The sequence below is a fragment of the Lagopus muta genome, chromosome 4 (assembly GCF_023343835.1).
Source record: "Lagopus muta isolate bLagMut1 chromosome 4, bLagMut1 primary, whole genome shotgun sequence".
NCBI classification, from domain to species: Eukaryota; Metazoa; Chordata; class Aves; order Galliformes; family Phasianidae; genus Lagopus; species Lagopus muta.
The window spans coordinates 6,496,677-6,640,855 of NC_064436.1; the positions used below are offsets into that span (position 1 = coordinate 6,496,677).

Sequence of the window (144,179 nt, forward strand, 5' to 3'; positions counted from 1 at the left end):
TTAAACTTTGTAAAACCTACACTGTATTATTTCTCATTGAATGATGAGTTTTTAAACTTCATTAAACTACTTTTTATGTATGTATTGATTGATTTTTGGCAGTTGTGGTCTTCAGTAACTTCTTTCATAGCTGCAATGTTCCCTAAAACACTTGAGAATAGAATCCAAGGGCCGCTCCAGAAGTAATGCCTTCTATTTTATTATTCTGGCCCATGACATTAAAGGCAGATGTTGGGATGGCAGTCAAGACTGACACTACCCACCAATATTCCTTTGCATGTTGTTGCTGTGTGACACATGGCAACAGGGGTGCAGTCTGACAAAGTGGTTTCTGACAGAAGTACAGATGAAGCAAAGGTGCGTACCTGAAGTCCTCCATGCAAGAAAAAATGGCACCCATTGACATTCATCAACACTTGCTGAATATTTACGGAGACCATGCAGTGAACGTGAGCACAGTGAGGTGGTGTGTGGTGTTTTTCAGCAACAACAGTGGATCACCTCCTTTGGCACAGATTTTTAAGAGAGCAACATGCAGACTCTTGTTCATTGCTGGTGAAAATGGAACGCTGGTGGTGGTGACTATGTTAAAAAGCAGTATTTTGAAGCTGAGAATGTGCTTTATGGAGTAGTGTTTTTGTTCTTCTTGTATCTGTTGTAGGTTCTGCGGAAATAAATAGGAGGCATTACTTTCAGAGCGACCTACGTAATTGTGGTCTGTTGTCTCTCAGCATCTAATCTAAGAGCATACTAATTACAAGCTGTTCTGTAAAACCTAGTTTGCAGTGTATGGATATTCCACATTGGCATGAAGCACATCCACACGAGCCCTTCTATCTGCACTAGAGATCACTTGAGGATCTTATGTCTTCTTAGAAGAGTGACAGTCCCAGGGCTGCTGCATTCTGAGCTGAGTATGTCATCTATTCTGCACAAATGCAGACAACAGGAATATCTATGTTTATTTTGATGAAAAGTTGACTGCTTCTTTCCTTGTGTTTCCTTGTCAGCTTTCAGGCAAGTCTACAATTTTGCTTTTGACATTTTAGGAGTACTTTGAAAGCAGAAAGTAGTGTGAAGCTTTCACTCTTTGTTTATAGTCCATCGGCACTGGTAATGATTAATTTAAAATGTAATGGTTAAAAGCTGGCAAAACCTGATGTGAGGTGTGGGTCTAGAAGGCTGTGCGTTGGGAAACATTACGCGTTGGAGGAGCTATATTGAATAAAGAAATAATCTGTTGGCATCCATTACCCATTCTTGTTTGACTAGTCAAGTTGAGCTACAAATTGTAATGAGTGATATTATACAGCCCCAGAATGCCTATGTGGAATTCAGTAGTCTAAAGTGCAAGCATGTTGGAGAACATGACATAGAAAACTCATTCCGCAAGCGATACTGTGGAAAAAAATCAGATTTATTTGCAGTTTCAGATGTCCTTTCCAGCTGTGTTAAATCAGCACTGTTGCTCTCAGAAAACTTGTTGGAATTTCCTTATAAAAATCATTTTCTCCTTGGTTGGATTTCAAGTATTTAAGCATCCATTGTCTGAATCATAAAATTTGTGTTCCACTCTGAGATTTGCTGAGCAGCATCTGTAAGACTGTCATTAGCAAGAAGTCCAGTGTAGTATTGCAGGTGTGGTGGATGCTTCCTTTCTGGCAGAATTAGAGCCTGTGACAATATCAGAGTTGTGCCATTTTGCAACAGAATCTTACACCCTACTGACCCACTGCACGAAATATTTTGGTAGCACCTAGTTTTTTATACTGTATTTTTTTTTGTGTTCTTTTTGTCTTCTGATGTGTATGGGAACTGCTGAACCTCTGATTGATCACCTGAACCTCTGATTGATCACCTGAGGAGAGCACTGAGTCAGCCAGAGGAGCACAGGTGAAGGCAATTCAGCTGTGCTGCCAAAGGGTTGGAGCCTGGCTGCACCCCTCCTAGACCTATTTAAGAGCTGGCTACCGGGGGGAAGGTTTTTTTCTGGAGATCTGTTCTGCTGGAGTTTTGTAAGTGAGCCCAGAATAGGGGTAAGTTTTTTATCCATTCTTTTTTTGTTATCGTTATTTGCTTTGCCAAACTCTCTTGTTTATTTTGTAATTATGGCATCTTAATATTCATTTTTTATATTTGATGCTTACCCCTATCAAAACATAGCTTCTACCTGAGCTGTGTATGACCAAGTAGTTTGGCCCATGTGCTGGATGCATGCATTAGTTGATGGATTAGCTGATGCTTATTAAACAAAATACAAATGACTGGGAATTGTACTCCTCTTTACTTCAGAGGATCAGCAACTGAACCTTTTGTCTAAGTCTTCTGTGCGAAAATGGGTAAAAGTTTGCTTATGTGGTCATGCTTTTCTCCTGTTTAGATGGGATTTCTTTGTGGATTTGCGACAGGGTGAAGGGAAACTAAAAGAAGGGAGATGTAGGTTGGATACAAGGAAAAAGTTGTTTTTACAGTAATTATGGTGAGGCACTGGAACAGGTTGCCCAGGGAGATGGTGGGTGTCTCATCTGTGTATGCATTCAAGGTCAGGCTGGATGGGGCTCTGAGCAACCTGACCTAGCTGCAGGAATCCCTGATCATTGCAGGGGTTTGGAAGGGGCATTAGAGGTCATGCAATGCAACTCAGTAATGATTCTGTGATTTAAAAGTAATCAGAACAGGGAGGATAGGAAAGTAGTGCAGCCACATACACTTCATTTTCATGGGAAACCAGACAAAAGGTTGTGTAGCTTCCTGAAGGTGGAGACATCAAAAAACATCCAGAATTAAGAAGCTAGTTGATAGAGATTTATCTAAACTATAATTTGTTCTGAGTATGTAAAGTTATAGCTTATTCTTTTTTGGAAAGGACATAGCACTGATTATGAGGTTGTTGTTTGCTCAGATTTCAGCTGACTTTAAACCTTCATAGGTTTAATCCTTTATAGGATTCTTTGCCAGTTATATATGGAGTGAGAAATTAATAAAAGGAGTGCAAACATCTGGTTCTTCAAATTGTTTCTATGCCTAGTAATTAAATTCAGAGAAAACAAAAACGTTTGCTGATGAGGTTTTGATTCATGTTTTGTGTGTCTCTGCATAACTTAAATGTGGATTCTGTTTTCATTCGTAACTATTGTAAACTGTTTGCATGAAGATAAAAGCTCTGTGTCTTGAAAATGTGTGCCTGCATACTTAAAAATGCTCTTCAGTACTGATGGAAATCTGAAACAGGAAAGTCAAATTACTGTCTGAAGAAGATGCTACTTGTCTGTCTATCTACAGCATCACAAACACCTCTAGGAGTGCAACGCAAATAAAATTGGACTTTGCTGTTCTGAGATGCACACAAATGTGTTTTGTCATCTCTCACTTTCTGTCCAATCAGTAGTGCTTGTGTTCTTGCAGGTGTTCTAACACCTAATCATGCTGTAACCAAGGCTGAAGAGTAATTTTTTTCTGGTGTGACTTGATTTTGTATATTGACCTGCAGTTAGATAAAGGGGTTGGACAACTTCAGAATTATCCTTTTATTTTTCATGAGTCTCTGACAAAGCTACAGAGGAAATGACTCGTGTCTCATAAAAGCAGGAGCACTTAACTGCAGGTGCTAGGCAGATGCACATGAAATCACAGTGAACTTATTTCTAATCTGACGGAATCCTTTGACTTGTGGCATCTGACATGGAAATCTTGTGTGCTGCCTTAAATGATTTCAGTATTGGTGCTGTTATTCTTTGCCAAAAAACTGAGAAATATGAACTTTGTTATAGAACAGATATTCCAGTTAGGAAGAAAACTAGGCTGCAGTAGTGTATAGGAGAAATCAGCAAGTGAGTGGGTGAGCTAATTCTAACCTCACTGCACCTTAATTATGAAGATGAAACAGGTTGACTTGGATTGGCAAAGCAAATTACAGGTTCTGGGAATGATGAGAAATGAAGGGTCTTGTTGAGATCAGTGCTTAGTAGAAGTACACAGACTGTATAGAAATTTAAGATAAAAGCTATAGAATGAGGTAATTGATGGACTTTCTAATCTTATGAAGAATGGCAACTTTCTGTTAAATCTCTCACAAGAATAAGAAATGCTGTGTTTTTAAACATAAGTAGAAGGAGGAGAAAGATCATTTGCCCTCTCGTCTTCCTGCACGAATAGGAGAGGGCAAGTGATAATACTGCTGACACATATAAGGTGGAATAGCAGGAGAAACTATTGTAAGAAACTGAAATACTCCTGCTTTTAAAAGTAACTGACTGCTGGTCTCATAAAAGAACAACGTGCATATGATTGCAGTTAGGCATGTAAAAGATGCTGCATTTTTTTACAAGTTCCCTTTTTTGGTCCTTTCAGATTCCTGTCAATGTCACTTATAATGGTGGCTGGATTTAACAGATGTCATCTTGAAACTTTACCAATACCATTCTGATAGAGGGACTCAAGCAACACTCCAAAGAACAGTCCTATTACCATGGTAGCGTTAAACATTCTTGTCCTAATTCACAACTGCCATACACCCTGCATAATAATTAAATTAGTTTCTACATATTAATTTTAGTGTTACAACAATGCTGAAATGCAAAATAGATTGTTTTCAAATTCAGCTTATGTGTTAAAGCTGAAAGAAGCACTAAGTACTTTGATAGGCCTGCACTCTTCTGTACACATAGAAATTTATAAAGGATATAAGACTGGCACATACAAGGAATGGGAATGTTTTGAATACCATCAATGCAGTATATTGCATTGTAAGGTAATAGAGATCCATTAAATGTTTTGATTTTTTTCTATTATTTTTTCTAAAGGTGTGATCCCTAGTACATTCCATCTTTCAGTCACATGCATTGCTGCAGGGTAGGGGATGACCTGCTGGAGATGAGCTCTGCAGAGAAGGACTTGGGGGGGGTCTTGATGGACGACAGTTGGGCCATCGGTCAGCAGTGTGCCCTTGTGCCAATGGCATCCTGAGGTGCCTTAAAAAGAGCGTGGCCTGCAGGTTGAGGGAGGTGATGGCCCACAGTGCTCTGCCCTGCTGAGGCCGTATTTAGAATACTGTGTCCAGTTCTGGGCTCTTCAGTTCAAAAACAACAGGGATCTCCATGAAAAAAAGGAGTCCAGCAAAGGGCCACAAAGATGATGAAGGGCCTGGAGCATCTCCCGTAAGAGGAAAGGCAGGCTGGGTGGCTTGGGTCTGTTCAGCCTGGGGAGGAGAGGACTGAAGGGCAGAACTGATGACTGTTTATGAATATCTAAAGGGGGGTGGGAGGCAAATGGATGAGGCCAGGCTCTTCTTGGTGGTGTGTAGTGATAGGAAAAGGAGTAATGGCTTAAAACTTGAACGTAGGAAATTCTGTACTAACATACAGAAGAACATACTCAGAATATGGTTGATGGAGTACTGGAACAGTAGTCCAGAGAGGTTGTGGAGTCTTCTTGTATGCAGATATTCAAGACCTGTGCGGATGCCTACCTGCGTGAACTACTGTAGGGTACTTGCTTGATCAGAGGAGTTGAACTTGATGATCTCTTGATGTTCCTTCCAACCCCTGCAATTCTGTGATTCTATGAGGTAGAGCTGTGGTGCCATTTGCTGTTTGGTTTTCCATTACCCCCTTGCATTAAACCAGCTAATGTGTCTTAAGTACGTTTTTCATTTAAGGAGTTATTATTAAGTTATCACAATTGTTTTAATAGGGAGCGTGAGGAAATATCTTGTGCACAACAATTGATCCAGTCTGAAATGCGAGAGGGGCTGTGTAGGAATGGCACTAGTTTGGAATGCATTGAGTTATGTGTTCTACTCAGCAGGAATTACCCCTCAATATAGTGCACTTTGATTCTTGAAGAGAAGCTTTACTTCTCTTTTAATATGCTACTGATATTGCAATCTGTAAAATAAGACTATTAAAAACAATGTAGTAATCAAAATCACTGCCCATATTTCAATATATACTTTAATAATTCCAAAGGCAGCCTTTAGTCATTCTTTTTCTATCGGTAGTCTTTGGCATTTCTTAAATACATGTTGGAACTTTGACTGGGCAGCAGGTGGTAGTTGTGAAATAGTAGAGAAACTTGCTGATGCTTGTCTAAGTAACGCAGCTAGTGAAAAATATTTGGGCTCATTTGAAAATGTTTTGTTTAAAAATACTATGGCAATTTGACATGACAAATGAGGATACAATTTTAAAGACTTTTAAATGCCCTGCAGATGGGTTGATCTCCTTTATGCAGTGGATATAAGCTGAAGTAATTGCAACGATACATTTATTACTGAAATTATTTGCTACCTGAGAAAAATGAATGTCAAGGTGTCCACAGATACAGGTTTGGAACCATTTGTGAGCATCTCACTCTGTAGCTGAGGAGACTGAACTGAACCAGGAGTCTGATTTGTGAGCGTGAAACGTTTCTTTTTGTCAATAAAGTGAGACTTCAAGGATACTGAAGGCTGCAAATAAGTTTTTCGTACTTGGTCATCACAAAATCTGCTAAATAATCTTGTAGAAAAAGAATAAGCTGCTTTTTTTATTTACAGCTTGTTTTACTGTAGCCACTGTGGACCTCTTGGATCCAGTTTCTGACTGTGCAGATTTTCACAAGCAGTGTATTTCAGAGTGATTGTTGAAAATGATTTTGTGGAGCTGCTCAAGTTGGATTCTTTCCTTTGGCAAAGATGACATTTTTTCTAAATGTCTTCAGAATGATGGAGGGGCTGCATAGGTTCCTTACTGCAAGTATTTGGCAGGAAGAAATACACCGGTCAATAAGATGATGATGTTGATGAACTGTTTATTCTAAATGGACTATGGCTCTGTGATTCTGATTAGTCATGGAAATGGGTTAACTTGCCTTTGGTGTGGATTTTATAGGATTTGTGGGTTCCAGAATGTTTCATCATTCTGTAAATGGATCCTTCAAGATGAAACTGGAAATTGATTGGTAAAGTGTAAGGTATTTTCCCCTCTGAAGCTGTGACAACCTTATGGAGACAGTATTTCTACATATTTCTTAGTTACTCCTGTTTTAAATGAGTCTTTCAGATGGCTGAAAATAATGGTCAGTAATAGGCTTCTTGCAATTAAAAGCCAAAAACAGTGCCATAACAGTGACTATTAATGAGCATTACTGAATACCCTTTCCTAACAATCTGATATTGATATCCTTGGACCCCGTAATTAATGACTGAAGAATGATTGAACATAATTTGTTTTGCTCTGACAGGAGCACTTTTCCACCTTCTGAACTTACATTTCTTACTGCAGTGGAAAATGTTACGTGATCTTGTGTACTGCAGTTTGGATCAAGCCTTGCCTTGTGCACCCATCTTCAAGTCAGATCTACGACTGAATGTACCTTCAAGTCTTTTAAAAAGATACTATGAAATTCCTTATAGTGTCATTTATTAAATGTAAGTTGAGAAGCTTTAATTGAGGAAGTGCTTTCTTTGCAGAGTGTTATTAACGAGAGGGATTCCGGATTAATTTAGCAGCCAGGTTTGTTCTTTCAGCCATAAGCAGTGCTGTCAGGGAAACTTAATTACACTTAAAGTGGGATGCAAATGAGTTGTGACACTACATCATTTCACATGAAAGCTTCATTACTTACATAAAGTGCACAATGCTCTCTTCTAAGCTTTGGGCTCATGACAGTTTTTCTGTTTCTTTAACATGGCTACATCTGAGCTGGGCTTTTACTTTTATTATGTCTTTTCTCATTGCGTGTCCTTTCTTTAATCATTTAAATTTTAAGCTGGTGACTTTATTAAATGAGTTGAGCCTGAGTTGCGCAGAAGATACTAAAATAAAATCAGACTTCATAGGTTTCCCAGATGATGATTTGGAATTCATTTTCCCTCTTGTGGATTTTCACATGCAGAGCTTTTCTCTTTGATATGAGTATATATGCTTTGATATGAAACATTTCCCTTAGTAGCAATGCACATTTCTTTTTCTTTTCTTTTTTTACAGAAAAACTATTCTTGATTTATCCTGTCTGCTGAGTCATGATAAAAATAATGGCTCTTTTATAATGGAATGTTAAGTATAGAGGATGACTCAAAGCTAAGGAGTTTTGATTTATTGCTGGTCACTCCATCAAATGGGAAATTAACTTGTGATGAGTCTTACACTTGACCAACTACACAGGCCTTTGTTGGGTTTTTGTCAAATAATAAAAAATAAAGCACTGGTGAAATAGTTGAAAGGAATTAGTTGGAAAGCTTTTGGAAGTACAAGCAATTGAAAGTGGAAAACGTTGCCCATTTTTAGGAATTCCTGCACGTGTGTTTAATCAGAAAATAAATCTTTGGGCTTGTTTTTATTACCAATAAACTGGTTTTGTTTGCAAGTTCACACAATGTGGGATTCTAGTTAAACTATATCGCTGCTTAAGTGAGGTCTTAAAGGCGAGTTTCTCAGTGTTTATCCTCACTGGCGATTTCATAACTCATTAGTAGGACACGTTCTGTTTCACTGAATCCTGTGCACTTGGACATTGCCAAAAGGACACCCTTGAAAATATCTGGCAACCCAAGGTCAGCTTTTATTGCACATCTTTTGTGCAAAGAGAAGCTTTATTGCCAGTTCTCTGTGCTCTTCAGGAGCATGCTGTAACCCTGGCTACAGAGGATGAAACAGTGATTCTTTGCTGCAGCCTCCTTGGTCAGTTCTCAAGTGTGGAGTTCATGCTTTAGCAGCATCAACAGTCCTCCTGAATTCAGTGGGGTCACTTTGGGATGGGGTGTGACTGTCCCTTGAAATCAATGGGCCTTCCCAAAGAAAAAATAATACCTGAAAAATGTATTAGGTTAGCAGCCTTCCATCAGTCCTAATATTATGCATCTCTGAAGTACGTTTATCAGTGGCTCATGAACTACAAAACCACACTTTAAGCATCATATCCAAGTTCTTAAGCTATTTTTGATGTGCTTCTGTGGACCTATGCAACAAAATGTTTTTCTGAGAGGCTGTTTGGTTATCATCAGGCTATTTCATATATTGGTGTCTTACTAGATTACAACACCAGAAAGTTGGTGCGAACTTCCCACTGTTTGAAGCCACGTGTGAGGTGGTTAGTTATGTGAAACCTGTCAGAAGGATTACAAAAAATGAACATGCAATACGACTTGTAAGTATAAATGTTGTTATGACTATTTGCTAGACTAAAAGTTGGTTCATACATTGTCATGGTTTTATGGTTTTGTTATCATTATTCTACATCATGACATCATGTAGTGCACTGGGAGGTAAAGAGTTAATGCTCCAGTTCCATGGATCGTCGATAGTTCCAGGTATAGCTGTCTCAGAAGGGAAGAGGAACTACATACAACTACACTTTCCCCTCAGAGAGAAAGATGAAACCAGTTTACAGGTCACAAGATGCCCCTTTTCCCTTTCTGCTCATCTCGGCAGCATGTGTTCTCCTTACATGGCTCTGCTTCAGCATTAGAGTAAGGCCTTTGGTTTTTGGACACTCTCATTTTATTTGATTTTATTAGTTCCAATTGTATTTCATTATTATACACAAACTAGATGTAGTGAAAGAGAGGATACATTAATGTAGCAGTTGTATTTAGGATTGCTCTTTTAAACAGCTTGCAATGATCAGCATTACTTAAACATGTCTCTTCTGAAGAGGCAGTTGTGCTGGTAGTCAAACAAGTAGAATTAAAGAAAGGAGGAGATGGTTAAATGGCACAGCAATGACTCCAGGTTTCTGCTGGAAACTTGAGGATTTTGACCCTGCTGTTACAACAGGTGTGAGTGTTAACTTTTCTACTTCAGCTCAGTACTTGCTGATTTGCTGGAGGCTGGGCTCAGGCCAAGCGTATTTCATTGATGCCTGCTTAAATGCTAGTAGGAAGATATTCTCTCTGTTCTGTAAATAATATTTGAGGGAAAAAATCTTGCACTTTGATTTTTTTTTCCACCTGTTAACAGTGAAACTTCCAATGAAGGTAGTTCAGTTCTTGGATTTTGTTCTGCAGTAATCACTGGTTTGTTACTTCAGTATCAGGTAATTAATTTTAACTTACGTGGAAAAAAGCCTTTACAATACCAGAAGAGAATGACTCTGGGCACTGCAGCTTGTCCTGCATGTTAACCATACTTGGATTTCAAATACCTTTGCTCTTTTACTATTTCTTTTCAAATCATTCTTTTTTTTTTCTGGAATGCTGTGAAAGGAGAATTCAGAGAAATTTTGGGGAAAAAGAAAAAGCAACTTTGATTCTTTCAAAAATGGAAAATGGTTCAAGGTGATCTTGGAACTGAACTAGCTTGGCAGGATTCGTATACATCTGAAGTTGGTTATTTGTGTTCACTTAGCCAGTGACCCAGAGGCCGTCTGAAATGGCCCAGTGTAAGTTACGCTAAGCTGTGTGGCAACAAAAATTTCCATAGAGGAGTATTCCTTTCTCATGATATCCTGTGCAATAGTTAGAGATGCAGAGCACTGGCAGAACATCTGTTATGAAAAGGGCCAGTTTCAAGACTTTGAAATCAGCCTTCACGTGTTGTCGTAAAGCAACTGTAAAAAGACCTGGGGAAAAAAACAGACTGCTGTAGTAGGTTGTTAGCAATGAGATATTTCTATTTCATATAGAATTAGAAATTTGGTAAAGTTACAGAAAAGACTAGTAATTAAAACAGCTTGGAGGAATAGAAAGTATTAAAACAAACAAAAATCACTTGTCAGTGTAGGTGATAGAATATGGCATCGTTTTCAATCAGCTAAGGCAAAGATGATACAGAATTGTTCACTCAAACAGTATGAGCTTGCCAGAATATTCAGCACTGGCTTCTATGATTGCAGTGGCCAGAACACTTGAGGGTAAGGGGGTTGTGTGATCTTCAGTGCACTCTTTCACACAGTTGATTTTGTCTCTCCCCCGTTCCTGCTCCGTTCTGTGAATGTCTCTTTTACTGGAAGAGGTGAGGAATAGGCCACACTTAGATTTTTGACTCTGCTGTATTGGAGCAGATGGGAGCTGTGAAGAACAAACCAAATATTGCAAGGAAAAAGGTATTGAATATTTCCCAGTTTCTTCCATCACTTCCTGAGGCAGCCAATTCATGAACTCTGCACTGAACTTGCACTGCACTTTTGTAAAAAGAGTATTTTTCCTGGATTTTTCTAAGTCCTGAAAATGGTGTCGTGGTATTTAGTAGCAGTAGCAATAACGACATCTGTGCAACATCTGAAAGACAATGGTCATAGTTGGTACTGATGGAAGAAAATATTGACATTTGAAAAGAAGCACGAGTGTTTGTACACCTAATAGTACGTAACCAGAAACAATATTTTAAAGTAGCCTCTATAAGCATTTTTTTTAATGCCATAAAACTGTGCAGAAGGCAGTGATCATTATAGATTAGAAGTAAATGGCAGGAGACAGTTGAGAGTAGATGTTACCATTATATTGGGTGGGATTTTGTGCTATATTAATTTAATGTCTTGGGATGCTTATCTCAATGAGTTCTGGCATGTGAAGGGAGTTGCACTGTACCTACAGGTGGCTGCTATTTGCCTTTTTCACCTTTGTGATTTGCCTTGACTGGGACTTGTTTTATTCTCTGGTGCCGTGGATTTTCTGCCTTTGTTCAGGGAATCTGACCCTTTTCTGTTACCGGATGGAAATTATAAGGACACCTTTTTGGTTACTGCAATCTCACGCAGGGTTTTATAGAGCAAGGTTATGGGAGTATTGAGTTCTCCAGTATTGTTTCCACTCAACTTCTTGTGACAAGGAAGAGGCTGTCTGGTTTAAAGGTGTCAGAAATTGTGATTCGGTGTCCACACCGATGACCTGAACTCTTTTATTCCTTGTATGTTATCTGTTACAACAGCAGTGTAAACTGCAGCAAAACTGCTGCTGCACTTCAGGATTTAAAATAAATAAATAAAGACAAAGCTTAGTTGGAAAAAAAGTCATACTGACAATACTGTGTGGTCAATGGAGTGTGTAAGTGATGTTATGGACGTGTATGTCTGAAAGCTTGAAAGGTCCTTGTTACCCTTTAATCAAGATGACAAAACCAGCTTGATACAGTTAGCATTTCATTTTCTGTTGCCCTTTGGAACATGGAATACACGTCTCATGGTGTGTTCACTTTGAGTAGTTCACTGCATCAGTGCTGTGGGGCCTCTGCTAATATTGTTCCCCTCATAGATATGGAAGTGGAAGCATAAGAAAGCATTTGAATCAATGAAGCTAACAAATAAACAGTATGTGGCTGATGCATGGCCTGACAGTTAGAAAATACACGTGTAGGTCATATTGATGTCTTCTGGTGTGGAACTGCACTGATTATTGACAGCAGAAGTCTGTGTGTGATGAACATCTAATTGGGATTATGTTTACACGGAACTGTAGTCAGTTACAAACGGTGAGAAAAATGTGATCCAGCCTCCCATTATGGAAAATTTTATCTCCTGTATTTTAACCATAATGGAGTTGATAATGCGCTCTAGAAACATGATATAAAACTTCATTTCAGAAATATAGGCTATACGAGCATTTTATTTGCCAGATCCCTACGAAAAGTTGATGCAAGCTATAGAAAATTATCTAAGGAGTTTTCAGCTTTGTCTCTAATTTGGCTAGCTAAATCTCTTTTCATCTTAATTTTAGGTTTCTCCTGATTAAGAATATTTTTGGTGCATAAATATTAATATTTACATAACCTTGTAGAGAGAAAACAGAAGAACAAAGAAAAATAATCAAGAAGTCCTTCTTACTACCTGAACAGGGTTTATTACAGCACGCCTTTTTGATGGCATTTTCAGGAGATTTATCCAAGATCCCAGAGTCTACTGTGAGGATACTGTGGAAGTATTTTCCTGGCAGCTCAGTCTTCACTGAGAGCTTTTATCATTGTAAAATGTATTGATCTGTACTGAAATACTGACACATTCTATACTATATTCTGAATTTTGGGTCAAGCCTTGTCGTTCTACATAAACGTATTGCACTAACGCTAATGAAGCTTTGTAAATTTCATATATGAAAAAAATCATATAAATTCATATATGAATAAATCACTTCAACTGTGAACACATAAATAACTGCTTCAAACTCCGTTCAGGTTGGAAAGCAAGTGAATTCCCTTTATAATAGAGGAGAAGCAATCATGCCTCTTGGATTCCAAAAGTTGAGTATAGTTCAGTATTACTATAAACACAGTCAGCACCTATCTTATTCTATGCGTTTTTGTAGCTCTGGTGTGCTTGTAATGATCTTACTGCAGGAAATCAATGAAAGTCATATTGCTCTGCTATCCACTTTTTGTGGCAAGATTGTAACCAAGTGCTTTAGAAGAACTCAGTGTGTACGGGCTTCATCCTGTGCAACCTTAGTTAAGATGAAACATTCAGTGTAAGAGATAGGACTGATGTACATCTTAAAGCCAATGGCGTTTGTAACATTAATATTCTTCCAGCTATTTATTTAGTGAAGACGGAGTCAAGTGCCTTATCCTACATATGTGAATATCTTGAAATATTTTTGGCAAGTTACTTCATCTTTAATGTGGAAAGACGTTGTTATGTTTGCTTCCCATTTGCAAGTTCTTTGTCTCAAAAAATTGCAAGGGGAGCACTGTTCATGCAGAAGCATTTCCTGGGCACGATAAACCTTGCAAACTGTCTAACTGAAGTTGCACATCTTGTTTACATTTCACTAAACTTACCTTGTGGCTTCTGTGTATACGTGCAGTACCTGTTCTGATCCTAATGGGGAAAGAAGGTAGCAGTGCCTAATGCAGCAGTGCAGACCATTTCTACCCTAGATGTGGTGTCTTCATTTGCCTGTTATCAGGGACTGAAAAATCTGTAGCGTACATTCAAGGCAAAGGAACTGGGCTGCATACTGTACTGCAAGATGAGAAGCCTTGCAAAATAAAATGAATAAAATAAAATGAAATACTAGCAGGGTAAGAACTAGTTTTCACTGAATCCTTTTTTAATTGAAAGCTAATTCCAGTTGCATCTGTCCTTCATTGCTTAAATTATGACTTCAAGATGAATTGTTTTTAGAGATTAAAAAAAATATGCATAGTATGTTTACAACCAGGCTGTACCTTGAGTATTTTTTTTCAGCAAGTACTGAATGTTTTAAAAAGGGTGGTAATGAGGTACATCAGGATTTGTTAAGGGTTGTATCAGAGATAGTTAGGAAAATGACTTGGCCCAGGCCGAAATCATTAGCTAATGAAGGCTGCAATGTTGTATGAATGGCTCAAAAGCTGGTTAGGCAAGAAAGGGACAGTTGAAACTGAGTGTAGAAAAGGCAAGTGATGTGCTTAGAAGTGATTTTAGGTATAGATGGAAATGCAGTGAACTCTTGTCTGTGTGTTGTTAACGTAGGTGTAGTTTGCTATTGTGACCAAGTGAAGATGGGCAACGTGCAGACAGGAGAGTAAAGGAGCTGAGTACAACACAGAATTGTTAAAATATCAGTAAATATCCAAAGGATGGTGGAAGGAAAGGTCAGAAGAATGGAAAGATTTGCATGGGGATAAAAAATACTGTTGTACTTGACTTACATTAAGTAGATATTACTGACTATATAGCATCTTAACAAACGTTGATCTCGTTGGGCTTCAGTTTTAATTTCATGGCAGGTTTTTCTCTAGTCTGTGCACAACTATGTGCTGTGAGATTTAACACTTCTTTTTTTTAATGAATTCCTTAGTGATATTGTTATTCCATCTACTTTAACTTGATTCTCTCATGAATTAAAGAGGACAAAGGTTGCCATTTCTACTCATTCCGGAGGATTTTGAACCTTTGCTTCATTTGCATGCGTTACCTGCCTTCTTTCATTACCTGTGGACCCTCTAAGGGGTCCACAGTCTGCCTTGAGTTCCCTGCATAGTTAAATCCCAAACCTGTGCAATAGTTCCAGTTAAGAACAGTTCACTCTGCTTTCCTCAAATGATGCAGAATAACAATCACAAAAGAATCCACTGGAATAAATGTATGCCATAAATATCTTTTTAAAGCCTTGCCTCTGTAATTTAGCATTATGCTAATGAGGCTATTATTTTAAAGTACCACTTTACTTTCCTAACAAGTAGCCTGCAGCTTCTGCATCTGTAAGCCATCTTGACACCCATGCTTGCCGATGTTGTTTGCAAACAGACTTCTGGTGAGTTTATTAATGAAGCTAAAGCCATGCTTACCATCTGAAATATTGTACCTCAGAGCAAAGTAACTTTTAGTGGATTACAGGGTTTTTTTTAAGCTTTTCGTTATAACTGCAGAATCCTGGAGGTGGCAGCAAAGTACACACAAGGAAAGTAAAACGGCGTAAAATGAACATTAATGCATAAACTAGCAAGAGATTAATGATGCTATGCGGTACTGATGACTGACTGAATGCATCAGACTTTTCTAGCTTGAAACGACAGTGCAGGAAAATAGAGGAGTAATGTGTTTATCTGTCGTTTTTTAATTATGCTGGGTTTGATCTCAGTGCACTGAGTTCCTTAGTGGCAGATGGGGGTTTTCTTTCCTTTTTCTCTCCCAGTATTATACGAAAAAGAAACAAACAGAAATAGCTTTTTTTTTTTTCCTTCTTCTTTTTTAGTGTTGTACCCCTATGTAACAAAGTTCAAAACCTGTCTTTGCTCATCTCCCTGTGTTTTCAGATAGCTTTTCATCATTTGGGAACACGCGCTTTTCAATCCCGCTTGGTTTTCATGTCTTCAGCGTTCTTAATGGTATGATTAACTGGCAAGGTGATTCATACTTCAATAACTGATTACAAAGGACACCATATTAGACATCCTAAGAGCCCTCTTTACTCCAAAGTATACATGCAGTAATGACCCAGCAGACATGAGTTATAGCTGCTGTGCCTTGAATAGCAAGAACAATGAGCGCTGGCAGAAACATTATTGAAATGAAAGGGAGAAAACTCCTGGCTACCAAATTGCAACTGTTGGTTTCAATGTTGAACTTGTTTGTCAAAATACTGGTGGGTAGAATCAATAAAATGCTGCAGTCGGAATGTGCTGCAGGTTAGCAGTCTAATGCAGGAAAGTTCACTTCAGATCGATCTAAATGGGGGTGTTTTTGTAAAGAATATAATGTAACCTTTTGGAAATGTATAGCTGGCTTTGTTGATTAAAAGAGAAGGCCTTGAGCATGGAGCCATTTATTTGCAGACACCGTGTAGGCAGTAATGGAGCAGTTTCTCCATTCCCACTTACCTGTATGCCTAAATCCCAGCTTGTGTGAAGGCTTCAAGGAATCAAGGAAGATTTCACATTCAAGGGATACTTCACATTTAGCCTCTCTGAAACAGTATGCAGTCTAAGATTTTGCATGACGTGGTTACTGGGAGATGGGAGAAATCTGGCTGGAAAGCGAAAACAAGCTTGAAGATCTTGCTTCCATCCTCTGGCTTCAGTAATGAGAGTGGTGGGCAGCCATACCATTCAGCTACATGAAAGTAGTGCTAATGGGACCAGCACAGATATGGGATCTGCTCCTGTCAGACACGATGTCTGCAGGAGCTGGACATGAGTTCCAATGGAAGCTTGAGATGCATGTAATTTTAATATACACAGATATTCCTAGCACTGACTTCAGGGTATAGAAAGCAGAAGGCTTGACATCTTCCTGATATTAGCAGGAATGTGTAAGACTGAGCGCTTGTAGGAGATATTGCTTGGCAGTGCTGCTTTCTGACTGAATTAAAAAAAATTGCTGTACAGCTCAGCCATTTATCTTCTGTTTAAGTTTCTTTTTGGCAGGGATAGTGATGATGTGATAATAGATGGCCGAAAGTGGGCCTTATGGTGGTGACAAGAGGCTTTACAGAAGGATCTAGCTAGATTGGAGCAATGGGTCATCGGCGAAGGCATGAAGTTCAGTAAGGGAAAATGCCAGGATCTGCTCTGGGCTGGAGCAATGCTGGACACTGAATTTTGTGTGCAGTTCTGGGCATCACCATATAGAAGGCACGTTAGCATGCTTGAACACATCCAGAATAAGGTAACAAAGCTAGTAACAGGGCTGGAGGGCATGTCCTGCAAGAGGGGGCTGAGGACAGTGCCTGTCAGTGTACAAGGGCACAGAGCAGTGCCCTTGGTAATCTGTTCTAACTTGTGGTTAGCCCTGAAGAGGTCAGGCAGTGGAAGTTCCTTTCCAAACTCTGTTACTCCTCCATTTGAGATTTTGCATGCTTTGTCAAAGCACTATTTATCCATGCCTTTTTGCCAAATAAATGTATCAAGGAATGTTATCAAGACTGTTTCTACATATAGTTACAACAGCATAATTATCATAGTGTAACGGGTAGTTATGTTACGGTTAATGAGCACGAGTGGTAAGGAACCTTACTTGTAATATTAAGCCATTGTAATATTTTAGCTTTCTTTAGGAGATGGTCACTGTTATTGTTCAGGCAGTAAAGAGCTGAAAAGTTACCACAGGCAAACTCACTGACCTTGTATGTATTGCTAAGGTAGGGGTGAGCTGCAACATTCTGATAATTCTGAAGTCTATAAAGGAGCATCTTTGCTGTTTACTCTCCTTCACAAAAATAAAAGTGTTAGTCTGTGTAAGAAACATTACATGCATTTATTCTGAGATAGGTATTTCAACCAGATCATTCACTTCAGGGAGGCCTAACAATCTTGTGAACTCCATTTTTAATTAATAAACATTTAGTTTAGCTTAAGTGAAGCTTAACCTGGACTCGTATGCTTTGTCAGTTTTGCAGCACTTCTACTTAAACTACTTCAAAATAAGATTCAGTTTAATCCTAGAAAATGTTTTGGTAAGTAAATGGCCATAAATAACAGTATTTTGATCCCAGGTTTTTAAATTCCAATGGATTTCTAGTTGAGTTTAAATGTTTATTTTAGGAAGACATCTACACTTGTCCATCATTTAAAACGTTTATCAAATCAACTGCATGTTGTCCCAAGAGACAGCAATGATTATTGTTAAAGGGGGGGGGGGAGGGAGGGGGATAAAAAGAAAAAAGGCATTTTTAATAGCATTTTTCAATTGTCTTCAATCCCTGAGTTTGTGCATTAGTCTGCTAGACTGAGTTGAGGATGTTGTGATTCTAGCTACAGTACAAAGTATTTGATCTGAATACTGATATGACAGTCTGCCTTGCAGCATGCTAATTCTTCGATTGAGTTTTAGAAACACATTTTGTGTCCCACAAAAATAAAAATAAGATCATCCACTGCTAGTCACGCAGACTCCGACTTGTTTCTGTTCCTATGCATTTTGCTCTCATCCTTTTGAGAGCAGTTGTTTTGTTTTCCCTTAAGAGCTCAGATATTTAGTTTGGTAACTTTGCATGTGCAAAGTTCCCAAGTGCAGCAATGGGCTCTCTGTGCACTGAAGTTTGTATTTGTATTGTTCTGAAGATGTCTTTGAACTAATGGTTTTTATATGCAGGTGACCAAAATCATGCATGTGCATTGTGGCTGTAGATCTAGAACTATAGATTAGGAACACAGCTGTTTTTTATCTTTGAATTCAAGACTGACATCTACATGTCCTTTTGCTCTGCTTTGGGCCGCCTTTCCACACTGAGCTGCTCGTACTCCTAAATATGAATAACTAATAAGGGTTGTCGTTGTTTATTTGTTTGTTTGTTTGTTTTCAATCTAAAGATTCCCTTTCCATTTCTTCTGCATCTGTTTTTCTCACTGGGAGTGATGAATCAGACGTGACAGCAGGAATGATTGTTAGAGGTTAGCAGGACGGTTAGAGTTAATGCAATGAGCTGAGATAATGTCAGGCTGCACCAGTTATGGCCTTCCTAACAGACTGTTTTGTATGGGTAACTATTTCACTTGTGAATGACGATTTAGTGAAGCTAGAAGAAAGCAATAAGTTGAGAAGCAAATAGAATGACCTGTCAATTAAACAGGTAGAATGGCAGACTGCTAATATAGCCTGAAATGAGGACTGCAAATTCTTTGCAACTCATCTGCAGCTTTCAGAAACTTTGAGGCGTTCATCCTCTGAACCTCAATGCTCTGACAGATAAGGGCCATCTTAAAGAAAATAAGCTCACTAATTTAATGAAAATATTTTTAGTTATAGATAGCACAATGGCTGTGAACAGTAACACAATCTTCATACCATTTTTTACAAGTTGATCTCACTGCAGTCTTTGTATGGCATTATGATGTTATGATTATGCTGTTGTGACATTGCTTGGGTGATGAATGAACTGTTGCTCTTGTACTCTTGTTTAAATCCATGTACTTTTTTTTTTTTTTGTAAGTCATGCAGTTGAGTTTTCCACACTTCTATTAAATCTCTACTGATTGTTGCTCTTAACGATTTCTGTGACTGGGAAGAATCTGAAGAAATCTATATTAGCAAGAAGGCAAAAAAAGAGGTATGCTTTAAGAAGGAAGGCTTGTATTAGGAGTGTAATCGTTACTGTTCAACACGTTCATAGTTTGCAGCTTATTAAGTCCCCAGCCACCCAGAGTGATGGCTGATGATAGAGCCCTGTGATAGTCTGTTACTTAGCCAGGGCTAAATCCCTGGGGAGTCTCATGGATCACTAGCCTATTTCACAGTCTAGATTCTGATGACCTAGGTGAATTAAATATGAAGAACTTGTGTGCCATTGGTGTCAATGGTTAATAAGTCTGGCCTGTAACTTGCTGCTGTAACATCAGATTTCAACCACACTGTTGGTGGATCACAGCTTGACTGTAGTGTTCCTGTTTCCATCACTTCTTGTCTACAGTTTCCTATTTTTTGTATGGTATCTCCAGTACTGAAGATATCCTACCCAGCCTAAAAACAGCAACGAAAAAATAATTGCAATGGATCTCAGCTGTACAGAGCATTAAGCATAGTTCTCTTATAACTTTGCAGCTTTTGAGTTAAAAGACTTTTTTCTTACCTTTAGTGGATACCACGCATGATTTCGTGATACCCGAGAGATTTCTTAAACCCCTGGAGTAAAGAACTCTGCCAGTATTTATGTAAAGGTAAAGACTGTCTTTAAGAGAGACAATTTCTGCAGTGGTGACTATGGACTGTGAAATGAATTGAATGTGACTTCTACCTTTCTCCATGGATGTCACATTTCTTCGATCTTTTTTTTTTTTTTTTGAGTTCTTACAGATCCCATTCACTGCAAGATTTGTCACAGAAATTTGTAATGCATTTTTTCTTGTCTATCCTTTAAAAGAAGGAAGGGGAAAATTTGTCTCAGATGTGAAGTCATGACATGTAATGTATTAATGAGAGGTAATCGGAAATAAACTTTCATCACATCAGGAGTTTTGGTGGGGTGTTTATTACAAGTAGCTATTGATGCTTTGACTGTGTGAATTTCTGTTTGTATATAGGTGGAATTAATGGTAGATTTCAAGTTGAGATTAACCCATCACGGTAAATTGCTTCTCCAGTTTTGAAGTGGATTGTTTTTTTGTTTTTTTTTTCTGTTTGTTTGCTGTTTTTAAACTATTCCAAATCAAAATAAAGTTGCTATAAAGTAGCTTCATTTCTCATGAACAATAAATCTCAGAGATATCCAGGCTGGAATGTGAGATACAACCAGTGAGGTTACTTTAAGTTTCATGTTCATCTGCATAGAGTAAGATCTTACAACACTGTTTCCTGCTGATATAAGTAGAGGTTGTCACTTCAGTGGAATTTATCTACTTGATGCCAACACAATCAAATTTTTCTATTCAACTCTAAATATGTTTCACTGACATAGGAAAACATCTGGTGCGATCTTACTTCAAAGAAAGAAAATACAAATAGTTTGAGAACAAAGCCAAACATTTACAATGCTTTTCCTATCACTCCCTTCTCATATAAATAAACGATCAATCTCTTCTCAAGTACAAGTGCCTAAGGGCTTTTATAAGATCATTCTGTAGCTGTTGCTTTTCCTTTTATATTAGCAGGTGTACAGGGCTGTTGTCACAGGCATGCTGACATTACTTCAAAAATCAGAAGTAATACAACTGTTAGTGCATGAAGCAAAAGTGATAGTGTCCTAGAATCAGTAATCAAGGCAGAAGGATAAATATTACTATAAAGTGTTTGTGAGCTCTAATAGTATTTGAAAATGAAATGAACCTAACCAGTGTGCTGATGTGAGATTTAGGAGATTCTTCCAGACATGCTGTATGGTCTCCAGCTGTTTCTCCAGGTAATTTAAGAGGCTCTCTCTTGTTTGATAAAGCACAAGTGCTGAGGCTGTATGCATATATGGGAAATAATGTTTTCCAGAGATGACCCATAGAGACTCTTCAGCTGTTTTTGCCCTTTCACCATCCCTGTTGCTTTTGTCATCATCTCCTCATTATATTGAAAGCATGGCATTCACTTTATATCTCAATTTCTTAGCTGTGAAGGTTGCTTCACCACTACGCTTATTGCTATGGATTTTCAGCTGCTGTATCTACACTAAGGAGTCTAAAGCAATATTGACAATGTGAGACACCCTAGGGAAGGTAAGATCACTAAGAAACTGAGGTGGTTGCAGCAATGGTACTTGTCTCTGGTGTTCTGTACCATCTGTGAGCAACACTGATGTGGTAAAAATGCCTCTGTCATGGTCTGGAACATTGCCTAGAGTTTTTCTTCAATGAAATTTACATACAGGTTTTGTCTTCCAGTTTTCATGACAGCAACTATCAATCAAAGTCACTTGCTCTTGATTATCTGTGTACCCTTTGAATAGACTAGAGAAATCTTTAATTGCTATTAAACACTTGCCAAGAGTGGACATAAGGGGAAAAAAAATCTGTCAATCACGGGGCAGGTTTGGTGTAGACAGTGAATTATAATGAGAGGAAATTTGAGAGAAGCAAATAAAATAATGAATTGGAAAAGCAGAAGTAATTCACAGGAGAAAGGGTTTGAAGAGTAAAATTAATTATTTTTTATTTTATTTTAATTATCTTTATTATTAATTGATTTTATTAATTTTTATGTTCCTTTCTATTTTGTGATCTAGTGTCCCAGCCTGTAAATTACACTGGCTGCATCTGAGGAAGGGAGGTTACCAAGAGAGGATATTTTGGTTTACTTTATTTTGGGGCTTTTTGGTTACAAACAAATGGACATGGCTTTTTATCTTTGATTTTCTTTACTGCTCTTTCCTCCTTTTTCTTCTTAGATTGGAGCGTCTTGGGCTGAATCGTTTTGGTAATAAGTCTAAGCTGGTTGCAATTCTACCTTTTTTTGCCTTTTTTTTTTTCAGTAACTTATTTACTTATTCTACGAAAACTACAGAGATGATCAAAAAATACCCGAAGTCTGGTATTTAAGGTTCTCATTTAGACTGTAGTTTCTTCTCCAGGGAATGTATCAATTCAGTGTGTTGTATTTCACAAACAGAAATTAGATTTTTGACCTTTATTTCTTCTTTGCGTTTTCCATGTCTTTAAATGTGTCTTTTATCTCAGATTGGATCAAGAGATTCTCAAAAGGAATGGAAAAATAAAAGCTATAGGGGAAAAAGCAAAATGCAGAGTAAGATATTAATTGATCACCTGATTCCTAGAGTGCTGCTGCCATACCATCACTTAGAAGTTATAAATAGAAGGTTACTACTGTGTGCTACAGGGAGCTAAGTTATGCAACTTGGACAGAAAGGTATCAGATGTAATGAGTGCCAACTTGAGAGCTATTTGAGACTTTGCAATTTGGAGTGAAAGCAAATTCTCAGTTGTAAAGCAGCTCCATAAACATAACTCACTGAAATGAGAGGGTGATAAAAGAACTTTTCATTCTTTTTTTTTTCCCCCCCCTAGGATAAATTACACTGAAATCTACAGGAATGTTCTTTTCTAGTTTGAGAGTAAGTGGGCTTCTACAATAAACATTTCTGTAACATACAGCTATTTTAGCCCAGACAACTCAATTAAGGTTGTGCAGTAAAATGCAACTTCTGTGCACTTTGTGAGCACTTAATGTGACTGAAAGCCTGTTAGCAAGAAATCTCACAGAAAATAGGTCCTGTCGAGTGTTTAAGGAAATTGAATTGGCATATATTTAACTCACAGGTCTGAAAAGCAAGAGATTTCTGGCTGCTGAGTAATTTAATTATATTGTCATATTTGACTTTTCCTGTTTGAGCCTCCTTTATTCATTATTTTTAATACATTGAGAGCTGTGCAAAGTGGGATGGAAGCTACTCATGCAAGATGATAAAAGTGGAAAATATAAAATTAAGCCTGACAGCATTTTTCTCATTTCATAGTTATCCATAAAAATCCAGTCTTCTCATGTAAGCAATGGGCTAATAGTTGTGAGCCATGTGTTCAATGGAAAATACAGGTTTTTTTCTACTTTCCTCTTTAAAGAGAGTCTCTGCTGACAGAGAAAACAATATCCAGTTTGTATCGTTTATATAGTTCCTATCTAAACAATAATTCAATTATCTTTAGCATACTTTTAACTAATGATTCTTTGTTCTATTAAACTTTTGCTGGTGTCCTACAGTTACAGTCCAAGAATCCCTGGCTGGTTATAGCTCACTATGGTAATGAATGTCATTTCTGGTTTGCTCTTGCTGAGTTGTGTCCCACCTTGGACATCCTGCTCTCAAAGAGGAGTTACTCATCCAGTGTGAGATACCAGTAAAAAGCAAGAATCTCATTTACTGAGCACTTACCGGGCAGGCGTCAGTGATTTAGCTGCATCAAAACATTTGTTTTGGGATGGGAAGAGTAGCCATCTGGAGGTACCTGCTTTTATCCAATGACTCTAAGTAGAGCCTACAGGGCTTGCTTAACCTATCAGTATAACAGACAGAATGTACGTAATATAGATACGACATACATAATATACTCAAAGAAAGACATATCAAACCTCTCTGGTTACTTCTTCTCAAGACAAACTAGGGGGTTGGCCCTTCATTTGTGGAGTAAATATTTCCAACGCGTCAGATTGAATCTTTAAAAAGTAATTATGCTGCCAATTCTCGGAGAAGGTCACTGTGTGATTTTTGCATGAAGACGACAGTCATAAATCTGTACTGGATGCATGTCTGTTAGATGGGATACAGCAAATGAGGTGATTTGCTATCTTGAGAATTCCATCTTGTTTCACTAAATACACGTTTAATTTTGGAGAAAGGCGTGGGCAGGCAGGCTGCTGTTTCTACTTTAGACAAGATTTATTCTGAATGTTTTGAATGATCAAAGTTGAAATGACGTTTTTGGGCATCCTTATCACCATTTATAACTGATGATTTACTCTCAACAGTCTCTATAGTTAAATAAGGTATCCGTTATCTGTCTCCTACTCAGGACAGATTTCACATCAGTGACAATAAACAATGAGAGGACTCACTTTTGTTATGGATCAAATAACCATCTGCAGGCAGCCAGTGTTACTTCTGTAATTGCCATTGTAGCATCAACACTTAAGGAGCTGTATACAATGTGAGATGGATGCTCAGCAAGTACTGATGATAGTACATGCTGGTATAGCTTGAGGATGCCAGATTCATCTTGTCACAGTGAGAAACTGCTATTTGCTTAAGGGCAGAAAGCAGACAGGAAAAAACAAAGTTTGGGATGCTATTTTGAAACAGTAACACTTGCAAATGTATTTGAAAGTTTACTTTGTCTGATGCACAAATAATAGAAAGGCAGAACATTTTGGCAAATGTTATTTTTTAAAAGAAACGCCAAGTGATTGTGGAAGCTCTTCTAATTTTCCTCTTTTATTTCTCAGCAAGGAAATAATCAACATTTCTGAGTAAAAGTAAATATTGAAATGCTGCAATTTTCTTTAGAAGAGCCAGTCAAATATTTACTGCTGTATATAGTGCCCTGTTTCCATTACTTGCCAGAGTATCTTGTTCACTGAATGCTTCAATTGTACATCGAGGAAGGTGATTTTTGTGTTATGGTAAGTAGTTTAAACATTGTATTTTTGAAAATAGTTGAAGGTTAATAGAAATGGATTTTAAAATGGATCAAATAAGCCGGTCTGCCGCCTGCTAGTGCCTCTGTGACTCACAAATGCTGCTGTTGTGCTAATGAGGCTTGGCTGACTTAAAATAACAGTTCTATTTCTTAACAAGAGATTAGGCACATGACCACCTTCTATTCTCAGTGAATTCACTTTACTGTAAACATCAGGTGACAGTGTAACCTGTAACGATTTCATTGCAGTTAACTACATTTGATCTCGTTCAGCATGTTCCTGCAAAAAAGCTTGGGCAGGGCATTGCTATATTTACTTGCATGTCCTACGTGTTTTAAAGCGTGAATAAGGCCCTATTGCTGTTGGGCAGTAAAATCCAGATGTAGGTGTTAAAGTGAGGTTAGAAAATGGATGCATGATATGAGAACTGTTATGAGAAGCCCTACAGGGGATATGTGAGCTCTAAATGAGGTTAGGATGGACACTTGCTGGCTGCTGTACTGTCTATAGCTCAATTACACAGAAGAGATGGGATCCTTATTTTTAGTCCCTTCACTCTAACCAGTATTTGATTTGAGAAGAGAAGCATGTGTACTGTGTTACTTTCACCTAGTGTAACAGTGAGAGTGAAAACAGCTTGGACCTTCCAGCCACTCAGCCTGTAGTGCTATACTGATATACGCCTGAAGTAAGAACTTGGTTGCCTCAGGCTGCCTCAGCAGCCACTGAAAGAAGATAAGCACACTCCAAAATTCAGTCATGCTGTTGAAGATCTGAGCTGCTTTCTGAAAGAGTCCTTCTTTAATGATTACAGAAGTTGTGTGTAAGGTAATTGCACGCCTACCCTTGGTACCTCAGTTAAATGTGCTCATTCTGAACCTCATCTCTGTAAAGCTGATGCTGAATGATTGTCTCTTATCTAAATGCAATCTGAAAATCAATGGAAATCCACAGTATTTACTAGAATTTGATGGAGAGGCTGAGAGGTTTTTGCGGAGTAATTTTGAGATGCGGTTGAATTCTGCTGAAAATCTAGTCAAGATTGTATACCAATCTTGTAAAGATTCTATGCCGTGAGGAACATTTGCAGGAAACCGTTATGGATCTTGTAGCTGAGTGTGTGTACGTGTCTACCTCTGAGAGTAAAATGCTGGTATGGATAGGTTGGAAATGAATTGTCTAGGGAGACGAATAGTAAGATGGAAGGTTGAGTGCCTAGCTGTTGACATTAACAGAGACTGTGGAATTCTGTGATGGCCAAGACATCATAACACAGCTATAACCCCAATAAGTGGTGTTCAAGAATTGTTTAGATGTTGCACTGAGGGACATGGTTTAGTGGGGAAATATTGGTGGTAGGTGTACAGTTGGACCGGATGATCTTGGAGGTGTTTTCCAACCCTGTCGATTCTATGATTTTAACTAAAAACATATTAAGTGGTACTGAAGAAGATAGAAAGAAAATGGCTTCAAGGTTTCTGACTGTGAATGGGGTTTGGGCTTCTTTTACTTCTACTGCTTCTAAATTTTTAATTCATGTACAACGCATTGAAAGGTGAAGAATTTTCTGATTTATTTTATACAACTCCAAGTGTGGTGGGCTAGGACCATTCTATTAGAGGAAAGAAATGGTGAAATATCATTTCCTCAGAGAGGAAACAAATAGGAATCTGGCAGCAGAAAGATATTATGCAATTATTTGAGGGAAACGTTAAGTACTGAGGCTTGGATAACTCTTAGAAAGCATACAGAGATGTCTGCAGAAAGTATTGTTGGATTCATTATTAGAGGAATGAGAACAATGTTCTGTATGGTACAGATGTCCCTTATCAGTGCTTGCAGTGTATTTCTCAAGGTATAAATTTTTAACGGCAGCTCAAGCTGCAATAAATCTTAAAATGTAAGCAACGAGATTTGTGACTCCCTCACAACATTCCCTGTTGACCCTGCAGATTTCTTGGCAGGAAGCTGATGGAGAATTAAAGCTGCTTTAAAAATAGCACTGACTGCCCTCTCTTGCTCTCCTCCATGGGAGACCTCTGCCAGTGGCGGTTAAGGGAAGAGGGAGAGCAGTAAGAGACTGACATACTTCTGTGCCAAACCCTTTGTGTCACTAGGGCAGAGGTTCCTGTTCATAATTTAAGGCCCTGCTAAAAGGGCTGGTAGAGCGTGAATTCTTCTGTGGTTTCAACAAAGCCTGGTAAAATCATGTTTGCACATAACCGATTTCTCTGATGTTTTTCAAAAGTATCTTTTCAAGTGAAGACATTCCTTCTATGGAAACAAACAGAGCATCCACTGAGAGAGAGTTGTGTGTAAATATGTGCTAAGACGATGCCACATTATGAACAATTACAGATAATTGATAGTTTATACATAACCCATGTTCTGACAGAGCTATGCGGAAATGGAACAAAGCCTGTCAGGAATTAAACAGAAGCAACTGTTTCGTCACAGTAGAAAATCGAGCAAGGTATGTTCAGCTCCTTGGGGTAACCTAAGATTTGAGCTGCAGAAGTATGATTGGTAGAACTGATTTTGATTGCAAATAAATAGCTTGATCTTTTAGTAGACCGCATATATAGATGAGTTCTCAATCTAAACATTTGGCTAAGGCCAAGGCCTCAGAAGTGAGGTGGGTGTGAGTGCACCAAACACTTGGTTTTCAAAGCAAATTGCATTGTTTAAATTAAGGATTTGTTATTGAATATAGTATACATATTTTACAAATGTTGGGAGTTCCTACTATTTAATGCTTTGGTAGCTTTCTGAGTTGATGTTAAGGAGAGATCTTCATAAGAGGCAAAATACCTAGAATTCAGTTGTAAAAATGCCTCTTGTGTCAGTCATCTCCATGACTTGTTCCATTTGTCTAGGCATGTGTAAGCCCATCAGTTTTAAGGGATTTAGAACGACAGAACCCAAATTAGAATGGATCCCAAAGCTGTCCAACAAAGCAAGTTGTTCCAGTCAAAACTGCATATGTGTATATACTTGAAGAATACAAAATGCTAGGGCAAGAAACAAATAATTCTTTAATGTGACCTCAATTCAAGATACCTTTTCTTCTTCTTGGAGTTGTTGAAATAATAAACTCTGACCTCTAGGAAAGCTGATTCTCTGCCCTTCTTAAAGGATGCCATCATGTTTGCAGAGGAAATGAAAGTCTGCTGCTCAGCAAGCGTGGAAAATTTGTGTTTGTTGAACTTAGATTCTCTGCTTCTGGTGGTAAAGGAAAACAATCAATACCTAAATCCAAACGTGGAAATATTAATGATTTTTGAAGTCTAAATGTGAATTAACTTCACAATCTTCAGAAAGAATCTACTGCTAGTCTGCCTCCAAAAGTAAGCTGGGTAATACTTAAAGCTGTGTGTAATCGTGTAATCTTGTTAGAATAATGATTTGTGATGCAGATTCTTGCCCTACATGACAGTTAATTTTTCAGTAAATACTTAAAAATCTATGGTCAAAACCTGTTACAGATCTTAGAAAATCAAGTTGCATCCTCTGGGATTTTTTTTCGTTTGTTTTCTGTAAAAGGTAAATATTAGGAAAATATCCTTATGTAATTAAGCTAACTGAAGTTCTGTGGATGGAAAACACAAGACAGGCTTGAGCCAATGGGAAAACTAGATGCAATAAGTAGATGCAGCAGGCTTTGGATTTGTTCCCCCAAGTGGAAAATGCAGCTACTAGTTGTCAGTAAGTGGAAATAGAACTTGCAGTAGGGAGTTAAAATCATCGGCTAATTCACAGGTCGCTTTATGACCAATTTCAAGGATAAGTAGGATTCACAGGCTCAGAGATGTATCCAGAATAGTGAACAACTTATTCTGAGTGCTAATTTTCAGGAGAGAAGGATACAGCAAACAGGTTATTTATGGTAATATACTTTATGTTTTCTATAGTATATGAAACATGAGCTTCTTTATTATTTTGAATTATTGAACATCATTTAAATTCATATGGGAGCAAAGACTCTTTCCCTGAGCATTTATTTATTTTCTGAATGGGCTGAACCGTTTATCTTGACATGTATCAAGCTGATTGAAAAAGAACATTGAAAATAAAATCTGTGATTTCATATACCAGGATTAAAGGCAGAACAAATAATGCAGTGCAGTGCAATCAAAATTAGAAGGGATTTTCACCTGAGACTAGGCCAGCAGATGGCAAATACAGTTCAATGTAGAGAAATGTAAGGTAATTAAAGTTGAAGTTAAGAACTAATCTGGGGAATACCTGCTAAGTGGAGCAATCATCCAGCACAGTGATCAAGAAAAAGATTTGAGGATTAATCTGGAAGAAATTGTTGAAACCACTATCCTGCTGAACAGTTTCAGTAAAACAGGCAAATTTCTTATTAGGTTGTACGAGCAAACTGCAAAGGTATAAGCTTAAGGAAGGGGACAGCAGACAATGCTGAAGCTACCGAAATGCTTAGCATCATACTTCTTGAGGTGGAAAGGGATCGTTTGGGACCATCCAGTCCAAATCCTCTACTTCAAGCAGCATCACTTGGGGGCACATTGGTCTGGGATCACAACCAGGAGGGTTTTGAGTATCTTCAGAGAGGGAGATCCACAACAGCGTCCCTGGGCAGCCTATTCCATTGTTCAGTCAACCTTACAGTGAAAAAGTTTTTTCTCGTGTGCAGATGGAACTTCCTGTACTCCTGTTTGAACCTTCTGCCTCCTGTTCTGTTGCCAGGCACCACAGAGAACAGGTTGGCCCCGCTCTGTTGATACCCTCTCTTAAGATATTTGTAAGCATTAATAAGATCCCCCCTCATTCTTCTCCAGGCTAAACAAGCCCAACTCTCTCAGCCTTTCTGTGTAAAAGAGTTGCTTCAACTCCTTAACCATCCCTTTACACCTCTGCTGGGCTTGCTCTAGGATCTCCATGTCCTTCTTGTATTGGGGAGTCCAGAACTGGATACAGTGTTCCAGATGTGGCCTCACCAGGGCAGAGAAGAGGGAGAGGATCACCTCCCTTTTCTTGCTGGCAATGCTCTTGCTAATGCACTCCAGAATACCATTGGCCATGTCAGCCACAAAGGCATACTTCTGTCTCAGGATCAGCACATGTTTATTAAAACGAGAGCAAGCCACTCTCATCTCCTTTGATTATTGTCTTTTAAATTTGTTTTCTCATCCAAACTTGAGGGATGTTCTTGCAATAATATGAGCTGTCAGAAAAGACATGGTGCTTGCTGACGTTTTCCATTCATGACCCCATGAGTAACGACTTGAGAGATGTGACTGTTTCTTTAAATTTTTGGGGGGCACTGGATCCAAAGTTAAATATAGTCTGAAAGAGTATTTGTACTAATGTGCCGCAAGTAGATCAGTTAATTGATCATACCTGACTGTTTGTGCCAGTTGCCAGGGTAAATTTGAAGGAAGCTAGAAAATTACTCATGTGCATGTTTTAAGGCACCTCTGGAAGTCTGATCATGTATGAATTTCTATTGGAGACTTTCCTTGCATGTAATTTCATAACGGTTATAAGGACTGTTCTCAAGCTTTTGCTGAGGCAACCTGAGAGAATTTTTCAATGTCTCTGTTAAGTACCTGTAACAAAATGCTCTGCAGCATCAGGGACTGGAGGAGTTTACAATTTTGATTTGAGAGCCTCTCAGCAAAAGGTTCCATCATTTCTTAAAAGTGTTGCGCCTTATTTTACCTAACTACTCAAATAGCTATTTATATTCCCAAGACATTGCCACAGGTGTATTTAAGAAAGCTTTAAAGCTTATCAGAAAATAAGGATGATTGCTGGCAGGGTAGGTGTGAAAACTTGTTCTGTCTGAAATAGTTCTACACTCTCAGTAGGTTCTCTTGTGAGAGGTGGTTGCTACCAGGTAATGGTTTTGTACTTCATTAAGCAACTTGTTAGACTTCGCCTGATCTTCAGTTGTCTCTGATTACAGAACAGCGCACTGTATCAGAGCAAACTCAACTACACAACAAATTTTGAGAGGAAGGACAGAGCATTTCAAAGTTCTTCCAGAGGAATCATGTGCCAGAAACTGCTCAGCAGTTCTAAATGCCTCTTCACTGTTTAATACAGAAGCAAGGGAAAAAGGAAAACAGAAAATAGTCGTATATAAAATAACATCTTGCTTGGCTCTGTTGATGTATCTAGCTAGTTTTGAGTTAACTCACACAGAGGAAGCCAAGTGTATAACTGCCCTTCATCTAAAAATCAACACAATTGATAACTGTTTTAACACTACCTGAAGGAAAGGAGAAAAATCTGCTGAGCTTGTCTTGCATGAGGAAAAAACCCAGTCATGCTTTTTTAATGCTGCAATTGTACTGAGGGATGGGTGCATTCTTCCTTATGTCCTGGGGATCCTGATAGGTTTGGTGAAGGGACTGAAGTGCTCTTCTGCTGGTATCCTCCAGCGTACAGTCCTGGGCTCTCTCCTACTGAGGTTGCTGTACAAGTTTCATTACAGTATGGGAATGATTGCTAACAAAGTATCTAACTAGACCGGAGAACTTGTTAGTGCTCCTGTACAATATGTAATGTATAAACTCTGCCAGTTCAGATAGTCACCAGGGTCCTCACAGAATCTGTATATAAACTGGAATTTAAGATATTGCACAAGATGTGGCTGGAGCATATTTACTGTTGGGAATCTTAATAGTTGTATTTTAGTAAGTTCTTTGTTGCTAGAATTTTATTTTTTAAGGGCACACAGCACTCTCTGGGACCTGGAAGTAGAGCCAACTCTTTCCATGCTCAAATTAATAATGAAAGTACAAAACTGATGAAACTCTGCTGAAGAGCAGTGCAGGGCACATATGTGAGAGATAAATTTATGGATCCAGTTTCACAAATACTGAGATAGCTGTGATTTTTGTATTGGAGGCAAGTGGAAGCAACCAGACCTGAGGCTGAGCATTACTGAGTTAGCAAGTTGAGGTAGTGAATAACGTTGTAATTTTTGAGGTCTTGCAGAGAGTACTGTTGTATCTTTGGTTGGGATGTATCCAGCAACTTTAAAGAAAGCAAAAGAAAGATCCCTTAGCACGTCAGTCTCAGAAGTACTTCACGAGAAAGGCTGCTTTTCCAGGGATCTTTTGTATATGGTGGTGACCGTGTTCTTTCATTCTCAGTTCAGTAATTAATGTCTTTTCTTCTGTGTATTCCTGCATACTTCACAGATGGCAGAGCACTCCAAAAAAACCTTGATTTTATTAATAGAGCTCTGCATCATGTGTGTATATTAGTAAAACTGACCATGGTATTTTTTATGGTAAAGCTTATCACTGGTTTTGCTGGATCTTGTAAATTAGCACAGAGTAAAGCTAAAGCCTCTTTACAGTTAATGTATGGGGAAGTCTGTTACTTCATCCTTGCTTGTGTCGTCGCATTGTCCTTACCAAACATTAGATGGCCTGAATGACAGGAAGTATTACTTCACAGGAGGATTTAAGTGAATTTCCGCCTAAACAGATCTGCTCAGTGCCAATCTCAGTCTTGATATTTTGGCTTGTGAGAGTATGATTTTGGTTTTGTCCTGGAGCAATGATGGGATGAAGGAGGTCTTCAGAGTGAAATTGCACTGATTTCTGTTGCCAGTTATGGCTCAAGAATGGTGACATTCACTATTTTCTACAGTAGTCCTTTAAACAGAAGTAGGCTTTAAAGGTTTGCTCACTTAATGCAAAGGTGCTGGCTGCGTGGACAGCTTCCTTGCAGCTCCCTCAGAAGGTCTATGAAGCTTCACAGTCCTCTATCCTTGTACTCTGAGCACTGAAGAGTCTGAATTCTAATAACTGGGGAGAGGATGGAAAGTGTTCCTTCTCTTCCTTAAATGTGTAATAGATAAGACTCACAGAACAGTGAAACTCATTGGCCAGGTTGTTAGTTCAAGTTTTCTTCTTGATACTGAGAGATTTAATAAATCTATGCATGATATGTGTTGTACTTTCATTTCTTCTGTTGTTTCAGGCTAGCAGCTCTAACTAAATTAGATGTCAAGTACCTGCTGTTTTCTCCTCATCTTTATTACAACATTATTTGACATTGAGACATCTCTCTAAAAGTATTCAGAAATGAATTATCATAATTAGCTTGTCAGAGATAGTGACAGTCTTATGGAAAAGGGAAGTAAGTCAAACAGAACAAATCAAGTTGGCAAGGAAAAGAAGAAAAAATACCAAATATCTCCCTGCAGTTCCAAAGCACAGTGGTTTGGCTGCTCCCTGGCAGGGGAAGCTCAGCGGGGCCTTACATTCCAGTTTCATTTAATCACTGCCACTGCTGTCACTCCACAGAGCAGAAACTGCTTTCAAACCAATTGCAAAGCATTACAAATAGATTGCTACCACACAGGGATCTGTACAAATGTCACCAGAGAATATTCTGAGAGGGAAATGAATTACACATGTTTTAATTTGAAGCCTTCCCCTCTCATGGGCAACTTTGCATTACTGCCACAGTCACACAGACAGCACAGTGCTTTCCCATGACTTTGCAGCAGCATCTGTTTCCATAACAGTCATTAGCAAATGCAAAATTCAGTAGAGGAAGCAGTAAGATGTTTTAACTTCGCAGCATATGGCTTGCATCTGTGATGGAGGTAAGAATGGGTTGCGCATTAGAATCTTTGAATGAACATGGCCCCTTAGCTCAGAGCCAGCAACTTTCTATCTGGGCTAGTTGTAAGGTTAAAGCATATTCACACTAAAAACTGATATTCACACTAAAAGCATCATTTTTCTCAGTATTATTGAAGCTACTACTATCGGGTGAAATGTTACAAGTTGCTTTAATATGCTTTGCCACGAGGTTTATCATCACGAGTATATTCTGGAGTTGCTTCTCTCCTCAGTATTATACATTCATACATACTTACATTTCCCACAGTCTCTGGGGTGATTTTCCCGTTGTAGACTTTAGAACTGAAAAGTGACAGAACTTAAGCTGCTGATACGTTCTGCTGTGGTCTGTTAAGAACTTCTCTATCCTTACATTTTCACAAATTGAATTCGACACTTCAGAGGGGTTGGAAATAGGGAAGAAAAAGAGAGAAACTCAAACCTTCAGATTTCCAAGATTTTGCTTGTATTGTAACAGTGTTATTATGCACTGGTGGAAATCTCTTGATTTCAGTGGTTTCACTGTTGCACAGCTGGAATAAGCAGTGACTTTCAGTATTACAGATAGATAAGCTGTTACTGCTCTGTGCAGCTCTCGCCATATGTTCTTTGCTGAATCTTGGGGAAAATGAGCCATCAGTCAATGATCCATGCATTAGAAGAACCTTCCTCTGGAAGTATTGATGTACAAATGTGGGTAACCCTTTTTTTCAAACTGATATACAAGGTAACTTGTATAAATTTTGCTGAGAGAACTGGTGGATTCCTCTCAATTAGTCAAGAAATACAAAAGAAGCCATTGATATTTTCTGTCTGGTCAAGCAATAACCACGTGCTCCCAGGTGGAATTGTTGCTTAGGATGATTACTGTGCTGGAAGCAGATAAGAGACTTCTAGGAACCATCCTTTTTCTGCATCTTAAATAATGAAAAATTATTTTTAAAATTGTATAGCTCAGTATTTGATGGATTGAATGTTCAGTTGGATGAAGCTTTACATGGCCAGAATTTATTAATCAAGTTTATGCAATGGAAATCTTTACTTCTTAGAACTGGAGAGTAGTGGTTGGTGTGAAGCACGAGCAATAACTTGGATAGAAACAGTTCTTGTCAATCATAAGGAAAAATGGGAGAATAGCCAGCAGCAGAGCACTGACAGCTGTACGTTTCATGTAGAAGAATTTTTGTAAGTCTGAAAACCGAGAAAATCTGAATTGTAAAAGGAAAACTTCAAGTGAGGCAGTTTAGCCTAAGTACAAATTTACACTCAAGTTTTATGTTTTGGGGCATGCAATCCAATATCAAGTATGGATAATATTTCCTTCAAACCTCCAAAAATAACACATTGCTAAAGGCAATTCTTGTATTCTAGGCAAATAGTGACAGACTGATGCAATCAAGTAATTGGTAACATCAAGATCTTTTGTCCTCTGTAGACAAAAGAGGAAAAAAGGGTAATGGTCCTATCTTAAATTCTTGATTATTGAGGAATTTGAACCTGCTGGAGAAAAAAGAAATGCTGGAAAGGGGATGAGATACTGAAGATTGGTCTGGTGATGGGATACCTGTTTTGTGGAAAATAATTGCTAAGATGGGACTCCATCTTTATTTAACTTCCCACTTCTCAACACAAAGCTTCTGTATATAAGCTGTTAGTATCAGGCTGAAGTAGGACAATTAATAATGTGTATTTATTCTGGAGTATTGGCACCAGCATCATTGGTCAAGTTATCCTTGCAGCACATGTTGATGTAAGTTTTGTGTTGTGGGGGGCATGTAATGTGTGCTGCTGTTTCCTTGCTTGAAATAAGGCAGTGAACTGAGCGTACTTATGATCTTGGCCAGGAAAAGTAATCTTCTATTAAATCACTTTGATTATTGTATGCTAACAAGCAAACCTTAAACATGCGTTTTTCTTAAGGTTATGCTGATGATGAAAATCCTATGAGATCTGATGAAAGACAAAGAAGACCATTAGCTTGTCCCTCTCATTTGTCAGAGTCTATCCTTTAAGGCCAGATCTTGGCAGCAGGCTGAATAATTCAGAACCAGTTGGAAAAATTTAGAAGAAGAAAGCATGTTTGAAAATCTTTGCCAGAAGGTTTGTACCAGTGCAACTCCATTAAAACAGAATCAGGAGATACATAAATCAGCGATTCAGGGATTACATGATGAACTTGTGCAAGCACCCAGACAAATGAGAGATGAAGTACAAGGACTGCTATGAAAGAAATTCCTCGTATTTTATTATGCTGGCCCATAATGTCAGAGGCAGATGCTGGTGGTATGGCAGTAGGGACTGAACCTTCTTTCCAATATTCCATTTTGTTGCTGTGGGACATAACAGCAGAGGGGCAGTCTGTCAAAATGGCATCTAACATAGAAGTGCAGACAAAGCAAAAGTGTGTCACTGAATTCCTCCATGCAGAAAATAATGGCACCCACTGGCATTCACTGCTGTTTGCTGAACGTTTATGGAGACCAAGCAGTGGATGTGAGCACAGTGAGGCAGCGAGTGGTGCGTTTCAGTGGTGGCCACATTGAGTCAGGCTCTTTTTCATTGCTGGCAAAAAAGCACAGCTGATGATGGTGCCTATGCTGAAAAATAGTGTTTAGTAGCTGAGAATGTCCTCTACCAAACAGTGCTATTGTTCTCTGATTGTCTGTTGTAGCTTCCATGGAAATAAAGAGGAAGCTTTACTTTTGGAACAACCTGCGTACATGGTAAGTGTGCTGATATCTAATCAGCAAAGTGCCATTACGCACTTTGAAAATAGGTGTTTGATTTTATTTTTTATTTTTATTTTTGTATTAGATTGTTGTTGTATAGCAGTAGTTCTCAGAGGTGAAGACCGCAGTAAAATGTTCTTGTAAGAAAAAAAAAAAAAAGTTTCTTAAATTTAGCAAAGTGAGAATACAACTGTTATAATAAGCATAACAAGAAGGGAAAAGGCAAACTGTTATGTGTCAATATTTATTGTAGTCTGCTGGGTGCAAAACTGCATCTGATAGGTTTAGCATTTCTAGGGCTGCCCATTTAACTCCTGTAAGCTAGCACCAAAAGTCAGCAGCTTTTCCTAGTAATTATTTAGAGTCACAGACTGATAGAATGGTTTGGGTTTTAGTAAACTTACAAAGATCATCTACTCCTGCCTTCCTGTCATTGCAGGGACCTGTTTTGCTAGGTGAAGTTGCTGAAGCCCATTCAGTCTACCTTTTAACACTTTCTATTCAGATGCACCATCTTGCATGTAATTGCCCTCAGTCTAAGTACGATGTCTGTTTCAGGTTCTAAGTGCTGGTAATTGGGTTTTGTTCTGTTCTATAGATGACCACTGAAATTAACAAGACCCTTCCTGCTGACTTTGCTGAAATCTGAATCGTGTCTTTAATGAAAAATGTAATGTTGTGAGAGAAGCTTCAGTATATCAGGAAAGGACTGCTTAAACATTTGAAAACTCATAAACGTTTCAAATCCAATTTAGTAGTGGAGGGTTAGAAGTTAGAGAGAAAAGAATGAAATATTTTGTACGGTGCAAATCAGAACTTGGAGATATTACAGAACAGTTCTGTAGGAATGGAATGTTGTTTCAGTGTTAGATATTGAAAATGGGGAATCGATCTGAAGAAGTAGGGCACAAAGTATTTGTATGTTGTGACTTGTCCTTAGAAATAGCTGGTGTGAAAAACTACAAATACCATATATGTTAGTAGTATATTATAGTTGCTGAATTATGTGATTAATTCTCACTCACAAAGCTGCAATAGTTTTTAAATGTTGCGAATGGTATGTGTATAGTATTATGGACTAGAAAGCATGTTGTAAGGCTATTCTTTTTGGATAAGAGACCCTCAACAAAAGAAAAAAACACTTAACGAGCATCAAAGAAGCCAGGGCCTCCACACAAGGTGGGATTGTCTTGCTCTGTGAGTAGGTTGGGATGCAACAGGCAGGCATCAGGGTACTCCCTTCTGTCCTCCTTCTAAGCTTACCTCTATGCAAGGATGAGCAGATGTCCAGAAGTAACAGAAGCAAACATTAGAGTTTAATTAATTAGCAACACATAGGCTTAGGTTGCAACAATTTATGTTTCCGTATGTTTAGTTAAGCGTCAGGAAGATTTGTGAACCTGAAGTACTTGGCCAATGAGGAGCCAGGGGTGGAAAAGATAAGTGTTGGGAAATAGGGCATAAAAGCCTTAATGCTGTTTTCTGCAGGTGCTTCTGCTTGCAGGACACCCGCTACTGCAATTGCAAATAAAATCTGCTTTTATCAGAGATACTAACCTGATAAAATTATTAGGATAACTGTCACGGAGTTATCACGATCTATTGGTGTCTGTGACAGGGGGACAGCATGCCAAGTGGCCCGAGAAAAAGAAAAAAAAGAAAGGAAGGTAAGATAACACAGTATAATACAATTTAATTGGAATTGAGGCTAATAAATAAAATGAGAGAGAGTGTCCGCAAACCAAAAGCCTTAATCTCAATTGAAGGCGAAATGGCTGGGGTAGGTAGACTGTTCAGCTGGAAGTCTTTTTGCCCTGAGGTGAGCGCTAAGAATAAACATTCCCTGCTTTGAGTCCCCTTTACTGCTCTAAACTGTGTGCTAACTATTGTACTGAAAGCTGAAAGGAGAATAGATTGACTACTTTTCTCCTCGATCTTGTCCATATTTTACTCTCAAATTGCTATAATTTTTTGCCGTTCTGCTGGAATGAATCTTACAGTACATTTGAAGCTTTGGAAAAGGGAGTAGATTTCTTTAGGGGGCCTTTGTGGGGAAAAATACTTTCCTCTATTTAGGTGCTGAATTATTTTTCAGTGATCTTATTTTTTTGAAATAAAAGATGTGTGTAGTATACATATAATTTTGCCTTGAAAAGTTATTTTCTCAGTTTTTGCTGCAATCCATTCTGAAGTTTCACATACAGAATTCTTCTATTTATTTATTTTTATTTATGGTTAACAGATATTTCCTTTGTATGCTGTTAGATTTCCCAAAAAATTAATTGACATCTCAGGACAAAGTCGAAAGGACATTACTGTGCGTGATCCTGTGTACAGCTCTCATTGAAACTAATGAAAGAGATGCACATGTATGATTCTGAATTGAGAACGAAGACCAAACCTCATTTTATTTATTATTTATTTTTTAAATTACGTAGGAAATGACAAACATTTCAGATTTCAGATTTCTGTTGCTTTGCAAGCACCAGAACAAATAGAAATCTTGTAACAGAGGTGTTTCTCATCATAACTTGCTTATCTGAAAGCTTTCCCTAAAAATGAAGATGTGGATTCACCTTGCATTTTATCCATTATGCATATAGCATAATGAATGTATGGTACAGCTGTAAAAAAATAAATTGTTATGTATGAAATTACAGGGTATGGCATAAATGGCTTAAATGTACAATTACTGCCTGCTGTATTTAGAGCAAATAAGAAGACTGCTTGCCCTTTTTGATGCTTTCTGGAAATATAAACACTGGAGAGACCTGTTGCTTAGTTATTTGCAGGCTGATCAGGCTTCGTATTATCCCCAGGCACGTGTACACAGACATACAGAAAACTACACCTGTGCCTTACACTCCCCATTTTCTTTGCCAAAGAGTTTATCGTTGCTCTAGTAATGAGCAGCTCAAGATGAGGATTTAATTTTTTCCCTGTTCTCTGCTTAGAAAAAGCAGTGATTTTTGCTTTTAATAATGTGTTTTTCAAGATCAGAATGCGTACATCAAATTATTTACTTAAGCTGTGTTAACATGAAGAAACATTACAAGAAATCCTTTTGAGCGATTGCTTGCTTCCAATGGAATAACTATTCTCATACGTAGAGTGTGTCTCCCCGTGGATTTGGTGTACAGCTGCCAAGAAATTGTTTTTAAAATGTCATTCCTTTACATGATTGCGTTTCAGTCTAGTGTTCTAGCAGGGGCTCATGTTAGCCAGCCACAGTCAGCCATGAGGGGCCAGCTGCAGCCACCAGCAGCCACCACGCTGGTGCCAATGCATAGGATGAAGGCAAGTGAAGAGAGAGATTTCCTTGGGTCCTGGCTGGCTGGAGGGTATGTAGTGACCCCAGGAACTCCAGATGGCAGAGCCAGGGAGGAGACGTGGAAGGGAATCACAGAATCACAGAATGGCCAGGGGTGGAAGGGACCTCAAGGATCGTGAATCTCCAACCCCCTGCCACATGCAGGGCCACCAACCTCCCCATTTAATACCAGCCCAGGCTGCCCAGGGCCCCATCCAGCCTAGCCTGGAACACCTTCAGGGATGGACGGGGCATCCACAGCCTCTCTGGGCAGCTGTTCCAGCACCTCACCACTCTCTCTGTAAAGAACTTCCCCCTGACATCCAACCGAAATCTTCCCTTCCTCAACTTAAAACAGTTTCCCTAGGACCTACTCATCAGTCCTGTGTCCAGCTGTTGGAGGGGCAGAGCAGGCCCCTATTCAAAAGTCTCCAAGTGTAATTTTGGTTTGAATAACACTCACCTTCCATGTCCACAGCTCTTGGCACATCTAGTCTCAGAGGAATGCAAGTCTATGTCATAGGGTTTCCCTTCAGCAGAACTTGTCTGTCTCTAACAGGACTGTTTCCTACCACCCTCATGTATGCATTTGCGAAATAACGTGTAAATTAAAAACGGTAAGGAATCACCGCAGTTGGTATGGAAAGAAGGAATGCTCATGGAGGGAATAACACTGCCCTGGATGCTTTTTTCTTTTTTTTTTTTTTTCCCCAAACAATGTTGCTGGCACTGCAGCTGGGTCACTGTGGTGCCCTGCCTGCCTGCATCCCTTCAGGTCAGAGCTTAGGTATGTCCTAAGGTGAGGACAGGGGAGTGGAGAGTGGACACAGACAGGTTTTATCCTGGGGTGCCGCTTGAATGGAGCTTTAGTGTATACTCTTTATGGATGCAGCATCTATATGCTCCTATATTTATGTTTATTTATTTATTTTCCAAAGCTCCATTCCCAAGAGCTGGGCTTCTGTTTAATCTTAGTAACCACAGTTGGGCTGAAGAATGATTGTCTGTGTGCATTGGGGAAATGATGTCTTTTCTGCAATTCTTTTATAAGATTTGAAAAAACTGCAGAGATGGGAGGAATGCTGAAATAAAGGAGCTTCGCTTCGCCCTTTTAAAGTCTGTACAGTGCAAGTCTTTCATAATATCCAGTCTCATAGGGAAGCTGGGCATCTCGTAGAGATAAATGTAGTTCCCACTGCTACTCAAATCCATTTTACACCACATTGCATGAAAATAGGGTCATACTGTATTGCAAGTAATAAACTAGGATGTTATTTTGAGAGAGTTCTCCCTGTCTCTCTCCTACGGCTCCTTCTACACACTGATACGTGATATTTATATGTCCATATAACTACTTTATCTTTTTTATCTTACTGAGTTACAAATAATCTCTTAGTTTTTAAAGTTCTTCCTTTTTTCCTTCTCTTTCCTTCTTTCCTTTTTTACCCTTTGAGTTTTACGGATTTTTTTTAAACTTCATAATTTTAATTAATTTTAATTCTAGTGACTTGATTCACCTAATTTTAAATAGATTTCTTCTTTTTTTTTTTCCCATAATAATTTCCATTTGTATGGGAACTGTTGAGTCATGGCCTGAACCCCTGATTGATCACCTGAGGACAGGACTGAGTCAGCTGTGTGAGCACAGGTGAAGGCTGTAGACCCTATTTAAGGGCTGTTTGCCCCTGGGGAAGAATTTCTTTCTGGATATCCCTGCTCTCTGCAGTCTTTCTATGAACCTGGATCTTTGGATACAGGTGGGCATTCCTTTCCTGTTCGTTTCTTTTCCTATTTTCACCACCACAATCTTTCCAGTTGTAACACTGACTGTAACACCATTCATAGTTATTCATCACAATTCCTAATGTCTGCATTGAATGGCAAACATGTACTTCTTGGAACAGAATTAGAGGTTATCCTTTAACATAAAATGCCTATTAGTCAAAGGCAATTATATTTAAGACTTTTTGGTGCTGACTTACAGCAGGTCCTCGGTGCTTAAAAGCTGTTAATGTGTTTCAGAAACGTAGTGCCACATGTTTGTGAAGTACTTCCATGTTCTTACTTTTATAGGTGTAATTCAGTTTTTGAAAAGGTCTTGAGTGTCTGCTGAGATATGTTTCAGGCTCTTTTCTGTAAGTGAGAAGTCTTTTTATTTTTATTTTATTTTATTTTTTACTGCTGTAGCAGTAAGTGCGATTGAATGAAAAGGTAATGACTTACCTCTTCTAATATTACATGCGGATGCTTAGAAGCTCTCCTCAGTACTGCTTAAAACTATATAATAATATGTGTTTATCATTGAGCATTTACGAGAGCTCAATAAGGAAGCAAGTTTTCCCTGTATTGTAGTGTTTGTGGAAAGAAAGAAAGACAGAAGGGAAAACAGGAAGGGAAAACTCAGAGCTTAGTGTTTGGATCCATATTCCAGGCCAGCCTCAAAATCAGGAGAGGAAGCCATGCCCATGTTTGACTTTTTTTTTTTTTAAGACATTATTTGCTATTCACAGGTTTCCACCATGTTTTCTGTTTGTTTGAAGTACCACAAGGGTAGTTGAAAGTGTTTTAATGTAATCCAACAAACGTGTCTTTGAACAACAAAAAAATTGCAAGTATGGTCTGTGACTGATTTCATCACAATTTCTTTTTTTTATTTTTCTGCTACAGACTGGGCCTCTAGAGGTGGCTTTCCTCTATTATTTATTTTCCTGTCACACATCCTATCAGCTTAGGCTAGAAAGTGTCCCTTCTGGTAGTTGCCAAACACAAGGTCTGTTCACACAGAAGTTCTGGAACACGTGCAGTGTTGGTTGTGCAGCTGATTACATGGGAACTTGGCAAATTATAATAATTACATTCCTGTTCATGAAGTTTCTGCTGTACAGGGAACTGGAGCGGGTGATACTCATTTGCAATTACCTTTGTGAACCGCTGTAATTATGCACTTGGAAAATGACAGCATTTTACTTTTCCTCATTGTTCAAAGAACAGATGACTGTGGGCAAGAAGTACCTTGCAAAGGCTCTGAATTACACTTAAGTGTTTGCTGTTCAATGATACTTAATCCTGTGTTATTACTTTTACTATTTTTAAGTACTTAGTTGAGGTTTTTTTTTTAACCACTGGAGTGTCTGATTGTTCTGGCTTCCAATTCTAGTTAATGTACTAACTGCTGAGTTATCAAATGTACTGTGTGTGTACACATGCCGTGTGAACCCATCTCTGTTACATAAAGACCATGCCATGTATGTGGGGACAAAGTGGATTTGATACCTTTATCTTATGACCACTTCAACTTCAATCCTTCTCTCCAGGATTTACAGTGGCATTTCAGGGGTTACCATTCAGAGAAATAAAATGCCCAACAAAACTTCAGAGGAAAACGCGTTCTCCTATAAACCTACGTAACATTCAGTTTGTAAACTCAATGCACACCTATAGGGAGTGTGAGTGTAGAATGCAGGATAACATGTATAATTTGCTTTTAAAGCACATTTTTTTTCTCTGAAGTTTCAAAGAGTTATTTGTTCTGTTTCTCAAGTTTGCTTCAAGTTAGTTTTTTAGTACATGGCTACAAACCTTTCCCAAAAGAGAGTTTACAGGAAGAGCTTGGAAAATTTAGGTTTTCACATGCAGTCATACAGTTGTCTGAAGTGATATCACTCAGACTAAAATTGCAGCTACACTACACCATGGTGAGGGGCTTTGGCTTAGAAAAGATCACGGTTCTTTTTTTCCTGTGATATTTGTAAATATATTTTGATTTCTGTTTGGTCAAAGCAATGTTTTGAAAGTGAGTTTATTTGTTAACCTGGATGCCTTTCCCAGCATTTGTGGTAATATTTTTTATTCATGAACTTGCATTTAAAAATGTCCCCAGCATTATAGCCTTTCGCATACCATAATACTGTTCAATAGTCTAATAATATATAGTCCTCCTGATGTAGGGTGTAATTTCAGTGTTCCTTTTCCTAGATGTTTATCCCTAACTGAACTTAATTTGCAGCCCTGTGACTTGCGTAACATGGATCACCATTTCTCACCAAAGGGTGATGCTGGCTGCAGCTCTGCGTGCGCTGAGAGCGGCTGCATGCAGTACCCAAGGGACAGGTCCAGAGCTGTCATCCATTTGGCTTAGAATTATGAGCCTGGAGGCATAAATCTCGATGTCTTTCATATCTCAGATATAAATATTCAAAAATTTGGGATGATGCAGGGTGTTTTATGAAGATTTTTGAAGTGAAGATGAAAGGCAAGCATCTGAAGACCACTTCAGCTGCTGAGTAGAAATAAGAAAGATGAATATAATGGCATTTCTTTTTGGATGCAGCACAAGACATTAACAGTAGAGTGTTTCCAGTGGCATAATGAGCTGTGAGAATTTTGGAGGGTGGAAACTCATATTATAAAGCCTGGATTAAATGTGCATGTTGAGAATACTGAACGTTTCCCCCTTTCCTTTTACGTAACGTTTGTTTATGAACTTCAGTCAGGGTTCTGGGCTTTATTTTCCACCGTACACTTGACAAAATGTGGGCTTATCGAATCCCAAGTCTCTGCAGCATCTATCAGAGATGTAAATGAGCAGTGGCAGTGCCACGCACTCCAGATTGCACTGATGATTGCATTGCCATGGTGATAACAGAGCATACAGGTTCCTGAGGTGGCATCAGTAATGTGGCAGTCTGAAACTTAATCAATGTTCCGCTACTTCTCTGTATTTCAATATCACTTCAGGAAAATTGAATTCTAGGCAGTTGTCAGTCTGGTTTATTTCCTGTGGATTTCTTCTACGCACTTTCCCTCTTTATTTTATGCTCTGATCATAATACAGTAATTGAAATCTGTGTTGGTCTGTCATACTAACTATATGACTACCTTGAAGAAGGCAGCCTCTGCCTGTTGTATTCAGCAGCAAACCTGTGTGAAATACTTTGGGCCAAATACTTCAGTAATAATTTTTGTGCCAAAAAGATAATCTTTTCAGAAGATTCACCTTGGGTAGGTTTGTTAATATGGAAAAACTTTAAGCACCATATAGGATTGGAAGATGATTTTGCCTGTTGATAGTTAAAGCTGTCAACAATATGCAAAAGGATGCTGTCTCCTAGATCTTAAAAAATACATTGAGTAAAAAGGTATCTTGCCCTTATGAAATGTTAATATATTTACAGCAGCATTTCAGTGTGTCTCAACTCTGAGAGAAATTTGACTTTTAAAATATTCTCAACAAATGATTATTCATGATAAGGATTGTATTGATAGTATAATTAAAGGCAATCAGCCAGACAGGGTTCTACGTAGTTTTGGAGATGAATTTTGGTAACTTTAAAAAGAAAGGCAAGTTCTTCCCATGTGAACAATCTTGGTTCGTATTTGTTCAGAAGTAGGATAAAAACCTCTATGTTTATTACATTTCAGTACTAAAAATTGTAATTTCTCTTTTTTACAGCATCACATTAATGACATTTATCGTGCAGAGGTGCATAAAAGTGAATTTATGTCTTAGGGTCATAAACCAAATAAGCTGTTCTCTGAAGGTCTGTGACATAAGAGGGTATTGTAAACGTATAATGCAAGTGTTCTGAGACTGAATGTAGACCCGTCATCGTTTCCAGGGTCTTTTCTTACACCACAATTATTCCGAAACAGCTTTTATTGGTTTATGAGGAGCTACAGAGTGTGGAGGGTGAATGCATTTTGTTAGCCCATCTATGGTCGCTTCTAGAAATGGCATGTCAGAAGACAGTGAAGCTGAGATGAAGCTATACCCAAATATGTCAGTGCAGAACATTATCTATCTCTCTTTCTGTATTTAAGCAGTACACTTCATACGCAACCAGTTCCAGTTCTATAGTAGCAGTAGTTTAAGAGTTTCTAGCTCTTTTTATTTTATTCAGATGGATTTAGTCCATCATTTGTTAGAAGCGAGCCATCTTCTTTGACTGAACTAGAGAACCAACTAAAAGCTATTATTGACAGGTTTCAGACTAGAAATTGGGGCACTGGGGAGGGGTCTGTCTTTTTTGGGTTATTCTAAGAGATGTCACCTGTACTGGAAGCTGACCTCTGAAGCCCTTGCTCATGGTCTCCCCTTTGAGCAAACCTGTCCTTTGCGCCTGCATGGCTGGCAAGAGCCATGGTTCACAGAGATTACAGGACTGACTGCAAGGTTAACCTGTTCATTAACTTTTTTGGGCAAAATAAGTCCCACTGACTCAGAATTAATGTACTGAAAGTGTGGTATCTATTTCTTATCAACTATTTAGCACATAAGATTTCATAATGCTTTAACCTTCCTGTAGTTTTTCCACTCAAAGAAATATCTTAAGTTCCATTGCAGGGCTACGTTAACTTGTGGTTGGAATCATCTGCAGTGCACAGTGCCCTCCAAACTCTTAACTCATAGACTAGCTATATCTTGTGAGAGATACTGAACAAATACCTTCCTTTTAACCTCCTGCTGAGCAGGAGGGATGTCTGTAAGAAACCTTTATCACAAAAGCAAAGTTTTAGAGGGCAGAACACGACTCGATGGGAATACAGGACAAAAATCACTCTGAGGCAGACCTGCAGGTGCATTTGTCCCTGAAGTCTGATTTCAGTTGTCCAAAATAGCTCTTATGAAGCTACAAGTAACTGACTGGTTTGGTGCCAGAACTTCCCAGCTGAGAGAGTGAAGAGCTGTTACCTTTCCTTTGCTGTCCTGTTTTCATGCATTGCTACTGCCAAAAATCTGCAGGGCAGTAATATCTCTTGCATCTAAAGAGTATGAACAAGCCATGAGTACAGTTGGACCCCTGTGAGTTACAGTAACTGTTGTTTGACTCCTTCAGGCCATTGAAAGCCAAGCAACCGTATGCTCTGCCCACTTAGATAAGCCTACAGTAGTTCAGAAAGTTTCTCAGGGAAATGCAATTAGTAACAGGATTTAATAAAAGCAAAATAACGGAATATGAGGAGTAGAGTCACTATTCTTTTGTTCTTCCTATCTAATGCAAGATAATACTGAGAAGGCAATTACATTACAACTAAATGAATTAAACAAAGCTCCAAAACATAAATTAGAATTTAACTGTGCCATTAAAAACTAATTTAATTTGCAAGCCATCATTACTAGATAATAAAGACCTACTGCAAAATGTACAACAATCTCTTGTGAACACAAGAAAAAAAGCTGGCAATAAATCTTGTTGAGCAGATGAGTTTCTGTTACATTAGTAGAGGGGGAAAAAAATGCTGAATGGATGTTTTAGTGCATAATGAGAACTGGGAAGTAATGGAACAATTGGGCAGCTTAGTTTTAGTCATAAGTGGTTTTAGAGTTAAGGAGTGACCCTGGGGAATGTTCGGAGGAAATGTATATGCTGTTGGTTTTTTTTGGTTTTTTTTTGTATGAATTTTTTTGGAATCAAAATAGCTTATGAATTTACAGCGGCGTTAGGTTGCTAGCGTATACTGGATGTTATCCTAAGTTTCAGAATAGGCAGTGAGTTGTTCCCAATTTCTTATATGGAATTGTATGGCATGGAAATACTTAGCATGAATGTGTATCAAAATATACTCATTTTCCTCAGTAAAGAATATTCTTCAGGCTGATGAATTTCTGTCGTGCCTTAGTTTCATTTAGCTTCCACAGTTTTCCTTTAACTAAGTGTGCCTCAGTTTCAGTTCATATTAGCTGGGGTAGAACCTGCTTCCAACTTTGCTGCTATGAGCAAACTTTTGCCTGGTTTTTGCTTATTCCCTTTTCTTTTTTTCCCTTTTCCTCCGTAGACTTCTGCTGTCCATTTGCAGTCCGTGTCAGAAATCATCCAAATCTCGGTATTTCTTGTTGCATTTAGAACAGTTGCTCCAGGCAGCCCGTGTCTTGATAGTGCAGTTATTCTGCAGTTATTTTAGTACAGTATCACCTGCAAATATGCCAAGAGCCACGTCCTGCAGGAACTTCCCAAAACTAATTTTGTTGCAGCTCTTCTATTACTCGGCAGTGCCAGCAGATGGCAGTCCAGTACTTCTAGTCTGCTGGTGCTCCGGTTTTAAAATTAATGCGATTAATACAACTTAGAGAAACGCTTTTAGCTTGATTATTCTGATGATTTTGCTATCTTTTCTTTACCAAGAGAGGTTTTGCCCTTCGCCTTTTCTTCCATGTGAGACCACCGTCCAAACTTTACCCCTGAAACGTGGTTATGCAGAATGAGAGTCAGTCTGTGGAAGTTGCTGCGTAGTTCGTCCCCGTGGCATTGGCAGAACTATATAATTTATATGCTTCATATTCTAAGACTCCTTCCATCTGAGTAATTTTAATCGGCCTACCTGCAGTTCTCCCAGTGGCATCATAAGGTCAGATATTCCCTTGTCTCAGTGGCTGTGTTGTGTTGATGTATGAAGGTAAAACAGGTGCCATGCTTGATCAGGGAGGCATGAGGAATGTAATTTGTAATTTAGGTCCCACTCTTGCAAATGCTTACGCACATGCACAACTTTAGGCATGTGAGTTGTTTACTAGCAGTTAGAGCTACTTGGGGATTTAGTATTCTTACGAGTGATCGCAGGATTGGGGCATTGCTTGTAAATCAACATGTGGAACTGGCCTGGGTACTTTAATCACATGGGATATGGGGAAACTTTATTCCTGATAGCTGGTGTTATTTTACAGAAAAATCTCTTTTCTCTCTCATTGCAGCCAGCACAATTAGAGTTGTCATAAAGATGATTCTTATCTCTAAACTCACTGTACATTTTATTTTTGCTCTTGTTTATTATTTATGTGTTCCCATAAAAGCGTCTCATGCTACTTCTGTTGGTGCATACATAATACTCACCTTAAGAACATCTTATAATAGAGCAGTATAGACCTTATCTTGTTAGGGATATGACTTTTCCTGACAAGAGAGAACATTTGGGAACTCTGGGGATGCTGAAAGCTATGGCTGAGCAGAATAATTATCCAGAATCTCCTGGGCTGTCATCTTCACCAGCTTTTCCCAAGGCAGACTTGTGCAGAACAGTGGAAAGGAATAAAGATTTGACAAAGGTTTTCAAAAGGCACTTGAAATCTGTCAACACACATGATTGCATTTGGGGGAAAAATAAAGTAAAAAAAAAAAAACAAAACAAAAAACAACCTCTAACCTTTGTCTAATATCACTTCCCATTCTCTCTGAACGCCACAAAGTTGGTAAAAGGCATTTATACACATCGATGGTAAATTAATGTACACAAGTATGCTTCTTGTGAAATGAGTAGGCTAACCTCAGTGACTAGTGAACAGACTTGCTTATAATCTGATCCCAAGGCCAAGGTTTTATAGCTCCTATGGCTTTTCTTCTCTCCAGACTGCTTTAACTTTGAACCTTCAGATAGCATTAATCTACCACCACTGGGTTTGCTTGAAGTTGAAAAAAAAATAATAATAAAAAATGAGAGGTTATAATATCTCCACAGGATGAATCTTAGAGGAGGCTTAATAACACTAGTAAAGTGCTGTTATAAAAAGTCTGGGAGTGGGTGGGAATATGTATAAATGTACTGTTCCGTACTGTTCCTTCACTCTTGCTGTGACACCAGTCCTGCCTGAAACAGGGCTAGGATCAGCTGCCCCTGAATTAAACAACATCTAACCCTGTAATTAGTGGTGCAGAAACCAGCTGAGCTTCGGAGAGTATAGAACGTTGGCTTAATTTGACTCAGGGTTAAGGTGTGGTGTAACACATTCTCACTGATAAGTTGCCTTTACTGGCACAATTCCACCAAAAAAAAAGTACTGCTTGTGTGACTGTGAGTACTACTGCAGAATTAGCCATTAAATTGTTCTAGGGGTTTGGGGAGTTTATATAATGCGCGACTATAACACAGAGTGATTAAAAAACAGGTAATCACCCATGATGCTAATGGGCCCGTTGCCACAGAAAAGAAATGTCAATTAAAATTCTTATGAATTATTTACACATTTGTGTCACCCCTATAATTTGATTCTAAATTGAGTGTTAGCTTTAGGTCAAAGTTTTGTGCAGGGATCTGTAACCCTTCAGAGCTGCACATGCACTAGTTAGCTATAGGCGTATGTGCAAGTGTGCTGGAGTTCTTTCTTTTAGCTGCCAGTCTATTAAAAAAAAAGAAAAAAAAGCATCAGGATCCCTGTTTGAAGCCCTGCTGTAATTTTGCCTCCTACAGGAATATACTTTACATAGTTCTAAAAGCTATCTTCTCCCAAGGATCCTTGATCAGATAGATATGAAGAAATGACCAGCTGTCAAGCAAACAAGTTCTTATTTTACTTCGATTTTAGGTGATTAGTATTCAGCCTCTAGCAGTAGTGTAATGAGCCAGACAATTAAAAAAAAAAAAAAAGACATTGTGTGTATTTGTGTGTAGTGCCTTCCTTTACCTTTATGTTTTGTTTGAAACAAATGTGAGATGTTATTATTTTAGTAATCTGTAAGGTGAGAGATTTCACAAAGGTCTGAAAGTGCCTATGTGCTTCCTAAAAGGTGTTACTTGCCATACTTATGAACATTGGCCCACAGTGATGCAGGAGTGTAATGCATGTTGCAATTTCTAACACTGCGACAGTAGATCAGATGAGGGGCTGGGGTATCCTGTATGTGTTAGGAGCATGCAGAAGAAGCATATTGTTTAAAAAAAAAAAAAAAAAGGTAACATAATAATAGTATTGAAAATCAGATGATTTGACTGGCTGATGGTTTTTCTTCTGTTGGCTGCTGTGACATTTTTGTGTGCCAAAAAAACCCCAACTATAATTTGAAGATTTGCAAACAATGCTTTTCTTGTTAGATGTTAATGGACAATTGGATGGTTACTGTCAGGACAAGCAGATCACTACTTGATTTGATTCTGTGTCCTGCCTGCAAGAGGGTGTAGTCTGTTCTCTCATACTCTGTGCTCTTGTGGCCAAGAAGACCAAAGTTATCTTGGGTATATTAAAAAGAGTGTGGCCTCCCCCTTTAGTCTGTCCTGGTGAGGTCACATCTGGAAGACTGTGTCCAGTTCTAGGCTCCCCAGTTCAAAAAAGACAGGGATATCCTAAAAGAACTCAGCAGAGGGCCACAAAAATGACAAAGGGCCTGAAGCACCCCTCTTATGACAGAAGACTGAAATACCTGTGGCTGTTGAGCTTGGAGAAGACTGAGAAGGGATTTCTCAAAGCTTATAAATATCTAAAGAGCTGGTGTCAAGTAGGGCCAAACTTTCTTCAGTATTGCCCAACAACAGGAGAAGGGGCAAAAGGCACAAGAATGGGAATGCAGGAAACTCAAATGGACTTGAGGAAAAACTTGTTTATTGTGATATGATTCTCTCTCTCTGTTGCCACATCTGTTGATTGTTTTTATTATTACCTTGATTTTTTTAGTAGCAATGATTTAAATTTAACAGATTCAGTTGCAAGTGTAGCATTTACCAATTAACAGGGATTTTTTTCTTCTCCTATCGTGGCTGGTCATGTTCCACTGGTTGGATTGGCCAGGTTCATGTCCAGGTGATACTAGACAACAGAGCTGTGGACTGTAGGATCAGTCTGACTGTAACGGCTTGGAAAAAGACACGCACTACTGATATTGCTTAGATATTAAACACAAAGACCTCAGACTTCACTTTGCTTCAGATGGACTTAGTATGGTTGGAGGCTCTTGTTTGCATGCAAATTATGTGCACTTGACCTCATTATAACTGAAGGACAAAACGTTGCTCCTTTGTCCAGAATCTAACCAGAGCAGACCTAAGCTTTCATTAGATCTATCTTTCCTATGTGTTTCTCTGTTTGCAGCAATACTTGACTCTGTTATTTGTTACTTATTAGAAATAGTTTTTGCTGCTTGTTTGTTGAGCTTGCAGGATCTGGTCTTGTGTCCTTCTTCTCCCAGTGACAGAGACACACATGAGGGAGAAAAAGCATTTATATTTTGTGGATACTTTGTGTGTGGAGTGGAGAACTGGTTTGCTGACCATGGAAATGTGGACTCTTATGGTCTTGGGGCATTTGGTTGGTATTTGTTAGGTTTGGTTGGTTTTCTTTTTTTTTTATTACTGAACGTAATGGAAAAGTTCTTATAGAATATCCATGTGTAGCATGGGAGAGGTGAATTCAAATCTTCCCTCTCTGTCAGGCCTGCAGTGGGATCGAAGTTTGAATTGTACAGTGCAGGTAAATATTCTACGTGAGGAGATACTGTGAAGCGAATGGACTTTTAAGTTCTCACTACTTTTCTTTCACTTAGCGATGCTTCTTAACACTTCCTATTCTCTCCTTAGAACAGGTTTTCAGGATCCAGAGAACAGTTCAGCAGAAACCAGTCTATTGGCACTGGAACGATGCTGCTGAAAATAATGGCTTCTTATGGTTATTGGCATGTTGCTGAAGGTTTGCAATTTGTGACCTTACCAATGCTCTGGGAACCCTCTGCAGTACCTAAGTTAATGGGATAAACCTGACAGCTCTGATGTTTTACATCTTGTCTCAGATGTCAGGTTAATTTGTGCTTCCATGCAGCCTCTCCCTCCTCCTTTTTTCTTTTTTTCCCTTTAACAGTATTCTTAGATGTTAGTTGTTCTCATGGTAGTATGCTGGGACTTTTACTTCTGTAAAGCCCCTAAGTGATCGGCTGATTTTCCTCACTGCATTCCAAATGTATGCTCTGTTTCTGACTTCATAAGTACATATTTTATCTTGGCCTACTTGTGTTTCTCCTTGTCCTCGTCTTCACATCCTACTTCTTATTTCATTTTCTTAACGAGAGTGATATTCATATTATAAATGTCACTTTCATTATACCTAATCTAAACCAGTGTTAGAATGATCTCCTTTAATTTCGTGTATAAGAGTTTTTTGCTCCCTCCCCCCCCCCCCCCCCAAACCTTACAGCAGCAACTGGTGGGTGGTGGGCGAAAGGGGAAGCCTGCAGAATGAGCTTTTTTAGAGAAACCTGTGTTTACTGCATGCCATTTCCTCCTCCATTGAAATGTTAAAATGCAAACCTTTTCAGCAGTTGCCCCTGCCCATTGCAGATAGTGTTCTCTTTTCTTGCTGTTTTGTCCAAAGATTCATTATCTTACCTTTTTTCAAATTGAATTTCAAAAGGCCCATGATTCCAGTCTAGCCAAGTTGTTGTGAATTTTATTGCTTTCCTGTTGTGCATCTGTTGATTCTCCCATTTTGTATCATCAGCACATTTCATCACTTCAGTGCATTTCCCTCCTTTCAGGTTCTAAAGTAAACAAAATCAATACTAATGTCACGATATTCGAGTCAACTCCCTTCATTCAGAGCTGCTTCTCCTTATAAGTACCTTCTGGCTCTGGTGTGTGAGATAGTTTGTTACCCATTCAAGCAGCTCACCTCCTATAGCTCACATATGAAGTGAGTATGAGACAGTTTGCAAGGCACCTTACAGAGTTCTCAATTAGAAGTGGAACATTGGTTCCAGTCTGATTTGAAACTGTTTGACTAAAAATTTGTGTAAACTCTTTAAAAAGTGAACAAATTCAGGGAGGTGGAGGTTACATGCAAACAGCAGAAGAGCTCTCAAACACTGAAAGCTGCTGCCTTATTTCTGTGTTGTAAAGCTCTTCTGTGGATCATAATATTACAGGACAGCTTTTTAGCTGGTGAAAATTGGTGAAGCTTGACTGGTCTCAGTGTTGTTACAGTGATTTATGCCTGACTAGCACCTGGATCAGGCTGCTTCAGTGATGAATGACATTAATGCCCTGCCATGATGATATTTACTATCCCTGAATATATTGTTTTGTGACTTTGATATCAGATATTATGATTGCATGCACACATGATCTTCCATCATGATGAGCCTCAATATATCCCAAATGGAGAGGGTGAGTCCCTGACGTTTGTGCTAGAAGGGTAACTGTTGTCAGCTAATAAGTTACAGGCTAGGTTCTAATGTTGGCTGCTGAAACAAACCAGACAACATTAGACTTTTGCTTTCTTCAGAGCAGACCTAGGCTATTCTCCAAAATGTTTACAATCAATATAAAAACAAACATGTCTTACAATACAAAGCCATAAACTGTTATTTGCTCTGCATCAGTAACAGCTGTAATATGCTTTAGGTAGTATTTAAGGAGGAGCTTATGCAGCAACAGACATCTGGAATGATATTCATCAGTCAGTGTACCTGCGAGGAAAGAGCTCGTGAAAAGAGGAGGGAATGAAAATATTTAGGGGATTTCACTTTGTACAAGGACAGTGACACGACAGTTAACTTTGAAGTGGACACTAGGTTTTATTGTACTCGTCATTTCACCAAAAATGTAGTGAGGAACAGTCTACCCTTAGAAATGCAGTCTCAATAAGCAAGAGAAAGACTGGAAAGGGATGGAAGCATCAAGATGCGAAGTGAATTGATTACAGTTATACTGAAAGTAAGTACCTTCAAAGGAGTTTTATTTATATCCCTTGAAAAATAATACATTGTAAGCGAGCCTTCAAAAAAGCTGAGAGATTCACATCTTCGTGAGGCCCATCCTATTATCTCCAGTGGCATGTACAAATAAAACAGAATTTCTTTAGTGCCCTTTGACTCCACAATAAATTCCAGACAGAAAAGAGATGCTATCATTTCATTTCTACAATATGAATGTTATCTTGGCTTCCTATTTCAAGTTCATGTACTTGTGCCTGGTGTTAACAGTACTGTCTGTTGGCAATAGCGCCTACAACAACTTCTTAAAATATAGTGGACAAAGGGCTGGTCTGCAATGCTGCAACTATTACAAGCTGTATTTATTTGCCTTAAAAAAAATGGAAGGAAAAAAGTCTATAGTTCTACTTCACCAGAAAAGCACTACTGTATCTAAAACTGCCTGCATTTGGACAGTTATCTAATTCAGTTTTAATGCTCAAGTGTTGCAAGGTGAGCTGTCCCTCTTTGTCACTGTTTCAGGATTGTTTTCAAGGTCTTTTGGCAGGGTAAGAAGCAGGGTAACAGCACAGAGCACAGTCTAGCTGTGTTTGAATCTTTATCCTTTCACAATAACTATTGTTATGTCTACTGATCTCTTCCCTGTATTGCACAGCTTAATTGTGTTTGTCAGCAAAAAGGACAAATTGGGTTTTAAAGGTGCACTGGGGCTTTCCCTCCCAACAAATCTGTTGGTTGTAATGAATGGAAGAATCGCCTTATGCATTTTACAAGGCGTTTGGACTGGAAGATCTATCTAGTCAGTCACTCACTTCATTCTTCTGTATTCAGTGTTTCCTAATACTCCATTAAGGTGGTCACTGCTGTGTCCTCATAAACCCATCACTCAAAATTACTATGTTCTTCCATCCAGGAACTTGCCAGTGTCGCCACTAATAGGAATGAGAAGACAGCCAGTCACCTCAGCGAGACCAGTTCTTGGCTTAGTGAACCTTACGGTTTGTGTAATAGGTTCTGTGGGCTTGATTCTTCATTGCTTTCACCTTGAGTAGCCACCCATGCCCATACAAAATGAGTGTTCAGAACGGTCTCATTTAGTATCCAGACAGGGCAAATGTCAAGGAGTGCAGAGTAGTATGGAATTAAAAGTCTCTGATTTCAGTATTATTTCAAATTAAGAATGCTTTTTGTAGGCTTAATTTCCTGTTTTGAGGTCCTATTCTTAGTCAGGAACGGAGAGCGTGAATAATTCAGGCACTGCCTTTCATAATTTTATAATGCAGCGTGTTTTACATATTCCTAGTTACAATATAATCGCTGTCATCTTTTTCTGTGCAGTATTATTTCGTTACTTCTGCCACAGTGGGCAAATACCTTGCACTATCATAGAGCGCTGCAGTAGTAGCTAAGAAGGTAGTCATAAAATACATCTTCTGAGATCTCAAGATACTCAAGCCTGATAGGATTACACTAAGGAAGTAAATGAATGTTGTGCTGCAGTAAAAAAACAAAAACAAAAACAAGGGCATTTAGTAGTTGCTGCTGGATTCATACTAACAATCCTTGGGCCTCAAATGGGTTTTGGTATTGAGATTTTCAGTGAGTAAATAGGCAGGGAACCTGTGGACTACTGTCATCTGTTGCAAGTCCCACAACATATTTTATTTAGCACTCAGGTAGCAGTGGTAGTGACTAAGAGGACCACAATTCAGAGTGAGTGTTTTTGTGAGACAGCAGTAATGAACTCTCTCACTTAAGGTGCATTAATAACACAGTTTCCATGTGTGCTGACTGTACCCTGAGCTACAAATTAATTTGTTTTGTTCCAAATGCAGTTAGCTGTACACCCACGTGACAGCTGTCTTGAATGTAACCAGGTTAGGTGCTGGTGGTGAGGATCACTGCTCTGGCTTTCGTAGGAGCTGACCCAACACGTCTGCTGAATGGAGCTCAGTTGCTTTTTGGACAGAAGCAGAATAAATGAAATGGGCCAGATTGAAGTAGACTGCTCATGCCTTTAATGGGCGCCTCCTGCTCCCTGTCTGACTTGGTCTCCATGAGCCTGCTGCATATGAAATGCTCAGAAAAGACAATTTTATATATTTGAAAGAAATAAAAAATCACAGCCTGAAATAGCACATGGGTTGTTTGTTACTGACAAGCAATATCATAAAGGCTGCTGCTGGGAGCAGAGTGTATCTGTCAAAATGTAAATTGTTTGTGACTGAAGCTCCCTCTGCAAAGATACAGCACCTAACTCTTCAAAGACCTTCTGAGAAACAAAAACTGTACGCGTATCATACCTCACTGTAGAAAAGCCTATGAGTGGACCTTTAAAGCTATCTCCCAGGGTTTCTTTAGAATTCATGGCAGATAATATTCCAGGACATATTTTTTAGTGCAAATTGCAACAAAGTTGATTTAAAACATGTACAGATGCAGTGAACCTGTACTAAGCCTCTACTTTCCCCCTAAACAGCAGCAGAATGGAAATATTCTGACTAACAACCTGATCCTCCCTTCACAAAACTATCACAGTTTATCTCTAGATGGCAGTGAAGTTCTTTCAGTGACAGAGCTGCTTCCTTCCCCCACCTTCTTTCCATTTCTTCTGGAGACTCATTTTCAGCCATACTGCGCTATGATTTAACAAGGCTTTGATGCTGTAAGATGTTGGCGGGCACAAATCAGACTTTTTTTTTTTTCTAAAAGGATAATATACTGCTTTTTCAAAGTCAATTAACACTTAGGGCAAATGAAATGGGGAGAGCTAAAGGTCAATTACTAAAGGATGGCCACAAAAACCTTTCTGGTTTATACAGCGTTCATCCAGGGATTGCAGATCACTGGGAAAAGAAAGGAAATAGTAATTAGCTCATTTCATTTCTTGATGGTTACCAGTAAGATGCTTTAATACAGTTTATCTGTTTTATTTTCAATCAAGTGTGACTGGTGCTAGTAGTCATTTTGGCCAGCCTGAGTCCATGCTCTTTCACGACGCTATGCAGTCATCGCAGTCACTGGGAAACCGTTGTGGCAATTAATGCATCGGAGAGATACTGGCATTAAAATTTCAGGTTGGGAATGTTCTTAATGAGCTTTACGTAAAAGAAATATTGTAGCTGGGCTGTCCAGCCTTTAAACAAACAAGGAGATGAGAGAGACTAAGAACAAGTGCTATTCTTGCTGTCATTCATCGTCCGGGTTAAAACAAGCAGGTAAGCTGATGCTTAGCCTTTGGAGAAGTGTGGTGTTGACTCAATGGCTTACCTACTGCTGGCTTTTTATGTCATGACTGTGGTGCTGTTCTGCAGGTGACCTGGTACGGTTATAAAGATTTAATCAGGCTCAGCTCCAGTGCCATCATGGCCTTCGTGTTCCTCATGTCAGTCACTGACATCAGTGAGGCAATGCTCTGAAGCACAAACGATATCTGATTTCTTTTGAGATGTCTGCCTTGTTTGGAAAAGGCAGATTCCTGTCAAGAGAGCAGAAAGCTCGAAGGTAGCTTTAATAAAACCAATAGAAAGACAAAATTCAAGGACCATCCATAACAAAATGGGGTAGCAGATTACTGTCTGGTAAGTTTAATGGTGAGCATACGTGAAAATGGCCAGACTTGACTTGAATCTGTGCTTTCCGCTTGCCTTTTGCGAGTCGAACAGCTTTCCAGGCAAGACTCACACTTAAGATTGCAGTCACAGTTCATTTCTATCTTTTTTAAAAATAACTCTGCTGAGTTTAATAACCTTTTCCTTTTTGAATAAGAAGTTTCTGTTTGCAGTCACATGAAAAGAAAAAAAGGCCAGTGCTACAGGCAGCAGGAGATTATTTCATGCCTACCTACTCAAAGAGGGTTTTACAAGAGCACAAGGGCCAGGGAAAGCACATAATGAGCAAACTCTTGTGAGGTAAATTATTATTTGGGATTTTGAATGGGTCCTTAACGTGTGGGGAAAACTGTACTGCCAAATAGCTGTGTGTGGCACTTGACTTTTCAGCTAAGTAGTGACTTATCAGATAGCTGTCATCCCTTGCCTCATTTCACTGTCTGTGACAGCAGGGAAAGGAGGAAAAAAAAAGTGCTGGGCATAGAAGTCATTCTCTGTTATATGCTGCTGTGTCAGAGAGACAAAGGTTTTTCTAGCCATAGATGTGTGTGTAGTGCACTAATTGTCTGCCCCCACCTATGCACAGCCAGCAATCTGTCCTTTTGGCTTGAAAAGCACAGTAGTTAGGCTCAGGAGCAATATGCACCCAGGCACCGTGCTTAATTTGTTTCCTTGAGTTAAAAAGGGAGGGAGGATCAATTGTGGAGCTGCAGGGCATATCCTGCTTTAAGGATATATGTAGACTTGTGCCATAGCACCAACCATAGTGTGGTGACGCTTAAGGTGACTGGAGAGCTCAGAGGCTGTGGGTATATTTGCATTGCACAATTTGTTCAGAAATGAATGACTTTTCTTAAAAACATGGTAGCTGTGTCAGTGTAGTTCTGTTTTCTGCAGACTGGTCCCTGCTGAAGGGTCTTTCCTGTACTCATCCAGGGACCTGTAGCATATACCACTACATTGGTAGTTTGTCTGTGGTAGCAAAGCTCTTGCCCAACGTTTTGGGCAGATTTTAGAGCACATGCAGAGCTATGTAATGTGTGGGGTTGTGCTCTGCTTGCCTTTTACTCTGATGTTCACGTTTCTCTGCGTATATCCAATTATTTTCCCACAGATTTTGTTGAATTACAAAGCATAGCATTCAGAATACTTGGAGTTGTGAATGTCCAGAACAGCTGAGCGTGTTTGGTGAACGTGTCCACGTCAGCTGTGCTGTGTGTACAGCTGATCTTACTGTGTTGTGTAGCTTATTGCAAGGGTCAGCCTCTGTTCACGTGTGGTGTGCATTTCTTTGTATATAAGTAACTGCTCTACTAAAGCTATTTCATGTTTGTTGCTGTAATGACCCTAAAAGAATTTTGGGGTTCACTCCTTAGAATGTGAGCCATTTTGCTATGGTATCTGGTATTTATTAGCCACATATTGGAGAGCAAGATGTTCCAGTAGACTATGTCTGTAGTGACTCGTCCAGGGAGAAACATTCCCACACAATCAGCACAGTAGATTTTCTTCCCTCTCTGCCTTTTTTTGGACATTTATTTTGTTCTCCTTTCAATGTGATCTTTGCTATTCTACTTAAAATAAAATACAATAAAGGAAATTTAGATGTTTTGTTTTTCTTCACAGTATTGAATTGGTAAGCTAGTGAGAACAGCTGTTCTGTATTTCAGCAAAATAAGGAAATGCGGAAATGAACAACAGTAAAAAAAAAAAAAAAAAGAAAAAAAAGAAAAAAAAAATGGAGTGATCAAAAACAGTCCCTAAAGCTTTGTTTGTGCATACTGTCTTTGCATCTGAGCCAGCATCCATAGAAATCAATGATACCTTCTTTTCTTTGTTGTTGATAGAAGCAGCTTCAAGCAGAATTGCCAAAGTATGTTAGAGTAGTCTCACAGTGTGTTTTTAGGGAATCTACTCTCCCACCACTTAACATACTGTGCAATCCACTGTTTAGCAATGGAGTAAGCACGTGAGTGAAGTATATATTGCAAGACTTTCAATTGTTAGTTTTTAATGTATGGGTCCAGCAAATATTTTAAAAATATATTTTCAATACATCTTTAATTAAATGATACAAAGAAAAAATATAGATTAATTATAGTTCTTTTCTGCAATAGTAAGATTCTTTCAAAAATACAAAATCTTTCTTCATGAGCTGATGTCATGGTTCGTTTGAAGCAGTCTAATTCTGCTGAATATAAAACAGGACAGCATGTGACAACTGCCATGTGAGATTCCTCGTGGTCCTACTTGTGAACCACTCAGAACAGTCAGAAGCTTTAAAAAGCACGCCATTTTTGTTCTGGAACACAAATGATCAGGTAGCTGGAGAGAAGTCATTTATGAGAAAAGATTAAAGTCTCCCTATAATCATTCAGTAATGCATTTGCACTTTTCACTGCTTTGATTGCTGTTGATAGTGCTGTCAGAGCTACTAACATATGTTTGCTGTGGATATTCCCAGTATTCCAGCATTTCTTGTGGACTGTAAGGAGAGTAACAAAAGTGAATTTAAAACAAGTGAATTGACATTTAATGGCTCTTGATAGAGAGGTGTTGCTGAGACAAGGCTTACTAATTCATCTGCTCTTCTGGGTGGTAGATACTGTTTTTATTTTCATTCATGCTATAAAATAAATTTAACTTTCCTGACTTTCTTAGAATCTGTTCACTTACTCCTCTTGCTTAGTAAAAATAGGGTTTTTCTTACTGGAAATGATTTTCTGAGTCTTTCGTTAGGCACCGGGCTGATGTGACAAGGTCAATAGGAATTAAAAAATGCAGATAATTAGTATCTCTCTCATTTGTCCTTTGCATAGGTAACAGAACAGCTCAATTTTCAAGTAGCTTCTGGAATGAAAAAAAGGAAACCTATGGCACTGAGATAATGCATTGATATCATCTTTCTGTCAACTTGGAGCTAGAAGGAAGAAGTCTTAGGGTGTTACACACCACATGAGAACACAATAGGTTTTATCAAGACTCAGAATATTCGCTTGCTTTCCCAGTGTCTCTTTCTTTTTCACACCTGAAGTTGTAGGTGTACCTATAGGATGCTGATGTAACACATCTTTGAGGGAGTAGGCAGAGAACGTAGAAGACCAAAGATGGCAGGAGCATTTGTGAAGCATCAGTGTTAGAAAGCTTACAACAATCTCCATTGCTTGGACAGATCTACAAGAAAGCAGAAAACTTTCAACATTTATCCTTTTCAAGCTCTTTTGCGGTCTAACCTGGAAAGGAAGAGGCTGTGATAGAGATCTTCACCAATGAGGAATTTAGCTGAAATATTTTGTCAGTCTCATTTGATGCAACTGCCAACAGATTGTGATTATCTGTACAACATTTGAATGCTAAAGGGGCACTAAAGATCCTTATACTAAATTGTTAAATACTTTTTGAGTAAATATAAGCTGCTTTGATTCGAGCTGTTACCAGGAATTTTTCTCACCTAGGTAGAAACAAAGTCTTGATATATCATGTATTTGTCCTCTGTATGGGACCAGTTGAGTCACTGCCTGAGCCACTGATTGATCACCTGAGGCAAGGGCTGAGTCAGCCCTGGGAGCACAGGTGGAGGCTGTAGACCCCCATTTAAGGGCTGACTGGCACTGGGGAAGGGTCTCTTTCTGGAGGTCCCTCCTCTGTGGAGTCTTTCCTGTGCACCTGGATCTTTGGATACAGGTGAGCATTCCTTCTCTGCTTGTTTCTTCTTCCATTTTCACCACGATGATCTTTCATCTTTCCAGCTGTAACACCAACTGTAACAGTCCTGTAACCAAGAAATTCCTAAAATACTGTATGCAATTCCTGGGGTATGTATATTACATTCCGTATGAGAAGAATTTTAAGTAAGGTTCATAATCATATCTTTCTTGTCAAGAGGATACATGTAGATTTTCTGAGGGTGTGATATTATGTTCTTGCAGTGATGAAGAAGTGGTCAGTGGCCTTATTTCTTGAGTCCCTTTAGAAAATCTGTGAGATAACTCATTTGTGTTACTCTTGAGTGTTTCATACTTCATCATGTGATTCTAAACCTGTTTTATTTTAAGGGAGGAGTTTATTTTTTTTTCTTATTTGTGTACTGTAGAGATGATGTGCAAGGGAATATAGAGTGTGTCAGAATGCTTTCAGATTCATCATTTCAATAATTCCTTTTGCAACAATGGTTTAATTAGAGGAGTATTCTTTTAGTAAGGGCTTTTGTATATTTTTTAATGAAACTGAAGAGCATGAAATGTGGTTTCCCTGATTTTAAATGAAGCCACTTTTAGAGAAATAAAATGAGAAATGAAGAAATTGTTGAAGTCACAGTGCATGAAATTAAGAGAACCCTGACTATATTGGCAACAGTTTTTTCTTTAGTATTTTGATGACCATAGATCTAAATAGTTGTGGGCTAATTGCTAAGAGATTTTCTTGTTTTGATTCATAGGCCTTTGACAGTTATATTGGCTTACATTCATTTGAGCAATTCATGATTCCCATCCTGCAGTTTCCTTGTGGCTGGTGGAGCCTTGTGCTACTGTAGAACTTCACAGAGTCTTCGCAGAAGATACACAGCCTTCTGTGTATGGAAAATACTTTTGCAGGCAGATATATTAAAATCAATAAGAGATTGCATGAACCTTTCCCCTGTGTTTTCTTGACTACAGAGAGCTCCTGAATCAGAGCTATTAGTGGGATTTTTAAGTTCAGTGTAGTTGCAAGTTCCTAGTTGTCGATGGAAGTACCTCATCTCATGCACTGAGACGTGTGAGTTAAGCTTGTCCAAGGGCAAAAATGATCCAGCCAGTCGCTCAACCCACCTCCTCAGTAGAGTGAAGAAGGATGAGAAAGCTATGGGTTGAGATGAAGACAGGGAATTTGCTTGACGATGAGGGTTATGGGCAAAACATACTCATTTTAAGGAAAATGAATATACTGAAAATTAAAATAAATTATGGTAGCAAAATACAAAGACTAAAACAATGACTGTTTTCCCCTTGCTCTCCCCTCCCCCCTCACTCAACTTCATTTCTATACTCCCAATTCCTCTATCTCGCATTGAGCAGCTCAGGTGAATGAGAGGATACAATCAGTAGTTTCTTTGCAGCTTCTTCCCTCTCACATCTCTTCCCTGCTCCATCATGGTCCTCTCCACAGACTACAGGATAATCTGTTTCAGTGCCTGGTACACCACTTCCCCCTCCTTCCTCACTGACCTTACAGTTTCCAGTGCAGCTTATCACTCTTTATTCTTTGCTTTCCCAGTCCTCTTTTTACTTTTTCTTAAACACTCATGGGGGCCAGCAGCTTGGCTGATGGGCTCAGCTGTGTCCTACAGTGGTCCCAATGGAGCTAGCTGTGCCCAGCACAGCTTAGATCCTTGTCTTTTCTCCCACAGGTCATACCTGCAGCCATTCATTGCCTCCCCCTAATAGCCCTCCTGTGCAGTGCAGGGAAGCATGTGGTTTATTCTGCCCTTCAAAGAAAGAGCATAGGATGATATATAGCTGTAACAAATGTGCTGATCGTAGTACTGGAGCAACGGTTTTAGGGATGCTCTACTTTCAGAGAAAAATCATTAGGTCATTAACATATTTAGACTGTATATTAGCCCCTGTTTTTCCAAATTGTTCCTTAAACAATAATCAATCTCTTAACAATTACTGCAGGTCTGTTGGGGTCAAATTTTCAATTAATTTTCTTTAGAGAAGTCCCTTTTGAGTAAGTAACTTGAATATAAGGAATGTGAAGAACATGACTGTAATTTTGAGTAACAGATCTGTCCGCTGATTAAATATTAGATTGACCTGTGTGCTCCCAGCTGAAATGTTATCTTTTCTGGTAGTCTGGACCTGCTCTGTAAGCTGTACATGTCCCATGGGAAGGATGTTTGGAAATGGGCCTGTGCTCTTTGTAAGTGTTCCCCCTTGAAGAAATGCTGTTCGTTCTGAAGCAAGTTGATATTTCTGTTTAAAAGCAAGATCCCTTTTCAATGATAAAGAATTCCTTTGTTTTTGTTCTGGTCCTGGTCAAGCAGGCTTGAGCAATAATGTTCTATGGGACGCTTCTTATTCCTGAAAAATACAACTTCACCTAAATCCAAGTTTAACAGAAACTTGCCATTTTTAATAATGAAAAATTCTAACAGCAAACACTCAATTAAACCTTTATTTAGATGTTTGGTAATAGAAATCAATGCAGCATGTGTGAGAAAATGCTTAATACCACCTGGGCAGGTCCATGCAGGCTGTGGTCAGCTGGTGTGCTGCAAGAAGTATTGCAGTTTATCTACTTCTTATCTGCTCTCCTTTCTGCCATTAAGTCATGACACACTCCACAAGCCAGAGAGTACCTTCAATATCATCTACTTCACTTTTCCAGAGTTTCTGGATTTGCTGTATGAGATTGTACTTCATCTGGAGTCAGTGTAAGAAAGCTTGCCATCTCCAAACGCTCAGAAGCCTGGCCTATGTTGTTTTAGGGGGGGAATGAAAAAAGATAAGCCTTTCTCAATGAGGCTAGAGTGGTAATTTGTGAGTTATGTTAATAATTTTGCAGATAAGAATATTATTTGGGCACGTGTGTTTGTGTGCAGAGACTAAATGGCAAATCACTTATCCCTGTCAAAAACATTGTTTCTTTTTTTTTTTTTTTCCTGCTCTTGGAAATTAATGATCAGTTTATATAACTGAGAAATGATGGGGGATCAGAAGTACTGTTGCATGAGAATGGAAATAATTGTTTGCAGTTTTCAGGAGAAGATTGCCAGTTTGCAGGATTTGGACTGTGCGCAAACTGTTACTTGCTATCTCTAGTTGAAGATGTGTTATTTGTGGGCAGAGTTGCCTTGACACTGACAAACTTGAGTGGAATACAAAGCCAGTGAAATGGGCTCAAGTTGGCCTTGAAAGTGATTAACTAGCTCATACTGTGATATTCCTATTATTGCTAAGAATTCCACAGGTTGCTAAATTTACTGTTGCCTGTACAGATGCTAGTTACACAGTAAGAGGTGTTGAAGCAGAAATGCAGAAAGACTTTGGTTTCTAAAAGAAAAATCTTTTATTTTGGAGACTAAAGCAAATATAAAGGGTAATTTTTAAATGACGGTGTCTGTGAAATTTTTCTTAATAAAATTCATCCTAGAGCAGAAACAAATGTTCCAGAGGTATTATTATTTAAAACTTGACACTCATTAGACTAGGAAGCCTTTATGCATGTAGGAGAGTTTCATCCTGTATGGATGCAATTGAGGCATCTCTTATGTCTGTTCTTAAGGTGAGGCAAAATCTGCTTGCTTTTTGTCTTAAGCTGACAGTGAAGCGGTACTCCATTTTATTGCAACTATGCTTTGGTACATACGCTGCTGCTAGGTGAACATTAGATTAATGTATTTGCTGTAGATATTTAATAAAAATAATGTCAAATTATGTATTGTTGCTAGCTTTATTCAAAACGATGCAAAAAGCACAACTAGGTTAGAGTAACTATTATTACTTTTTTTCATCACTTTTTTTTTTTTTTTTGGTGGGTATAGAGATTTACAGCAGGGCTGCTGCATACAGAATATAAAGAATAGAGCAAACACATTAGAAGCCATTAATACTCTCTCCTAGAGAGCTGACTCGGTTTTCTTCTCTTTGTTTGAAAAAAGCAGGAGACCAGCTGGGATTTATGACCTCACCTATATTTTCAAGCAGCGTTTTTTGAGAAGTGAATGAGATGTTGTTAGAGATCATAAAACAATACAGATTTCTTAGGGATTCTAGAGTACACTGTGCAATGACAGTGTCTTTCCTCACTATAATCTTGAGATGTACGTTGCTTCTTTAATCATCTTGTCTGTCTGCTTTTAAAAAGGGATAGAAATTGATGTATGTATAGCAGGTTCATAAGGAGTAATAACATCTGACTGTTTGCTCATCACAAGCGTTTCAGTCCGATTGTACTTAGGAATGAATGAGCTTCATTCATGCCTCCTCTTAAGTAAATCTGCATGTATGAATTGTGTCAGGATTAAGGCAGGAGCGGACTTATTCTCTGGATGTCTGTTGAAGTGCCTGGTGCACCACCAAGGACTTAGTCACCACCAGTGACTAAGCTGTCAATGGATATTATCATTAAAACCTGGAGACTAGAAAGCTTCAGAGAACATAGTTACATTTTCTAAGATTAAATTTCTCTCCTTTACCTGAACTGGCTTGCACCATACTCTTTGTTATCCCCTAATTTCTTAGTTTGCTTAGAGTAAGATTATCTGAAGTGTGAGTAGCCCTAAGGATAAGGATACGTTATTATTACGACCCTTGATGCCTGTCCAAAATGCTGCTGCTTTTTTTTTTTTTTTTTTTTTGGTTCAGTTCAGGAAAGAAGTGCAAATTTCTAGTGCAGAGTACCTTACTTTGTCGGTTTGTGAACACATCTTTGTGTTTATTATGTCTAAGTAAAAAGAGAAGTCATTGCAATACTATTGTGCATTTCAGAAGACTATTTAAAATGTTCAATAGCCTTGCAATGTATATGTCAGTATATTACATAGATTCATATTGCAGTATCTTAATGGAAGTAGAGATGCTCTCCTCTCAATTGAAAGGTTGCTAGGAGAGACAGCTGCTGGCTGCACGAAGAACTTTATTTTATAAAGTGAAAACGCAGCAGCAAATGGTATTCCAGCCTGTCACAGAAGAACCGTGCATGTAATTGGGCTGCCTACTGTAAAATAAAAAAAAACTGATTTTCTGTGAGTGTATGCATTTCACAAGGAAAATTTAACATTCTCATTGTATTAATCTAGATGATATTTATTTAAGTGAGGAATGATTTTAAGTAATAGATAATTAACTCTATTTATTTTTCTTTCCTATTCCTTCTTTTTCCTCAAGTAATATTAATCATTTCAGAAAATGGCAGTGGTATTTTCAAAGAAAAAATAACCTAAAAAAAATGAAGAAAACATTATTTGGAGCTACAGTTCTGTTGCACACACAATCTGAACTTGTCAGTGTTTGCAGTGGGGATGACTGACTTATAAAGAACAAGAACCATGGGCTTTACTCTTCATTGTTCCTACCTGGAGATACAGCCTTGAATTTGGTCTCCTGTCTGTGTGCAGCCTGGGTGGGATGTTTAAAGACTTTCTCATTTGCCTTTATCTGCTGTGTTGGTTTAAGGTCAATCTTCACCGGATTTAGTTGAATAAGAAGCCTCTGAGAGTGGTTGATAAGCCTGATGTCTTTGTACAACAACAGCGTTTACAAAAACAAACAAATAAACAAATGATAAAAATTAAAAAGAAAAACAACAAAACAACCAGCCAAAAACTAAAAACTCAAAATGAATTAAATCTGTTTATTGTAGGTAAGATTTCATAAAACAATTTCTATTGACATCCTTCACGCGTGAGAATGATCGGACTTAATCTTCAATTGACAAGGTTTTTGTGCAGCTGTAGGTTTACTATGTGGCATACTCATCAAATATGAGTGGCTTCTATCAAGTAAAAAATGACTGTAACAGCTTTCTAGGCTACGGACCTATGGTGTAAAATCATTACTTTCTCTAGACTATCGTGTTCATGTGACCCTTTCCAAGGAAGGGCAGATCAAGAAGTACCTGTAACATCTTTGGATGAAATAGATTCTGAAAACAAAATAAGACAAAAAATTGTTATGAGGAGAAGAGAAAGAAAGAAGACCATCTGTCACCAGATAGGATTTGCTTCACTTACATCTGAGAGAAAACTTTGGCTTTCTGGAGGTAAGAATTAATCATATGCTACTTCCTTCCCATTCTATTTGAAACAGAAGAACAGGCCTTTCATTTCTGAATGTGGCAGACCTTCAGTTAGGTATACACTTCTTTAGCTTCTTTGAAAAATAGCTTGTTTAACTAAGAGGTTTGTCTGGATGTTATTTTTCAGAAGTGACAGTAGGTTCTTAGAAGCTTTTTGCTCAGAGTTGTTTGGTACTTGTTGACGTTAAAAGAAAATGAAGCTGAAAAGTATCAGACACTTTTTCATCGTTCTTAGGCTGTTTGTAGTAGTGCTTTATATGCATACTACATCAGCTGATGCCTAATACAGCAAGTTATAAAGCTAGTCTGTACCATCTTACTCTGGCTTTATAGATTCAGCAAATTAGTTTTAACGTATGTCACGTGCACAGTGAACCTTTAAGTGAAAATAAATTTCAGATTCAGGAAAAAAAAAAAAAAACAAACCCAAAAAACCAGGCTAGTAATTAGAAGCCAACTTTCCTTGCATTGACAGCAGATGAGTCATTTATTAAGTCCATGTACCACAGTAGCAGAGCAACATCACACTTGATTGAAATCTTGGCCAAGTCTGACAGATGTTTTCAACTCATTGTCAATCTCAAGTATGTTTTAATGAGTTTCAAGTGGCTGGAGCTCCCCTCTCCAGATGCCACTGTTACTGAGACCGTGAAAAGAATCTTTAGGGCAGTGACAGCATGGAAAATTCCTTTGAGTAAATGGTATATCAGAAGAAATCCTGACTAGCAACACAAGTGCAGTTCCTGAGAATGATCTTTGCATTTTGAATCTGATGATTTGGTGCAAATTTATAGTTTAAGTGAATATCTCAAGTAAAGATGAAATTTTGAAAGGGAGCATTTTTTTAAGGATTACTTCTAAATCCTATTTCCAAGTAACTGCTGATTACTGCTATTTCTGCTTATGCTTCTAGGTCTGCTTGGGAGTCTGAAGAACAAAAGCACATCGGAATAAAACCCACAACAAACATTTAATTCAATATTTTAATACTGGGATGAGCAGAAAGGATGGTGACTGTTAAATTTGAAAACTTCAGACTGGATCAAGTGCAAAGGTGCTGACTGAAGCAGTGACTGAAAGCTTTGCCTGTTTTGATGACTCTGAATAAAAAAAAACATATTTCACATTGTTTTTGCTTATATTAAAACAATCTAAAGCAGTTTTTCGGACTCAATATGTGTAGAGTGATAATATATAGAAATTCATAAGGAAATTGTGCATATAGAAAGACTTGAAATTAGATTATGGGTCCCAAAATATAGCAAAGAGTACTCAAATTTATCAATTTAATTAATTATATATTTTATTATTAAATAATAATAATTAAATTGATAAATTTTAAATCCTCAAGTACTAGAATTTGTAAATGCAAAAAAAAATCTATTTTATGGTATTATGATATTTATTATTCTACACAGGTGCTTTAACATAGACATTCTGTTGAAATACTGTCTCGCTCCAATTTATAGAAGGGAGATGAGGTTCTTTAATATCTATATACCCGGTGTGAGATTAAGAAACAACGGTTCATATGTTGTTGCATCCAGTTTATTACTAAACCTAATCAGGGAGACGGGGAAGGGAAGGAGGGCGATAGAAAAGGTGGAAAAGAAGCAGGAGTTGCGTAAAGCGGGGAGAGTCACCAGCAGGATCCAGCAGCGTCCTGTTGCACGGCGTTTGAAGCAGCAACAGCGGTCAGGCAGCAGGCTCAGGAGAGTTTGCCCCCCACCTTCTCGTGGTTTTCATTTTACTCTTTTATCCTCCTTGTTCTCCTGTCTACGTGACAAGGATGGGCCCCGAGCAAGAGTCATTGAGTACCCCCTAAGATGGCCCGTCATCCTGAGATAGGTCCACACAAAGGAGCACTTCACAGCTATTCAGCTGCAGTTCATCTCGCTCTCGTCGCCCCTGGCCTTGTCCATCTGCGTTCCCCCAGACAAAGGATCTCACAACCTTTGCCTAGGGCTTACCTGGACTTGTCCATCTGTCTCCTGAAGACAAAGGTTTTCACGGTCCTTGCTCGGGACTTGTCTGGACTTGAACAAGTCCATCGGTGTTCCCAGCAAACTTTGAGACACAGACGTTGACCGAATAATATCTTACAGAGTAATATCTTATAAATGCCTATGAATGCAAGAGCTTCTTTATAATGAAAAGATTTATTTGGCATAAGTAAGTGGCAAAAGGTTCACATTTTATATAGCTTTTGCACTGGCATCTGAATTTCATTTATGGAAGAAATGTGTTGAAAGTATTGTTTCTGAATCATGAATCTAGAATTCCATCTATGGTAGGGTCTAATGACTGCATCTGTTCAGAAGAATTCCTTAATCTCTAAAAGCTGCATGGAAAACAACAAGCAATACTGATTTTGTGCTAACTGCAGCTCGTTTTTATTCTTTCAGAAAGATGGAATTATGTGCTCCAATCCAGTGTCGCTGGAACTCGTACCTTTATCTCGCTGAGGTACGTGTTAAAATTGAGCCTTAAAGCAGCCTGTACAAGAATTCTCTGATATTTGTAATAACAAGTGAGCTATCACAATTTGTGAATGCTGTTGTTCAAACTGGCAGCTCCTGGGATCTGGCCATTTTGTTGTTGCTTATGTTAAGCTTGTTGAAAGCTGCCTTTGAATTTTCTTCTTCTTCCGGCTTTACTGTTTTCATACGGTATACGCTACGCATTGAGGGAACATGAGAATGAATAGTTTGTGAACAGAGATACTACTGAAATCAGGGATAACTCCTTGCAGCCATCTGCAATGGAGTACAGAAATGAATGCTTATGTGGTTGCGAGTTTGGAGATAAGAAAGTAGTCTGAAATAGGGTTGTTTGGAGCAATTTTCTGCGTGTAATTGTCTAACATAATGTATGAAATGAGGCAAGTATGTATGTGCCTGTTCCACTTTCCAGGCTGTGGCTATCAGGCCAGACTTCAGAACTGGAAAATGTTCTGGCCGTGCACCAAACCAAAGATATGCTGACATTTTGTTGTAATTAGTAATGCCACTCTTTGTTAATCACAACCTGTTAAAATCAAATATGCAGGTTATCGCCTACTTAAACTTCATTCCAAAGAACAAAGAACCATACCTTAAATCTGTTCCAGTTTGCATAATAAGAAGCATTATTAACTTGCATTTTTACCACTTTAATTCATTGTCAGGATATTCTTGTTCAGCCACTGTGAAAGTAGACCTCTGAGAAACTCAGCATTAGAAATTTGGATTCATGTTTTCACTGGAATAAATCATACTTTGGGTTTCAGCTTGTGAGGAAAATCAGGCATTTGCTTGAGAAGGCTCTGGTGACTTTCAAACACGTATGTGATTAGTAGTGGTGTATCACCAGCTGGAACTACTTAAGCTGGAGGGCACTTCAGATTCTTCCCCTTTCCATCTGTAATTGGCAAGTGTATTTTCTGCGTACAATCAATTGCTTTTATATTCTGAGTAATATCCCTAAGTAAGAACAAATATTACAGCAGCTACAGAAGCTATTGATTGTAGGCAGAAAATGCCCTTTCTAAATGCCACTCGAGATGACTGATGTATGAAGAAAATCTGTGACATCATTAACGTGGCCAATAAACTTGTCACTTGGCAAACCAAGGAATGAACACAAGTAAATGTGATTTTCTATGAATCATGGCATACAGACAAGGGAAGGATCAAACGAGAGCGTCATGTGAAAAGACCAACATATTGAGGAAAAAAAAAAAAAAGGCAAATAAATGCAGTGGATATACTGCGTAGAAAGCATCAGAGGTCCTGTTGTTTTTTGTTTTCCCTTTTTTTTTTTTTTTTTTCCCTGTTAGTTAGAAAAGACACTGGAACAGCAAATACAACTTCCAGTGTCCTGGAGGCCAACAAATGGCTGTTGGTTTTCTTGCAGCTCTTGCACAAATGTGTGTTATGGCAAAGTTCTAGAAGATGTGTTTTCAGTCAAAGTATTCACCTAGAGGGCTGTCATCATGCAAAAATACAAAGAGTATAGGATTTGGATGGATGTTTTTGTTCAGCATGTATTTAAGTTATGATGTTGCATTCTTGACGAACTTTCTGAACGCTATAATCTGTGTCTTCAATGATCCTTTCTAATAATTGATCATTTTCACTACTAAGTTGTGTTCTGTGAAAGATGGGGAGATGAGAACTGGGAGAAATTATTTTCAGTTTTTTTGGTTCTAAAACATGAGCTTGAGGTAAATGTTACTTCCTAAACTGAGGTACCGGGCTAGGGATATTAACTTTTGCGATGACTGATCCATTCTTACAAATTACAGAAATCTCAGATGAAACTTTGTGATGGCAGGGAAAGCTGAAATAAGTTAGAGCTGCAAGTTCTTGAGAACAGCAAAGCTCAAAACCTAGATTTTAAACTGTCTTACTTATCTGGAAGTCTGCTTACCAGTAAGTACACAAAAATGGTGGATTAGCATCTCCCATATCAGCGGTTGACTGTCTGCATTTTGAAGTGTTTGGCACATATGCTGTATCTTCTGTTCCACTCCTTGTTTCTGTAGTATTTTAGGATCATAGCAGAAGACTGCCCTTGCACCCTATTCTCTATGTTTAATAGCTGCTACTCGTTGAATTAGGAAGATAAAAAAGAACTAATGTGTATTCCTTCCCTTCAGGTGAAACTACTCACAGTGGAAATTTTATGGGCGTTAAATAGGAAAAGAAATAGGCTGGTAATATTCAATGTGAGTCAAACTCTGAAAGAATGAAAGAATGAATTGCGAATTGCTCCTGTGTCATATTAACAAATCTCCCTGAGGTGAGTTGCTGGCAAAGTTATGTTTCCTTCATTATCTGAGTTCTAGTTACTTATGCATTTTATAAGATGGTTTTCAGTATTGCAAGGTGAGTAGTTTTTCCTTTTGTGCTTTGTACATCTGCCTTACAAGCCTTCTACTTAGCTTAGTTTGCACAGGTGGCACTAGAGTGTTGGCATAAGAAATATGGTAAACCCAGGAGCAAAGAAGTGTCATTTTGTGTTCCATAAATTCCAATGGGACTCTTGTTTGAGTAACCAGGTAGAGTTAGCAGAATCAGGTGGCTGCTTTTCTCGCTTCTCAGACTCAGCATGCCTGCTGCTGTGCTAAGCAAACATCTTGCCCTCTAATCAGCTGGCCATTTCAGGTTTATTCTAGTTCTTAATCTGAAGCTGTATTTAAGAAGTCATGAATTACTGATTTACATCAATTAGATAAGGATGGGTTTAGGTGTCTCTCTAAAACTCCTTTCCACTTTCCCATAGGTGGCTGTACTAAAACAAGATGAATGTGTTTAACCTTTATTTAATAGCTTGGCTAGTTTGGAATTGAGAAAGTATTCCAACTTAGGAAACAAAGTCCCTAGACAGAAAATAGTCTCAAAATGCTGAGTGGTAAGAAAGTAAAATCTTTTAGCTCTAAGTAATAGTTTATTTGGAATGAAATAAGTAACTCAGTAAGGTAAGAACCTGCTCATGACATTTACTGCACCACAACCTATGTTTGAAGTAGATGCCTGATGAGATTAGAATATGTGACCATCTTGCATGTGTAGATATTAAAGCTAAGAATTAATGATGCTTCATAAACTCAGTGGAGAGGAGCTTCAGTGTGCTGTACTGAAAAGCCTTCATTTGATAGTTGAAAATGGAACAGCTGAAGGAAGATCTTAAAAAAAATTACTACAGGCTTTATCTTGCAGGCTTTTATGAAAAGGTGACATGAAAGACAGCAGATGGATTTATCTTTTCACTTAGAAGCAAAACTACAAATGAGCTTCATGTAAACAGATCTCTAAGCCAAATATAGCTTGACAGTAATTCCGTAGGATTCATCAAGTCAAGGGAGGTGATTATGTGTGATGCCATGAAATAATGTGAAAGTAGGGTATCTCATATGATTTCAGTATTTCAAACCTGAGTTCATTAAATACAACTTTTTGATGAGAATTCTATCCTGCGCTGCAACAATTCTCATCTTCATGTATTCTTTAAAATGATTAGTAGATCTTATTTATAACTTTCATATTCTAATTTCCAGTAATGTTAAGCATTACTGAAACGCTTCCTAGACTGCAGATAGTAGTTTTGACTACTGTAAAATGGTGCAAGTGAGTTTTAAGCTTTTAAAACAGTTAACTGAAGATCAGTCTAACAGGTATGTTTTACATATTTTACTCAGGCTGTCAATAGAATAGTGGCTTCAGCTACAAAAAACCCAGGCAAAACACATTGTCGAAAAATATATCATGATGATGAACTGAAGTCTTGCTTCCTTCTTTTTGTAACATCCAAAGATGGGTCTGTACTGCCATGGAATAAACTGAGACACTTCCTTAATTTATTCTAGTGTTATGTAAATTTATAAAAGACAAATTTTGTAGCAATTACTTCTGTAAAATGTACTTAAAATGTTCTACTTACCTCAACTACTAAATCATGGATAACCAACCTTTCGGCTTGCTTGGGCCATACTAAGTGAAGAGGAATAGTCACATTTGTGTCAACTGAAAAAGGAGTCATGAATATGCAAAAAAAAATTGAGGACCTTTTTTGGAAATCTTGAAGCCTGCTATCATTTCTTTTATCAAAACTGGAACCAATATCATGCACGAACACGCAGAGTTGGTGAGTTGTTCTGCAAAATTTCATTTTCACAAACAGATGGCATGTAGAGAAGGCTTGTGCACAAGAGTAGTGGGCAAGCCAAAGAAAGAGCTGGCACTATAGCTTTCAGGAATTAAACTGTTTGGGTTCACAGACACAGCAATCTCGTATGTTTGCCCAGCTACAAGAGCTCTACCAGACCTGTGAAAAATTGGGTTGTGCTGATATTCTATTGCCAAATAGTGGTTGTCCAACTTCAGGCTAAAGACTGAATTAACAAGAAAGAAAAGGATGCCAAAGTTCTCTGCCAAGTTATATGTAATTACACTGATCTCAAGCAGAATAATCCGTTCCCTAGTTGCACTGAAGAATAAAAATCCGCAAGTTCTATAATGAGTATGAAATTTGTGAGCAAACGAGTAAGATTAGTGATGCCGGCAGTGTTTAATGGAAGAAAATGATTAACAACAATCTTTCTTAGTGAACTCTTTCCCACTGGCAGAAGAAGTTAGGTGTGTTTTTTAAGGGTGGATTTAAAGCATATTTCTCTGAGCGGGTTTCCAAATCAGGCTCTTAGGGAGATGGTATTTTTTTGAAGAGGATATCTCAGGTTAAATGTCTGACTGCATTGTTAGGCTCTTAATTAGAGTTCTCTTCTATACGGGCTCTAGGGTGATGGTAGGAGTCACTCTGCAGGGAGCTCTGTGTAAAGCTAGCTGTAAGTACCTCAATTTTCAGGCTTCGCTTCTGTGAAAGAAGACCTGAGTAATATGGAATAGATTAAATCTGGTGAGCTCTGTTTAGAAGGCTTCTAGGGACCTTTTAAAAAGTGTTATAAAATGCTGGTGAAGAGCACGAGTAAACAAAATATGAGAAAGAATATAGATTTCTTTGAACTCTTCTGTATCCATTTACTGCTTGCCAACTGGATTGTTTTAATGGCTTTATTTTGGAGTTATTCCTAAGGTAATAGCAAAATGGTTGCAGGATGCCTCCTTAGTCTACCAGAAAGATCTGTACTAGTGTTTCTGCTGTTGGGTTCAATTAAAAAAAAAAAAAGTTCAGAGTGTAATAATGCTCCAGGCATTGTGGGTTTATAGATCAGGTACAAGAGCTGCCTTCATACTTTTGAGATGCTATTTCCTTAAAAGAGTGTTCTCTTATGTGCGTTGCCTGGGCTCTAGAAACCCTTCAGTGGCAGTCCTGACGTATCTGTATTAAACTTGTTCATTCAAGAGTTGCTCTCAGGTCTCCGCAGAGCCTTCTCTTATTCATGCTGAACAGCCTCAGCTTTCTCAGCCTGTCCAGCCTATGGAGCTGTTCCCTCCCTTGGATCATTTTTGTGTATCTCTGGACACACTCCAACTCTATGTCTCTAACATAAAAATTTTAGTGTTAGAAGTTTGGTCAATTTTCTTTCCTTAATGTTTGGAGAATTTCAGTCATTATAATGCAGCAGACAATTATCTGTACGTTTGCTAGTAATAAGTACTAATTTTTATTCCAGGTAAAACACTAGCAGTCCATGTTACTTCACAGAGCAAATCCTCTTCCCTGCTTCTCCTTTCTCTAAGGAGATTTTAGTGGTGATGGCTGTAAGGTTTCCTTTACAATAGGTTTCCCAAATAACAGAACAGCATCAGTTTTATAGAAATAATAAAGTTACCTGCAGAACAAGAGACTAATTTCTTTGGTAGTGTATGTGAAGTGGTCTTATTTAGTTAAAACTCACTGAAGAAGTCTGTCTTGGAGTTAATGAGGAGTTTAGCTTCCTCATATTTATTTCTATACTCTCTCAGGTGTGCAGACTCTCCGGCTCTTCTCGTTTCAGGAAAACCACCTATTACCTATGCAGATGTGAAGTGAAATCAAGAGCTAGTCATTTTACTGTGTAGAGAAATCAAGTAAATGAAGACTTGTGGGCAAGGATATTATTTTACAATACAAAACTTTTAGCTAAGTCACTGTAATATTTTCCATGCTTGTACTGGAGAGTGAGCTGATCCTGTGAACTTAGGCGTATATTTGTGATTGCTTCAAGATGTCTCTTCTGTGTTGTTTTAAGATGGTACAGAAGATTGATTCAAATGCTAACAGCTAATGAAGTCTTGAGTGAAGGACCTTCAGTTAGGACTTTCAGGCAAGACTGGGAAATACTTCAAGCATGAACTCAAATTTAGCAAGTATACTCAGTAAAGCAATTTTTGTTGCACGGTGTTTGTAGTACAACTTAGAGAAGTATTGCTACACATTTAAAAAAATACCTTCAAAAGTACTTGCAAACAGAGGACAAGATTTGCCACTTTGAGAATGTTTGAGAACCAAGTGAGTAACAGATGATCTCTGGTAGAGATTGTAAGAGTGTAATTAATGATGTAATGTGCTGAAATGAATCTATATGACAGGCTGCAAATGCATTCACAAAACTTTTGCGAATGATTCTTGCTTGGATCAATGCATTAACTACTTTTTTTTTAATGCCACCTAAACGATTGACTTAGTTCTCAAGAGCATAAGGATTCTTATGAATCTCATTTCATAACAAATAATAATTTTCTGGAGGTAAAAGATGGTGATCATTAGTTAAGTCTTTAAGACTTCATGAATTCCAAATCATACATGCAATAAATGAGCGTTGGTAGTAGGCAGTGAGTTCTTGGTATCTGAATCTGTTATCCAGGAATTATATTGCCCTAGATGTTTGCTGGATTATAAATGACACGTTTACTTCAATACTACCTCAGAGTATTTTGTGACTGAAAAGATAAACAATTTTGTCAATAGTAAATTGTCCTGTACTTTATTGATCTCTTAATAACTTACAACTGTAGAACAGGTAATAAACCATGGCAATCACTTGTTTCCCCTAAGCAATAGAGAGACCAGATTTTGAAGAGTAGTGATTCTTTTGTATCAGGGAGTGGATTACCTTCCTTTATTTTATTTTATTTCTTAAATTCTCATGCATTTCTCCAGTTGCCATGGAAGAATAGGCTCCCATTTATCCATCGCCTGCAGTGCTCTGTTAATAGAGAAGTCAGAAAGTATGCTTGCCATTGGTTTATTATGTTGTGTAAAAGTAGCTGGTGACAGCATGCTCAGCTGCTGCTGAAAATGACATTTCTGACTGTTTGTGACAGCCTGAGTACCTGACTACTTAAACAGTATTGAAAGACATTGTGAGTTGCTGTGTATCTATCTATCTATCTAATATATATGATCATATCTTAAAAATTGTAATTCCACCTTTATTTATATTTGTTGAACTCAAAGCATTTATTAAAACATACAGAAAGGATGCTGAAAACACACAAGTCTCCTTTCCAGCTCATTATGGTTCTGCTGATTGCTAATTGCACTTCACAGTTTCACACTGTTTGCTTGAGAGATATGGTTTTCTATATTGTTCTATAGAGTTTTCATAAAGTTACCTTTTTTTATTACTATTTTTTTCTACTTCAAAGCCTGCATGTTGAACTCTTAATTGAATTCCAAGTGTGATAAAAGGACATATGCTGAGCAGGATGGAATGAGAAATGTCACTCAGTTTTGTGTGAATGCCAGTATTCAAGTAAAGACACCTTCTTGATTTTGCCTAGCTGAATGTGTAATGTTAAATAAAAAGAAAAGAAAATTTTAATTAAAACTTGTGAAGAATATTCAGAGATAGTTACTAGTATTAGAATACATCAGTTAAACTTACTATGAATCTGGTTAGCAGATGTGTTTCTTTAAGATAATTCTCTGCTTTCTTTTGACCTACTATAAACATATCCAGAAAGTGGTCTACTCTGATGCGTTAAGATTGCTTTGGAAAAGACAGAAGCCAATTTAATCAGCATAAAAGAAACAGAATGCTGTAGAAAGTATAACACAAGATAGTAGCTTTAAAGTATCTAGTTTTGTTCCTTTAGCATCTCCCTTGAAGTATTACATAGCTTAAAAAAATCAATCAACTTATGTCTCTGGGGAAATCAACGTGTGGAAAGTAGATGACAATGAAATGTGTAAACTGACAGATATTTTTACTCAGCAGAGGGTTATAGAGCGAGAAGGCACAAGAGCTTGAAAAGAAACCAGCGTGTCTCCTTCCCCATGTGATGTTATGAAGGAAAGTAGGATAATTTTCAAGTGTCCTACAGTGCTAACTGTATGATACATCATAACAGATTGAGATGACAATTTACATTCGGCGGAGCCACTGCATGACAACGCTGCATGTAATTCTCTGCCTATTCTAGGAGCAGGTAGTGCAAAAATGAGATGGCTAGATGTCTAAATCACATAAATGACTGTTTTGTCTGTTGCTGCTATAGATAAAAGCCAATAAGAATAAATAAAATAAATTACCTGAAATTGAATTTTAAATCAAATAACTTTATATTTCTGTATTTCTACCGATGGCATTTATTAAGAAAGCTCCGGTAACAACGTGCGGCAACTTACTGAAGGATGTTTTCACAGCAGTACAGTGGAGAATGTCTTGCATTAGTTCCATTACTGCTCCTGGAATTTCAGACATTATTCTGTACCCATTAGTTTGGCAATTTCACCCCGTAGCGCCTCAAACATGTGAGGAACAGAAGGATGTCTGGTAACCATAACCTGAGAAATGAGAACTAACAAAACCAAGCGTCCAGCTGCAAGACAGCTTTCTCTAAATAAAAAGGCTATTGTGTGTGCCTGCTCAAGCACAGGAATCTCTGTCCCTTTAATAGGATCGATTTGAGTGGGTTCTTTTTTTAATAGGGTATGCGCTACACAGAGAAATTAAATTTTAATTCCATTTCAGAGACTTTGTGTGCTGGATAACAGGTAGAAATTAAATGAAAGGCTTTAAAAAGTTCCAAACTCTAAAAGAAGTGGAAAAGTTGGAGAAAAAAGTGATTGATTTTCTATGTTTAATATATCCACCTGACTTGTTTCACTTATAACAGAAGTAAAAATTAACATGAAAAGAACCTTAGGAATGTGCAAATTAACATCTGGAACTGAAAAGCAGCTCAGCAGATGTTAGCTGCAAGTATTCATTCAATCCCACTGAACTCTACTAAGTTAGTGATAGACTTAATGCTTTTTAGTGTCCTTTACAGACAAAGGCCAAAAGTATCTGCCTTTTTTTTTTCCTTTTAGGATCTGTTTTTCCTAAAATAATAAAGTTAGGGTGAAAGTTTTGATCTGTTTGATCTTCTATTACTGTTGCTTTCAGTAGTGCTTTAAGACTTTACAGCTTGCAAAGATAATTATTTGGGTATTTTTGAATCTTTTATATCACGATATGAATTTATGAAACTCTCATACCAAAAAATTTCCAATAGCAAAAGCAAAATGCTTTGCTATTGGAGAAGCTTCATCAGTCAGTCTCTTGTCTGCATATGGCATCATGCCTCCATGCAAGGGAAAGATTTATTACTGAGTTATATGTGGAGGGCTGTGTATATAAATTCAAATGAATTTACTTATAAGTCAAGGGCTGTGTTTTTGTAGCTGTGCCTTGAATTTTTCAGGCTAGTGTCTGATAGTTTGTTCTGAATATGATTTTAGCTTAACTCAAACTGTGATTAAAGCCCATTTCTGTTTTGCCAAGCTTGTTGCTTGGCAAAGCATCAGTATAATATCAGCAGCTATTGCATATAAAGTAGCCTGTTTTAAGTCAGTGCTATACAGTGGGTCTTATTCAGCATTGGCTTAGCAGTAATTTACTCATTGGAAGTGCACCCAGATTTATGCTGCCTCATTATTTTAAGAGAGAATTGCAGGCAGGGCTTTGTAGCATGTAACCATGGAAGCACAGCTAGTGAGCGGCATCTCACTAGACTGAACCATCCAAACATTTTTTTTCCCCTAGGAGAAATTCACTAAATGTGGTTGATTTTTGAAGTCCAGCTGTTTCATTTAAGGAAACTGTGTGCATCTCAACAGCGTTCAGATTCCATGTAATTGATCTGTTCGATTTGAGAAAGAATCTCGTTCGTACATGCAGTCTCCTAAATTAAACTTTGGTCTTTGTGGGAAAAGATATGGAGGGATATGTTTGGAGAGCTGTAGCCCGTGGTCTTCATTTTATTGAAATGTGACTAAGAGCAGAGGGATAAAAGACTTCAGCTACTATATGACTGTTGTTATCAGTGTAATTGAAACATGCTTAAGTTTGAAAGTATGACTGCTGTACAAAATGAGAAACTTGTGAAGAATTAGGTTTTTATACAGATTAATTTCTAATTACCAGTATGATTAGGTAATAACCAATGGTTTTGGATTAAATGACAATTATTTTAGTAATTTTAAATAATGTGTTCATTGAGAAACATTAAGAACAGTATTGCCATGGTTTTAGTCACCGTTTTCAAGTCATGATACAGTCAGAGAGAACTTAAGACAACTCTATTTTAAAGATTTTATTATTTTTTTAAATTGTTTTGATATGGGTTAAAATTTCATCAATAACTGCATAATGGCAATTGTTTGGTGTATCCCTGTGGTGACGGGTGATGTCTGCTTGTTACTTTGCAAGCAGTTTGCTGGGCCATTTCGCATATTGCTCCCTCTATTGAAACATTTTCTGTCTATGGCTAATTGTCCTCGTCTTACGATGACAGAACTGAAAAATAAACATAAATAATATGCAAATATATATATTATATATTATTATAATATATAATATAAAATATATTCATATAAATTTATATAAATATAAATCATAATAATGATGCAGTGGTACTTAATGACACAGCAATGATCTGAAGCCGTTGTAAGTGTGCACCCCAATTAGATGCTTCTAGGAAGACAGGGATGCTTAGATGTAGTGCACCAAAGTCTTGGGAGTAATAGAAGTACATGTTTAATCGTAGATTCCTAATCAGTTTTTCCTTAATTATGTGACTTGATGACATGGAACCTATCCAGGCCTTCTATCTTCTGCAATATGTGTCATTTTCTGATGATCCCCTAATAAAAGGGAGTGGCAAGGGGCTAGCTCTTATCATTTTGTCCATGTTGATGCCCTCTGAGTTAAGAGGGAGAAACATGAAGCTGTTTGTTTTTATTTTATTCACTAAGGGGAAATGCTTCTACAGTGTTTATAATGATACCATTTATTTTGCAAGGCAATATGTTTCCACACACAGTGGTAGTTCTAATAATAATGTTCTTTATGAAGTGATATAGGAACTAAGATTGTCAGCCCAGAAAAATGCTAGCACTAGTTTCCTTTTAAAACAGAACAGGTTTATTCAGGTTAAATTTTGCTAAGTGGTAAACACAGAACAATGGGCAAAGCTGAAAGCCATGAAAACTTGCAATACAACTTATCTCTCACTAGGAAAAATTGTCAGGAGATCCTAAAAATATATTCTTGTTCTTCCCGCTGCCAGTTTTGTTCTTCCTGATTTCAACTGAAAATTCAGATGTGGCAAAATACTCTGAATGCCAACTAGCAGGATGCATGTTTTCTGACAATCTCTAGGTGTGTCGTGGGTCATAGCATTAGAGTTTGTGCACACACTCATTTCAGATACCTCTCCCTCAGTTGGTCTGGTATACGTGACAGCTTAGTATTGCTTGACTTTTCTGATGATGCTGTAGGATCTCATTGTTTTCAGAACACCACTTGTGAAGCAGGTTTTATACTGGAGGTTTCTGCTGGAGCTCTAATGCTGATGAAAGCAAAGAAGTGAAATTAATGTGTCTTCTGTCTTCTGCCTTTGCTCTCTCTCTCTGCAAAGTTAACCATGGTTTCAACTTGTTAGCAGTGTTCCCTGGTACTTGCTGTTACTGCAGAGACCTTTCTGCTGCAGACTGGAGGTGGTGCATGGTGTGCTGGCTGTGGCCTTTTGCAGTGGGTTGCATGTGCACACAATTACAGTGGCTCACAAATGAGGGCAGTGCTGCTAGAATATTTCATTTCTGCTATTAAATGTGTCCAGCGGTACACTGCTTTCCCCTAGTGACTTCTACCAGGGGTATAGCCTGCAGGATTTGGTGCTGTAGCTCCGTTGTCCTTGTGAGTATTAGCAGTGTATTGAAATATTCAATTACTGTAAAAAGTAGAGTTTGGGTGTGAGGAATACTCAGTGTGATCATAAAATTTGTTAGTAAGTCTAACAAAACAGACCTTATAAAGTTGTTTGTAAGTAGGTATTTTGAAGAATGTCATTATAAGCACTGGCCTCTTGCTGCAGGCTTTTATGCAGTCAGCTGAACTGTTGATAAAGCAAGCTATCAAAGTTATGAGAAGACAAAGAAAAAGGTATTAGGTGGCATTTAGGCACTCAGTTAAATAAAATAATGGAATATCCTTCAGTATGTGGGAAGTTGGAGAAAGAGAAAGCTTTAAAAGAGCTAAGTAAGGACTTAGTGAAAAGGTAAAAAAAAAATCTGATGTTAAAACAATGTCATTGTTTTATCAGAAAGTTTGTTAATATTTCTTTCCGAATGCTTTGACTTGAAAGGATGTTCATTAGAGGAGATGGTAGGAGGGCAAAGGAATGAGATAAAGATGGTAGTTTTGAAAATGTTGCAAATATTTGTCTGCCATTTTAGACACAGGAAGATATAAGATGTAGAAATGTGCAATTCTTGGGCGTTTATGGAAATGAAGAAAATGTGAGTAAGAGGAAAAGTTCATAGTTGTTTTTTGTACTGATTTTCATATATCACTAGCAGCTAACAAATCATTTAAACAGCATCCATGGAATGCTGAAATCAATTGTTCAGCAACAACTTGCGCTTGCTTTTTTTGGTCTGTCTAGAAATGTAGCACCAGTTGAGTACTTACACAGCAGGAAAAAAAATGTATACTGCTGGTAGTTAGAACATTAGCTTCAGGGAATCATTAAAGCATACTACTGGTATACCAACTGGCACTGTTTAGTTTTAATGCTTTGGTCTTTCCCTAATTTGTAATTACAGTGCTTAATCAAGGCTTGAATTCATGTTCTTACCAGTATATTTTATTTCTTTTTTTTTTTTTTTTTTTTTGGTAGTCTTTCATACCTTCTTTAAGATTCAAGTAATTTCTGCTTTTACGTGATAGCTCAAAGGGCAATAACTGTGTTTTTTCTCAAACTAATGGAAACTGCTAAAGCTTGAGACCAGCTAGGTTTCATTAGGTACAGTGAAATGAGCAGCTGAGGAGGCCAAGGTCTTGCCTTAATGTAAGCTTCCATTCTCCTCAGTATGGTGATAGAAATATATAGTTTAAAGGGAAGATTGTATTACTGCTTGGTGCAGTGACTCAAAGTGCACAGTTTTTCAAGTAAGAATATTGTATTTTAAGGGCTGGAAGATACTCTCCCATACCGGATCAGATCACTGACACGTTTGGCCTATTTTCATTTGGCAGCGATCGTTGCATTTTTGAAGGAGGGTAACTCCAATTCAGTGTAGCCTGACACAAGCTGTAATGCTGTTCATGGTTTGATAGGTTGATAGGATGGTGATGTGCAAATAATTATCTGATTATTTTTATATTACCAATTACGCAAATGAACTTTGCTCTCCTTTTTTAACAATCAGTTTTAAAGCCGGACTTAGTAGCCAGTCTTAGAAAACCAAGTAGTAATTTTCTGATTGCTCTGGAATAACTGCACAGTAGATCTTCAGCAACAGAAATCTGCACGAAAGACTGCGACAAGCCCCATTCCCTAATGGGAATTTAATGGCAAAGCTCCAGCGTGCTTCCTGGGGCACAGTGTTACTTAAGGTAGTTTCATAATTCATCCATTGAGATCTAGTGCAGACATGCAAAACTTTGGTTTATAGCATTATTTTCTCTTTGTTTGAGGCATGGTTGTGCTTTGCCATTTTGAAGTCTTCAGTCTTCAAAGGACACAGATTTTTGTGGTTTTTTTTGTGTGGCAAAGTTGGCTATGTGTGTAGTTTGAATGGTGTTACTCCAGGAGCAGGCAGTTAAGTGGTGCAGAGTGATTTATATTTAAGCTCTTCAGGACTGGTGGTGAACTGGATCCATCAACAGTTTTGCCTGGGTCTGTTCTAGTGTAAGACATGACAAAATAATATTTTGGTGTCTTTTTACTGCTTCCTGTGTATGAAGCAATATGTTACAGGTTACCAGAGTAGTGTTGTGTGACATGAATGTTCAAGGGAAGCGCAATACCAGCTGGCATTGTTTTATAGGCCTGTGTAGCATATCAAGGCTAATGAAATATTACCTGTGCTGAGTTACAGGAGCCATTCCTAGTGGAATTGCACCACACAGTCAAATGTGGTTCATGTATTGGTGTGGTGTGGTGTAATTTTTTTTCTACTTGCTTGTTTTGGAGGTTTGGGAGGTGGGCTTTACAAGGGGTGAGATATTGATGTTTCTTTTTTAATTTAGGGAAGTAGTTCACACCACCTCAGAGAGCCCAAGTCTAAAGTAATTAATATACATCACACAGACTGTCGGGGGATCTAAACCCAAGCTCTAACCATGCAGCTATATTAACTCTCTGTTTATATATGTCCAAAGTCATCTAAGCAAGTATAGTTGTGCAGATAGGTTTTAAAACAAGTCTATCAACCTTAGTGACTCATTTGTGAGGACAGGATAGATCATTAACAACTTTTGAGTGCTCTGAAAATTGATTTTTTTTTTTTTTGCATTTTATCTGTTTATCTGAATAACATTAACCTTTTCATTTGAAATCATTCTGGATGACTGAAACAGGTAATTACACAAAGGTGAAGGTTGGTGAATGTCTTTGATGAGTGCTAATACAGATGAAGTGTTCTGAAGACCCTAGTTTGCATTCAAAGCCCTTAGATGACTACCTTCAGTTTCTTGAACGTTATTCCAGTTTACCTATACGATCTCTACCTTCAGTGTCCATTACCAATGTATTGGTGCTGTGGGGTGTTGCATATGGTGGCTGGTTCCCTGTGTGCTGTGTTTTCAACCTGCTACTTTAACCGGCTAGTTGGCTGCTGTCTATGGAAAGAGGCGCCCTTAGTGGAGGTAATAACAGGCTATCTGTTCTTTATTCAGCAGCTAAATGCTGAATTATTCTGTTTCTGAGATCAGTGTCTTGCCTTCGTATGTCAACCACATTGTGCAAGTAGATTCTGAACTTGTTGACAATCAGGATGGCATAGTACTTTTGCTTTCATTAAGACTGGCATAAAAATTTGCTTGCAAGAGAAAATAGATCTCTTTCAGCAAATAATTTTCTACCACTGATTTGTAATGATCTTCTCTGTCCCAACAGTCAACTTCCTTTTTTTTGTCTTTTTTTTTTTTTTCCTGAAAGATGCCACATTTTGTTTACTCCAAGAGCTGAACTTGACTATTCACATTTAGAGGAATAAAAACAGAAGGTGCATCCCTCAGAGTTCTATACAGTAACCTCATTAGGGAGATTCAATTACTAGGACTAGATCTCTTTTCTCCTGTTTGACTTAATGTTTCATGGCATTTTCTCTTTACAGTAGCTGAGAGTTTAAATCCCTTGATAGAGAAGCTGAAGAGCTATGTGTTTGTAGAGAAAAATCCTGTGTTTCTGCAGCTAGTTATTACTCCAGTTTTCTTAGCATAACCGGCACCTTGACCAGGCAGGCACTACACATAGGCAAGATTCTGGGAATAAGGATCAACTAAGGTGCATTTTTGTTAGTGCATCTGCTGCATGAATGTCCAACCTTTTGGCTTGCCTCGGCCACACTGAGTGAACAGGAGCTGTTCTGGGCTGCATGTAAATTAAGTAGGTCACTCCAAAGTAATGTCTCCTATCCATTTCCATGGAAACTACAACAGATAGAAAGGGAACAATAATGCTATGTAATAGACTAAACTCCCAGCTACAAAACAGCATTTTTCGACACAGTCACCACTATTAGTTATTCATTTTCACCAGTGATGAGCATGCCATGCTCATAAAAATCTGCACCAGTGGAGGTAACTCACCATTGCTGTCACTGGTGCAAAACATCAAAGGGCCATAGTATGTCTTAGGTTGGGAGTGATCTTAAAGATCATCTTGTTCTAACTCCCTTGCCATGGGCATTATGGATGAAAGGAACTTGCAAACTCAACACTACCTAGCATCAGATCCTTACTAGGATTGCTTGCAGTTCACGTGTTTCAGATTAGATCCATATAGCTGAGAATTAGTGTTTTTTTATTTTACTTTTCTGTTTCTGGGAGCATTAAATTGTATGGGAACTGCTGAGTCATGGCCTGAACCTCTGATCACCTGAGGAGAGCCATGAGTCAGCCAGAGGAGCACAGGTGAAGGCAATTCAGCTGTGCTGCCGGAAGGGGTGGAGCATGGCTGCCCTCCTCCTAGACCTGTTTAAGAGCTGGCTACCAGTGGGGAAGGATCTCTTCTGGAGATCTGCTCTGCTGGTGTTTTGTGAGTGAGCCCAGGATAGGGGTAAGCCTTCTATTTATTCTCTTTTGTTATCATAGTCTACTTTGCTTAACTCTCGTGTTTATTTTATGGTTATAACATCCTTATATTCTTTGATTATACAAGATAAAGCACATTAATTTTCCTTACAGTGAACTCAGAATAGCAGTGGCACTAGTATGGTCAGAATTTCAATTGAACACCAGTGTTATCAGCTGCTGACTTCAGGTCTAAGTTGTGTACGTACTTTTGTTTGTTTGTTTTGTGATATTTGTTAGCTGTCAGGGAAGTTGTAATTCTGTAGTACCTTCCAAAGCAAACGTTAATCACGAAAATAAAATTGCAGTGTCATTGGGGTAACAAATCTTTAGACTGAAATTTTAGAAAAACCTAGCAAATAATACTCCTTCCACAAATAGTTCCAATTTTGACACAAGGCAGTCAAATTACAGTTCACAATCAGAGAAGAAAAGGATGAAATATAGTTCTGTTGTGGTTGGTAGTGAAACTGCCTTGGGCCGAAGGGATAGGCAGACTTCTTTTTGCCCTACAAATACGGATTTAGGGGAGTCTTCCCCTTCTTGCCTGCTCCTTGTAGAACAGCAGGGGAAAAAAAAAAAAACAAAAAACAAAAAAAAAGCAAGGAAGCATTCACAGGTGAGAAATGTTATGTTTACTGAAGATCTGAAGCCCAGTGCCTATGACTAGCTTTTGGTAGCATCAGGTTGACAGAAATCATCCAAAATGTTGGCAGTTACAAGATGCATTGGCTTTTCAAAACTTTTATTGGGAAACATAGATTGAAAGATTAGATAAAAAGAATGAGGGAAGGAGAAGAGAAAAAGTTTATCAGGTGTTCTGTGGATTCTGGTTATCAGGTCCGATGCAATCATCTATCTGTGTCCTTCTTTTCCTATCTCCTGTCATCTGAGTTCTTATTCATCCATTTGCTCTAGACTTCTAAGCTACGTGCTTTCAAACTGTATTATCTCTTTTCTGCACCTGTACCATGTCTACTAGAGTGGGAATCAGGCCTGTAGATGTTACTGGAACAAAAACAGATAATGAGAATAAAGGAGAAAAAAATTTTTTTAAAATTATTCCTAAAGTAGTATTTTTCAGTTGATGCGTGAAAGTGTACAGCCTCTCTGTTTTCATTAAGTGATCAGTAAATTATGTTAAAATAAAATGAAGGAGGAGTGGAGGGACCCTATGCGTTGTGGTAATAAAAATAATAATAATAATAATAACAATAATAAAAAAATTGGAGTGTCCAAAATTCCGTAAGTGCATAAGGAATGAATGGTCAGGCGGAGCAGACAAACACCATTAAATTACAGAATTTATTTTTAAACTTTCATTTATTTCCATCACCCTTTCCAAAATACCTTATGCTATCCAAAATACATAATCTTTCAGTTTAGGTAACATGTAAAATTATGAGAGCTTATTGTAATTTCTAATAATTTGCAGCTCATCTATCTGTAATATAATTAAAAATGGAATTTGAACTCTGTTTCTTATGCTCTTCCTAAAGACATGAATTTGGAGCAGAATTTGCATAATAACATTTGCTTTTGTCGATGTTCCAAGCAGGAATATAATTAAAAAGGTGAAAGGCTTAAGAGATGATGGTTCATAATGTACTTATTAAAACTCTGATTAAAATAAAATGTCTAAGGAAAAAGGATTAAGCTTCTTTTGTGTTTCATTTTTGATTTTTCTCATTATGTGTATGGTGAGCAGATAACTCAGTAGTGCTATAAGAGCAAAAGCATCCTAAGCTACTGCTGCTTGGGCAAACCTATTCAACTGGAGTTTTTTAACAGCTGCTCCCAAGCTTCATTAAGGCTCATTATGAGTTGTCATGTAGTGGAGAACTTATATTTTCAGATGATCTGTGCACAGCAGTGAAGATAAAAGCCTATCTTAAGGCTGTACTAAAAAGAACAGAAGATGGTACGTATTAAAAATAGATTACTGAAATTCCCTAATTAGCTAGCGTAGACCTTAAAAGCAAAGCACAATCAGAGCTTTAAGGGTAGATGGCAAAAAGTGACTCATCTGTGGTTGGACTCTTTCACTTAAGCATGATGTACTCATTAATAAGGATTATTTACCAGTTATCTTTCCAAAATGTGTGTGTATATATATACATGTTCATCAGTTATTTGTTTCCCCCCAAAACCTAGTGCCCAGGTGGTCTGTTGAAGAATCGTCTTCAAAACTGGTTTCCACGAAAACAGACATAGAGATTGTAATTCCAGTCCAATTTTTCCTTGAAACTCTCAAAATATTAGTTTCTAGAACAAAAAAATCCAAACACTTAAGGTATTATAAATACTTAAGAAGTAGAGCTTCAGATGTGAACAATTCTGATTTCTATGGAGGGCAGCGTAGGGAGAACAGTAATAATTGAGATCTGTTTTGCAGCAGTGTAGGATAGTGTGTTCTGATGCCGTTAGAAAAAGGTCTAGACAATAAACTGCTTTGCTTGAAGACTATTGTTTTTACAGGGGCACATGATGTACAAAAGACAAGTGAATATTCTGGGTAAAATTCATCTGCTGCTGATGGTTTGCGTCACAAGTGCTATCTAGCTTCAGCCTAAAAATAAACGTTTCCAGACCTGCTCTTATTGTTCTGCCTGTAACGATAAAATTCAGCAATATATAGGTTCAAAGTTGGATACTAATGGGAACAAAATTCTGAGCTTGTTGTTCATCTTCATAAAAAGAACAATTCCCCACGTTTTGTAGATGTTTTTATTTGGTGTTTGCAGGTATTTTTCTGCCTCAACTTGTCTGTATTTCAGAATTTGCTTTTTGTTGCATACTGTGCAACAAGTAATTACATAGACTTTGCTTTACGATCATTTCGTAAAACTGGCATGCAATCTGGTCTAACAGGTCACTGTCACTAGGGAGAGACCAGCTGATGGCAATAGTGATGTCTTTTAGGCCAAGACTGAGAAGTGTTGGCAGAGCAACATACAGTGCTTGCATGTTGCTGTCTTACAACACTCCAAATTAATGGAGTTGTTGTCAGCATTAAAATTCCTGTATAAAAAGATCTCTCAGATGAAAATATTCTGTGAGGCAAGTAGGGGGAAAAAAACAGCCAAAGTGCTGTTTACCTTCTGTGCAGCTAGGGTTTGATCAAACTTTACTTCTTTTTGGAAGTGTGTGGTGGAAGGCATGAGAAAGATGTCTGAAGCAGGTGGAATATTGTGAAGCGGCAGCCTTTCATCTGGGGAAGGAAGGCTTATAGATGCTCACAGATCAAGCTCCCCCAGGACAGAAGGAGAAATGTGAATGTTCAGTGTGCCTGGAAATGTAGTTTAGTTTCTAACAAAAAGGTCTGGAGCAGGGTGGTGAAAATGTCCAGCAGGAAGCTGTGAAGGGCACAGCAAAGAAAGATACCCACAAGGCCACAGAAAAGCATTGTATAAATGCCATCAGGAGACCTTGCATCAAAGATTAGATGAGATGTAGAAAGCTAGAAGGGAGAGAACGTGCAGGAGAAAGACAAAACGAGCATTTTGTTCTTCTTGGAAATGTGTTCAGACAGCAGTTGCTTCATTTATAAAGAATCTTCTCCAGGCAGTTAATTAGCTTTGTCAGTCAGCTGTCGTAAACCAGATTATTGAACTGTTTCATATTTGAAATTCTTTAAACTAACATCTTGACATTGCCAGTAGGTGTGTTAATAATCTGAAGACATGAGAAGAATTTATTAGCTTTGGTGCGTCTGTCTGTGTTATGTAGCAGAGAGTTAACTTCATATTATTCAAACACAGCATGAGCTTTCTCATGAAGGGTTCTAATTGCATTTTGAAAATGCTATTAGTTTACTTTGAAGTGGCAAATAGCAATATTGTTGTGTGGGAGGCTCTGTGTACGTAATAACAAATCCTAATTGAGCAAATGGCAGTGCTGCAAGTGCTGAAAAGAAGAGTGAAAGAAGGAAGAGTTTGCGGTGTTATTTCCAGCTAGCAGCTTCCAGCATTCCCTGCAATGATTTGACTGCAAACTTGAGCTGTTTTGATGGCTGTCTAAATGCTGAGTTGGGCTGAAAGCGTGTTGTAAATGGTCATATCTGTCTACCTGCTCGGTGTAAACATTTTAGTAAAATTAAACACTTTTAGTAAAATGAAAGTCTTCATTCAAAATGGAGCTATCAATTCCAGCAGCACCTGTTACATAGGAATATCCAGAGGTGTGTGTATATATTTGTAGCACCGTTTACTGCTTAATTTGAAGGGCTTTCTTCTCCCACCTGACAGATCAGCCAGACAATGATAGTTTCTTTTCATTATATTCATTGTCACCTATACTGTTTGCTAGTAAATACCATCACATATCTCAAGAAGTATGCATGCTCTCCAAATTAGAGTATGTTAATTTTATAACTATTCAGATGCTGATGTCCCTACCCTGTCTCCTTTTTGGCTACTGACATTGTTCTCAACCAGCTGCTCAGTTTCCCACGGTTAATGCCAACTGCTCTGAGCTTCAGCCTGTTTGCTGGATTGGTCCGTGTTTTATTTATTTTAACTTCAGTTTACTGTATTTTGTTTTCTTATTCCTTTCTATCCATATATTTCATATTCATGTCTTTCTCATTTATATCTTAGATCTGACTGATTCTTCTGTTCCACTGACTTGGTTCAGTAGAAGAGCCATCGCATAAACCTTGTGGTCCACAGCAATGCAGAGGTGCAAACGGAAGGGAAATTTTGCTCAGATCCTGCAGTTGCAGGAGCATGCTTAGATGGGCTGCATAACTCAGGAAGTGTAATTTGTGTCTGTTCTACCATGTTTTTTCAAGTGATTTTTCTGGTGTCCTTTAACTTGGCCAAATTTTCCCAGTGATAGTGTTTAAGACATTCTGATCCAACCACAGGATCATTAAGGCTATTTGAAGTCATTGACTTTAGACTTGGAGCAAAATATTTTTCTTTGATTTCTCTTTCAGAAATGGATGAAGTTTTTCTGATTTTTTTTTTTTTTTTTTTTTGTTAAGCCTGAGGCAAGTATGCAAGATAGCCAAAATTCTAATATTTGCAAGTATTATTTAGTAAAATAAACTGATGGGCAGTTTTGATAAGTAGTTTTAGAGCTCACTTTTTCTTTCTTTATGTGACATGTTTCATCAGTAGTGCAGCTGATGGAATATGGCACATGAATCAGAGCACCAGAGATGCCTATAAGGACAAATCTGTATTCTCAGTCTTCGCCACCTACTGTTCTTCATAATTTCTAACGAGAGAGCTGTCTTTGAGCACTAGGGGGGGAAAAAAAAAAAAGTATTTTGTATTTTTGAGACACAGATGTTCTCACTTCCTAACAGAATCCATGCTTGTATTTCCAGTGAAATATTTTGTCATACTCTAACCATGCTCATAGTGTATGATCCATAAAGAATAACAAGAGCGTTCAAACGTTATGAATTATTCCTCTTACGTTCTCCTGTGTTATCTAGCAGATGGTAATGCTGCCTGTAGATCATTCTTTACAGAGCAAGCAGTGCTCAACTCTGCCAACATCATCATGCTTTACTTCACAATTCTCTCTGGCCAACTTGGTGTCCACTTAATAACTAATGGTCTCTGAGGCTTGGCTGTGCATCAAATAGTTTATACCTTCCTATCATTGATCTTACCTCTACTTATCTTGCATTAACAGCCTATTCCTATGAGGTAACAATTAAGTTATCAGTTTCTCCTTTTAATCTTCTTCTGACAAGCCACTTATCTTTTATCTTTTTTTTTTCTTTTTTTTTTTTTTTGATAATTTTTGTAAAATTTATTGTCCTTCTCCCAAGTTGCTCCTACAGCATATCTATCTTGTGACTTGTCTGTGCTGGGAGCATTTGCTTCTGAATTTGATCGAAGATCTATTTGGTTCATCGTTTTTCTTGCAGTTTATTATTGCATCTTCCATTGTGCTTTTGCTAGTCATCTGCCCTCTTTATTCATTCCTTCCATTCAGTGTCATGTCCATCCATACTCTTTCCCGTGCTTTCTCCTCCTTCAATTCAGTTTCGTATACAAGTCTTTTGAACTGTAGTAAAACAGCATTTAATCATTCAATAGGTTCCTCAAGTAAGCAGGTAGTCAAGACGGAAGATAAACTAAGTTAGTTCTAGTGTCTAGAAAGATTTGGATCACATGCTTCTACTTAAAAACAATAACTACAATAGTGTTTGAAATACATGCATGGTAGATACAAGCAAGTGGCTTGGAGAAATTTGTGAGTTAAATCAATGATATATTCTACTGTAAAAATAATAATGGTGAATCATTTTAGTGTGATCAAACTTAACAGCTGCCATCTTCACTCTTTAAACTAACATTAGAAGCTATGCACACTGGAGAACATAAATCTTGAATTTTTCCTGTGGGTGGAAAGATCTGCTCTGGAGAGTGAATCTTAGAAGTAAAACATGTAAAAATAGCTGCAAGAATTGAACATTTATCATACAGGATTTCCTTGCAAACTGGAAGGTTGCAATCACATTCTTGGGAAATAATTCATTGTCCAATGAACTGTCATGCAAATTCTGTTAGAAATGTCAATGACTCCAGGATTTTACCTTATATTTTTGAAAAGATTTTCCGTATCCTTTGTCACTTTGCATATCAGCCTGGATGATAAATGATGGCATTATTCTGCAGAAGAGGTACCCTTGAATTTCTTCCTCTGGCTAGAATTTAAAAAGAAAAAGATTAAGATGAAAAGAATTTCTTAGGCTTCACTTTGCAAAGCTGCCTGTGGGTTGATTACCATAGTTTAATGTAAATCATTTTGAAAAGCTCAGTGTCTCTTTCTCTCCCTTCACTTTGTCCTTGGGACTACAGAAATATTGATTGCTATTTTTGCCAAATTATTTGTAGTTGCACAAGACCTCCCACTGTTATTTTGCAGACTGGCATGCTAGTGCCAATTCCTGTGGGAAGGAAAACTTCTCTCTTTATGAAGTGGGTATATTCAAATAATTAGAGAGTTGCATAGCGTTGTAAATAAAATGAAGGTATTGTATTCATCATTTACTCACTACTCTGAAAGCTTGGATGCCCTTACAGCACAAAACAAGCTGAGCTGCCTTTTCACTTGCAGGTTCTCGCAACAGGATATCTCATATGAGAATGGAAAGAAGAATGGTTACCATCCACTAAGACAGAAAACATGAGGGATAACTTGTAATGGTCTACAAGGGTTTTTTTTTGTTTTTTTTTTTTCCCCTCCTTTTAACTTTTTTTTTCCCAAGTTTATGGCAGAGGGAGTGTTATTGCACAGAAAAATGAATAATTAACCATCACCAATAAGCACTATTCTAGCAATGCATTAATTAGTTGCGCTTCAGTGCCTAGGGTCAATTCTTTCTGAATTATTTTGATTTGTATAATTTCTTGGTCTTCAATGGATTTTTCTGCTAGCAAGAAATGCTTCAAAAAGACTGCTTGTATGGTATCTGCCCACGTATGGTATTCATTATGGTAATATGTAGTACATATCAATTTTTCATCCATAAGCTTTGCCCATGCGTCTGAAAAACTCTCCTTAATATCTGAAAGTTTGTCATGTGAGAAAACTTCATGTCCTCAGTAGGAGCCAAATAATCTTTACCTGAATCAAAATAAATTAAATGATTTGAAATGAATGGTGTTCCACGGATTTTATCTTTCAGGACCCACTAAGCTTCCATACTTAGGTGCGTCTTTTGTAAATTAATTAGTAACTTGTAGGTTTACCATTATATGTTTACTGCTATACGCTAAAACAAACATTTGTTTAGGAAATTGAATTTACTGAGAAACCTGTGCAATTCTAAAACTTCTCTTACAGCTGTTTTAAAAACAGCTTTCCTACAGTTTAAAACCAGTTTGCCTACATTGCTTTTTTGAGTAACTTCATCATTTTGAATAAAATTTATTTGGTTTTATTTTTGTTCAGAAACAGCTCTGAGTCTTTCCTTTTTTTTTCCCTTGTGTGATACATTAGGTGAAGGACCTAACTTTGGCTTTATGCTTTCATATTGCAAGCAGTTGTCAGATTGTAAGTGTTGGTTGTCTAATTCTAGTGAGTCATGTTATCAAAATAATGCATTGTTAAACCACTTAGACTCGGTCTTAGAAACATAAGTTCTGTTCCATAGCTTTTGTGAAAACGTGGGTGAAGGATGGATTTAAAAGCAAATGTTTTCTTCAGCTGTCTTAGGTACTGTGACATTAAGCAGTCTGGGAAATTTTTGCTGTTGGTGTTCATTCAAGGTTGTTTCTGTCATGAAGAGATTTTAGTGATAAGATTGGTGCTTTTTAATGCTCTCTAACCAATAATGTAAGCATGTCATAATTTTAATTGAACTTGCAACCATCTGTTTTTTAAAAAGATCCCAGTCCCCTCACAGGAGTCTGTCTTGGCTTTCTCACAGCTACGTTTCAAGTGCTACTCTGGGGGCATTTGTGTGGTGGAAGCCTTTCCAGCTCCTTTTAACTAATTGGAACAAGATGCCTTCCTTCCAACTCGAGCCACTGTAGGATTCTAATTGCTTTGAAAGTACAAAGATGTAATTCGGGTAGTAGCAACGTATATCAGTGTTTGAGCCCATGTCTGCTTGTAAAGCAGAAGTGTGCTCACTGAGCATCGCTCTAAATCTAACTATGTGATACAAACAAATCCGTTGAGTCGCATTGAACTAGGATGCAGCTAATCTGTAATTTTCCACAGTATTTTGGTTGTGAACATGAATGAGCAAGCTGTGCTCGAGAAGTTCGGTGAGGAAGGTCAGAAAAATCAGTGCTGCTGGAGATCAAAGTGCATTCTCTGACTCAGCACGGAATTTAAGATTGTAATTTATCCTTCTGAGGACAGAAACAGCTGATATAGGCAAGCAATGATTTTTGTTCTTCTTTTGATATTCTGTTACATGTCCCGTTCAGTGGTGAGGTGAACCCATATACTTGAAGTTGTATGTATTTGTGTATGTGTGCAGGAACCAAAAATACATTTTTGGGCATGGTGGCAGTTTGCTACAGAACTGGTGAAACTTCAGAGCACTATATACTGAAAAGCATTTGCACTGCCTTAAAAAAGAAGTGTAAAGTTCTAAATCACAGAATGGCTTGGGCTGGAAGTGACCTCAAATAATATCCCATTTCATCTTCCCCACCGCCCCCTTGGTGACCCATGGCCATCCAACCTAGACTGGACACCACCAGGCCTGGGGCAACCACAGCCTCTCTGAGCAGCATGGGTGAGTACCTCACCTTCCTCTCAGTGAAAAATTTCCTTGACGTCTAATCTGAATATCCCCTCTTTTAGTTTAAAACTGTTCCCCCTTGTCCTATTGCTATCTACCTGTGTAAAAAGTTGATTTCCCTCCTGTTTATAAGCTTCCTTCAAGTCCTGGAAGGCCACAATGTGGTCTCCGCATAGCCTTTTCTTCTCCAGACTGAACAAGCCCAGCTTCCTCATGGTGTCTTTTTAAGAAAGGATGTATCAAGTATAAAACACGTGAAACATTTGCATAAACATAAAAATTAACTGTTATTACAGATGTAACTTAAAATCCTTTTCATAAAAGCCCATTCATATGTGTAAGTATGAATATTATATGTAAAAAAAAATCACATTGTATATAAAGGATTGGCATGCTGAGGGAGGGTGTAAAGGAGGTGGTGGTATATCTGTAGTATGGAGAAATTCTTCACACAGATTCTGCCCTGTATGGGACAAACAAGTAGGGAAGTGTCACAAAGAACAGGGAGCTTGCAGTGTTGGAGAGGAATTTGAACTAAATTAACAGTCATGTTGGCATTTGATACACACAAAAAAATGTTGAAATAGCTCAGCTTCTCTAAGTACTGAAAGCAAAAGGATGAAAGTTATTGTTCTTAGTGGGTATAAATGGCAGGTCGTTATCAAACATAGATTAGTATTATGTCTTTCTTATTAATTTTAGGTTTAAATGACCTAGAAAGCTGCGAAGTTGGAAAGTGGTTAACTCTTCAATAGAGCTGAAAAGGAGAAGTCTAACTGATCTCCATTACAAAATGTGTTTAGACTATTTAAAAAGTGTTTTTAGAGAGAGGAATTTGAGGAACTCTTGTGAAGTGAAGAATAAGGAAGAGTAAGTGAGGTTTACCACCAGCATTCTGTCAAGGAAAGGTTTGTTTTTGGGCTGTGACACTGCAGCAAACACAGTCTGCAGGGGTGCAAAAATCCTGTCAGAGCTGTGCTGGAGCCAATCCATCAGAGCCCTAACCAGGTCTCTGTTCTGAGCGGTCTGTGCCAGAGGCTCTGATCCATACAGACTTCAATAAAGGCACTACATGTCTCCCTCAGGTCAGCACTCTCCTTTTCAGTAAATGTTTTCTCTCTATGGATTTTATGACTGGTTTTATTGATTAGGCGGAAAATTGTACCTGGCAAGCTGGGCATAGAAGTAGATTTGGAGAGGCCTGGCACGGCTGCCTGGCTCAGATGGGGATTCTTTTTCCTTTCAAGACTTTGGCAAATCACTTGGTCTGTGTCAGTTTCCCAGGTGCAATCTGCAGAGAAGATTGTAAACCTTGAAATCAGCCTAAATCTGGAGATGCTTCTCTATGTGGAATAAAATCAATGACCTCTCATCCCACTGTTCACTTTCAAGGCAGGGAAAGTAAGTAGGTAACAATGCTAAGACTTTATGGACTGATCTCCCATGTCTTCTATTGCTGGCTTATCTTCTGTTATTATTAACAAAAAATGTATCTCCCTATCTTGGCATACACTCATTCTCAAATAGCTGTTTGAACTGTACGTGCCCAATTAGTTTCTGTGTGGAACAACCCATAGTTCCAATATATTCTTGCAAGCCTTTTACTGAGTGCTTCCGAAGTCCAAAATGTTGAAATCCATGTATCTCTGTGGACAATGCTTTAATAGGAATAAATGTATGGCAATGGGAGACTGTGCTTTGCATTTAGCTGGTTCTATTGGTAGAAACATTGACTGAAAGCTGTTAATCAACTCCCTATAACATGAAAAAGTTTTGGAGTATGAGGACATAATGAGCTAGGTAAGGATTTTTAATTTCTCTTTCTTCCTGATTCAGTATGAGAGAAGTCCTTCTCCTTCAGGAAAAAAAAAAAAAGGAGAGAAGAAAAGATATCATAGGAAATGTCAAAAAGATATATAATGTACAAACTTCATTTCTCCATCTGCTTCTCTTTTATTTCTCCTTGCAACTATTTTAGTACCAGGAAAATTATCTGTAAAGGATCCAAGTTATTATCAAAAGATGAAAACTCAGTGTATCATTCTCTTGTACTGTTAAATTTGACAGTAAATGAACATTTAATGATCCTGAATAATGTCCCTTTTCTCTTGTACTCACGTAGATGCTAACTGTATCTTCTGTGTACTCAGAAAACAAATAATCAAAATGTGTTACTGAAGCCAATAGTCAAGGCCAGTGATGTCTGTGTCTCTGTAGGTAGGCTATTGTTTGTGCATAGTCAAACACTCATACTGCAGGCAAAATCTGTCACTTAAAATCAGCCAACTGAGAGGCAAAAATAACTTCAAATTATCTTAAGAGAGTTGAGTTTTCTTTCATACGGTTTTTGTATCTGTGAATTAAATTACAGACAAATTTTTTGAACTCATTTCAATTCTGGTTTGGCAAATGCTGTATGGTAGTAGTGTGGAGTGAATTGTCTCAGGAAGACATAGGATTGAATGGCTCTGGTTGTCACATAAATAAGGGCTGCAGATTGCTGTAAATTGGCAAGGAAGATCATACAGGTCTGGGACTCGTTTCCCAGCTTTTCTCAGTTGGCAGCGCTCTGTTTATTTTAGAGCTGCGCTCATAAACCTGTTGGGGAGCTGGCTTTGAGGTGCAGTCATGCCCTTCATATCTGCCCGTGCAGATCACTCATCATGCCACTGATCATGCACAGCAGCTTTTAAGTCGCTGCTTATCTTTGCGCGTGTGAGAAAATGCACTGGCTCTATCTTAAGTGTCGAGATAATGTGTGCTTAGTGTGGAGATGGAAGTGCTGTCATCCCATCAGGGTGGTCAGATTATCAAATGGATCCATGCTTTATATTCTGTTTGCATGCTGTCTCCGTGCTGACTGCAGAAATTAAGGTTTTCCACTCAATAGCTTTATGGGAGGTTTCAAAATGGGATCAAGTGAAAGTAGCAATTGATTAAAAATGACTTTATAGCACTGGATATGCAACTATTAATTTCCTCTAAGTTTTCTTCAAGCATGTTTTGAATAGTTATCTTCAATTTCCTTTCTGAACAGATTCACATTTCAGCAAAAAATGTGAACTGCCTTCACCTGCTGAAAACTTCAAAATGTATTTCAGAATGTCTTTTGGCAGTCTTACTTAACCTAGGAACAGTATTAGTATCTTTTTAATTGCATATTCTTGTGTGCACTTTTTTTTTTTTTTAAATAATGAGGATCCCTGCCATTATTCAAGCAACAAAATGTGCCCATTTAGTCACGCTGTTTTATTTCTCTCCTTGGATCATTATTTTAAAGGTGGAATGCTTGCTCTACTGAGAGTTCAACCTAAGTTAAGTGGATGTTAAGGCACTTAACCTTCCTTTTCTTCCTTCCAAATATGATTTATCAAAAGTGTATTTTTTTGAAGTTAGTTATTTATTTTCCTTGGAGAGAAGTCTTAAGGGATTTGCCTGCATACCTTAACAGGTAATACAAAAAAAACCAACTGCGATTTTGCTTTTCTTCGTGACCTTACGCTCCTCTTACTTCCATTCTTTTAAATATTACGATTAGGTTAAAAAGGACATTCTAATTTTATAGCTTTGTAATTGCTACTAGACCTAAATGAGGACCAAGAAAAGTTCACCTCATGGATGTTCTTGATGCAAAGTCCCTGAACTGCTGTGGAAGATTTTTTGACTATTAAGCTTTTGGCAAATCCAGTATTACTGGTACTGAACAAAACCCTGAGGCAATTTGGTATTAATGAAATTGAAGCAGCACCTCGTGGCTCTTGCTTTAATCACTGGAATGTGTAACAAAATGAGATGCATTGGATTAGAGATCAACCACAAGGAAAAAAACATTTTTTGCATAGGAAGTACTGACCATAGTACATATTGGAATTGTATTGTAAAATTTAACCATAATGCATATTAATCAAGATTCATAGAACTTGAATGCACAAGAGATCTTCACACATGTGATTATTTTCTTTGTACAAATGTGGTAATTTTTTTTGTTGTTTATTTTGAGAGACCATGAGACGTTTTTTCTGGGGAGGTGAAGGAGAAGGGGAGTTGGGTGGGGAGAAAGTAAAATCCTTTCAAATTTTCATAGTACAGTGCTAACGAAGATATCTGTGCCATGTATGTGGCTAAATGATACTGTATTCTAGTTTCTGTTCTGCAGCAAGTGTGACTAGAGTACATCTTATTTCCAATATGTGAAAACAAACCTTGAAGATCAGCATGTACAAGGTGCTCAGCTGTTTGTTTCTCCTAAAAAATGAGTAACTGTGAATATATGCCCTGATTTCATCTCACTGAGGAGAAAAATGCCAAGGCTGGTTGCTTTGTTTAAGCCCTAAGAATGGAACCGACCTCTGTCTGTCTTTTCTTTACCCAGCTATGAAATTCACTCTCATGTTTTTTCAGGTGACTTATAAGACAATTTCAAATCTTATATGTATAAAGATAAGACACCTGAGCTGAGATTTTAAAGAAACCTTCAGCAACTACAGAGCTGGAAATACATTTTAAAAAAGGCAGGAAAAAAAAAAAAAAAAGTAAATCAGCCTGAACTTACAATTACATGTGGTTAAGGGCTGAGGAGTTTAAAAAAACTGAGCAAGCTGAGGTTCTTTCTAATCTAATTTAAAAAAAAAAACAAACAACAAATCCAACACTGTGTTAACAACATTGCATTTAGTTTATTTTGTGTAATGGTTATTTCCATGAAGTTAGTGTGTAAGTAAGCAAAATGCATTAATTCTTGCTATGCTTGAGATGAATACTGCTGACATTTAATACTTCTAAGTAGAACACTGTCAAAAGTTTTAAATGCAAATATAGAGTTAAAATCCAGGGAAGAATTGAATTCAGGATGCAGGAGGAAAATAGAACTGTCAACACCAGTTTAAACAACTCATATTGCAGAACAAAACCATTTCATGTTGTCCAGCTAAATTGCAGATGAAGAAGTTGAGTGTAAAGACGGGTCTCATTTCAGTTAAAAGTAATTTAGTAGTAAAATGGAAATATTTGTTGCGTTTGGTGACTAGTTCAAGAGCAGTGAAAACCACTCCGTAAGGGAAGGAAATTCAGCAGCGGTTCAATGGTTGTAGTGCACAAAGCTGATCCCTAAGCTGGTGCCAACATGAGTTGCTGCTCCCAGTGGCATTTCCTGGCCCTTCAGTCCCACTGTGCAGGGAAATGGCCCAACTGGCATCTGCCTCTGTGCTGAGATGTCCTAGGGACGCAGACATCTCCTGGTTGTTTGCACATATCTAATGTTATTGAATGCATTAGCTGGCCCATGGGATGAGAGTAGGACGTGTTTTGCTAGGTATTGGGTGATGATGTAGGGCTGTGCGTGTGTTTCTGCTTTGAAAGGGGTGTCGCAAACACGTTGAAATGAAACTGTTCTGAAGTGAGGCTGCTTTTAAGCTCTTACCTGCTTTTATGAACCAAAGCCTAGAGGCAGCTCTTCATTCCAGCTGGTGTGTGCATAATATTAAAGTAGTTTTCCTAGCTGGTTGAAAAGTTGAGTGTAGCCTCCAATCGACATGGCTTTGTGAATAAAATCACTGATTTTATTCTCTGTTCACTTCTTGGCAAGGAGTCAAAGACATATGTCAGCATTTTTCATATGACTTAAGGTAAGCAAGAAAGTGAGCAGATCTGAAATGTAAGCCTCCAATTGCAAATGCTGCATATGAAAACAAGGTTGTGTTGTTTACTCAAAGGATTTTCTCCTTGCCAAAAGACTTATGCTTACAAGACTAGATGTCCCAGCAGCATATGATTAGAATTTGTGATGGCATTTCGATGTCCCTTCCAGAGCTAAAACTTCTAATGCTGCTTCTGGCTTCTGTGTTATAAAATTTAAATGAGAACCTCTAATTCTTTCGAAGTACCAAAAATATTTTGTAAACAATGTTATTTTCAGTGCATAGCCTGGGCTTCTGGGATAATGAGATGGCTTAATGATAGGCAATATTCTGGCTGTAAGCCAACGTATTAAGAGATTATAACAAAAATATAACAAGTGTGAACTTCTTCCTATATATATGTTAAATAAATTTTGTGGGACAAAGTGATACAGAGCAGCTACCAAAAGTGTATGCTGTGATGTGTGGATTTGTCCATACAACATTGACGGGAAACTGTTCAAATACACACAAGATTTTGGTCTCAAGTCTGTCAAGTTGATTCCCTTGACAGTAAAAATTGAATTATTAATTTGAAAAAAATCCAAAAGCTTTTCTCTATTTTTCTTTTCCCCAGCAAATCAGATTCTCTCTTTTTTTTTCCTTTTTCTTTTTAGCTGTACTTACAGATACAGAAAGATCTCTCTTAACAAACATTTGCTGATGCGTTTCCATTCCTATTTTCATGTCCTGAGAGAAGAAATCTCAGGCTATCCTATGAGGATAGTATTCAGGAATTTAATTAATGTAAATTTAAATCATAATTTTTTTAGATAGTTGTAGGTAGCTTGAGAACAGCTAGGATATGGGCCCAACTGTAGGAAAAAAAAATATATTTTTAATAATAAATATTTTTAAATAATTACTTATATAATATATATATAATATATTATATAATATATAAATATAAAAAATATAAGGAATGGAATGTGACTTTTTTTTTAATGTTTTGCATTCAGAGTAATTAGGATACATATTCCCGATTTTGTTCCTGATCTCATCTGGTTAATGAAAAATCTTCCAGTTGAAAAGGTGTGGAAAAAAGTATTTCTTTGAGAATTTGGAGGGAAATGTTGCATAGTGCTTTTTTCTGGTTTTATTTTGATGTTATAGCTTCGTTTGTACAAATGTCAGAGAAAAATAAGTGCAAGTTGAGACTCTGTGGTGTATCAAAACCCCATTACATACGTTTATTTTCAAGAAAAGTAGTTTATAACTGAAGTACAGGTTTATTTCTCTGCTTTTAAATATAACTGAAGTTCTTGAAAACTCACGTGTTCAGTTTCCTGTTTCATGGGCTTGAAACAGTGCATCTGCTCAGCTGTTTTTCTAACTTAGGGTCAAACAGATGAAGACAGCAGCTTGTGATTCTCATTGAAAAGAAGTAGATTAAAAGAAGTTACTTCTATATTTATGCAATAATATGAACAGTAAAGAAAAAATGATACCAGCTAACCATTAAAATAGGGGCAAGTATCTCACAAAAAGGCATAATTAAAACATATGTTGGGTAATATATTACTCTATCTATAAAATGCAAAGAGTGACTTGCAAGTTTGCTCTGTGAATACCTACCTGGCATTTTAACATACAGTAGGAAGAAGTTAATAGAATTTTGATTTTTCAAACTATCTCAGGCGACTAGGTATGTTTCAGAGAATTGCAAGTAAGGTAATGCTGTGCTGTATGTAAAAGGGGTAAATTCGATGGCCAGGATAATTATAGAATTGTCAGACTTATACTGATTCAGTAAAGATAATGGAAACCCCGATACAAGATTCATTTGACACAATTAGAAGAAATTATTAGATAATTAATGCCAATTGATATACATTAATAGATGATTGATTTTTCTTAAACTAACTTAATTTCATTTTGCAACTGTTTGCAATTGTAGCATTACTGATGCAGTGGGAAGTATTCATAGCGTTTGACTTGCTAATATCTGGCTTTTCAGCTAAGAAAGCAAGAAACGTACTGCCATCTCGAACATATTAAGTGGATGGGAAGGACTTAAATTCTAAATTAGGAATCATCTTAGATTGTGTTTTAGTGAGGTTTCTTGAAGCCCAGCTTTCTGCTATTTCACACTTTCTCAATTGCTATCTGACCTTGCTTACCCCCCTTGATCCCAATCTGTGGACTTGCTGTTTTGACCTTGGATGACTTGCCTTGCCACCATGAGCTTGTCTTACGATTGAGACTCTTGGCTGAACCTCACTGCTGCCTCTGAGCCAGGCTCATGCTGGGGCTGTGGGACAGGACCCTGACTAGTGAGGCCCTGCCCTGCTGGCTGTGGCATCGTGCCTGGCCACCCATCCCTTACGGAGCAGCAGGCTGTCATCAGTGCCTTGACTCAGGTCTGGCTCCTGCAGTTGTTGAGAATAGCCTTGCTGCCATGTGAGAAATACTGTTCATTTAGAATATCTCTCGTGTACCCAAAGGGCAGGTGCTGAATTCCCTTTGTCTTTTCCTTATGTTTTTGCTTGTGTTTTACACGAGCTGGTTGGTTCTTGGTGTTTTATGGCATGCCTGGAGATGTAACTTTTAGGTTTTCAAGGCATTTAAAAGTCAAATAGTGTTCTTATTCTATGCAGTTTATATGAAGTTCGTCACAGGCTGAGCAGCCTGTTCTCTCTGGGAAGTAGAGATAATTCCCAGTTTTAAAGGAAGAAGCAAACTAGAGGGAAAATGATAAGGTTTTCCCCCAGTTCAACTGGGGAAAAAATGAATAATGTGATAATGCACTGCAGTGAGATGTTGAGTTGGAGCATGCGGTGTTAAAAAGAAAGCAGGATAGATTAAAGCTTAATCATCTGAATAGGTGTAAATGAAATCTTTTCTTTAATAAAAGTGCGATCTAGTTTCCCTTGTTTTAATAACATTCAGCCTAATTGCTCTGATTTCTAGATTTCAGTTAGTAAGAGAATGCTTTCTATACTGTGATAATTTTCTATCTTAGAGATATTAAAAATACCCACTATTATCCTTGGGGAAAAAAAATGGACGTATTAAGAAGAATGTGCTTATGAAAGTATTCTCCAACATGAAATAGATTTTTCCTTTATAAGCAGTGTGCACTGTTAAAATATTTGTATAGTAAATCAAATGATCTCCATAGGAAGATAAAATGTAGTGCAAATTTAATACTAGTGGAAGGGGTAGGTCTCTAATCACTGAATCCAGTATTTAAAATAAGTATGGAAAAAAATGCTTGGGAAGGCAATAAACTTCAGAATATTCATTATGTTTGAGCTTCTTAATTGAAATGGAAGTGTTTGAATTAGTCAAATACTGACTTAAAAAAGAGATGAGAAAGAAGAAAAGCATACTAAAACGAACCAAAAGGGTTATTTGAAAACACTGCTTGAAAACAGTAGCAACTTTCTTCCTTAAATTTCAGAGTCTGGACAAGGCTGACCTTGTTATCCAGAAAGTGGTTTCTATTTGTCATTAATCCTGACTGATTATAAAAATTTACTTTGACCACTTATTTATTCTGCTGCTGTCATTTAGGTCATAACCTTGTAGCAGTGAATTTCAGACTAATTGCCCTATGTTAGGAAGAGAGAATGATTAATGGGAGTTCCTTTGAATTTTTTCCTTTTTTCTCTTATAAGCAGTCTTGCTTGGCAAGAAAAGTTGAATAGAAATTAATAAATTATATTTTCTGTGCACTTTATTATATTTCTTTGAGAATGCCTTCCTTGCCCTATCATTTGGGTGTAGAGCACTTTTGATCACATCTATCACCTGTCTCTGAATTCATCAAGTATCATCTGTGCTTATGAAATCAATCTTCATGCCAACACAGTATACCACTTGAGTGTAATGTTGATTTATATGATGACTTCATAACGTTTCACCTTATCTTCTACCTTTTAAAATGTAAAATAGCAATGTATAATCTTTTTTGCCTGTTACAGTGTATTGAACAGTATTAATACAGCCTCAAAATACATTAATTTGGGATTCATTTTTAGAGCTCGGTATGTCTTTAATATGTTAGTGATTCATGCGTGAATGTTAATAAACTAACTTATCTGCTTCACTGCAGTTTGTTTTAATTCTTCAGCTATTCTCTCAAAACCAGTTTTGGTATCTGGAAGACGCACGTGGTATCTCATGCTAACTTTATTTCATGCAGTAAACACAATTTTATGGATGGGATTTTCTTCTAGTGCAGTCCAGTGTCCTTTGAGAAATCCTACAGAGCAAAAATTTTGAACCCTAGCCGTTCTGTGTATGTATTACTTGAAGTTGCCTTTGTGCAGAAATAAAGCTCCAACTAGCTATTTGGGACGATGACATGCAGGTTCCTTTTTCCATCTTGGCAGACACCAGGGAAGCTATTTCTGATTTTGATTAGCTACCTACCACGACTTTAAGGCTGGTTGCTTTGGAATGACCTCTACTTAAATTGTGAGGAAACTGAGTTGATTTTCAACTGCCCCATGCTGACTGCCACTCTGGACTCCGCATTTCTCACGGATGGCAGTGCAGTGCAGCCTGTAGTCAAGGGGCAGGACCTTCCTGGTACTTGTGGCTTTGAATTTGCTTTATGTTATCTTTCTGTTTTGTCCAGGTGCATCTAAGGCATCTGGGGGTCTCTAATGGGGTTAATAGAAAGGGTGAGCTTGGTCAGCTGTGTCTTGGTAAGCCTGAGGGAGATGTAAGATATGGAGATAGGAATTTGGATTTTGCTGTTCCTTTTTCATCTGGGAATAGCTCTGTGGTTTCTGCTGAGGATAAGTTCCTCTGGATCAGCTCCTGTATTCCTGAAGAAGAGCAGGCCTGATACTGTGTCACAATTCAAATGGTTTTTCTTTGGAGACTTACTGGAAGGAAGAGGCTTTATTTGTGATCTGACGCTTTGATTTTCTTTGCCCTGTAGGCAATCCTGAGTGGGTGGGTTTGTTTGCATTCAGCTGGAGGGCGGGAGTGACAAAACCAACTAATCGAAAAACAAACATCTGCACAATGGGCTAGGAGGAGGTTGCATACCAAAATTTCAATTACAGTCCCATATTGTTCAGTCTGTAGTTAAAGCCTGGGAAGAAGAATACTTGAATAAATCCACAAAAATTTGTGTAAGCAGAAAAGTCATCAATTGAAGTAATTCAATCGAGGTTAACACCTTCATCTTGCTCAAAATGTTGTCTTTGGGAATCTGCTGAAAACAGCTGTATTGTTAGCTGTATAGTTGTATTATCAGCCAGTTCTTCCCTAAACTGGAGTTGTTTGTTTGTTTTGTTTGTTTGTTTTGTTTTTTAAACTTGTACTTGAGATTCTTAGAGCGATTTTTCTCCAGAGGTATTAAACCAATTGCTTTTAGCATAATATGTTGTGAAGAAATACAGCTACACACAGCATGATTTCCTCTGAGGCATACAATCTTTATAGAGCCTTTTAAGTGAAGTTATCTGCTGTCCCTTCCATAACTGTAAAACCTCCTGCACAAAATACCATAAAAATTAAAAAAAAAAAAAAAAAAAAAAAAGCTTCCACGATAAGATGATCATGTATACAGGTGCCTTTAGGGAGAGAGTGACTTAACTATGCCAGGTGGTTCAAATACTCTTCTGAGAAGTATTAGAAGCTTGCTCTGTGAACTGTGGCAGTTGAGTAGCATTATGGTATTTTACTAGTGCCTGCTTTAATGTAATATTTCCAGTGAGGAGGAGTGACATTTGAAAGGAGATTGATGGAATTTGACTAACTAATCAGATCTTGAGAGTCAGTAGAGATAAAAAAAATTCTTGCTGCTTTAAGTTGAAATGGGAATTTGATTGTCATGATGATATCAGAAACCTATCATGAGCTCAGGTGCTTCCCGTGTTTTTCCAGGCAGAAAAAAGATCTGTCTTCATTGCAACTACTTTATTTCCTCCTGCTAAAATTCCAAGCGCCATTAAGAAGCTAGTTCAATAAAGATAATAGTCTTCAGTTACAGTGAGCAAAAGAGATACATTTAACTCCCTCTCTTAAAGGGATTAATGGAAAAATTCTGCCTCAGGGATGTTTTTGAGCATGAGAATTCCTACTGTGGTCTGTGTTATGTAGTTATTTAAGGCTGGTAGGTTCTTGCTGTGTCCTTCCTCAGAGAAATTAGCTAGATCTGTTGTAAGCAAAAATTTTGCGTGGAAATTCTTCCAGTGATGAAATCTGTTGAGCTGCTTATCCTTCTCAGGATTGCCACTCTCAGTAAAATATTTTTCTGTAGTATGTCTTCAGGATTGTAATAAGATATAATATGATACTGTAACTTACAATTGTGAACGAAATGTTATTTTTGTTTTGTGTCCATTTGGTTTAAATGTAATCAAATGTCATTACAATAAAAAACAAATTAGTGTTTGTGCTGTATTCTTTAGCAAAAGTTACTATTTACTGAGCTGACTGTTATCATAGTGATAGTACAGGGATTAAACATTCTCTAAGTTGATCTAGTGCCTCAATCAAAAGATCTGTGATACATGTGCAATATGGGTAGAATTTGAACAAGCTGAAGTGTATACTCAGGCCAGAATTAGTTATTTAAAGTGAAGAATGCTCTAACCCAGGAGGCTGGTTGTGAAGAGAAGTACGGACTCCAAATCAAGTTATCTTACAGGAGTTCTAAATAAAGTATTCATTGCAAAATTGGAATCTTACGTTCCAGATGTATTCTTGTCCTTACGGAATAGATGTCTGATGGTAGCTGTCTTTTACAGTTTGTAACATAGTTTAGATTTTAGCTTGTTTTAGAGAATATGCCCCGCAATTGTAAATGCCAGGCTGGGCTGTGCATCCTGTTTTAGATGAGAGCAATATTTTTCATAGGTCTTCACCAGTGTAGATGATTAGGTCAAAAAGTACTCATCTTGTTTTGTGGCTTGGATGTGCACAATGCTAGCAAATCAGATTGCTGGCTACAGAAACACCTTTTGCTGTTTTCCCTTATAACTGCAAGTGAAACTAAATGGCGATAACGAGAATTTATTTTCCTCTACTGGAATTTGCTCTACCATATGGAATATCTTACTTTTGAGTTGTCATCTATAGTCATCCCAGATGAATTGCCCCAGCAAAATACAGATGTATTAATATAAAGGCAAATTTAGAGTGAAAATGTGCGTTCTTTAAATGGTCTTAATCTATTGAATTCAGGTAAGATAGAAGGAATGTAGCTTGATATAAAAACAAAAAATAAATAGTTTATATAATATATTAAAAATACATTAATATGTGTATAAAAAGTGTCTGACAACTGCTGTGAAATCTTTTTAAACATAGGGCACTGAAATTATCTCCATACTGATTAAATAGTGAAAAGAGAAAGCACTGATCTCTTGAGACTTCAACGAGCTTGGGCTAACTTTTGAAGTACATATAGAAAATAGGTCTTACCCTTCTTTGACTTTGAGCTGTGCTGAAAATGTTTCAAGAAGAACTTAGGATCTAAAGGCTCAGTAGAAAACTTGAAATTTTGAGGGATTAATGGCTGGATTGAGGAACTGGTTGTGTTCACTGTTTGGATTTCATTTTTTTTCTTCTAATACGGTAGTATAACTTTAGAGATGTGAGTGCTGTATTTAAAACACACAAAACTAAAGAGAGTTGAACGATGAGTTGAGTGAGACACTGTGGCATTTTTTAAATGGAATGTTCATATCAGCTTATTGGTGGTGTCTTCATCTAAAATACAAACAGCTGTACAGATAAGCATCTTCTTGTCAGCTTTTTACAGATAATTCATATATTTTCTACCCTTACACTTTGCATTTGATAAACTATTTGATGGTTTCATGTTGTAATTATTGTGTAAATCTATGTTGTTTAGGTGCTAGGTACCAAATATATTTGTATCTTAATAGCATACTCAGTTTTATAGTGTATTTAGACAAAAAACATGTTTATATCTGTAGAAAGATCCATATTGTAGGGAATAGATTTGGCTTTTCCTCTTTTAGTGTGTATCCCTGTGTCTATTCCTGCTATTCTGATCTCAGAGTTCTAAATGAAAGCTGTAAACTAATTGGAAAACCTTTTAATTGGAGTTATTAGTGCATGCTATTTCAGCATTTAACTGATAGGTTTATGTATTCTTTCAGTGGTAGTACCAAGAGCTATGTAATTAAGAGTAGCGTGCATGTGAATGACTTAAAAATTTCATACTATTCAACTGGGAATAAGCTTAAATATTTGTAATGTTTTAGTACATTAGCAAACAAAAAATAGATTTCAGAACCTTTCATCTGAATTAGGTAAATGGATGTGTATAAGTTCTGGAATTAGATGTAGTGGTTTGCACTATCCATTGCACAATAACAGTATCTTATAAAATATATATTTTCACAAAATCAAGTTATTTTACTGCATTTTGTCTACTTTTTGAGCCCATTGTTTTGCATCAGGAAACTGGTGTCCTGGGAATAGAAAAAATAAGTTGTAAGAAGTTACCTGCACCAGCCACAGTAACTGTCTTGTCTAATAAGAGCAGTAGTAAAGTAGATGATGAAGTAATCTTCAAAAATGAAAGTCAGAATGAAAAAATGAAACTAAAAAACAGAGCCTAGGTCTTTTAATGTATTTAGATAAGTCCAGCATAAGATTTATGTAACTAAGTAAGCAGGATCAAAAAATGAGAAGGAAGTTAGATTTTCCCTTGCAGTTTCTGAAAGAGCCTGTTGAATATTTGTCTTCAGATGCAGGGAATGGCTATGCTTGTGCTGAAATAATTTTTTTTTTTTTTTTTTTTCAATAGAAAGAATTTCCTAACTTTGAGAGGAAAGCCATCCATCCCTAGGCAAATGATGTCAGTGATTATTATTATTTTTTTTTTTTTAAGTAGAAGTTTATCAGTTGTGGATGTAGTCAATGTTCCTAGTGCACATATTAATGATATCTGATGAATTTGACTTGCATGAAGGCTAGAAAATTAGCAAGCTGGGATTCTGTCTTTTGTAATTTACCTGAATGGGCTGCATGCAAGTAAATGTAGACATAGCGTGCTGGACAGATGAAGTACATTATTAAAGTACTGCACATCAGTACGTTAGGTCTCCTTGTGGGAAAGTTCATGTCTGCTCTCCTGACTGTGAGGGAGATTTATTTCTTAAGTTAGGCATGTAGTGCACAACACTGAAGATGTCAGGTTTTTGTAAAGGAGTTTCTTTGCTTCAGTGTGTGTGTGAGGTTGTGTGTTTGTCTTCGTGTATTTTTTTTTCTTTCTGCCAGATATTCATGGAATATAGGGATTGAATGCAGGGACAATTCTTCAGTTCATATCTCAAATGAGACCTAGAGAAAACAGGAAAACAGAAAAGTATTTTAAGGTATTCACATGGAATTCTGGAAATGAACTTCAAAAAAAAAAAAAAGAGCTTATATATGTATCAGTATTTATAACTTCTGTGAGATCCTGCTTCAACAAGTCACTTGTGGCTTTAAAAAAAAAACAAAAAACAAACAAACGAAAAAACCCCCCCCCAAAAAAACAAAAAAACAGGAGGCTGCCTGATTCCATGACTGAATTTAGTTGGATTCTGCAGATGCTCAGCACTTGGTCAGCTTTTGCCCTTATGGGTTGAGTTGTCATTGTGGGTTTACTAATTGAGATGCCATGAAAGCAATTCTTGCCACTCTTTCCTTAAGCTGTTTGATTTTTGCTTAAAATGTGTGCGTTTTCCAGTCAGACAATTGTCCTGGCTGCATCAGAGGTGCTGAGTAACTGCATTAACCTCGGTGAGCTTTGGCAGTAGGAGGGAAAATAAAAGTCGATAAATGTCTTCCACAGCACTGATGAACTCCAAAGGGCATCAAGAGTGGTGGTTATGAGCTGTGGGAGATAATTTAGTCAACTGTATCTTTCTCTTCAAATTGCCTACTGCCACTTTAACATCACCTAAGTATATTTTAAATCAACTGTCTTTGAATGGTACATGCTGTTTGGGTTGGCATGTGTTTCTGTTGTTGACAGATTCAACAATGTGTGTTTCCCACTGTTATCTCTATATATAGAGAACTTAAAATCGCTCTTCATTTTCCTGTACTGGAAAATGCTATTGACTGTCCAAACACTGCCTGATTCTAGAAAAGTAGGATTTGTTTGATCATCTGGCCTGTCCAATTTCCTGCAACCCCAGGTTACTTCTTAATTTGCTGGCTGACAGAGGTAAGCCTTCAAAGCTACATAACACGAGTCTGCTAGAGATAAGCATATAGGTGTTTTAATATTTACTTGAACTTCAGTGTTGGTGAGATTCTGGGGTGAAAAGATGCGTTTGTCCCTCTTGTTAGGTGTGGTGTCTAAATATCCGGCACTTGATGACTGCTTAGTTTACACTTGCAAGATGCCTGCCCTCTTCAGAGAGGCTGAAAGACCCTCTCCAGAGTGTTCCGCAGAGACCACTGAGCTTGTGTGGTGCTGGCCAGGAACTGTGTAACTACTGGTTCAGCACTAAGCCCTACTGAAACCTGTAGTCTATTGGCTCTGGCTCAGGGACAGGTAATAGTGTTCAGGACACTTAGGAGTGACCTGATAGCCACTGCTGCAGAACAACTTGAGGTTCTTAGATGATATAACCGAAGGATGAAAAAGTCCTTGTGCGAGAGTTAAATTCAGTCTAAACTATGTTGTTGTGATCTAGTCTCTACGTTTACAGCATTTTCCTTTTCTCTCTCCTTCTATTTTTGTGGCTGTACACATAACTCCTTAAGGGTTAGCTAGTAGGTTCACAATGTTGTTATGCTTAAACAACATCAGAGTCTGATGAATGAAATAAAATGATCTTGAAGTTAAATATTTCATTCATGGGAATATTCTACTGGATATTCTGAAATATTCTAAATACTGCAAGTAGCCAATGCTTACCACAACATTTTTGAGACTATAACTTATTTTTCCTGGTTTTGATCAAGTGATGAGAGCAGGACCTTAACCCAAAGGCTACACTATCGAAACTCCCTTAAATTTCAGTGGAATTGAGTGCTTATCTGTGCAAAGACCCTTTGATTTGCTAGTCTCTGATTATTTTTACTTATTATGATTATTACTATTTTTCCGATGGTGGAGCTGTGTGTTTGTGTCTGTAAAGGAAATACTTGATTTTCATCTTTGATAGCAGTGGGGATTTTACTTCCCGCAGTCTACATAGCGTGTATCTAACAGAAATGGAGAAAATAAACTTAATCTATTTGAAGTTCACTTTATTGGTGTTATTAGCCATCAATCTTAATGATATCTTAACCCCATTTTTTGTGTGCAAATTTAATAATATTAATATTTTACAGTCTCTTGGAAGTGTTGCAAAACCAATTATAGAAATGTCAGGATTTCCATAGGAAGATAACCTTCCTCTTAATAGTATCAGGGGAAAAAACCAAACTGATAGTGATTAAAGTGTCAGGATATAATTGCATTTTCTTCCAAATAAACTATCAACTCCCAATAAATAATTAAAACAAACCACGTTCCTCAGGATGCAACAGTTCAGTAGCCGTGATTAAAAAGTGCTAGGAGACATTATTAGTTTTTTTAATGATAAATTTTCTCTTATTCTCAGATTGTCTGATTTTATTACCTTACTGTTCTTTGGGGTATATATATATATATATATATATATATTTTTTTTTTCAGTTTCCTGTGAAAGCATAACTCATTTCACAGGCTGTAATGAGTTATGTGCTCCATAATGATTTCACAGGTGACCTCTGAATGATCACAATTCTAGAGAAACATGTGAATCTAGACTTAGGAACGATAATTAAATTTGTCAAAGTTTTGGCAGTGTCCCAAGAGTCATAATCTGGCTACTTGATGCTCTGACATGTATATTAAAGAACCTATTTCTCCTTTTTTCTTCAAATTGTCTTTGACTAACTGTTTATTAGATGACTTAGTAAGATGTTCAGTATTAACAAAGAACATAAAACCCCAGAAGACCTGGAGAGCAAAATATAGGCTTCTTATTTACTGATGATGAAGCAAAAAATAAGTAGCAGATGGTACATGTTAGTCCCACCAAATACCCCTGTATTCTCTATCTGGTTTTATTTTTCTTAAACTTCAAGCTTTTTTTATTAGACACAGCAATGGCTATCACAATGTCATTCTTATGCTCACTCTAAGGGTAGAAGTACGGCTTTTAAACAAGTAATCACATTTTTAAAAAGCAGTGTTCAGTGTGATTAATTTCTTTTTTTCAGGACAGCACTTGTTTTTACTCATCTGGACTGCTTGCACAGTTTTCCCTCTAAATGATAGAAGCTGCTGAAAACATACTTAGCTTTTCCTTTAGAAACTGAAGCTCAAACATGAATCTTAGATTTACATTTTGCCTCGTTAAGTCCTTTCAACTTAAAGAGATTAAATCTCTTGAGCAGGCACAAATTAAATGAAAAAGGAGTAGAATGTTTAAAACACATCGTTAACAACATTTGTCAAATTAGTTGGTCTCTGTCAAATCTATTTTAAACGTTGTATGTGTTTTGACCTGTGAATAGGGATCTAGTAGGTCTGGTTAAGTTAGAAATGTACTATTAATGCCTTTTTGAAATCCAATGTCTAAATATTTGAAAGTAATATCAAAATATATATTTGGCTGTGTTGTACTGACCAGTATTATAGGACTTTGGCCACTTGAAGGAATGGAGTCTTAGACACCAGGATAGTTCTTAAGATTTGGGAAATGTAGGTGCCTTTGTAGTTGGACAGCAGTTGGGGAACACTGATCAATATCAGTTTTGGATATAAGCCTTATAAGTCACATAATTATTCCTTTGAAATTGAAGACGATCCAGTTGGAAGAAAGTGAGTTGCAGATTCATACCAAGCATTATAGTTGAAATGAAAATAGGCTGAAAATGTAATAGCAGAATTCAGCTAATTTCAAGGGAGAATTTCAAATCATTATGCAGTTATTCTTAACCACATCTTTTTCTTTGGAAGACCGATTAGTTTACTGAAGATCTATTCGTAAAGCAACTGTTAAATGGGAATTTCCCAGAAAAACAAAACAAAACCCAACAATATTTAGATATCCAGAATTATAAAAGTGTGTAAGAGTTGGAGCTACCTTTTTTTTCTTTTCTTTTTTTTTTTTTTGGCAAGGTATAGAATGTAATTGACATGTTCCTAAGCCTGGGGTAATGCGGTCCTGAGTAAATGAAATGAACGTTTTTAAATCTAGCAAATGAGACCAGCATGTTCAAAAGCCTTCCTCTAAATGAAAACTGATGCCTTCCATTTCCAAACTTAAACTGAGCATACTTGCATACTTGAGTTAGTGCTTGATCATTGCATGTGTACCTCTTTTCATACTGGTGCGATAAATCAGTTGTTTGCTTTGCAAACTCTTACAATTTCATTTAGATTTTGGAAAGTCAAGTTGGATGCAAGCCATCAGTGAAGAGCACATGGCAGAGATGACTCTTCTATTTCTATATCCCAATTTGAATGTAGTAGCACAGTAACATCTGCTCTTCTGAGTTCCTTTGAGTATAAAGCTTTGCTGAGCATTTATAGTTTACTAAAAATACAAAAAAATAATGCTAATAGCTATGATCGACAGTTCAACAGCTAATGCAGTCCTGAACAACCACACTGAACAACTGAAAAGAAACCATTAAATGAGGTCTAGGAGAGGTGCAGCTAGGCTCCACCTCTTCTGGTCACACAGCTGAATTGCCTTCACTTGTACTCCCAGGGCTGACTCAGTTCTTTCCCTAGGTGCTCAATCAGTGGTTCAGGCCGTAACTCAGCAGTTCCCATACACAGGTCAACTAATGAAGTCTAATTCCTACTGGGGAGAAGATAATGTTTCACAACTGAAATTTTCTGTAGAAGGCTTAGTCTATATTTGGTCTTTAGGGAAAATGTTCTTGGTGTTAATAATTCACTTTTACTGAAAACAAACAAAACTAATTATCACTAGATCGGGATACTTGTCCAGTTGCCCCAAAATGTGTACTTTACAGTCCTCTTACTAAATGCATATTTTTATTGTCTTTTCTCCTCCAATAATGCATCTGCTCCTGGCAGCAGTTTTCTTCTGCTTACTGTTTCTCCATTTTTTCTTTCTCCTACTGAACTTCTTTCCTCTCTTCCTTTCTTTATCGTCTCTTTTTCATGGCAGAAGCTTGTCCATAATGTCTCTGGACTTTCTAATCAAGATATAACTGTTTGGTGATCAGGACAAGTACTAACACTTATTAATATATGGTAGCTGTATCTACAAGGCTTGGTGTTTGCTGTATTTTTTGTTCTCCAGAATTCAAAAGGATTCAAGTAGGGAATTTGCGGGAACATTCAGTCCCTTCCCAGTTTCATTGTGTCAATGTGATTATTCAAGGAGTTCGTTCTGAAACTGCACTATGTTAATGCTTGTGTTTATGGTATTCTCCAAGACTTCAGAAAGTGACACATTCTTGGAAGTTTTAAATGGATTAAGCAGAAATGGATGAGAGGGAATGAATATTTTCAAGTCCCACAGTTCACAGAACTTCAGAGGTACTGAACAAGCTTAGCAGTAAGGAATGCTTAGAGGGAAGCGGTAATGTGCTAGTTTTTTTTCCCTCCATCTATTTACAGTCAGGCAGTTCTGCATCAAAATTTTATTTTGTCTGAGATTTGAGAGAAGTGTACTGTTGCTTAACATGTAGAAAACAGAGAACTGAGGGATCTGGGATTTTTCTGTTGCTTCAACAAGGCCTGCTGATGGCAAGTCTGAAATAAGCTTGTGAATGAATTGAAAGAGAGGACTGAACTTTTCTATCCCTGGACTAGAAAGAGTAAAACAGTTGCCCACTGGAAGCATTGGGAATGAAAGCCAGAGCTATTGTCAGTGAGCTTGTCTGTCCTTGTAGAGGTAGTGCACACAGGCCAACAACATCAGAGCATAACAAAATGGCTGATGGGATAATTGTGGTTGCCTTTCCTTGAATACGTGTAGGATGAGGCCACCTACCACTACAGAACCTTCACTATGAGGCCCAAACATAACTGGCAGAAATGTAGTGTTTATATGTATACTTATTAAATTATTAATCTTCTCAGCAGGTGAAAAAGATCAGATCTCAAACTTGTGAAGTAAAAAATTGATGCTCTTTTTTACTTGTACATTTATATTTTTGTGATACAAATAATTGGTAGTAGAAGTCTTCTGGGTTTCTTGTTTGCTTTTTAATAAAATAGTATGCCAATAGCTGTGTGGCTGATCTCAAATTCTGGAGGGTGTCTTTGTTTTGATGGTGTTTCCACATGCAGAACACAATCACTTCATCAGTGACAATTGTGTGGTAAAAAAAACTTTGTGTGCTGTCTAATTGTGTGATCTTAAATCCTGTGCCCTTTGGGAGCTTGAGTATTTGAATTAAATTTTTCTTCCTGAGTAGTGTTTTAATCTTTAAACATCTTGTTTGGAAGGGCATAGCATTATTCCATCCACAACAGAAGCCAGCAATTAGGCTATTCAGAAAGATGGTTATGCTTTCAGTATGAAAGATAGAGGTTTCTTCATCCAGGGTGAACTCAGAGGATCGCTGCAGCAGGAGTCGCAGGTTCAGACAGTGAGCAACCAGAACGGAGTGAGGCATCTGGAAAAAAAAAAATCCAACAAAACAACAAATAGGCTGAGTATCTAATTTGTTCCTGTTATTGCAGGTTAAGTGATGTAGGCATAAAAACCAAAATGTTCAGTTTGCAGCACCTACATTTGTCCTAACAGGCCCTGTGCATAAATAGATTCAGTGAAGTGTTTAATGTAAGAGCTTTCCTATGTTTGCATTGGGCAAGCACATGTTTCTCAGCTGTGAGTGCAAATGCAGTCCATTATTTTCTGAATGGACTTGAAATTCATGAATACAGCAAACACCCAAGATGAAGTGGATTATCTCTTTCATTTTCTATGCCCGCTTTTCACCTTAGCAATCTTCTTTCCCTCTAACTTATTTTTATCATGTTTATGTTATTTCCACACGTATACAAAGGCTTCGCTGTATATAGCTTTCTTGTTATGCCCTAATGTTCAGAGGTTTGTGGAACTGTTTCAGAAGATGTGAGTATACAGGATCTTTGAAGTCTTGCACAGAATGAAAGGAGTTGCAGTGCTATTACCAGTGCTGTTATTTTGATGAAGTGATGCATCTTCTGATCCAAACAGGCTATTCTGCAGTCTGTGAATCTGATATGTGAATTTTTATCCCTAAATGTTTATCTCTTTCTAAGTCCATGTGACCGCAGAAAAAGTTTAGAAAGAGCTTTTTTTGTGTCTGTGTGCTTTGCTTTGTGTGGTGCCAATGCACACTTTCTAAACTAGCATATGTTGTAGCATTGTGTGTCTGATCTGTATGGATTACCGTAGCCTCTTAATCTGTACATAACTATCTTAAAAGCTGTGTTAAAAAGCTGAAGTGTAATATTTAGAGCACTTTCCAGGTAAATGTGTAATGTATATCTTAAGGTGCTAACCATAGCTGCAATGACAATTCACAGGTAATAACAATAAAAAAAAAAAAGATTAATTGCTTAAAGACCATCATATTAGCAGAACACCCTACCTGCAATTTTATCTGTGCTATTTCTTCTTTGTTTTTTCTTTATTCCTACCCTCCATCTCACAGTTATCACACCTGTCAGCATGTAATTTTACTGGCTTAATGGATTTAAGTTCAGAATTGCAGTTGACTCCCATTGAAATCACCTTTCTCTTGACAACCTAAATGCAGGTGCTGAGGCCGAGTTCAGTCCGCTAACCACAACTTTTAGTGGTGGCGAATGGAGAATTAACCATTGGTACGTCAATGAGGATGCTTGTGGCTCAGATCAGGCAGATCTTGTGACTGGGAATAATTTGAAGCAAACATCACAGATTTCTGTTTTATTCTTAAACTGTGTTTGTTCTGCAGTTCCCAGTGCAGTTTGGCAAACCAGCGCTAGGCCATGCCTCCCAGAGCAGCATCAGCACAGTCTTCTGCACAGCTGTACAACTTCCTCATAACCATGTGGTGTTTGATGTAACAGCGTAGGGTTCCTCTGAAAGTAATGCCTCCTATTTGTTCCCGTGGAAACTGCAAAGAGTATAGTAACACTAGTTGATAGAGCAAATGATCAGCTACAAAGCAGTATTTTTCAAGTCACCTCCATTAGCTGTGTATATTCATTGGCCATGAACAAGAGCCTGCATGCTGCGCTTGTAAAAATTTGAGCCAGTGGAGGTGTCCCACAGCTGCCACTGCTGAAACACACCATCCACTGTTTGATCTCAATGAACTTTCAGCAAGTGTCGATGAATGTCAGAGGGTGCTATTTTTTCCACACAGAGGAATTCAGTGGCACACCTTTGCTTCATCTGTGATCCATATCAGATGCCTTTTTGTCAGAGTGCTGCTCTGCTGCCATTAGGCACGTGGCAACAAAATATAAGGGGATACTGGCAGGAAGGTTCAAAATCTACTGCCATATCATTAACTTCTTCCTCTGATGTTGTGGGCCAACGTGATCAAATAGAAAGCATTATTTTTGGAGCTGAGCTTCTATATTAAATATAGCCCTTCCGCCGTGGGTGTTACACTCTCATGCTGCAGGCGTAGTCTGTCATTTAAGATCAGCCAACTGAGAGGCAAAGATAACTTAAAATTATTTATATCTTGTATTCTGTCTCAGCAGTTCTGTCTAAGAAACTGCATCTCAAGAAAGAACTTTATTCTTGATCCAATTCTTCTGATTTTGTAACCGCCTGTTGCATTTGTTTTCAATCTGCGTGTTATACAGGCAGGTTTGCACAGATCTAAAGGGAAAAAAATTGCGAGGCAAGTTTTGGTTCACTGGTTCCATACTTGTGGTACTGAGGCAGGGTTCTCTGCTTTGGAGCTCCAAAATTTGTAGTGATGTGGCTTTTGGACCAGGTGAGTCTTAGACTGCAGGTGCCCCGGACACCTGTGCAGAAGTACAAGTACAGGCTTCTCATGCACCGGTCAGGCAATAAGTCTTTGTTCACCAAGGGCCAAAAACAATAACTGGGGAATGTTATTTTTTTGTATTTCACCTTATTTTTTGCACTATTTTAGCATAGAAAAAGTGTCTGAGTGCCAGAATTGATCTGGAGAAAATCACAAGGAACTCTGGTGATGCCAAATTAACCGTGGAAAATTACCATGACTTTTTTCATTTTTTTCACTGACTAGAGATGTAAAAAGTGTTTTAATAATCATAAAATGATCCTCATGCACATTGCTCTTTAGTGCTTCCTGGATGGAAAGCTCAGGAAGTGTTGAAGCTAACAGTAATCTTGTTGCCAATGGTTTTTGGCTGCCAGCACCAGCTCAGGTTCTCTAAATAGACACAACCAATTAGTGGTGTTTCCCATCCTGCTTATGGATGTAAGTGATTTCCAACAGAGAACAACTCAGAGAGGTTTCTGCAGGATGAACCAATTACCAACATCCCTTCGGCAAGGCTGGTAGCGCTGCTCGAGCTGTGCAAAGCTGGAAGCCGTTCTCACTCGCTACTGCGTGCCTCTGTTTCACAAGTTTGTATGCATTTCAGTGACACCAGAAACTGTATCTAGGAAAATAATGCTGTGATTGTGATTTAAAATGCTGTTTCAGCAATGCATTATCATCTTTAGTTACAGTGCTCATAGCACAATTGTAGGTCAAGTAAGCAGGATCTGTATCCAGCATATACATGTGTACCTTTTATCTCCATCGTGTCTGTCTTGTTAAGTTTAGCCTGCTGATAAACGTGCTTTATGGAGACAGTCGTGTAATGCAGAATTGTTGTCTACTCGTTTTCATAATCCTTCCCAAGTGGCTACATCTTGTTTACTTGCTTGGTCTTCTGAACTGCTTGGTTTAGTTTATAGTAACTTATTACAAATTATTCATTATTTACTCTTACATCAGTTATTTATTTACTACCTTCTTGGCAGCAAAATCGATCTTAGAAGGTAAAAGGACCAGGGCTGTAATAATGACTTGTTTTCAGATTAGTCTGTGTAAAGACAAGCAAAAAATTGTTACAGGTCGAGAGGGCTGTGACCCAGTTAGTGGGTCTTACAGGCCACAGCATCATTAGATTTAGAAACAAAAGTCCTCTGAAACATGCAGAAATAAAAAGTAGATGTTCAGTTGAAACTTTCAGTTACTGCTGCTCAAATTGTTTTCCCTCACCTCTTGGTATTATAATACAACTTTTTTTTCTATTAACATATGAAATACATTTTTTTCTGAATTACAGTCAGGCACAAATCTTGCTGCTTCTGTTTCTAATTGTGATGTCGCCAGGTTGTCCAAATAAATAAATTCAATAAGTCACGTAAAAACCCGGTCAGCTGAAGGTCTGTTCACTCCATTGGTTCATTCTTTGTTTTATATTGTCAAGCTAATCACTTGGAGAGCTCCTTTCAATGCATTAGCTACTGTCTAGCATAGCCTTTACTTGAAGCACATAGAGGTTAGAGACGCTCATGCTGCTTCATTAAATCTCTGTGGTCAAAATTTTAATGGAAAGTAAAAGGAATTTTTTATCTTCGGGGACTATTATTGCCTTTAACCATTTTGGATAATTAAAATATGTAAGTTAGTATTGCTCAGTTCCTTTTAATACTTTCAGTGGTCTGGAAGCAATGTTTTTTTATTTATTTTTAGTTCATGCTATATGTATATACTTACTGAGCTTACATAGTAGTTTTTGGCAGTTTGAACATAATTGTTAATTAACTTCTCTGCTTAAGTTCCTACAAGCTAAATTGTAGTCGATGAGAAGTAATGCTGAAGACAATAAATCCTGAGGCTATTTCATAAGCATAGTCATTTAACTTAGATTCTCCATCAATGGAGAAAAATCAATTCTCCAATGCTATATTATTGTGAATTTCAATACCATGTTCTGTATTTAGAAATAGGACGGGATTCATACGAATGCATGTAGGAAGGAAAGAATTGGATATTGTATGGGAAGCCCTGATGCACATGGATCTTTACAAAAACTGAGGTGTCAACAGACCTAGCCCTGCAGATATAGAACAGGGTCTGGTATTGTGCCAATACTCTGCATTAATCTTTAAGTATTTTGCAGAAATAACTGAAATGCCTTTCTTTCAAAATCTGTATTGTTAATAGTGAACACTGAGCAGAGAACTGAGTTTCACAGTGTGCTGTGGCTTATTAGAGTTAATTATAGGGGATTGCAATAGCAGTATTGAACATATTTTCCCGAAAGGATAAGAACAGTACTTACCTGTTGTAGAGTTTAATTGAATGCTTAATTTATTCTTCAGAAAGATGTCTGTTCTCTCTAGAGAAAACACTGGTTGAAGTTTAAAAAGTACTTGTTCTCTGATCTCAAAGAACAAATAGCCCATGTCGTGGTCTCTCAGACACAAGCAGCTGTTCTGCCTTCTGAAGTCTGAACCACACAGCTTTCCTTGGGAAGAAAAGGAGAAAGAAAAAAAAAAAAATAAAGGGGATCCTGGCCATTCTGGTGTATTGATGCTTCGGAATCTCATTCTGAGTGGAGAAGGTTCTGTATTTAGGAAAAGAGAAGGGAAAACTGTAGATTGTGATTGCTGCATGCCTAGTAGTTTTGACGGCATGGGACTTTGCAAACAAAAATGTGAAGAATTTGAAAGCCAGCTCTGGGAAATGTGTTTTTGTCCAGACAACACTGTTACCTCCAAACTGACAGTGATCTCAGGCATGCCTGCTCAAATTCATTGAGCAGAATGCCAAGTGGGAAGAACATGGAGTTTCCTCAGAAATCTCTGAATGGATGGGAATTCTGAATTTCTGCTGCATCTTCTAACCAACCTTGCAGAAACAGAGGATGCCTGAGATTTTTTTTTAATTTTAGAGCTGGCATAGATATTATTCTTTTCACTTTCTTTCCAGCAGTTTTTATTGAGCGAAGAAGGAACTGTGCAGCTCAAATTCCAAGCAGAATATGAATCTCAGGTCTAAACCTTAATTTGATGGTATCTAAGGAAGATGATCCTACTTTCAGGAGAAAACTGTTAGTTATTTGATATAAGGTGGAATATTCACGTTCTAAGTAAAGAATGCTTCTCCCTCTGCGTAATAATATATAACATAATATATTATTGATGAATGCATTCAAAAGCAGGCTGAAGATGCATGTGTTAGCAATACAGCACAGTTTGAGAAAGCATTGCCATCTCTCACTGTTTGTGGACACACAAGACTGGTTTGGAGGGCTTGCAGTACAATCTAAAACCTCACATACCTTTCCCTGTCCTTCAGCTGCTGCCGTTCTTTGCAAACTCGTTTGTGTGAGCTGCATTACACAGGGGACAAAAAGCTTATCACTGCAATAAATTACTTTTTGCTGATGGACTGCTGAGGAGGTCTTTTCACCTGGGGACTCTGTTTCATTCATCAATTGGCTGAATTCCTAAATTCTGCATGTACCACTGGAGCTTGTTTTCATGGGGGTGGATTATTGGCACTGCGCTACGCGATGGCTACCACAGCACTGAAATGTGAAGGCCCACTGCAGCTCGAGGAGGCTGATCAGGCTGCAGAAGGCTTGTTGCTTGCTTCTGAGGAAGGCATGTTGTCTGTCCCAAGGCTGCTGAAAATTGAGAATGTGAAACAAGGTAGAGGAACGTGAAACAGTGTGTAGGTGTTTTTCCCAACATACTGATGGGAAATATTTAATAACTCAGCGTTAAGGGGTATAACGATTGTCACAACATTTGTCTACCACTGTCAGGTGGGTAGGTACAAGTATGCAGTAGGCAATATTAGATACAATTAGATGTATCTTCTCTATCTGAGAGGCTTGCAGTTTTCTTTGTTAAGCTAACTCAAAGTGGTGATAAAAAAACACAACTGAGTTTTCCTAGAGCAGTACCGGTGCATTCCTGCTGCTCATCCCACAGATGCACTTGTGGACCAGCAGCCTTTAGGAAGTCTTTGTGATCAGAAAGGGCAGCTCTTGGGGCTGAGGCTTCTGCCGGAGGTTTTGCTTATCTATTGAGTTGATCATATCTGTCCCAGGCCAGTGGTCATTCATGGCAGCAAGGAACATCTGAGTAGAAATAGAAAAAGTCAAAACCTTTATGCAAGATGGAGGCGTGGAATCTAATACTTAAAAACCCCGAATGGTGACCGTTGTACTTGCTGAGCCAAAGCTTTCCTGTATCCTTTTCTCATTTGCTTTTTCAGTGTTTGTTTTCAGATGATAATAGATAACGAACTTCTTCAATTAAAAAAAAAAAAAAAAAAAAAAGGAAATTTTATATAATTCTCATCATAAGACTTCTTTGGAATAATCATAAAAAGCTTTGTATTATTGTCTCGTTCCTCCTGGTCTTTCTGCTGTGTGACAATCACATATGCATAACATAGTTTTCTAAGCACCATTGAAATCTAGTGATTTTTAATTTAGACTCTTCTTGCATAGGTAGAAGTAATAGACAGGAGCTGAGAATGAGGTCCTTGACACAGCCCAGTAACTGCGAAGCACTGCTTATTTCTCTGTGGTTGCTGGGGGTCCAAGGGAGCATTCTTTTCCCCACTTTCTTTGAAGCATTTGAGTTGTCTGCAGGGTTCTTTGAGTGCCTTTAAGGGAGCAGCTTGCAGGACCAGAATATTCTTCTGTGGTTTTGCTGTAGGCAGAGGCATGCGGCCTTCCTGCAGGGAAACTTCCTATGGAGTTTAATTTACTTAACAAAGAATCTGTCCACCTTCTGTCTTAGACAGCAACAGGAACTAAACTTGTCATTATAAATGCTTGTTAATGTCTCTATAAGTGTCATGTCTTGTCGTTGTAATATTTTTGTCCTTATTGCTGAAAGAATTCCACAAACGAAATCCAAAGAAGCAATACTATATGTCAGAGTATTAAAATTTGTTGTTATTAACAAATGAATTCAATTTTTATATTTAGATGTTAAAAATAAGTAGCCTGACATAAAAGGTAACTTGAAAGTTCCACTAAGAATTCTTAGTTATGCGGGGACTGGAAATGAAGCTCTTTAATTGCACATTTTAAAACACATCTTTTCAGAGGCAAAGTTCAGGACTTAACCAAATTCACCTGTTCTCTGTAATGTTGCCTTAATTAATACTTTTTAATAATTTTCAAGCATGAAATTCAATTACAATCATTTGTAACAGCTTTAATACGTGGGAGAAAATGCACCTTAATAAATATGTTAATAATAGAAAACTCAGTGATAGAAGTTTCTGTAACTGAAGTGACTATGCTACGCAGCAAAGATATAAGGGCTTAGAAAAATTCATCTCTTTGATTTGTCAAAGGGAAAAGTTCTCTGTACACCGAACACTATGCAATTTGAAAAGTCTGATCTTGTCTTTCATTGATAGAGAGTGCAGAGTTGAGTGAAAGTGGTGGAGCTGTTTGTGGAGATGAACTCATCTAAATTTAATTCCTTTCTGTTTGTAAAATATTGCAAGATCTTGCTCAAGGAGTGCTTTTTTTTTGGCGTTAAGTTGGTAAAGAAAATTAATACATTGGAAGAATATGAAAACTTCATCTGATTTATTACTTGTAATTTTTCTCCAAGTGAATTCTTCTCTGAGCTGAGGATTTAGAATGAAGCAGAAATTCAAGCAGATTCATTTGGCCATATATGGCTTATATTTTTACTTGCGGTAACAGCAATTAGAAAATGTTCTTTAACTGGCACCTTTCCCCATTGAACTTAAGGTTGTCTTTCAGAATGATGAGGGAGTTGAAAACAACCCAGAGCTGTGTGTAAAGCTCTGTGGTCTAATGTTAAGAAGTAGTGATTTTCTACCAAAAAAGCATCACATTGAGTTTGTGTGTCTTTATTGCCAAAGTCTTGCTTGAATATCTTGGTAGTGCATATGGCTAGTTCTTACTTATGAACGTTATTAACTCTTTTCTAGATAACTTTGTTTATCTGTTTCTGTCATTACAGGCATGACATAATGTCAGTCAGACTTTGCCTTCTTGCTTCAGTTGCAGAAAGAGTTAGGCCTTCTAATTACGACCTTCTAATTCCTGAAGGTAGCATATAAATAGCAGGAGGGGGATTAACTTTTTACATGATCCGATAGTGACCATGGGGGAATGGTTTTAAACCAAAAGAGGGAATATTTAGATTAGATGTTAGGTAGAAATTTTTCACTTAGAGGATGATGAGGCACTGGAACATGTTATCCAGAGAGGCTGTGGATGCCCCATCTCTGGGGACATTCAAGGGCAGGTTGAATGGGACCCCAGGCAGCCTGATCTAGTGGTTGGCAACCTTGCCAATGGCAATGGGTTAGATGATCTTTAAGGTCCCTTCTAACCTAAGCCATTTTAGGATTCTATGATTCCATACATAAGATTTGATGAAAAATGTCACAGCTTTTCTAAACTAAGGAATAGACAATGGAGTTTTCAATACATGTGTTTTTCTTGGTTTCTACACTGTATATTCCTGTATAGAATAGCTCTTGCTCCTGGTTTTTCATGCTGTATATATTCATGTAGGAGCTATAGCTGGATTATAAATGAAATACTGTGTGATAATTTATGACATAAAGAAGTAAAGTGAATGCTTATTGCATTTATTTGCTTTTTCATTCCAGTACTATTCTATTCATATTTCTGTTAGTTACCAACCAACAAACATGCTAGTTAGTCCCTCTTAGTGCTTCTCTTCTGTATTTATAATTGTTTCATTGGAAACAACAAGAAGGACTTCAGAGATTTCTCTTTCTTGTCGTCTCTTATTCATTTTTTGCTTTTTCCTATCAAGGGAAGGAATAAGAGAAGGTTTACTTGAATACAGCTTGAAAGGAGTTTACACTCAGCTTATCTGATTTGATCAACAGTGATTTAATGCCAGGCTTGCGCTGTTTGAGGTACCTTAATTGATGTTTTCACTTGTTGTGGGTCTGAAGGGAATGGTTTCATTGCTTTACCTGTAGGTTTCCTTAGGATTCTCATTTGTTTAGCCAAAAGAACCCTATGACAGATTTAAGGTACTAGTTGGGCATCTTTTTGTCGACTGAATGCATCTTCTGCTGCTGTTCGCTGGGATAATAGAATATAAAGAGAGCTATGGCTCTGGGGACCTGAAGTGAAGTATATTTGGCTGTATGCTGTAAATATGTGCTACAACTGAGCACAAACTAGTTCTTTTATGATTCATAAATCTTTATAATCCGTTTACTTATTTTTTTTTGGTTGCTCTCTGAATCTATAAACAGCGGTAGCTGGTGACTGTGGTTAAGCATCAAAACAGAGATGCTTGCTGTCATGCAACTCTAGGTTGAAGAGCCTCTGCTGCTGGTGTATGGAGTTTGAAAACCTTTTAGCTTTATATCTCACTCTGAACCTTTCTACTTGCTGACTGCTGTGTAAGAGGCTCCTGGGGAAGACCTTTAGGATGCCTTTAGCTCCCCTCTCCCCCCAAACCCAGAAAAATACAACCCTGAATCCTGAAACAATTGAATGAAGAAATTAGTTATGCTCAGCACTGTGCAGACGTAGACAGAAAATATTCCCAAAATAATTTACCATCTCTGTGCAGGATGTATGTGGAAATGAAGGGCACATTTCATTATTCGTCGTTGTTCACTGTATAGCTTTGTTAAAGGTGGCTGTATGTGATTTCTGTGCTGGCCATCAGTGCTCATATAAAAGGTTATTCAGGAAATAATTAGCTGTGAATCTGTTTGCTCCTGTGCAGAGGCTGTCTATTGAAATTGTATACAAATTCTCAAACTTACTAATTAGCACACGTGGTAATGACATCTCTGAAACATCTCTGCTTTTTCTTTTCCTGTTGTTGACCCTGGAATCATGTTTTTGTTTGCTTGGGTATTTTCACCTACTTATTTCTAAATTGCTAATTGCAATTAGTATTTTTGTAATTGGTTTATTAGTGTGCTTTGTGTGCCATAAATAATCTATTGTATCCTGCCTAGCTGCTGAAAATGTTGATCCATGGGGTCAATTGTACTATTTCTTTCTTTAACACTCTTTGTATTTATTTATTTTTCACTTACTATTGAATCCATCCTATTATACTTATCCTTCACCTCAGAGCAGTGAATTTTTGATTTCTTTAATGTCTCTTCCTTCAGGCTTTTCCTTTGTATTATTTTCTCGTCAGAATATCTGTTTTCCATAATTTCTGCTCTGGGTCTTAACACTTAAATGTTCAATGGATGTGTTGGTTTAGAGTGTGTTGCAAGTAAAGATAAAATCTGATCTGGCATAGCAAATCTCAGGACAGGTCTGAGCACATGTTCTTCCACTGTGAAGACTATTATTTAAATAAAAATACATTAATTTGCTCCAAATTAGAGGATGGGAATACTGAAATGACTGAAGAAAGTTAATACGATGTAAATTAGTACATGTATATCATTAATTTGACATGTCTCTTCAGTACAGTAGTCAACGTTCTCTGATTAAAGGTTAGTAATTGGCTTTTGTATGTTAATGGAGTGGCCCAGAGCAATTTTATAATAACCTTCTAAATGCTTGTTAAAAAAAAATAAAATAAAATAAAAGCAACCACCCAAACAGCAAACAATAAAACCAACTCCAGAACATAATTAATAAAACAAACCCCCAAACCCCATCTAACAAAATGCATACACAGCCACCCCAACACTCTATTACTTTCAAGAAATGCAGTTACTACTTTTCTTAATTCATCTTAGTGAGCTGTCAATAAATTTCACTCTATTAGATGCAGAACTGAATTAGCTAGGGTACTGATTTACGTGATTTCTGCTTACTCATTATTTACAATTTCTAGTAAATGTTGCCTATGCAAAATAAGCGTACTTAATTTATAGACTGTGGTGAGAAATTGTTCTTCATTTTGGTGACAATAAATGTCACCCAAGTGCTGTCTGTTTTAAGGTTGAAAATACACAGTTCTCTTGCCAGAGCCTGAAAATGTGTTGTAATGCTTAGATCACAGATTTAAAGCTGGAGTGACTTATTCCAAAAGGAAATGAAGATGTTGCCTTGACAAACATGATGTCTGTGTTGGACCTAGAGTTGGTAAAGGGAAACCCATTTTTCTGTCACAACTTCTACCAAGATAACACACGCACCAGGTGAATCCATGTCAGATTACTTTCAGTCTGGACACTGGTTGCTGGCTGATTCCGGCTGTCCTATGGTGAGATATGGTACTCTGTGCAGTGCTGGTTGTGTCTGTGTCTGTACCCTCAGGCATGTTTTCTAGACCCAAATCAGCAGGTCCAGCACAGACCTGCGCTTGCAAAGGCTTCAGCAGGTCACCTGCTCCTGACACATTTTTCTGCCATGTCTAAGTGTTTTTGTGCCATCTTTCCTTGCCTGTTAGATGTGGTGACGCTCACCTTAGGCAAAGACTGATCCTTCAGTGGGTTGTGCACAATGTGACTTGTGCAAAGCTTGATAACGATGAAAGGGAGGTGAACGTAGCTGCAGAAGTCTTTGCAGGTTTGACTTCCAGCTGGGGTTTGCACACTCAGATATGCAGGTATAGTATTCCTTGTAAGAAGTCCAAGAGGCGGAACACCTTCTCTAGGAGGACAGGCTGAGAGAGCTAGAACGGTTCAGCCTGGAGCAGAGAAGTGTCTGGGGAGACCTGAATGCAGTATTTTAGTATATAAAGGGAGAGGGGGCTGTAAGGAAGAAGGGGACAGACACCTTATCAGGTTTTATTGTGATAGTACAAGGGAAAATGGTTTCAAACTAAAAAATTTCCATTACATGAGGAAGCAGTATGTGCTTAGAGGACAGAAGTGTACCTACTGCTGGGTAAGGATTAGAGGAGTCCACTTCTGTCAAGTCTCTGAAATCTGTGGAAGATACAGCTTGAGAGGAATGAATAGGAAGTTAAAAGTTGAAGGTAAAAATAAAATATTGAGCTTACAGATAAATATGAATAAAACTGTCTAAATATAGTAGTTTTAGGAAATGAAATTGATATGACTACAGAGAAAAAGATTTTGCAAGCACTTCAGAAAATAATAAAAGAAAATACCATGAAGGACTTGAGGATTTTTTCAAGAGGTTGTTAAATATTGAAGGAAAACTTGCACTTTTCTATAGTGGAAAACAATTGCAAGGCTCGTCATGGAGGACATGGTTCTCTATCACTTCCTTATTGCAAGTTCAGGTAAACATGGAAATACAACTTTAAAACTGCAACTTTTAAATTGGAAAAAGTCCTTGAGAAAGAAGGAAGGAGAGGGGGGAAAAAAAAAAGAGTAAGAGAGCTTTCTGATCTTACTGAGGGAGAACATATGGTACCAGTGTTTCAGAACTTGTCATAAACTGTACTGAGGAAGAAAGACTTAAAAAAGATTACAGTCTGTCTTGAAACAGAAAATATTGAGATCTTTTTTTCTTCTTTTGAACACATCAAGATCAGCAGTACATCATAAAGAAGAAAAAAGGAAGGATTAAATCCTTGAAACTGAATTTAGAGAAAGAGAACCTGAAAAATTCAGTTTTTGCTCAACACAGATAGTGAGACTGTATCGAAGTATGGATTGCCAGCCTGCTAAACACAAAACAAAATGATTGCGAAGAAAAGGTAGGGAAAATGTTAAGAAAAGAAAGAGGTTAAAGTTTTCTTAAGATGACTTGTGTTATTCTATATATGCAAAGTAGAAAATCAGCAAGGAAGAAAAAGTGAATGAATTATAAAAGGAGAAAGATCATGCTTTCCATGAAGTTGGTAGGAAGGACACATTCTGAACAAACAGAAAGGTGTAGATAGAATGTAAGCAAAGAAAAAATGTCTGAGGACAGGTTTATAGAAATAGATTTTAAGAAAAAATGATATGGAATTATTTGGAAGATGATAATTATTTCCTTAAATGTAATAGATGATTTTGTACATTTTTATTATGAATTATGTGCTGGAAAAGTAGTAACTCTTCCCCCCTGCAATTAACTGCCATCTAAAATACAATCCAAAATATATTTGCTTTCATTTAGAAATGTGGAACAGTACTCTGCAGATGTTTGTGAAAGAATCTTAAATAAGATAGCAGACGTAGATATCAATTCCTACACTGGACTATGTAAAATAAAAAAAAAAAAAAAGGAACTACTGCACTGATAGATTTAGTTACAATCATTCAAGTAGGAAGGCTTTTCTGGACTCAAGTAAGGATTTTGTAATATACAAAAAAGGAGAGAGCTCAACAGAATGCTGATAGCATAGATCTGTTTCATTAATAAATGCTGGTGGTGAGATTTTTGTCAGCATGTTGGCAGGTATATTAGGAAGTGCTTTAGTTAGATATATGCACTTAGATCAATTGGAAATTTTTATAGGCAGTCTGTTTGCAAATACTACTGTGAGAGCAGTGGACCTGCTGTGTAAAAGGCTTAAAACATGGTTATTTTGTCTTTTCTTGATGCAGAACCTCGTTATTCAGAATGCTTGAGAATAAGAAAAGGATACATTTTCAGTAATTTGTTTTTTCTTGTCTTCTCTTCTGCCTCTAGTGAAAATGCCAGTCTGCTTGTTTCCAGCTATGGTTTCTTGCTTATAATTTTTATACTTTTATTAGATTATTGTGTTTTTTCCCCCAATATTTTTAGCAACTGAGATAATTTTTCCTTTGTACGTGTTGTTACTCATTTATTGCACGAGTTCCACACGCTAGTTTTAATATCATCTGTATATGTTTAGTTACATTGAATTTCCGATGGTCAGATAGTTTGAAAAGAAATAGCCCCATCTTTATAAATTTTCTTCTCCCTGCCTCTTACTTTTTTTTTGTGTAAGATAAGTAGATTTAAGACATGCTATGAATAGCTTTGGTGCATGGTGATGCTTAAAGACTGGAGCACGAGCTGTGTTTTAGATCCTGAATTGTCCAGGTTGCTTTTACAGTAGCTATTAACTCATGATGCTTTTGCGAGGAAGTCAGGTGGATGTTGTTATAACTTTAAAGATAACAGGTGGACTGATTTTGTGCAGAGGTCGGGCTCATCTTCCATTTATGGCCCAGTAGATCGTATCTCATCTAATCTGCTTGCTTTGTATTTTCATTTTAGGTTAACAGATTTTTCTTAATCAGTGTGTCCTCAAAGTTGAAAGAGTTGGAATCTCTAGCCCCACCTTACGCTTGAAAAGTATGTACAGAAGTTTTCATACACTTTCACAAGCAGCAGACAGCAATAAGCAGCACTCATTTGTTGTATCTGGGGTTCCCTGCTTGCATACTACACTGTGAGCTCGTATGCAAAAATTATGAGTTCTCTTCGCAATAGCAAGACAATAAACCACAGAAAGTTGGCATCCTTTGAGTGAAGACGGATCCTGTAGAGAAATTAAAATGTAAAGTACCACTAAAGAATATTTTCAGTTGGAGAAAGGATGAGCTGAGGCAGATGTCAAGATAAATGTATTTTACACCTCAAAAGCTGTCACAGCAGAAGTGCTAGCCTGTGGTTTGGTGATGGAATATGAAGATAGCAGATGGTGTCAGAACACAGATATCTGACAGAACAGAACTGAAGAAGCAGAAAGCTTCAAGTAACTAACAGTTTTGAGTGTGTAGGCTTTAGAAGTGAACCAAGGAAAGGCAAAATCAATATGCCACTGTTGTAGACAGTCAGTAAAAAATGTACAGTGAGTTTAACATCATCCTAACAGATCAGTCAGCAAACACCCAGGTAAGCATATTGCTTGCAAGCCTAAGGAAAGGACTAGTTGAAAGCCTGTATAGAAATGAATTTCAGTAGATCTCTCTGTGCTTTTGAGTGTAGGTTCTTCTGCAACAAGTATGTTAAAGTGGAATCAGGTTAGAATTCAAAGGTTCTTGTATTGTTTCCAGCTCATTTCTTTCTGCAGATGAAATGCTCTGTCCATTAAAAAATTAAAAAAGATTCTTTGCATTGCTATGGGCCTCTGAAATGCATAGAGATAAATATATGAGATAGTTTCCTGAACAGAACCAGTAATAAGATCCTCTCCTAACTTCCCCAAGTTGAAGACCTAGCTTTAGAGTCCTTTTTTTTTTTTTTTTTTTTTTTTTTTTAAATTAATTATTGTTTTCTTAAATGGGAAGTTTTTTGCCTTCAGCAGGCCTTTCTGAGGAGATTTGGCATCCAACAAGAAAATAAAGCCAACAATAATGTAATTCATTTAACCTTTGAACATAGTGTAATGTGAAGGCAGATGTATTCATCAGCGTAAATCTTACATGCAAAAGCAATGATTTAGTATGCTGATGTTACAGGTTATAATTCTTTATTATTTTCATAAGACTTTTGACAACTAATACACTATAATTGCAGTAAAATTAAGTGGATTGTACTAATAAATAGAACAATTTTATCTCAAAATCTAGCATCTAAGTTTGCTTCATTTTTTATCTTCTATTTTGATTATGTATAGCCAGGTAACACTACTGTAAAATTTCTTCACCGTTGTATAAACTTGTTAAAATATTCAAAAAATAACATTAGTATTTCCCCACAATAGCAATAGCAGGCTTTTTGTTTTGTTTTGTTTTGTTTTGTTTATCCTGCAGTCCTGAAGTTATGGATAGTACTATCAACTCTTGAAGTGAATGTGGAGACTATTTTAATTTTGGGTTATTAGTCTGTCATGGATGAATCTTTGGGATTTATTTCCCTCCCATGCTAAATGTGGCTTGCTCTTTGCAAAGAGCAAGCATCACCTTGGAGCGGAAATACAGGCCAGTGGTGGAAATGCTGTACTTATTTTAAATACTAAATAACTAGAGACTAGTCATATTTAAAGTGACTTGTAAATCTGGAGGTTCAAACCTGACAATAAATGGGCTTTTAAATTTGGAGCAGTTTGCATTAGCAAGTACTTCAAATGCAGAATGAAAACGTGATTTCATACCAAGAAAACAACCCCTCTTGTCAGTCAAATCACCTAACCCAAACTCCTGTTAAAATAATAAAAATTGTTATAATAAGGTATATAATAATATAATATATAATAATATATATAATAATAATATATCATAATAATAAAAAAGGTGCATGAACCTAAGCACCCTGCTTTATCTGGGTCTCAGGCCAGCACTCAGACCTCTGAATGTGCTGTGATTGATGGAAAGCTCTCCTTTGGGACTGCCATCTATGCTGCCACTTTGTGCATTGAGCCATAAGGTGTGTAGCAAAACAGCATTGGCACAATTCCTGAGAAGATGATATCCCAGACTTCAAAGAGAGCAGCTGGAAGTTTTGCCAACTCTTCTGTTCTGTCTAGGGTTTATAGGAGTTTTCCAACTGCTTTTTTTCTGAAAGCTTCAGCTATTGGGGTTTTTGCTTATTTAGGAATATCTTGTCCTTTAAAAAGGTATAGGCTTTTCTATTAAAATAAAACAAGAAATTGATGTTGTAAACACATGGAAAATGCACTTTCAGAAGGCAGTAATTAATTGCTATGCTAGTGTTTTGACTTGACATGACTTTTAAGTACTTTTGCAGGAAATAGTCAGCCTCTCTTGAGGGGAAAGGAACAAGGAAGAGGGAGAAAGTGGCTGAACAGAACTTTCTTGCTTCTGATTCATCACTGCTGTCTTTCACAGCAACCATGTTATACCTCCAATTTATACCCAGCAGATAAGAGTAATCAGGCTGTAGCCAACTTACCGTTGTCACCTCTCACTACTACTTGTGAGTGTGGGTAGAGGTAGTGACAAATCAGAACTACAAAGTTCAATTTCTAAAGAATTATTAGCTGAGAAATTCATTGCTTGGTTGCTGAAGAGAGGGAGTTGGTGCTGAATCCAGGAAGTGTGGAGCTAAGATATTTAAGGACAAGACAGGCTGCCTTGAATATCTTAGTGTCAGGAAAGGGTCCAGCCCTGACGTGAGTTCCAGACAGGAAAGATTATTATGTTGGATACTCTTTGTTATGAAGCAGATTAATGTGATTATTTGTGTATTATGGCACTTCTTAAAGTGCCACCATTGTATTTCTATATTTATGAGTTAGAGTTCCAAAGGTAAGAAATTTAAGTAGGCAGAAAACTGCTAGGACTTCTAAAAATAGTTTGCGTGAGTTCTCTGCTAAATTTGGATCTAGGACTCTATCAAAAGAGGTAAGTGCTATGTTTGTATAAAGCACTCCTACATTGCACATCTGCTGTGGCGATGAGTGTTATAGGAGGAAGAAACTGAGTAAATAGAATGCTTTTGTGTATATATTTTTCTGTTTTTATTTTATTCTGTTTTAAACACACTATAAGAATTTTATCACACGAGTACAAAAATTCTTAGTCAGATTTTGTAATTTCTGACACACTTATTTCTGGTCTTCTGTTCATAAAAGTGTTGGATCTTCCAGAATTTGTTTTTCACTGGTGTCTTTAGAACCACTGTAGAAAAAAAGCAATGCAGTGCTGCCCATACATACGTTGGATGAAAATCCACTTTTGTTATTTTTATATGTCCAAGCACAACTTTCTAAGCAATTTTCAAATTTCCTTTTCAAAAATAGTTTTTTTCTAACTAATGCTGCTGATATGATTATTTAACAGCTTTAAAATGCCAGAGTCACAAAATACAGTGCTTTGTTATCTAACAACTGTATGTATTCAGAGTGATTCAGTGATCTCACACTGCCAGAATAACTCTTTGTGCAAGGCTGAGAGAAACAGAAAATACTCCATTTATTTGTAGAACGCTTGTCATCCAGGTTGGCAGGCTTAATCACCAAGAGAGACTGATAAGTAGAGGCTTGGAATATGAACATGGAAAAGACTGCATGGTTCTACAAAAATTTCTGAAATAAGAAAGTACGTACATTCCACCGTATTTGTACAGTACTGTATTGTAGTTATTAATATTAAAAAGATGGTGATGGATTTAATGACCTATTGCTAAGATGTTGAAAGTTGCTGTAGTATAGAGTGATCTGCATACTTGAAATAGTAGGCAGCAACACAGTACTGTTAACATGAGTAAACCTTCACCTACTGATCTGTGCAGATGTTACTCAATGAAAATGTTGGTGAAATGACTTGAAGGCAGTATGAATTCAATACACGGGCTTCAGCAGTCTGGAGAAATGGTCCAATAGGAACATTGTGAGATTCAGCAAAGGGAAATGCAGAGTCCTAAAGCTGGGAAAGAATGACCTACTGCAGCAATGGCTGATTGGAATGCAGATTTTCAAGAAAAGGTCCTGGGCTTCCAAGTGGTTGAAAAATTGAACGTTGGCCAGCAATGTGCACTTGCAAAAAAGAAAAGCAGCAGTCTCTTGGACTGCATTAGGAAGAGCGTTGCTGTCAGACTGAGGGAGATGATCCTTCTCCTTTATTCAGCACAAGTGAGACACATCTTGAGTGCTGGCACCAGTGCTGGGCCTCCCCAGTGACAGAGAGGTGAAGACATAATGGAGAAAGTCCAGTAAAGGGCTATGAAGATGTTCAGAGGATTGGAGCATTGGGCATGTGGATAGAGGCTGAGAGTTCGGACTAAACTAGCTTGGGGAAGAGAATCTTATTAAGATTACTCGATCAGTAGGGAGTAATGAAGATGAGTGAGACTTCTGTCAATGTATCCAGTGATGTTAGGAGAGGCAGTGGGTGCAGAACGAAGAACAGAAGATTTTGTTTGAGATTTTTTTGCTGAAAAGGTGGTCAAGCAATGGAGCAAGTTTCACAGCAAATCTGTGAGATGTCAATCTTTGGAGATACTCAAAACCCTGACTGAGCATGATCCTGAGCAGCCTTACTATAGCTGACCCTGTGAGCAGGGCAATGGACTAGGTCATTTTTCAACCCCAACCACATTGTGATTTTGCGAGTTCCAGCTTATAATGCTAATTGCTTTATATTGGATGATAATTTGACTATAGTTTTTGACAGAAAGATAAGACTTCAAAATCATGTTATATGCTTATGTTATATGACATAGAATAGTTTCCATCAACCATTGGATTATTTGAGCAAATTCTTGCATGTAAATCTACATGGGATTGTTTTTAGTTAAGTTGCAGTACAAAAAGCATATTTTATCTTTGATATATAGAAAGCTGTTCATGTTTCCTTGCACGTTTTCATTCTTCTGTGCGAAAGTATTGTCAGAGGTCTTTAGTTTAGGAAGCCAGGTGAGATTACTGCTGGTGACAAAGCTGATTTGTGAAGCAGGCCCACTCGGAACATCTGGTTAGAGGAATGGAATAATTTCTGCTGCTTTTCCAGCTTTATTATGTTATTACTTTTCCTTCTGAGTTTGCTTGTTAAAATGAAAAATGGATTTCTTCCTTTTGTGGGCAGACTGATTGTAATGTACTGTTAGTATTTGAGTGTTGCCACTACTGGACTCATGAATTTTTAAGAAGTTAAACATAAGGGCACAAATAATACCCAGTCAAAAGTTGGTTTGTACATCAGAGTATTCACAGATAACATTCCCCCTATTTGCTCATTCCTCATCCAGCTTCTCTCCCCACTGCATTGCTATTATCATTTCAAAGGATAAAAGAACAGAGAGAATTTACAATATGCATTTCTTTTTCACTTTCTCTGTCATAAAATGCAAACAACTTTATTTTCCACAGGGCTATTGCTGGTTTGCTTTTAATCAAACAAATATCATACCCATTAATTATTGTTTGATTTAATTATTAATTGAATGATTGAGAAATAGTTTTTGGTGGTTCACGAAGATGCCTCTTGAGCTGCCCAACAAAGTTATAAATAAAGCAGGATGTGAGAAAGTGGTACTTCAAAAGTTCCGTGTTAATGTTAATATGAAAGAACTCTCTATGAGTTATTTGCATTAACTAAAGATGACCTGAGATCAAAGTCAGAGCCCATTGGAGTTTGAGCTTCCAAGGTAGCCTAGTTCTGAGATGTCTACCGAAATCTTCCAGAAATGAAATATAAGCTACTGTAATGGGCTATCAAAACTGTCAAGCTGGCTCAGCAGAATGAGTGATGTGTTTAAGTCTGATCGTTATTCAAAAGCTCCATGAAAGTAGAATAGATGCATCCAAATGGCCACAAGCGACTTCTGTATCCAGTTATCAAAAACAAGCTTAACAAAAACTGTCAAGTGCTGAATTGTGTTTTTCTATCACACCGTAATTTGATAAAATGATTACCCTTAAGGAGGACTTTGTATGTAGATTAATAAATAGCCATACAAAGCAGTAATGAATATCAAAAGTAAGTAATTCCAGTTCTAGCTTTCTTGCGAGAAATTTAAATGCTACTTTAGTCAACAATTCTTCAACAGTAGTATAAAGTGTGCTGGCACAAAAGGTGAGGGTTTGATAGACTGTAAGTACTCACAAAGCTGGTCTTGTAGAAAATCACTGAAAATGTAAAATTAATTAGTGTAATTTTGATCAGCGATTCTCTCTCAGTAATAGTTTAACTGGAATTAATAATCAGCTGCTTTTTCTATCTTCTAATGTATGCTTCTAACTTAATGCATTAAAAATACAACTGAAAGTTTTGTTAGAGAGCCTTGCTGCAAGCTCTCATGTCTTTAAAATAAAGGCAAGACAAGCTTATGGAAAAGAAATATAATTAAAGTAATGGAAGAAACTGAAGAGGGTGGGTGAAATAAGGACAGCAAAGATTTATCTTTTCTCTCCCCTTTAAAATCCAAAGCACTGGGGAGACTGAAGCCAGAGAGCAACCCAAACCACTTTTTAGCTCATAGCAAGTTACTTCTAAAGTGCTCAGCTAAAATTTCTGTTTTCTAGGCCTTTTGGAGATCCACTGAGACTAGTTCTCTGTGTTTTCCAGTCTTAGCACAGAGTAGATTGAACGGAGATAAGAAGCTAAGAAAACACAGTAAATGTTATTTTCTGTATTTGATGTAGGTACTGCGGTCTTACATTTCCAGGTCCACTAATAAGTTTCGTAGTAACATGCTGTTTTTCTTCGTGTACTTTATTGTGAATTTGTAATATAAAGTGCTTTCATTTTGGAAAAACATGAGATTTTAATCATTTAAGAAGGAAAAAGATGCAAGTTGAAAGGGTAAATGTATATGTCCTCTAAAAAAAAAAAAAACCAAAAAAACAGATGGAGTGAAAAAAAATCTGAAATACATTGCCTTAAAATGATCTTATGAAATATTACATATTGGGAGTTAAATTACTGTTGTTTAATATTTAGATAGGTTCAAGAACAGAAATTCAAGATCCAAGGAGTGCTTGTGAAGCGTTCTGACAGACATGATGTTTGTTACTGAGAGCAATTCAAAAAAGGAAGATTTTGCATTTTGATGAGACAGTAAGAAGCATGTAAAGAAAGATTTTACAATGAGTCTAAAGTGAAAGATGCTTCTCTGTTTTATTTAATTTCCAATTGAAGTTGGATCTTTTGGAAGATAGCCAGGAGCTGGCCTGAACAGTTCCTGTGGGACCCTTTCAGCTCAGGATATTCTATTATTCTATTTGCCATACTGAATGTCTCACATGTACTACTGATAATAATTTTGCACTGCTACTCCAGTGGCTTTCAATAGATGGCAATTATATAGTGCAATGTATGTTACATGGATAAATCACACCTTCAGACTTTGGCTTATTAGTCATGGATTAAGCTAAGGTAAAGGATGGTTTTAACCTTATCAAAAAATTGATAGTTTGCGTTGTTATTAAGATCAATCCTTATTTCACTTACTAAAACAAGCAGAACTGCAGTGTTTTGTAGAAGGTACTTCCTACGACATGTGTCTTTTGTTCTCTGTATGAATTCAGAATTTCATAACTGCGAATTTTTCCTATGGAAAAGCTGCTATCAGGAGAAGTTGTTTGGTTTTTTTTTTTTTTTTTTTTTTTAAGCGATCACATAAAGCAAAATGTTATTAAAATTTACTGCTTTGTTGCAGCAAGGAAATACAAAAGGAAAACATTTTGACAGGAAAACAAAAAAAGTACAACAAAAAACCAACTACTGGAAGTAACTTTTTATGTGACATCAGATCTGACTGAAATAGAAGAAACAAAGCGAAGGAAATTGTATTTATTAAATGATTATACTCTACATGAAAGATCTTGGAGAAATATAGTAAAAAGTACAATAAAGCTTGAAACTGAAGCTCTATTCATATTTTCACAAGGATCTGTACTGAAAAAAACACCAGTGTCATAGTATCTATTCTTATTAATTTATTTATTTTTGCTTTGGAATGAAAAGAGAATTAAAAATGTTTCCAGTGACCAATATCTGTCATCTGTATTTCATCCATGAATTAAAAATATTTTAAAACAATATAGCAATTAAGCTTGGATCTGAAGTTTAAGCCTGATTGCTATTTTATCTGCAAAAACTTTCAAAATGACTTAAAATGTTATGGTAATAATTTCTTCTTTTATGTTATGTGCATGAAACAGGTATATATTATGCATGGGAAAAGCATATGTTTTTCTAGCAGAAAAAGGAAGGTGCATTGCAGGACTTCTGTAACAACTTGCTGTGTTTTCAGTGTTGGACATCTAGAGCATCACTCCTGACAACATTAGATCAATAAATGACTTCAGTGTTGTCTATCTGCCTCTTGAAACAGGTAGGCTAAATACCAAAGCTTGGAGGTAAATTGTCACTGGTGAGAAAAATGGTCTTGGGAGGATGGCAGAGCACGGTCCTTGCAGGCCTCAGCAGAGGAATATGGGAAAGCACTGCATGATGCATTTATAGCTGCTTTTTTTTTTTTTTCAGTATCTTGTTCCTTAATGAATTTCTTCAAGGCATGATTTTGGCTGGCTTGACATAAGCCTGAAAGTCAGTTTTTTTCCTTTAATTTGATCTGATCAGTTGTTGTATGGAAGCATGTTTTGCCATGTTCCAAGTAATTGTCCTTGAACAACAAATACGTGTGCTAAAAAGTTCAAATGCCTTGAACAATATGTAAAGCATCTCCAAAAAGAGCAGATAGTTTTGTTAAGTGTTCAACTCCTGCAGATCCGGCTTTTTAACTTAAACTTCAAAGTAATGAAGGTTGAGATGGCACTTTCACTGTCTCAGTTTTAGTTGTATGATCATAAATAGCAGGTAAAAGTTAGACATGCAGTAATAATTTCTGTCAGAGAGTTCACAAAACCAGAAGATGGATGCATTGAACCTAATGCCCTGAGTCATCGTTATGACTTAATATACTAAATATACTCTTTGCTTTAATTAAAATAAAATCTTCACCCGGGTTTTTGGATATTTCCTGACAAATTGTTTTCTTACGTTGCACTACTTTCCTCTTTTTGGAAATTTGGAATGGAAACTTCTTAAAATAGAAGCTTCTTTTTTAATAGTAATTGCACAACATGAAGGGCAGAATGGAGAATCCTGTTACTCGATTAGACCTTTAGTGTTCAAATAAATAATGGCAACAGTAATAACAATTTATGCCCTCCAGTGTTTTAACTTGCCACAAGAGACCCACAGCTGAAAATAGCAAAGGTGAAATATTTCCTTCAAATGGACCAGTGATGCTGAGCATACTTGGAGTGGGGGGTGTGTGTGGGAAAGGTAAGAAAAAAATTGCCAGCGGTGCTGATAGGAAAACTCATATGAACTTTAGCAAAGATTATTCTGCAAATGCCATTCTAAACAGACATACCTCTATGAACAGTAGCCTGACATTTATGACTATACTAAATAATGCAACAAAAGACTTTTCAAGGTTCATGTGAACCTTTCCACATGCATACTTTGCAGTTTCTTCAATTATTTACTATGTTTAGAAACATCTCAGTAAATCAGGCTTTTTGAGACACAAAGCAAATATTAACTGCTTAGTTACATGAGCATTTTGAGTTTGTGTTGGAGAAATGATGTAAATTCTGTGTGATTTGTGGTTTTACAAAACAGTGAAGCAACTACTTTTCCATTTCTACCAGTAGAAACCAAATAACTTGATGTATTTTTGTGAGGTTTAAGTATCTGGAACTTCACAGTCATATTCCATTAGAACGAGTGGAAGAGAAATGAGTAGCTGATTCACTATGGTTGTGTGCTAGTGGCCGTGTATTTCTTAAAATCAGAATAAAATTTCCTCCTCGTTGGGAGCAGAGTGGATAAACCAGAATGAAATTTTATTGCACTTAATTGATGTTTCTTACTGATAGCGTTATAACTGAGAAATTTGTTACACTGTGTTCATAGATAAGAGGCTGTTACTACCATGCTTTAGTCTGACCAAAGTTAATGAGATGTCTATAATTAACTGTTTCATAATTAGTAAATTCTTTGTGTTTTTACTGTATTAATTTCACTTTGTATGAGAGCCTGTATGTATTTAAGAAGTACATGAATGTGGGCTACAGGGATTTTGTTGATATGTAATCTATTCAGCTATGGTTAGTGATATTGTAGATATTCTATGAATTGCTAAAAGTTGGTAAAAAAGAAAAGAAGTTACACAGAAATGTTTTCTGGAGAAATTACAGTACGAGTGCTTTACCCCTCTGTTTTTGAGAACATAATTGGAAACTATGAAGAATACAAAACCCTTTCACTCGTGAGCAAGAGTATAAATATTGTGCCAATGAACTATGGATTCAGCATTTGTTGAAGTAAGTCTTTCTCAAAGTAAATTAGCGCAAGGTAAATTTTCCATTGCCGTGGCTAGCATGCTGACAGCATCACCAACTCAGCTAATCTAAGTGGTTCTAAATGTGTTTAGTTTTGTGCTATTCAGGCTCCTGTGTGCATCAGTCTGCAGCTTGCTAATGAAAGAAATGCTGCTTTCTTTTGTAGTAGGTGGGCAGTGAGAAGCAATGCTCTTCTTTCCAGAAAGCCTACACCTGACCAATGTCAAGACCATAGTAATTCTTTGAACCATACTAAGGTATTCCCACATTACACATCTACTTAAGAATATTTTGGGTCATAAGTAGGGTTTCTGAAACTGCTGAAGATTTTGATTTTAGAATCTTTTTTCTTTAAGCCCCTAAAACTCTTCAGAAAACTTTGTTGCTTGGAAAAGTTGTGTTAAAGATTTTAGTAACTTGCTGTAGCATTGCTTTTAAATGAAGTAGATCTTGGCTGTTCCTTTAGAATTTGAGATGATCTCAGCTGTCTTAATAGGTGCATTTGTTCTGTGCATTGTGGTACCTACCTTCAATAACTTCTCTCTTCTTTCTCTCTTCTGTTTGCTAATTTGGGAATTAGTATTGCAGCTTCTCTATGGTGTAGCAAGTCTGATAATGTTACAATGATTTACTAATTTAAAGAATTATTCTAAGGTGTAGAAAACACTGATAACTATAAAAAAAATTATAAATAATAAAACAAAATAATTCCTTTTTGGAAAGAGACAGCCTTCTGCAGAAGTTGTAACAAGTCCTTTTTTTTTTTTTTTTTTTTTTTTTCTCCATTAATTAAGAAAATCTAGAGATCGTCTTTTGAGAATTATTACCTTGAAGGCCATTGTTAGGAAGATTTTTTGGTTCCTGCATAATGAACTGTTTAATATATCTACTAGAAAGATGTGCTCCTTTGCTGTTAAAATTCTAATGGATCGTAAAAATATTTCACAAAACAGAACTATTACCTTTTGTGTGTTTTTTAGAAAGCTTTTGAAAGCTCTACAAGAGTCAGAAACTCACTAAGGATCTGCTCATTTGGGTGATCCAAATACAAGTTTGGAAAAGAACCGGTGTGTAAGCTCAAGCATATCAAACGATTCTCTGTTGGCCTCAGACAACAGGAGAGGATGCAGTCCATGTTTTCAGAACTTGTGAATTTCTCTTTCTCTATTGTGATTTTCTCATTCTCTTTGAATGGTTTATAAATAGTGTTCTGTTTCATGGTAACTTTTTAAAAGAAATTGATTTTCTACTTGAATTTTTATCAGTATCAAAGGGAACAATTTTCTAAATATTCAGTGGCTTGCCCTTCCCCCTGACTCTCTCTGTAGTAGAATACATCAGAGCAAAACCCATAAACCATCCTTTCTAAAATATAATGGAGTGTGACTGCTAATAATCATATATCTCAAATACTGAAACGGTTCTTTATAATTCTTTGAAAATCTCTCAGTATCCCTGGGGAAGATGTAATCTGTATCAGAAAATCCAGTAATATTTACCTCACATCCTTGTTGTCTTTATAGATAGTCTTAAGTATTAAATATGTGCAGACACAGCTTAGTGTCAAGGATTAAAATTTAGTTGTACAAACAGATTCTCATAATTCAGGGATTTGTAGGACAAGATTCTTTTGCTTACAAATTTGCTTTCTATGTGAACTGTTCTGGAAATTCAACAAAATTAATTTGTAACCAAGTGTACAAAATAATTTATTTAAATCTCAAGTAGAGAGTGGCCAAGGCTAATGGAGCTGACCACTGAATCTAGGTTCCTATCTGTAAAACAAAGTAACTGTACAAGTAAAACAACAGAAGATAAAATTGAGTTTGGGGAGAATATTTAAGACCTCCAAAACTATTTTATTGCAATATACTATGTTGGATCAATTAAAGAAATATAATCTTTTGCTAACATTTCATGTTGAAAAGTTATCAGAACATCCTTTTCTGCAGTGAAGAAGGAGTGCAAAGTAATTTTGCTGATAATGGGTGCACATTAAGTAAGGAAAAAAAGCAAAGCAACATGCCTTCTTTATTTCCTTAACCAGTCTGATATTTCAAAATGTTGAACTTGGTATTTCTGTCTTAGCTAGTGAATGTGGGATTTCTTAAAATGAAAGTTAGGTGGCTGAATTGAACTGGAAGCATTCAGTTTACTACAAATGATGTAGGACAGCATAGTGACCTGAGTGTTTTTTTTCTTTTTTTTTTAAAGGAATTAATTTTCTCAAGGATTAGTTCAGATTGCTGAAGGCTGTGTCAGATTCGTTATGAATATGCCTGATAGCTGCACTCAGTCTAAATAGGCAAAGAATAAATAAATAAATAGTAACATGACTATCAGTTTGTGAAACGTCAGTTTTAATTTCTTGATTGGCTCACCAATCTCTCTTCTTCCAAGAAAGGACAGGAAGGGAAAAGCAACAGTTATTTTTGATA

At 37.5% G+C, this 144,179-nt stretch overlaps 1 long non-coding RNA gene across 4 annotated transcripts; it reads left to right on the forward strand.

The window, feature by feature from the left end:
* The first annotated feature begins 1,999 nt into the window (after nucleotides 1–1,999).
* Nucleotides 2,000–77,421, forward strand: LOC125691688 (uncharacterized). Of its 4 annotated transcripts, none has more exons than XR_007376217.1 (6): nucleotides 2,000–2,036; nucleotides 67,124–67,317; nucleotides 68,267–68,407; nucleotides 69,759–69,819; nucleotides 71,993–72,135; nucleotides 75,759–77,421. It is a non-coding gene; the product is annotated as an uncharacterized LOC125691688 (long non-coding RNA). The 4 variants fall into 4 exon arrangements; XR_007376216.1 differs by lacking the exon at nucleotides 2,000–2,036 and adding an exon at nucleotides 41,271–41,314; XR_007376215.1 differs by lacking the exon at nucleotides 2,000–2,036 and adding an exon at nucleotides 61,207–61,254 and having other exon boundaries at nucleotides 75,759–77,420.
* The last annotated feature ends 66,758 nt before the right edge of the window (nucleotides 77,422–144,179 follow it).